This window comes from Lolium perenne, chromosome 6 (genome assembly GCF_019359855.2).
Source record: "Lolium perenne isolate Kyuss_39 chromosome 6, Kyuss_2.0, whole genome shotgun sequence".
NCBI lineage: Eukaryota > Viridiplantae > Streptophyta > Magnoliopsida > Poales > Poaceae > Lolium > Lolium perenne.
This window is the reverse complement of record NC_067249.2, coordinates 15,694,558-15,838,736: the sequence shown is the minus strand read 5'-3', so window position 1 is coordinate 15,838,736 and position 144,179 is coordinate 15,694,558. Positions and strand designations below refer to the sequence as shown.

General features: G+C 46.0%; 4 protein-coding genes, 3 long non-coding RNA genes and 1 pseudogene across 10 annotated transcripts; 4 read left to right on the top strand and 4 right to left on the bottom strand.

Annotated features, from left to right (window-relative positions):
* Positions 1–6,274: 6,274 nt before the first annotated feature.
* LOC127310271 (uncharacterized) lies at positions 6,275–9,038 on the bottom strand. Of its 2 annotated transcripts, none has more exons than XM_051340953.1 (4): positions 8,001–9,038; positions 7,595–7,928; positions 7,024–7,529; positions 6,275–6,935 (listed from the first exon to the last, which is right to left on the bottom strand). In XM_051340953.1, exons 3-4 carry the CDS (start codon positions 7,124–7,126, stop codon positions 6,451–6,453), a joined length of 588 nt encoding a protein of 195 aa, XP_051196913.1. In that variant the 5' UTR covers positions 7,127–7,529; positions 7,595–7,928; positions 8,001–9,038; the 3' UTR covers positions 6,275–6,450. Both variants share the same exon structure in this region; 1 of them encodes a protein (XP_051196913.1).
* Positions 9,039–35,709: 26,671 nt separating this feature from the next.
* Positions 35,710–100,185, top strand: LOC127310738 (F-box/kelch-repeat protein At3g23880-like; annotated as a pseudogene).
* LOC127308770 (uncharacterized) lies at positions 37,209–38,196 on the bottom strand. Its single transcript, XR_007856749.2, has 2 exons — positions 38,013–38,196; positions 37,209–37,379 (listed from the first exon to the last, which is right to left on the bottom strand). It is a non-coding gene; the product is annotated as an uncharacterized lncRNA (long non-coding RNA).
* LOC127308769 (uncharacterized) lies at positions 60,217–62,630 on the top strand. Of its 2 annotated transcripts, none has more exons than XR_007856747.2 (3): positions 60,217–60,393; positions 62,127–62,255; positions 62,402–62,630. It is a non-coding gene; the product is annotated as an uncharacterized lncRNA (long non-coding RNA). The 2 variants fall into 2 exon arrangements; XR_007856748.2 differs by having other exon boundaries at positions 60,219–60,393; positions 62,127–62,200.
* LOC127308768 (uncharacterized) lies at positions 94,586–97,867 on the bottom strand. 2 transcript variants are annotated; one of them, XR_007856744.2, is made up of 3 exons: positions 96,592–97,867; positions 95,497–96,385; positions 94,586–94,825 (listed from the first exon to the last, which is right to left on the bottom strand). It is a non-coding gene; the product is annotated as an uncharacterized lncRNA (long non-coding RNA). The 2 variants fall into 2 exon arrangements; XR_007856743.1 differs by lacking the exon at positions 96,592–97,867 and having other exon boundaries at positions 95,497–96,585.
* Positions 100,186–101,684: 1,499 nt separating the features above from the next.
* LOC127308771 (amino acid transporter AVT1C-like) lies at positions 101,685–125,140 on the top strand. The gene is made up of 11 exons (XM_051339669.1): positions 101,685–101,978; positions 118,735–119,066; positions 122,347–122,561; positions 122,668–122,691; positions 122,808–122,988; positions 123,131–123,350; positions 123,445–123,580; positions 123,694–123,856; positions 123,957–124,000; positions 124,084–124,146; positions 124,686–125,140. The coding sequence occupies exons 1-11, from the start codon at positions 101,761–101,763 to the stop codon at positions 124,776–124,778; spliced, it is 1,689 nt and encodes a 562-aa protein (XP_051195629.1). The 5' UTR covers positions 101,685–101,760; the 3' UTR covers positions 124,779–125,140.
* Positions 125,141–127,982: 2,842 nt separating this feature from the next.
* LOC139832028 (uncharacterized) lies at positions 127,983–133,627 on the top strand. The gene is made up of 2 exons (XM_071821420.1): positions 127,983–129,396; positions 133,303–133,627. Exons 1-2 carry the CDS (start codon positions 128,106–128,108, stop codon positions 133,440–133,442), a joined length of 1,431 nt encoding a protein of 476 aa, XP_071677521.1. The 5' UTR covers positions 127,983–128,105; the 3' UTR covers positions 133,443–133,627.
* A 5,587-nt stretch (positions 133,628–139,214) lies between these two features.
* LOC127310279 (uncharacterized) lies at positions 139,215–140,979 on the bottom strand. The gene is made up of 2 exons (XM_051340963.1): positions 139,617–140,979; positions 139,215–139,383 (listed from the first exon to the last, which is right to left on the bottom strand). Exons 1-2 carry the CDS (start codon positions 140,950–140,952, stop codon positions 139,349–139,351), a joined length of 1,371 nt encoding a protein of 456 aa, XP_051196923.1. The 5' UTR covers positions 140,953–140,979; the 3' UTR covers positions 139,215–139,348.
* Between the last annotated feature and the right edge of the window lie 3,200 nt (positions 140,980–144,179).

Here is a 144,179-nt window from a genome sequence, read left to right as displayed (position 1 = left end):
TTTTGCTAGTTATTTAGGCCACTGCAGCTATTGTATTGCATTGTATGACACTTCATACCAACCAATCTGGTATTCAATACCCAAGAACCACATTGTTTAACAAGCAATGAATATAGCCATAACATGTATATCATTTATATACCTGATCAGCTGGACATTTCCAGTCTTTTTATTTTCTGCCAAAATATTTTCTAGATCCTCTTTCAACATTTCCCTTTTTAGAAGAATCTATCAACATCAATAGTGTGGTCATCTGCATGACACATAGTCCAAAGTGTGTTAGTCAAATACTAATACCCTTGGACATTCACACTTTTGATGTGGATCACCATCATCAGATGTTTGGCATTTATTCCAAATTCCATTCTTTAGTAATCTTTCAGTGTAGTAAACATTTTACCTACATCTTTTATTCATCCTATCATGAAAAATTTCATGATCAAGCTACCATAACTCACAAGGATGAATCATGAGTATAGTGTTTAGTTCCCAAAAACCTTTTGGGAGATCAAGATGCCTAGCATCTCCAACCTTTGCAAATTCTCATACAATATGAGAACATGTATCTCACTACATTATACTCTATCACTTTGCAACCAATCATTGTTTCAGATATCACAATATCTTCCACATATGATAGTTCCTGAAACAATTCTTTCAGCTCTTAGATAACCTTGATACTAAAACAACTTTTGAATATCAAGGATCATAGAGGCAAGTGTGATACTTAGATACTAACGCTGGAATTCTTACTCTTGATTTAATACTACTTATTAAATTTCATGGAGTAAATGAGATTTTGCTGAAAGTTTGCAATAGGACTTTAAACTTTAGATTGACACTCAAACAATACGGTACCAGTCCGTAAAGTAAAAATACAGAATTCTATAGTTCTATTATCTCAATTATAGCTAAGAGCAAGGCAGTAAACGAACGCCAAAAACTACAACGAACTATGCAAATTCACTTTGATTTAGTTTATGATAAATTGAGTTCAAGCCAATTCAAAATTTGCTATGAGAACTCCCACTCAAAAACAACATCCCTCTAGTCATCTTTAGTGATTACATGAACCAAATTCACTATACCGAAGCCGATCATCACGTGAGACGGCATAGTTTCAAAGGCGAACATCAACATGGTCATCATATCATTCATATGACTCATGCTTTACCTTTCGGTTCGTGTTCCGAGGCCATGTATGTACATGCTAGGCTCTCCAAGTAGAACCTTAGTATTCGCGTGTGTAAAACTGGCTTACACCCGTTGTATGCGAACGTAGAGTCTATCACACCCGATCATCACGTGGTGCTTCGAAACGACGAAATTTCTTAACGGTGAATACTAAGGAAGAACACATTATTATCTTGATATTAATTTGGAGGGATCATCTTATAATGCTAACGTCGCGATCATATCTAGGCAAAATAAGATGCATAAAAGGGATAAACATCACATGCATGGATAATGTGATATGATATGGTCCTTCTCGCATTTCGATCTCCATCTTGTGCGTCATGGTATGATCTCCATCATTCCACCGGCGTGGCACCAAGGTTCATGGCACCTCCACCTTGATTGTCTTCCACCATTACAATATATCTCATGGATATATATATAGCACGCAGGCCATAAAAAATAAAAAGACAACCATAAAGCTCCTGCCGGTTGTTTATATTTACAATAAATTTCATTTCATACAACAACTTTGTACCAATGACAATATCACATCACATGCCTTGCAAAAACAAGTTAGCCACCTCTAATTTATTTTTGCATATTTTACGTGGTTTAGGGCTTTTGTGAATAGAACCGCTTCTACCTAAGAACATCAACCACAACGGTGATAAACAAGTTATCTAGCAACTCTTTGTGAATTGGATCTTAACTATAGTGGGAGAGATAGACACCCGCAAAGCCACTTATGCAAAGCAAGTTGCATGTCAAGCGTGGAACAAGTATCATGTACGCGGACATGTAAGGTTAGTCCGGGCTGCTTCATCCCACTATGCCACCAAGATACAAAGCACACGTAGAAGAAGCAAATAACATGATCATCAACGCCCACATACATATGTGTTCTAACCGTACAAAGCATCTACGCATAGACACGGCTCTGATACCACTGATGGGTTCGTTGCATAGAAAACAAAAAATTCCTACGGTTGCAACAACATAACACCAAGATCGAATCTAGGAGATGCTAGTAACGGTCAAACCGTAGTTGAGATGAACTCACCCTCGAAGACACAAAGCGTTCAACGAGAACGATTCTCGTGGTTGATGTAGTCGATCACTTGCCGATCTCAAGATCGCGAGGAAGACAAGCGCCACAAGGGGCAGTGCTTCCGTACTTGGTCACATGTACAGCTTGATGATGACCTCCGTTCCCTCGTTCCAGCAGGTCAGCGGAAGAAGAGGATCCACCGGGAAACTCCAACAGCACTCCGACGTAGTGGTGCTGGTGGAGAAACAAATTCAGCAGGGCTTCGCCTAAACCTCTGCTCGTATAGTGGATCAGCGGGAAGAGGGAGAAAAGACCAACCAAAGGGTCATGGAATGTGTGTTAGATGAAGAGGAGCTCCACCCATCTATATATAGGGGAAGGGGCAGCAGCCCAAGGGGCTGGCCGGCCATGAGAGGTGCCCCCACCTCTTCCATCATTATGTGGTGGACACTCCACTCACACCCACTCAAAAAATCCATTAATCTCCACTCAAAATGATGGGGCTTTCTCCCATAAATGAATAAAACATTTTTAATTCTTTTACTTAATATTTGTTAATTCTTTTAATTAACAAACATTAACACTCAGCCCTTTTAACTATTCCAATATCCCGAAACATTTCCGGCGATACACGAAACAGTCCTTATGCTGTCCAGATTTTCTCCGGTGTTCCGTATCCACATAAAAACATCGACGAGCCTTAAGTGTGTCACCCTACGGTACGTGAATAATGTGGACATGATCGAGACACCTCTCCGATCAATAATCATCAGCGGGATCTGGAGATCCGTAATGACTCCCACTCATTCAACGATGAAACTTGTGATCGCATGAACCATACACGTCGTAACTAATTCCTTTTGTCTCGCCATATTTTACTTGTCCGAGAGCCGATCATCGGTATCCACCATACCTTAGTTTGATCTTGTTCCCGACAAGTACTCTTTACTCGTTCCGTGATATAATATTCTTGTGATCAAATCACGTGCTTGCAAGCTATGTCAATGTGATATCACTGAGAGGGTCCAGAGTATATCTCTCCGTCATCAGGATGGACAAATCCCACTCTTGATCCACGAGCCTCAACTGACACTTTCCGAATACCTAATGACACCTTTATAGTCACCCTGTTACGGTGTGACGTTTGATGGAATTAAGGCAATTATCCGGTGTCAGTGATTGACGTGATCTCATGGTCTAAGGATTAGAGCTACTTCGTATGTGAGCTTGATATAGCAATGAAACTTGATGACATGATCGTGTTGCTATACCTACTGTGGGTGAATGTTCATCACATCATTCTTCTAATGACATGACCTTGTTATTAACAACATCCAATGTTCATGATCAGGAAACCTTGATCATCAGTTAATCAACAAGCTAGTATAAAGAGAGGCTTCACTAGGAACTCTTGTTTGTTTATTAGACACACATGTATTAACGTTTCCGGTTAATACAATTCTAGCATGAGAAATAAACATTTATCATAAATATGGAATAAGATAATAACCACTTTATTATTGCCTCTCGGGCATATTCCCTTCAATTTCAGGCGAGTGAAAAGGTCTCACGTCAAGGATAATAACTCTCAGCAATCAAAAAATGTTTCGTATGTGTCTTGACTTCGACTAGTCAAATTCAATCCAATCACCGGATTACAGGCTAAAAAAGTCTCACGATACAAAAACAAAGAACAACACAGTATGGACATCGATATATTACATCTCGATACATTATGGGTAGAAGTCTATGGATCAATATAATGAAATTCAGTAAAGTAGCCGCGGTCTGCCGCCAGCAGTCGATTGATCATATGGGTAGCTGGTCCACTGGCAACGTCGTACTGGCGATTCATCGCGTGTCCTTTCTTCGTTTTGGTTGAAGGAAGGCCCTGAGAGAGTGTCTCCAAATCAAGGCGAGGTTTGTGCACACGCAGCCAAGCAAGAGCAAATGTAGCTCCAGCTATTAGTTGCACCTTGACAAAGTCTTGGATTTTCTTGGTGCTTCCAAAGGCTTCCATCAACACCAGCAAGCCTTGGGGTTGTTCGTTCCTCGGGAACAAGAAACTGTATATCATCGTCACGGTACCTGGAAAAGACTCCGCCAGTCGATGGGTTTGTTAGGCGCGATCTTGGAGCAAAACCAATGTCTGACATCTTTGGGGATTAGTCCAGAAGTCAGCACCAGTACCGGCGGAAAGCTCGGTTAGCATATTTACTCGCCTGGTCAGTCGTAGGATTTAGTTGAATACCTAAGAACAAAAGACAGGATAAGTACCCAAAGGCAGATGCAAACAAGGCACTCGGGGGCTTTACGTTACTTACTTTGTAAGGGAATGTTCACCTCTGAGACCAGATCCAGTATATATGCCTCCCGATTTTCGGCTCGCGTGACTTTCGATAAAGTTCCGTGCAGCTCATAGCTCGGCTTGTAATTCAGCCACACGGTCCGAATTTTCTACACTCATCACCCGCATAAGAGCAGAACCCTCGGTATCAATGCCCCTGGGTGGAGTTCGACTCGGTGATAAAGGCATATCATCCGAAGGATTAGGAACTGATGAAAAATTAGCAGCAATCTGAAAAGTAAGGCGACAAAAAAGGATACTTCAAAAGGCGCAACTTTCATAAAGCCGAAGAGGCTCGAATAGAAACGTTTTCGTGGCTCCTGCTCTCGCCCCCGTGGGCGACGGCAGGGGCGGAAACCCTAGCCCGTCCAAGCAGCCACCACCCTCCTCCCCTCCACTACCGCCGCCGGCGGGAGCCGCCGGGCAAAGCTCGGGCGGCGCCGGCGGCGGCGGGATCTCCTCTTCTCCCGTGCTAGGGCGGCCTCGCGGGGCGGTCGCATCTGGTGGCGAAGATCTCCTCCATTCTTTTGACCGGCGGCGCAGCGAGGCTCGGCGGAGCTTCCTTGGCGAGCTTGGTGGCCTCCGGGCGGCGCATCGGCGGGGGGATGCGTCGACGGAGGGAGTTTCTGCCGGCGGCGTGCCGGCTCGGGCCCGATCTGGGCCTGCTCGGGCCTGCAGGCCTGGGGCGGGTTTGGCCGGGCCACGTCTTGGTTCTTGCGGTCGTTGTCTTGTCCTGCATCGGTGGCAGGGCCCCCCCTCCAAAGCCTCGGCGTTCGGCGGTCTCGGCGGCAGTGGGCGTGAGCAGGTTCTTCTCGCTGGCCGGCGTGGCGTCGGGCTGCAGGGTGCCTGCTTGCGGTGTGCCGGCCTCCGGCGGTCGGTGTGTGGCTGCGAGAGTCGTCTCCTCTTTACTCATACATCAGCCTCCAGGAGGTTGCCGTTGGGGCTGGCGAGTGCCATGGTTTCGCAGTGGTGGCCATGGTGGCGACGCGCTTCCCACCCGGGGGGCGTCGTGGCTGGGTGTTGAGCCCCTCTGTCTTGCCATCAGTGGCAGATGACACTGCTTCCTTCTGTACTGGTGTGCCCTATGGTTCTGCAGATGGCGGCCATGGGTGCGGTCTCATCTCCGATGCGAGGTGAGCCGTGGCAGCGGTGGTGGTGACTTCTTCTTGCCGGTTGGTGGGCTCCGGTGTCGGGTCCTTCTCGGAGCACTGTGGCGCGTTGAGGGTGCTCTTTGCGAGAGTGCTCAATGGGTGTGTCTCTGCTTGGTGATGCACTTCGACTCCAGCTGGCGGCACATAGGCGCCGTGGCGTCATCTCGGCCGCGTGCGACCTTTCGGCAACCCCCTCGACGCAGATGGTGTCGGTGCATAGGGTGGTCTCGGATGCGCGCTTCCCTTCGATTACGTCGACGGTGCAGTGTTGTTGCTGGGTCTCGGCGATCCAATGTCGTTCGATTACTCCGGCGAGGACTAGAGCTGTGGTGCCCCTCTTGCGTGTCCATGGGCTCTTCCTTGTGATCGTTGTGCTTGGGTTGCGATGAGTTCTCATCGGCCAACCGCCCCCCAGGTTTGTGGGGTGGCCACTTTTTCTCCTTGGTCTTGGGTGTTGTGGGTGTGTGTTTTTTCTTTTTCTTCTCCACCTTGTAACCCCTGTGTACTCTGGTTCATTTGAACCCATCTTGTAGAGGCTGAAAAGCTTCATAGGCAACTTGACTGAATATATGTTCAGGCTGGCTTATGCCCGCCGTAGTCACAGTCAAAAAAAAAAGAGGCTCGAATATTACAAGGGCGGATAATTCAAAAGTCGGCCATGCATATGGCGGGTTCATTACAAGCATAGTTCAAAAGCTATAGCCTAAAGAAACAAATGCAGAAATCTACGGCACCTCTGGAGTGGCCGTGCTAGCGGAAGGAGCGGCAGACAAGGACTTCTTCGGCTGGGCAGTTACGAGGAAGTCACGGGCGAGTTTCTTCGCGTCCCTCATAAAGGGTTGCAGCGACTTCTTGCCGTCAGACTCCTTCGGGTACGCCAAGCTGATATTTTTCCAGTCGATTGGCTCGCCATGGGCCATCGTCATCGCGATGACCACTTCCACCCCAGCTTGGCATTGAGCTTGGCGGAACTCCAGAACCGGGATAGGAGTGGCGGTACCCGAGAAGCTATTGACGAGGTCCTCGAAAGAGTAATCGTAGGCCAGCGGCTTTTCTGGAAGGACCTGTTCGCGAAGACGAATGAGGGTCTTGCGCGAAGAGTTTAGCAGGTTCCGTGCTCGAGAATTGTTGGCTTCCAGAAGCCGAAGGGCATCAAGTGTCGGATCCACCTTCTGCTCCTCCTCCAGCACCTCGACAACTCCAGTCCGCTCTGGTACAGAAAAGAACAATGAATACAACTGAAAGAAAAACATATGGGATGCAAATTAAAAATCTATCGGGTTCAAAACAAAGCTTACTAGTAAGGGTAGCATTGAGATGCCCGAGTCTCTGACCAATGACCGCGTCTCGGGCGGTCATCTCAGACTTCTCGTTCTCCCATTGGTCCTCCTGATTCCTCATCGCCAGCTCTGCCTCCTCGAGTTTAGCCTCGAGTTCTTCGGCTCGCTTCCGCTCCACAGCATGGGCGGATTTCAACCTTTCGGCTTCAATCTCTAACCCAATGTAGCGGGTTACCAAGCCTATCACCTCACGGGTAAAGGGCTGTAAAAGGGAATGTTAACAAAGCACAAGGAAACAAAGAGAAAAAGAAGAAGAAGGCAGATTCTCTGTAATCGTGATGCCTTTAAGGGCACCCAATTTCTTCGCCTTCTTCTTCAAAGGAGCTTGGGGCCTCTTTGCAAGATCTTCATGCCTGGGTGACTCGACCGGTCTTTCAGAAGGGGTCGGCACTTTGGCCATGACAAATTCTTCCAAGTCCTAGTCGATGTCAGCATCATGGGGCCGTGGAGGAGAATCCTCGGCTCTGTAAGACAAGAGTAAGAAAGAAGCAGAAACAGAGAAACATAAAATCTGACAAGCAGAACTTACAAGCCAATGTGCTGAGCAACTATGAAGGGGTCCTCGGACCCAGAAGAGCTGTTCTTATGGGCGTCACAAGCTTCGGATGGGAATCACCCGAAGACTCGGAGTCATCGTCGATTTTGGCTCATTTTCTCTTCTTATCGAGCTCCTTCTCCTTCTGGGAAGTTGCTGATGGAAGGGATGTGCCAGTGTGGGAGCCCGACGAATCGGTCGCTTCTTCAGCTGCAACCGTGCCTCGAGCAGCGCCGGTGTCGGCTGCCTCGCTCTCGGTTACGGCGGTAGCTTTGGGTAAATCGCCACCTTCGGGGAGTGGCGGCAAGGAAGAAAGAAAGCGATGGTCCTGGAAAATTGATAGAACTCAGAAGACAAACAACAACTAAGGGAAAACAATAGCAAGTGCTCTAAAACTTACTGAAGGCGTCGGGTGATCCTTGTTGAAGGATTTGGCGCGGCAGGTGATGGGTATGTCATCGGATGCCGTCAGAGAGGTCAACCGATGCACAACTTTCTTCAGCTCGTCTTCATCGACATCTTCTTTAAAAACTCGGGTCTTGTTAGAGGGACCCGAGTAGTTCCACATCTGTGAAACTCTGACTTGAAAAGGCTGGACGTGGAGTCAGAGAAAGAAGGCCATCAATTGAAGACCCGAGAGCTCCTTATCTTCAGCTGTCCGAAGAGCTCGGATCTTCTGAACCAAGGGCTCAGTTTCCTCGAGTTCGGCATCTATCAGAGGGATATCCCAGGTCTTCAATTTCTTCACTTCGGCTGAGGCATCGAAGGGGGCGAGCCCATACTTCTGGTCAGCCGAAGCTTCATCCTTGACGTAGAACCACTTCTTCCTCCAGTCTTGCACAGAGTCGCAAAACCGAAGGTCAAAGTAGCCAGCATCTCCATGTGGCGAGATGATGGCACCACCAACGTCTTGGACGGCACCCTTCGTCATGTTCCACCGGATGAAAAAGAGGCGGCGCCAGAGACCCCAGTGGGGGTCAATGCCGAGAAAGCACTCACACAGCGTGACAAAGCACGCAATGTGGAGGATGGAGTTCGGTGTGAGCTGATGAAGCTGCACACCGTAGACAAAGAGCAGCCCACGAAGAAACTCGTGGACTGCGAGAGAGAGGCTACGAAGGAGAAATTCAGAAAACATTACCCGATAACCCTTCTCGGGCCGAGGGATCATCTCCTCGCCTGGAATCGCGATCATCGCCGCGGCGGAGAGGAGGCCGGCGGCGCGGAGCTTCCGTAGGCCGTTGGCGGAGAAGGTCGACGGTGACCACCCGCTGGTGCGCCCCTTCTTCGCGGTGGCGTCGGCACCAGCAGGACGCTTGGATTTCGGCTTCCCCATGGTGCGCAGCAGAACAATGGCAGGAGTGCAAGGTGGCAAGAGGAGAGCTAAGCAGCGGCACGAGGAAGAAGATGACTTGAGAGAAGATGAGCGCAAGGAAGAACGACCCTGCAGGGGTAAGATCGAAGCTTTATATACCCAGGGGAAGGAAGGATCTCCGACATCGTCAACCGCAAGCAACACTATGGATCGAGGTAAACAGATCGCCGCTGGTCTTGTCGATTTTGTTCCTCACCCACCCTCCCGTTTGGATGCATATGCGTATTTGGCGGAGCCCATGGAGATGACGTTCGGAAGGTTTCACTTTCGCGTCGAGAAGGAAGGATCGTATCGTGTCGAAATTCCGATTTCGTCGGGATCATCGGCGGTCGATTCCGATTTTTCAAGCTATACATCGTCAACCGAGTCGGGAGAAGAAGAAACTTCGTCGACACGCTACGTCAGCACCAGAGCAAGAGAGAAACTCGCCAAGATCTTCAACGACATGTCGTTTGAGTCATCTGCGGACTCATATATAAGCGATGGCTCAAGCGATGTCGACAGTTACGACTTCATCGACAAATCTATCACAGTGGGCAAGGTCTTCATCAACCTCAGCGATGATGTCACTAAACCCAACATAGATCTGAGTACAAAGTATCATCAGATTTATGCCATTGAAGATAAAGAGGAAACATCTGAGGCTTTCGACGATCTGGGAAATCCATACGTCGATCCCTCCAATCTGCGACAAGGCCTGGGCAATAAATACGTCGGGCCGCAGCCGCGAGACAGAGTTCAGCTTTCGCAAGCAGCGTGGGATAGAGCCGCGAGAGCTATGAACGGTTCAGAACCAATGGCCACCACAGCCACACCAGAGGAATTGCAAGCATATCAATATAGGCTGGCACGAGCTGCAAGAGAATTGGAAAAACAGACAGCTGAGTTAAACAGAAGAAAGGAGGCAGCTTCTGCATCTAGCAGGAGAAGGGCAGATCTAAGTCGACAATCTAGAACTTCGGGTGATAGCCACAGGGAGGCGCGGAACAGAGCAAGATCAAGGTTGCAACATATACCCGAAGCAGAAAGAGAGCACTTGGTCCAAAACCTCGACATGTCCTTCATGTCGATAGATACAAGAGGAAACATCATCCCTAAGACACCAGAGGCTGGGTATATGGCGACACATGCTTTTATCCTCGCATCTAAACCACCTCCAGGTGATCCAAGGGAAACACTATACAATATGGCGGTAGCAGGAGTTGGAGCTATGGGGACAGCGTTTGTATCAACGCCTCCCGAAGGAGCGGCAAGGCAAAATAGTTCACGACCTGCAGCAGCAACAGCGGCAGCACCTGAAGGACCAAGTGGAGCAAGAGACACAGCAGCACAAGCAAGGGTCGACAGAGCGCGGCAAAGCAGAAGGGATCATCGGCAATCTCCGGAGCTTAACGACGAAGATATGTGCGGCTTGCCATGCTTCACGAGGAGAGTCCGAAAAACTCGAGTCCCCTCAGGATTCAAGTTACCCGATAACTTCAAGAAATTCGACGGCCTTCAGGATCCAGAGGATTGGCTAGTTGATTATCTCGAGACAGTAAAGCTCACAGGAGGAACCAGAGCGACAGCTATGCAAAGCATCCAGGTGCATCTGAGTGGAGCAGCACGATCTTGGATAAAGAAACTTACCCCAGGGTCCATCGACAGTTGGGAAAGCTTCGAGGATGTGTTCGTCAAGAATTTCCGGTCCACATGCAAGAAACCTGCGTCATTGGAGGAGTTGAGAGCATGTCGACAGAAGCCGGATGAGCCAATGAGAAAATACATCCAAAGGTGGAACATCATCAAAAACTCGGCAGAAAATATATCTGACGAGAGAGCGATAGATGCGTTTGTCGCAGGAATCAGGCGCGGAGATTTCGTCGAGGACTTGGGAAGGACCAACCCAAAGACAGTATCCACGTTAATGAAAATAGCAAACAGATGGGCAGATGGAGAAGATGCTGTCCACAACAAAAGGCACAGGTCGCCAGAGGAAGACCGTGGTCGAAATTATCAACCGAGGCGACGATTTCCTCGGCAGTACCAGAACTATGACGCTCCAGGACAAATTTCGGCAGGTTTTCGGGCAAACACAGGAGGAAACAACAGAGATGATTATCAGAGAAGCAGTGAGCAGCGAGGCGATAACAGGGACGATTCTCGCAACAACAGACAAAATAGCGGGCCCAGGTTCCCAAGGCCTTTCGTGTCCCCCGAAGAAATGATGAACGGACCGTGCCAGATGCATTTTTTCCTCGACAGCAACGGAAAAAGACAGTCAGGACACCTACAGAAAGATTGTCGCAATTTCCAGGCAATGTTAAGGTATGCAGAGCACGCTAACGCTCGAGCAGCACAGAGAAATCCTCGGGAACCCAGGAGCGAGATTCACCTGCCACCACCTCCCGCGATTACAGACGACAATCGAGACCAGCTCAGAATAGCGGCAGCACCCCCACCACCACCTTATGTTGATCCTAACTCCAATGGAGTGGTGTCGATGATTCAGAAGGGAAGGCCATCCAATAGAGCTCAGAAAGTAATTTCACGACAGGTGTTTATGGCAGAAAAAATGCCTCCACCAACAGTTGAGTATCTCAATTGGTCAGGGCAAGATATTGGCTTCACCATAGCAGATCATCCGCAACAAGTTCCTCGACCAGGGCAGTCAGCACTTATTCTCGCAGGCGATTATTGCGGGATTTGATGTCTCTCGAGTGTTCATAGACGGCGGCAGCAGCTTAAACCTCATGTATGCAGACACATTGAGGAAGATGAACATATCCTTAGCGAACCTGAAGCCAACAGACACAAGGTTCCACGGTATCACACCAGAGAAGCCAAATTATCCATTGGGAAAAATCAATCTCGATGTTCAGTTTGGAACCCGAGAGAATTATAGAATCGAGAGGCTGGAATTTGAAGTCGTGGATTTTCCGTCGCAGTACCACGCTTTGTTGGGACGACCAGCATATGCTAGATTTATGGCGGTGCCACACTATACATACCTGTTATGGAGATTGCCTGGACCAAGAGGACCAATCACAGTCAAAGGAAGCTTCGCCTTAGCCGATAAGTGCGACAAGGATTTTCATCGGCTATCAGAAACTTTCGGGATGCAAGCTGAGTATTTGGCGTCAAAAAGTATGACTGACTACGACGTGCTGCCAGATGTTGGAAGGCCAAATAAAGAATCAACTTTCAATACCGAGAAAAATTCTAAGGAGGTGCAGATTCACCCGACAGACCCGAAAAAGACGACGTCCATTGCAACAAATATGGATATCGCATAGGAAAGCGCGCTCGTCAAGTTCCTCCGTGAGCACTGGAAAATCTTCGCATGGTGTCCAGCTGACATGCCAGGAGTACCCAGGGAACTTGCCGAGCACCACCTCAACTTAGATCCTCTCGCGAGACCAATCAAACAACCCTTGCGGCGTTTTTCGGAACCAAACCGCAAATCTATGTTATCAGAAATAAATCGACTTAAGGATGCTGGTTTTATCAAAGAGATATCTACAGAAGCCACATGGGTAGCTAACCCAGTGATGGTGCCGAAGAAACACACGACAGTCCTTCGCATGTGCGTCGACTTTACGTGTCTCAATAAACATTGTCCTAAGGATCACTTTCCCCTCCCAAGGATCGATCAAATCGTCGACTCCACGGCAGGATGTGAACGTCTTTCCTTTTTGGATGCATACTCTGGTTATAACCAGATCAGATTAAAAGAAGATGATGAAGCCAAAACAGCGTTTATTACACCTTACGGCGTGTTTTGCTACAGAACAATGCCCTTTGGTCTAAAAAATGCGGGAGCAACATATCAGAGGATGATGCAGAAGTGTTTGGCGACACAGATTGGGAAAAACGTGCAAGTATACATCGATGATGTCGTTATAACGTCAAAAAAGGGGGCAACGCTGATCGAGGATCTCAAGGAAACCTTTGACAACCTCGACAAATTCTGCCTAAAGCTGAACCCGACGAAGTGTTCTTTTGGCGTCCCAGCAGGAGAACTTCTGGGGTTTCTAGTTTCAGCAAGAGGGATTGAAGCAAATCCCGACAAAATACAAGCTATAGTAACAATGAGGAAGCCAACAAAGTTGAAAGAGATGCAGCAGCTAACTGGGCGAGTCGCAGCTTTGAGCAGATTCGTCGCCAGGCTGGGAGAAAAAGCGTTACCATTTTACGCTCTGATAAAGCAAGGAGATAAATTCCAATGGAACGAAGAGGCCGACAGAGCTTTCGAGGATTTGAAGCGCACAATTTCGACACCACCAATTTTGGTGGCGCCGAAAGAAAAGGAACCTCTCCTGCTGTATATTGCAGCCACACCCCAAGTGGTTAGCACGGTGCTAGTTGTCGAAAGAGAAGAAGAAGGAAAAATCCATGGAGTGCAGAGGCCAGTATACTTCGTCAGCGAAGTTTTATCGCCCTCAAAACAAAGGTACCCTCAGTACCAAAAGCTAGCATATGGAGTGTTCACAACAGCACGAAAATTGCGCCACTATTTTTTGGCACACCCGATCATAGTGGTCAATGAAGCTCCCTTGTCAAATATACTAAACAATCCAGAAGCTACGGGTCGTGTCTCCCTTTGGGGAATAGAACTTTCCCCTCGGGACATCACGTATGAAAAAAGAAAAGCAATCAAGTCGCAAGTTCTGCCAGACTTCATTGCAGAGTGGATGGAGCTGCAAAACACAGGACCCCCAGACTTGTCGAGAACATGGACCATGAACTTTGATGGATCCAAGAGACTTGAAGGAGCTGGCGCAGGAGTAGTACTTATATCACCTGAAGGCGACAAGTTGAAATATGTCCTTCGGATGACGTTCCCCAACGCATCCAATAATGAAGCAGAATATGAAGCTCTCATACACGGGATGAAGATGGCGAAAGCTTGCGGTGCAACTCGACTAAAAATCTTTGGCGACTCACAATTGGTGGCTCAGCAAGTTATGAACCAATGTGACGCAGTCAATGATAGCATGATGGCATACAAGGAGGTGTACAACGAGCTCGAGAAGTTGTTCGATGGATGCAAAGTAAATCATATTAGCAGATTGAGCAACGACGAAGCCGACGTTCTTGCAAACATCGGGTCGCAATGCCTTGCAGTTCCACCAGGTGTATTCTGGGAAGAGATAACAGAGAGATCCACCAAATCGACAAAATCAAAAAAGAAGGAGAAGAAACCCTCGGGGGCTACCAAGGAAGAGCAAGAGAAAGAAGAAGAAGATCAGGACCTGGTCATGGTGATACAGATACCATGGATGCAGATGTACATATCATACATCCTCAGGAAAGAAATACCCGATGATCCAGTTGAGGCAAGACGAGTAATTCGATGCTCTAAAGCTTTCACGGTGATCAAAGGAGAATTGTACAAGCGAAGTATTTCAGGCGTCCTGCAAAGGTGTGTCACACCCGAAGAAGGAAGAATAATTCTGAAAGATGTACACGAAGGAATATGTGGCCACCACGCAAGTAGTCGAGCTATTGCAGCCAAGGTTTTTCGGGCAGGATTCTACTGGTTGACAGCAATCGAGGACGCCAAGGAAATAGTAAGAACTTGCGACGCGTGTCAAAGGTTCGCCGCAAAACCTCACTCTCCAGCAGCAGAACTAACACCAATACCATTGTCGTGGCCCTTTGCCCAATGGGGACTTGATATGGTGGGCAAGTTACACAAATCCTGGCCAGGAGGAAAGGAGTACATGCTAGTAGCTGTCGACAAATTTACAAAGTGGATAGAAGCGAAGCCGATAAATTCACCAGACGGAGCATCCACAGTAAAATTCATAAAAGGCCTCGTTTTCAGATTTGGAGTGCCCCACAGCATCGTCACAGACAATGGCAGTAACTTCACATCCCATGAATTCAAAGATTATTGCGAAGAAGTGGGTATCAAGTTGCACTTTGCGTCAGTTGCACATCCTCAAACCAATGGGCAAGTCGAGAAAGCCAATGGCATCATCTGCAATGGCATCAAGAAACGCCTGTTAGGACCACTGGAAAAAGCTCGACATACCTGGCCAGAAGAACTACCAAGTGTGTTGTGGAGCATCCGAACAACACCAAATACAGCGACACAGGAGACCCCGTTTTTCTTGGTCCACGGAGCAGAGGCAGTACTACCAATAGAAATAGAGCACGACTCCCACAGAGTCACAGAGTATAATGAAGAAACTTCCAGGATAGCATTGGAAAACGACGTCGACGCACTCGACGAAGCTCGAGACGAAGTATTATCAAGGGTAACCAAATACCAACAGGACTTGAAGAATTACCACAGTCGACGTTTGCGGCCAAGATCTTTTCAGGTGGGAGACCTAGTTCTTCGGCTCACGCAAAAAAGTCATGAAAAACTCGAGTCACCATGGCTTGGCCCTTACATTGTCACGGAAGTAATCGGAGGAGGAGCGTAAAGGATAAAGGACAAGAAGACAGGGGTGGAGGAGCAAAACCCCTGGAACGTGGCGCAACTCAGGCGGTTCTATGCCTAGAGTTGAAATATAGTCCTTGTAAAACTTCAATGTACTGAAATGCCCGCGAGTTTTCAGACGCACTCTTTTCCTTTTTCGGGGCACCGAGTGGGGCCGGGAAAGGTTTTTAATGAGGCGGGCTCGCGGTGCTGCAATATAATAAAGATAGTATCAATATAACTTTTCTTCATCGACACGCTCAAAGTCTCCGACACGACGAATTTCAATATAGTTCCTCGAAAAAAGAAAAGCCTCGCCTTGGTATTAAAATACCTCGCGAATCAATAAAAATACAAAATAGTACTTAACAAAAAAAACTCGGGGGCTGATTCTCGCTAAAACTACATATTGAATAAATGCCTTGGTTCAAAACCTCGCAATACACAAATACAGAAAATAGCCACCGAAACACTCGGGGGCTAGACAAATATAGAAATATGATGTTTGCTTCACAATATAATCACAATCATGGGTTACAAAGAAGAGTTATCTACCAAAGGAAAATAATCAGTCATGATTCAATATGTCATCAAGGGTAATTCTGTTTTCTTCAGGAGCAGCGCCAAGAAAATCAGCATAATGACCATCTGCAAAAAAGTCGGCATCCATCCGAAGAAGGTCTTCAATCATTTCTTCGGCTATAGGCGAAACCTTCGTGTTAATTCGGTTGACACCAACTCTTCGGCGCTTTACCTTCTCATGAACTTTCGCAACAACTTGGGTCAGGTCAAGATTTGAGTGGCAGATCTGAAGCATGATAAGAGCAAATCTGGCGCCAGCTACCAGTTGAGCTCTGACAAAATCATGGATCCTGTGGGCATCCTTGAATTTCTCCATTAACTCGGGAAGAGTTTTTGGTTGAACGTTCCGAGGAAACATGGAGTTATAAACCATAGACAGGGTCTTGGTACAGAAGTCAAGGAAGTCGCGAGTTTGAGAGGTGCGATCCTGAAATCTGACAATCTGGCGGGTCCTCTCTGGGGTAGCCCAAAACAGAGAACCATGGTCAAGGGAAAGGTTAACAAGGAGGTTCGTCCTAGTATTTACCCTCTCTTCCTCGGCAGCAGCATCAGTAAAGGAACCTATTAAAACAACGGAGTAGAAAACTTTAAGAGACGTAGCATGAAGACGAAAGATATCGGAGGATGAAACAAGCATACCCGACATATCCGCACTGGCTTCATTCATTAACTCGAGCATGAAATTTTCTCGAGTAGTCGCCTTTTCAGCCTCGGAAGCAGCGATTTCCTTAGCAGCCACGGCCTCGCGAGCTTGCTGAAGTGCAATTTTTTTGGCCTCAGATGACTTACGAGATTTTTCCATCATCACAAGTGTTTGCTTCTTTGCATACTGAAGTTGCTGCCGAAGTTCATCCAATTCTCGCGGCAAGGAATCTTCGACAGGTGTAGCATCAGCAAGAGTTCTCCTTGAGCGAGAAGAAGAAGGCGAAACATTGGAAGGAGCGGAAGATGGAGTATAGTTATCAAATACCAACTGAAATTTAATAAAACAAGACAACATCAATCAACAAGCAAAAGATAGAGTTTTCATTAATCTTTCGGAATAATTACAAAGGCCTTACATTGGAGCTAATGAAGTACGTGTCGCCAAATAACTACTTTGGCGACAAGAGCAAAAGAAACAGAGAAAGAAAAACAAAGAGGCATGCAATTAGACCTCCGGCCTTGATGAGCTAGGAGTCGAAGCTGGTTTGATCCCGAGATAGGCCAAGATTTTCTTCGTGTTGGGCTTGGCTGCCTTAATCAGCGACCTCCATCTTGATTGCTCTATCTGATCGGTGTCGCCAACTTTCATCCAATCAACAGTCTGTTGGCTGTCAGCAACCAGGGCAACAGTGCTTTCGACAGCAATCTTCATGTTTTCCTGACGCATCTTCAGGCCAAGGTCCTCTGATGAATTGAAGCTCTTGGCCAGGGTAAGGAAAGTCGGGGGCTCCTCTTTCTTCGGGAAGAAGTAGGGGAACAGTGTCGGCAATCCTGCATTAGCATTTGCCACGCCTTCACGAATTTCGGACCCATGAAGCTCCAGATAAGAAAGTGCGTCAAGGAGAGGGTCATTGACGGGATTCTCCAGATCAAAATCTTGGTTTGTTTGGTCTGCCACAGGAAACAAAACGTTGGTCAAACAAAAATAAATAGCGGTTCTCATAAAAATAGAAGGGATCAATGGTATTACTGTAAGTGCGTCGACTTTGTGATTTCAGGCGCTTGAGGATCCCCTGTTCACGAGCAGCTTGTGCAGCTTTATGTTCGTTTAAAGCAGATTCAGCATCCTCAAGTCTTTTCTGCAGTTCCTCGACACTAGCAGCTTTTGCTTTGGCTTCATCAGCCTCGGCTTTGGCTTCGCTAGCAACAAGTTCGGCTTTCTTGCGAGCCGCCTCACTTTGCTCCAGTTTTTGAGCAAGTGCGTCGGCACGTTTGTTGGCCTCTGCAAGTTTCTCTGTCGAGATATAAAAAATAAAAAATAAATAAAAAGAAGAAGAAAGATCAAAAATCGCGACAAACAACAGGAGCAAAAAGTCAGAAAGAACGGCAAGTATAAAAATTGTTACCTTCAGTTCTGCTAGCATACTCACGGTACCCAATAAATTGGGATCCGATGCGGATAAGATCTTTGATCATGGGCTGTCAAAGAAGAACACAGCAAGAGAAACATCGGCATGAAAAAAGAGTGAAGGCGTGAAAAAGCAAAATAGAGGAAATATAGATATCGACAAACTTACATCATCCAAGAGCAGGGTCGAAGAGCTGCCCAATTGAGGGGCAGGTTCAAGAATTGTTTCAATCCTTGTCCTTTTGGGTGAAGGAGCAAGGGGGCTTGCTGGCGGAGTTGTGGTGACGACGTTTCGTTGAGGAGGCGAGGATTCTTCTCCTTCAACTAGCGTGTCTGAGGCAAGTACAGTATGAGACGTGCTTGTTCGAGGAGCCACGTCAACAGTTGGTACTTCTTCCTCGTCATCACTGTTGATTACAAATCGACAGCATAAAAAGCAAGACAAGATAAACATTTCAAGTACAGAAATAAGGAGAAATAAAAATGACTTACGAGCTGACGAGGGATTCAATATAAGGATCATAAGCTGCCTTCGGATGAGAAGGAACAACTTTTTCGGCTTTAGAAGTGCCAGAATCCTCGGCGTCATTCCTTTTCCTTTTGTTCCTTGGGGAAACAGCAGGAGGAAGGGATTGCGTCGACTCGCTGGTGTCAGATTCAACTTCTTTTTCATGGGAAGCCGCAGATTTGTGAGAACCTGCGACTTCACTTTCAGGAAGAGAAGAACCTTGGTTGTCTTCGGCAACGATAACCTGTTCTTCGACTTCTCCATCCTCAGGAAGAGGAGGAAGGGAAGCCATAGTAGGATGGTTCTGCAGGAAAATAGCGACAAAAGAAAAATTAGAGAGATATCAATACAATGAGATGCAGGGAAAGTTCGGAACAAGACAAAAATTCGAGAAGACAAAATACCTCAGGGAGAGGATTGGCGGAGCTGTATGGTTCCACGCGGCAAGAGGAGGGAATAGGATCCTTCTTGTTCAAACGGGAAATTCTTCGAATCAGCTTCTCCAAGTCCTTTGCAGAAAGATCATTGAAGAGCCTATTGGCGTCATTTTCACCAGCATACGTCCAAAGGGGATTTTTGCGAGCCTGAAGAGGCTGCACTCTAATCCTAAGAAAGTAGGCAGTGATTTGAACACCAGACAGCTCTTTGCCTCGAGTATTTTGAAGCTGATGAATACGAGACATAAGTGATTCTGTCGCCTTTTTCTCTTCTTCGGACGCTTCAGCATCCCAGGAGCGGCGGCGCTGAATTTTGGCACTTCCGTCGAAAGGGACTATGTTGTGCTCAATAGAATTGGCACTTTCTTCGTGTATTTAGAGCCACCTTTTGCGCCACCCTTGGACAGAATCAGGAAATTTGGCGTCGAAGTAATCAACGTCAGTTCGGACACAGATAACAACGCCGCCTATGTTATAGGTGGCGTTGTGGGAGCCATTGCGGCGGAGGCAGAAAATGCGTTTCCACAGAGCCCAGTTAGGAGGGATTCCAAGGAAGCATTCGCACAGCGTGATAAAAATGGAAATATGGAGGATGGAATTGGGGGTCAACTGGTGCAGCTGAATCCCATAAACAAAAAGAAGGCCGCGGAGGAAATCGTGAATTGGGGCAGAAAGGCCGCGGATGAGGTGATCAACGAAACTAACCCGGTACTCCATTGGAGGGTTTGGGTAGCTTTCTTCGCTGGGAAAGCGGATGGCGTCCTCTTTCTTCATCAGGCCAAGCCTCTTCAGCATGTTGACGTCTTGGTTGGAGATTTTAGATCTCTCCCACTCAAGATCTTCAGCGGCCATCTTGGACTCCGGAGTACTGTGGCGAGTGAGTCGCGTGCGCGGTGGCATCAACGGCACTGGAAAAGCAACGTCCGTGCGTGCGGAAGATCAAAGAGAGTTGGGCGCAGGGGAAGTTTTTGCAAAGAGGAACAGATGGGCGGCGCAAGCGAAGGAGTGAACGGAGGTTGAAGAAAGGTTTATATAGGAATCGGGCGAAGCAATGCACCGTTGGATGAAGAAATCGTGTGGTGAAAAAAGATCTTGTAGATAAAAGGGTAAAAAGGTATTTTTATTGAGATGGAATAGAACAGGCGTTACCGTACGTGCGCCAGGAAAAGCGGAGGACGTGTGTCCCCCACTTGCACGACGTGTCAACGTGGTGGAAACAATGGACCCACAAGGCAGAAAAATCACGACTATTAACAGAGATGAAGTAAATTTGACTAAGGGAAGCATGCCGACAAGAAAAATAAAAGAAGATTGGCGACAGGAGAAGTTATTAAATACTTCGGGAGCCTTTGATCAAATACAAGTTTTTGCCCAAATGCTCGGGGGCTACTTCGACAAAAGTAAAATTTCGAGTATGGCAGTATAGAAATTGTGGGAGCCTACAACCAAGCACAAGTTCTTGGCTGTAGCCTCGGGGGCTACTCCCATCGGGAACGCTGTTCGCGTGCCCGATGAAATTAAAAAAGAAAAGATGGAAAAGCAAGAGAGTATATTTCGAGTTATAATTAACTCTACATATACTCCCATCGGGAGAGCAATATAAGTCATATTTGACTCGATAAAATGTGCCATTCCAACAGCCGGAAAAGCACTCGACAATATATTCTCAGAACGCCAAAGTTGCGATCAATTTCTGAATGCCGTAAATTTGCGAAGGTAAGACCCCAGATCCGTTCTGCTGGGCGTGGCATCGCCGAAGACTGCGCTCTGCTACTTTTATCCGTATCAACAGATACGAAGAAAAATCCTAACGGACGCGTTAGGTACTCGATAAATTTGACTGGGACTCGACAGAATGGTAAGACCTTAAGCGGCACCTATCGAAGTTTACACCAGTATACCGAGATCATGTCCAGGGACGTGATCTTGAAGTAGGTTTTTGCGGATTGCCACTAGAGCAGTTAACTAGTACCTGATCCGTCAGATGAACTAGCCCCAACTACCATTATCCCTGTACAATATAGAATTTTATGTGAAGAAATATAAAAAAGTTAAAGCTCTTGAACAAAAATAAACAGTGGAGATTTTCCCTGACTCTACGATTCAAACAAAATCTCGGGGGCTACTGACATAGGCATCCCAAATGGGCCTGCCGAAGATAGTACCCGGGGTTTACTGAAGGCCCACTACCCGAAGAATAAGAAGATTCGGGAGCCCAAGATATATTAAGGAAAGTTAGAGTTGTAATAGGAAGTGTTATTTGTAATCTGGCGGGATGAGTTAGAAACCGTCCCGGACTCTGTAACTTGTATAACACGAATCCCTCGGCTCCGCCTCCTATATAAAGGGGGAGTCGAGGGACGAAGAGATCATCGAATCATTGTTACAAACCCTAGTTCTCATAATCGTCGAGTACTTTTCGGCTGAAACCTTCGAGATCTACTTGCCCTCTACTTCCAACTAAACCCTAGCCTACAATCCATAGGCATTGACAAGTTGATACCTTGTCAACCGTCCGATCTATGCCGACGGTTCGCGTGCAGCCCATCTAGGGTGCCACGTGTCCGCAGGTTGCTGTAAAGACACCGCAGTAACTCCACGCACCGCGGGAATTGGGGGAAATACTGCGCCACGCACCAGTCGTTTCAATTTTCGAGGGGTCGTGGAGATTAACGCACTGACGTGGTGCACGCTGCCATGCGTCATCATGGTGTTTGGGCCCATTTCTGTTGGGTCATGACGAGCGTCTCTGCAGAATGCAGTTGAGCACGCCATCAGCATCAGCACTGACGTCATGGTTTTGTTTCAAACTTCAAGGATTGAGGAAAGGAATCTTCGAGTGGATCCATAGGAAGATTTTTCGAGGGAAATTTTTCAAACGAAATGCTGAGTCTCTGAGTAAAGGCATTTTGAGCCTACTCTCGACTACACGTACTCGAAAGTAGCCTCGGGGGCTACTCCCATCGGGAGCGCTGAGCGTGCACCCGATAAAGTTTGTTGACTGCAAGGTGAAAAGAAATTTGTGGATGAAAGCATTTTGAGCCTATCCCCGACTACAAGTACTCGACAATAGCCTCGGGGGCTACTCCCATCGGAAGCGCTAAGCGCGCACCCGATAGACAGAAAATCATCAAGGGTCAAATAGCCTCGGGGGCTACTCCCATCGGGAGCGCTGTACGGGCACCCGATCAAATTAAGGATTTCGTCATCTAAGTGAAATTTGGCAGAAGAAAAAATCGAAAAGCTCAAATACATGTTTAAGTGGTGACACTTACAGACATATATTTAACCTTTACTCCCATCAGGAGTACGGGCATACAGTAAAAAAGAACTCATCGACTTCGGGTACTGCAACAGTCAAACTAGCACCCGATGAAAATAATCCCGGACCGCGTCGTCGCGAACTGTCCGGAAGCCGTGTTTATGCACGAAGGTAAGACCATCGAGATCCGTCCTCTGAGGCCTGGCATCGCCTCAGACTGCGCTCTGCTAGAAATATCCATGCCATCATCGATGTGATGAAAAATCCTGACGGACGCGTCAGGTACCTGATGACGCGTAAAGCACACGCCCGTTGGGAACCCCAAGTGGAAGGTGTGATGCGTACAGCAGCAAGTTTCCCTCAGTAAGAAACCAAGGTTTATCGAACCAGTAGGAGCCAAGAAGCACGTTGAAGGTTGATGGCGGCGGGATGTAGTGCGGCGCAACACCAGGGATTCCGGCGCCAACGTGGAACCTGCACAACACAACCAAAGTACTTTGCCCCAACGAAACAGTGAGGTTGTCAATCTCACCGGCTTGCTGTAACAAAGGATTAACCGTATTGTGTGGAAGATGATTGTTTGCGAAAAACAAGAGAAACGATGTGCAGTAGATTGTATTTCAGTAAAGAGAATTGGACCGGGGTCCACAGTTCACTAGAGGTGTCTCTCCCAAAAGACAAACAGCATGTTGGGTGAACAAATTACAGTTGGGCAATTGACAAATAAAGAGGGCATGACCATGCACATACATATCATGATGAGTATAGTGAGATTTAATTGGGCATTACGACAAAGTACATAGACCGCCATCCAACTGCATCTATGCCTAAAAAGTCCACCTTCAGGTTATCATCCGAACCCCCTCCAGTATTAAGTTGCAAAGCAACAGACAATTGCATTAAGTATGGTGCGTAATGTAATCAACAACTACATCCTTAGACATAGCATCAATGTTTTATCCATAGTGTCAACCGCACAACACAACCTTAGAACTTTCATCACTTGTCCCGGTGTCAATGCAGGCATGAACCCACTATCGAGCATAAGTACTCCCTCTTGGAGTTACAAGCATCTACTTGGCCAGAGCATCTACTAGTAACGGAGAGCATGCAAGATCATAAACAACACGTAGATATAACTTTGATAATCAACATAACAAGTATTCTCTATTCATCAGATCCCAACAAACGCAACATATAGAATTACAGATAGATGATCTTGATCATGTTAGGCAGCTCACAAGATCCGACAATGATAGCACAATGGGGAGAAGACAACCATCTAGCTACTGCTATGGACCCATAGTCCAGGGGTAGACTACTCACTCATCACTCCGGAGGCGACCATGGCGGCGTAGAGTCCTCCGGGAGATGATTCCCCTCTCCGGCAGGGTGTCGGAGGCGATCTCCTGGATCCCCCGAGATGGGATCGGCATTGGCGGCGTCTCTGGAAGGTTTTCCGTATCGTGGCTCTCGGTACTGGGGGTTTCGTCACGGAGGCTTTAAGTAGGCGGAAGGGCAAGTCAGGAGGGGGCACAGGGGCCCCACACCATAGGCCGGCGCGGAAAAATAGGCCCCTGGGCGTTGATTTCGTCCAATTCCGAGAATATTTCCTTACTAGGATTTCTGAAACCAAAAACAGCAGAAAATAGCAACTGGCACTTCGGCATCTTGTTAATAGGTTAGTTCCAGAAAATGCACGAATATGACATAAAGTGTGCATAAAACATGTAGATAACATCAATAATGTGGCATGGAACATAAGAAATTATCGATACGTCGGAGACGTATCAGCATCCCCAAGCTTAGTTCTGCTCGTCCCGAGCAGGTAAAACGATAACACAGATAATTTCTGGAGTGACATGCCATCATAATCTTGATCATACTATTTGTAAAGCATATGTAGTGAATGCAGCGATCAAAACAATGTATATGACATGAGTAAACAAGTGAATCATATAGCAAAGACTTTTCATGAATAGCACTTCAAGACAAGCATTAATAAGTCTTGCATAAGAGTTAACTCATAAAGTAATAATTGAAAGTAAAAGCATTGAAGCAACACAAAAGAAGATTAAGTTTCAGCAGTTGCTTTCAACTTGTAACATGTATATCTCATGGATATTGTCAACATAGAGTAATATAATAAGTGCAATAAGCAAGTATGTAGGAATCAATGCACAGTTCACACAAGTGTTTGCTTCTTGAGGTGGAGAGAAATAGGTGAACTGACTCAACATTGAAAGTAAAAGAATGGTCCTCCATAGAGGAAAAGCATCGATTGCTATATTTGTGCTAGAGCTTTGATTTTGAAGACATGAAACAATTTTATCAACGGTAGTAATAAAGCATATGTATCATGTAAATTATATCTTATAAGTTGCAAGCCTCATGCATAGTGTACTAATAGTGCCCGCACCTTGTCCTAATTAGCTTGGACTACCGGATCATCACAATGCACATGTTTTGACCAAGTGTCACAATGGGGTACCTCTATGCCGCCTGTACAAAGGTCTAAGGAGAAAGCTCGCATTGGATTTCTCGCTATTGATTATTCTTCAACTTAGACATCCATACCGGGACAACATAGACAACAGATAATGGACTCCTCTTTTATGCATAAGCATGTAACAACAATTAATAATTTTCTCATTTGAGATTGAGGATATATGTCCAAAACTGAAACTTCCACCATGGATCATGGCTTTAGTTAGCGGCCCAATGTTCTTCTCTAACAATATGCATGCTTAACCATAAGGTGGTAGATCTCTCTTACTTCAGACAAGATGGACATGCATAGCAACTCACATGAAATTTAACAATGAATAATTGATGGCGTCCCCAGTGAACATGGTTATCGCACAACAAGCAACTTAATAAGAGATAAAGTGCATAATTACATATTCAATACCACAATAGTTTTTAAGCTATTTGTCCCATGAGCTATATATTGCAAAGGTGAATGATGGAATTTTAAAGGTAGCACTCAAGCAATTTACTTTGGAATGGCGGAAAATACCATGTAGTGGGTAGGTATGGTGGACACAAATGGCATAGTGGTTGGCTCAAGTATTTTGGATGCATGAGAAGTATTCCCTCTCGATACAAGGTTTAGGCTAGCAAGGCTTATTTGAAACAAACACAAGGATGAACCGGTGCAGCAAAACTCACATAAAAGACATATTGAAAACATTATAAGACTCTACACCGTCTTCCTTGTTGTTCAAACTCAATACTAGAAATTATCTAGACCTTAGAGAAACCAAATATGCAAACCAAATTTTAGCATGCTCTATGTATTTCTTCAAAGCATATGATGCAAGAGCTTAATCATGAGCACAACAATTGCCAAGTATCACATTACCCAAGACATTAATAGCAATTACTACATGTATCATTTTCCAATTCCAACCATATAACAATTTAACGAAGGAGAAACTTCGCCATGAATACTATGAGTAGAAACTAAGGACATACTTGTCCATATGCTACAGCGGAGCGTGTCTCTCTCCCATAAAGTGAATGCTAGGATCCATTTTATTCAAACAAAACAAAAAACAAAAACAAACCGACGCTCCAAGCAAAGCACATAAGATGTGATGGAATAAAAATATAGTTTCAGGGGAGGAACCTGATAATGTTGTCGATGAAGAAGGGGATGCCTTGGGCATCCCCAAGCTTAGACGCTTGAGTCTTCTTGATATATGCAGGGGTGAACCACCGGGGCATCCCCAAGCTTAGAGCTTTCACTCTCCTTGATCATGTTGCATCATACTCCTCTCTTGATCCTTGAAAACTTCCTCCACACCAAACTCGAAACAACTCATTAGAGGGTTAGTGCACAATAAAAATTAACATATTCAGAGGTGACACAATCATTCTTAACACTTCTGGACATTGCATAATGCTACTGGACATTAGTGGATCAAAGAAATTCATCCAACATAGCAAAAGAGGCAATGCGAAATAAAAGGCAGAATCTGTCAAAACAGAACAGTTCGTATTGACGAATTTTAAAATGGCACCAGACTTGCTCAAATGAAAATGCTCAAATTGAATGAAAGTTGCGTACATATCTGAGGATCATGCACGTAAATTGGCTTAATTTTCTGAGCTACCTACAGGGAGGTGGACCCAGATTCGTGACAGCAAAGAAATCTGGAACTGCGCAGTAATCCAAATCTAGTACTTACTTTACTATCAAAGACTTTACTTGGCACAACAAAACACAAAACTAAGATAAGGAGAGGTTGCTACAGTAGTAAACAACTTCCAAGACACAAAATAAAAACAAAGTACTGTAGGTAAAAACATGGGTTGTCTCCCATAAGCGCTTTTCTTTAACGCCTTTCAGCTAGGCGCAGAAAGTGTGTATCAAGTATTATCAAGAGATGGTGTGTCAACATCATAATTTGTTCTCATAATAGAATCAAAAGGTACCTTCATTCTCTTTCTAGGGAAGTGTTCCATACCTTTCTTGAGAGGAAATTGATATTTTATATTACCTTCCTTCATATCAATAATAGCACCAACAGTTCGAAGAAAAGGTCTTCCCAATATAATGGGACAAGATGCATTGCATTCAATATCCAAGACAACAAAATCAACGGGAACAAGGTTATTGTTAACGGTAATGCGAACATTATCAACTTTCCCCAAAGGTTTCTTTGTAGAATGATCAGCAAGATTAACATCCAAATAACAATTTTTCAGCGGTGGCAAGTCAAGCATATTATAAATTTTCTTAGGCATAACAGAAATACTTGCACCAAGATCACATAAAGCATTACAATCAAAATCTTTAACCTTCATCTTAATGATGGGCTCCCAACCATCCTCTAGCTTTTTAGGAATAGAGGCTTCGCGCTCTAGTTTCTCTTCTCTAGCTTTTATGAGAGCATTTGTAATATGATGCGTGAAAGCCAAATTTATAGCACTAGCATTAGGACTTTTTGCAAGTTTTTGCAAGAACTTTATAACTTCAGAGATGTGGCAATCATCAAAATTCAAACCATTATAATCTAAAGCAATGGGATCATCATCCCCAATGTTGGAAAAAATTTCAGCAGCTTTATCACAGGTGATTTCAGCAGTTTTAGCAGTTTCAGGCAGTTTCTCGCACTTTGTATTAGAAGTGGAAACATTGCTAACACCAATTCTTTTATTATTATTAGTAGGAGGTGCAGCAACATGTGTAACATTAGCATTACAAGTGGTGGTAATAGTCCAAACTTTAGCTACATTCTTCTCTTTAGCTAGTTTTTCATTCTCTTCTCTATCCCACCTAGCACGCAGTTCAGCCATTAATCTTATATTCTCATTAATTCTAACTTGGATGGCATTTGCTGTAGTAACAATTTTATTATGATGATTCTCATTAGGCAAAACTTTTGATTTCAAAAGATCAACATCAGCAGCAAGACTATCAACTTTAGAAGCAAGTATATCAATTTTCCCAAGCTTTTCTTCAACAGATTTGTTAAAAGCAGTTTGTGTACTAATAAATTCTTTAAGCATGGCTTCAAGTCCAGGGGGTGTGTTCCTATTATTATTGTAAGAATTCCCATAAGAATTACCATAGCCGTTGCCATTATTATAAGGATATGGCCTATAGTTGTTACTAGAATTGTTCCGGTAAGCATTGTTGTTGAAATTATTATTTTTAATGAAGTTTACATCAACATGTTCTTCTTGTGCAACCAATGAAGCTAATGGAACATTATTAGGATCAATATTAGTCCTATCATTCACAAGCATAGACATAATAGCATCAATCTTATCACTCAAGGAAGAGGTTTCTTCGACATAATTTACCTTCTTACCTTGTGGAGCTCTTTCCGTGTGCCATTCAGAGTAGTTGATCATCATATTATCAAGAAGCTTTGTTGCTTCACCAAGAGTGATGGACATAAAGGTACCTCCAGCAGCTGAATCCAATAAATTCCGTGAAGAAAAATTTAGTCCTGCATAGAAGGTTTGGATGATCATCCAAGTAGTCAGTCCATGGGTTGGGCAATTTTTAACCAGAGATTTCATTCTTTCCCAAGCTTGAGCAACATGTTCAGTATCTAATTGTTTAAAATTCATTATGCTACTCCTCAAAGATATAATTTTAGCAGGGGGATAATATCTACCAATAAAAGCATCCTTGCATTTAGTCCATGAATCAATACTATTCTTAGGCAGAGATAGCAACCAATCTTTAGCTCTTCCTCTTAATGAGAAAGGGAACAATTTTAGTTTAATAATATCACCATCTACATCTTTATATTTTTGCATTTCACATAGTTCAACAAAATTATTAAGATGGGCAGCAGCATCATCAGAACTAACACCCGAGAAAATTGCTCTCGCATAACAAGATTCGAAAGCAGGTTTAATTTCAAAGAATTCTGCTGTAGTAGCAGGTGGAGCAATAGGTGTGCATAAGAAATCATTATTATTTGTGGTTGTGAAGTCACACAACTTAGTATTTTCAGGGTTGGCCATTTTAGCAACAGTAAATAAAGCAAACTAGATAAAGTAAATGCAAGTAAACTAATTTTTTTGTGTTTTTGATATAGCAAACAAGATAGCAAATAAAGTAAAACTAGCAACAAATTTTTTTGTATTTTGATTTAGTGCAGCAAACAAAGTAGTAAATAAAACTAAGCAAGACAAAAACAAAGTAAAGAGATTGAGAAGTGGAGACTCCCCTTGCAGCGTGTCTTGATCTCCCCGGCAACGGCGCCAGAAATTTAGCTTGATGACGCGTAAAGCACACGCCCGTTGGGAACCCCAAGTGGAAGGTGTGATGCGTACAGCAGCAAGTTTCCCTCAGTAAGAAACCAAGGTTTATCGAACCAGTAGGAGCCAAGAAGCACGTTGAAGGTTGATGGCGGCGGGATGTAGTGCGGCGCAACACCAGGGATTCCGGCGCCAACGTGGAACCTGCACAACACAACCAAAGTACTTTGCCCCAACGAAACAGTGAGGTTGTCAATCTCACCGGCTTGCTGTAACAAAGGATTAACCGTATTGTGTGGAAGATGATTGTTTGCAGAAAACAGTAGAACAGTATTGCAGTAGATTGTATTTCAGTAAAGAGAATTGGACCGGGGTCCACAGTTCACTAGAGGTGTCTCTCCCAAAAGACAAACAGCATGTTGGGTGAACAAATTACAGTTGGACAATTGACAAATAAAGAGGGCATGACCATGCACATACATATCATGATGAGTATAGTGAGATTTAATTGGGCATTACGACAAAGTACATAGACCGCCATCCAACTGCATCTATGCCTAAAAAGTCCACCTTCAGGTTATCATCCGAACCCCCTCCAGTATTAAGTTGCAAAGCAACAGACAATTGCATTAAGTATGGTGCGTAATGTAATCAACAACTACATCCTTAGACATAGCATCAATGTTTTATCCCTAGTGGCAACAGCACAACACAACCTTAGAACTTTCTATCACTGTCCCAGGTGTCAATGCAGGCATGAACCCACTATCGAGCATAAGTACTCCCTCTTGGAGTTACAAGCATCTACTTGGCCAGAGCATCTACTAGTAACGGAGAGCATGCAAGATCATAAACAACACGTAGATATAACTTTGATAATCAACATAACATGTATTCTTTATTCATCAGATCCCAACAAACGCAACATATAGAATTACAGATAGATGATCTTGATCATGTTAGGCAGCTCACAAGATCCGACAATGATAGCACAATGGGGAGAAGACAACCATCTAGCTACTGCTATGGACCCATAGTCCAGGGGTAGACTACTCACTCATCACTCCGGAGGCGACCATGGCGGCGTAGAGTCCTCCGGGAGATGATTCCCCTCTCCGGCAGGGTGCCGGAGGCGATCTCCTGGATCCCCCGAGATGGGATCGGCATTGGCGGCGTCTCTGGAAGGTTTTCCGTATCGTGGCTCTCGGTACTGGGGGTTTCGTCACGGAGGCTTTAAGTAGGCGGAAGGGCAAGTCAGGAGGGGGCACAGGGGCCCCACACCATAGGCCGGCGCGGCCAGGGGGTGGGCCGCGCCGCCCTAGGGTTTGGGCACCCTGTGGCCCCACTTCGTTTCGTCTTCGGACTTCTGAAAGCTTCGTGGAAAAATAGGCCCCTGGGCGTTGATTTCGTCCAATTCCGAGAATATTTCCTTACTAGGATTTCTGAAACCAAAAACAGCAGAAAACAGCAACTGGCACTTCGGCATCTTGTTAATAGGTTAGTTCCAGAAAATGCACGAATATGACATAAAGTGTGCATAAAACATGTAGATAACATCAATAATGTGGCATGGAACATAAGAAATTATCGATACGTCGGAGACGTATCAGTACCCTAAATAACTTTTACTGGGATTCAGATCTCAATAAAGCCTCTGTGGCTTGGGCTGAATTACACCAGTTATCCGAATTCGTGTCCGGGGACGCGAATTTGACGTAGGTTCCTTATATTTGCTCAGGCAATTAACTGATTCCCGATCCATCGGATGCATCAGACTTGTTTACCAATATCCCTATGACTGAAATTACAAACATCAACTGGAAACAGCAAAGTGTTCATGAAAAATGAGTTATGAAGGATGAAGTCGAAAGATTGAGACTCGACTCGAGTCCTTGACTCGAATAGAGTCTAGGGGGCTACTGACATGGGTATACCATAAGGATTACTCGACATGACTACCCCTGGAAGAATACAAAGGAGGGTATCAACGGATCCTATAAGGAAACATTGCAAGAAGCCGAAGGCCCATTAAAGCTATGTAAGGAATAAGTTGGGCCCATATCGGGTGAACCGACATACATTGTAACCGACCTGAAGGTGGACTCTGAGACCTAGCCCATTATATAAGGCTGGGAGGAGCCACCGATGGGGGGGACAGACGAAACCCTAGCATACAACAGCCCTGTAATTCATATTCAATACAACGATCTCGACTCTATTTTTCATCGGCTAACTAGTTTGGCTGATCGTTCCCGTACTTACCAGCGTTCTCCTTCTCTAAACCCTAAGTCCATCAACCTTGGGCATTTATAAAGCTACCCTTTATCAGATGCCATCTCACTGAGAGGGCCCAGAGTATCTATCCGTCATTTAGATGGATAAATCCCACTCTTGATCCATGAGCATCAACTCTCACTTTCAGAGTACCCAATGCCACCTTTATAACCACCCAGTTACGAAATGGTGTTTGATGTCATCAAAGTATTCATCCGGTGTTAGTGATTAACATAATCTCATGGACGAAGGATTAAGTTACTATGCATTTGAGTGCTATAGCAAAACGAACTTAATGACTTGATCTTATTGCTATGCTTACTATGGGTGTGTGTCCATCGTATCATTCTCCTAATGACTTGATCTTGCTACTAACAACATCCAATGTTCATGACCAGGAAACCATGATCATCAATTAATTAACAAGCTAGTTAAATGAGAGGCTTACTAGGGACTCCGGTTTGTTTACAAAATACACATGTATCAGTTAATACATTTATAGCATTAGATATAAACATCTATCGTAAACACAAAGATATAATAATAATCACTTTATTATTGTCTCTCAGACATATCTCCAACAGTTAATTATGGCTCCACTTATCATTGCAATTTTGAACACAGATTGCAGCACCAACTGAATCTACATATCCAATGCGAGAATTATATCACCATAACAAGAGAACAAAAGATTATTTTTCCCTTTGTGTCAACATCAAAAAAGGTGCGTAGATTCCATGATTGTTGATCAAGGGGGAGGAGAATAAATAGAGCAGATGCAATGCAATCGAAATGGTTAGCACCTCCAACAAGCTGCAGATGGAGATAAGGGTGTGCATTTGAGGTCTGAGTGCAAAACCGATATTTGACCCAGATAGTAATTTCACTATTGCCCGGCTAATCAAATGATCACAATTTCAAGTTGAGTGTCATATATCAAACTTTGCTATGGTATTCATTTTCAAAACAAAATGGGGCTTTGTGTATTGCTGTCAGCCTGTCACTAGCCCCTAATAGTGCACCTGTAAAAACATTCTTGCATCTTAAACTAATCGGACAGGCATTTGCAAAAAAAAAAAAACTAATCTGACAGGCGCATGCTATAATGTTTCTTTTCCCTAGACAAGTTCTGCTTATATGGGAATGGGATGGCCATGGCATAGCAGTGAGAGTGGTTGTATGTTTAAGAGACATAGGCCCTGTTTGTTTGAGCTGCAGCTGTTGAAAAGCAGTTGTAGCTGTTGAGCTGTGGAAAAGCAGCTGTAGGAAGCAGTTGTGGAAAGTAGAGATTTAATGTTTGGTAGAAGTGCTTTAGATGGCTGTATTGCTGGTAAAAGGGATGAAATGTCTAAAATACCCCTAAATGCTGAAGAACTTGTATAAATGCTGATTTGACACGAATTAGCTAATTCTAATTGTTTTTAACATAATTGCCATGCTTAAGGGTTGGATTAAGTAGATTTAATTATGTTAGAAGACCTGTTCATATTAAAAATAAATGAAATTGCCATGCGACATTTATATTACATGACCTCCACCAACCACCACTCAATTTTCTATACAACATTTGAATGTATTTGAACAACTATTACATACCAATAATGAAATGACAAAAAAAATATTACAATATTTCTTAATTTTCTGTTAGCAAAGAATGCACACATATGAATCAACGGTCCACAATACTAGACAAAATCTGGAGTCAAGGTATGGGCACCGTCTCAGCAAATGCATTAAATTATCCTCAAAACACTAGTAGAAAAAGAGGCTTCCGTCCACCCCCATTAGTCTCGGAAATATTCGAACCGCGACTAAAGGGGGCTTTAGTCGCGGTTCGGGAGGCGACCCGCGACTAATGCTCCATCCGAGACGAAAGGGTACCCCTTTAGTCGCGGTTGGTAACACCAACCGGGACTAAAGGGCTATGGAGGGATGCGGCCGGTGGAAAAACCTTTAGTCCCGGTTGGGGACACCAACCGCGACTAAAGGGGGACTAAAGGTTTTTTCGAGTTTTTTTACTCCCACGCACCCTGCACACACACACCCCCCCACCCCCCCCCCCCCCCGTGGATCGCCTTTTTTTGGTTTGTAAAATACAAAAGAAAATGATAGAAAATTTACAAAAAAAATTGTTTTCAGATTCTTGTATGTTATGCAACCTACTATTCGGAGAAATTAAGAAATTCGAATTTTCACTTTTTTTGCAAAAAAAGTTTAAAAAATGGTAAAACCGCAATAACTTTTGCATACGACGTCGGAAAAAAACGTATAATATATCAAAAAAATCCTGGGAAAAAGTTACATCCGAATTCACCGGGGTTTACCCGGTTAGCCAATTTTTAGATTCTCAAAATTCCAAATGAAAATACGAAAGTAGGAAGATTTTAGTTTTTGCTATAAATTACGGATTTTATATTTTTTAAAATTTTCAAAAAAATAAAATTAATAATTGCATCCAGCATAAAGATTACTATTACTTTTACCCAATTTTTAGATTTTCAAATTTTTAGGTTTTAGGTTTGGCAAAAAAAATATTTTAAAAATTAAAAAAATTAAAAAAATAAAAATTAAAAAGTTAATGTTTATTTATTTATTCACGATTATTATTACATCATTATTTTTGTTTATGAAAAAAATTATTTGAAATTCAAACAATAAAAAAATGTGACATCGACCAACATGTTAATAGGATTGATATGATACTAGTATCACATACATGCGCGCGTAGCACTGGGATGCGGGACGGAATGGAACTCGGAAGCGTGCTAGAGGTGGAGTAGTGGGAGGATGGGTGACCGAGCGGGAAGTTTGACCACGAGTAAGTAATTTGACTAGAGATAAGTGTAGTTAGAGATAGAGACTAAGCTATGCAAATAACTGAAATAATAGAAATTCTGAAGAAAAAAAATAGAAAAAAACGGAGTGAAAAAAAATTAGAAACCCAAATGAATTAAAAAAAATTAACGAAATAGCCTTTAGTCCCGGTTGGGGACACAAACCGGGACTAAAGGTCCTTCGCCCAGGCGCACGCTAGCCGCCCACGTGGATGGACCTTTAGTCGCGGTCTAAAGCCCGTTGTGAACCGGGACTAAAGGCCTTTTTTCTACTAGTGAAATATGCATCAAATCTAGGGAATCCGGTCTGGGAACAACTACTGGGAGAATGGAGATGGGAGATTGGAGATCCAGTGGCACGCGGCCCTCCATCTCACGTTCCCCCGAAGAGCGGGCTCGCCCAGGCGGCCGAGGCACGCACACACATGGCAGAGGCGCGCAGATATTGCAGGAGCTCCTGCAACACGCGGTAATGGAGCTCCCTCGAGCTGTAGGAGGCCAGGAATGGGGCGGCGGGGGGCGGCGGGGAAGAAGATGTTGCAAGATGGCGGCGGGGACCGGCGTAGACGGCAGGATTTGAGGCCGGGACGAAGCGGATGAGGAGGTCTCGGACGGCGGCGGCGGGGGGGGGGGGGGGTGGCGGGGGACTGCGGCGCCACCTAACCCTAACTCTCTGTCATGGAACAAGACAGGGAGGAGGAGGAAATGAGCAGGGGGTCTCGCCCCTGTCGGGCAGGGTCGGGGGCATTTCGTGGTTTATATCAGATGGCATTTTTTCGTAGTTTCTATAAAGTGTATGGGGCATTTCGGTCCTTTGCAATCGAGAAAGCGGGGGGAAGCTCGGGAAGCACCTCCGAGGCTGCTTTCGCTCGCAGCGGGTTTGGCAGTGCATTTTACCACCACGCTTTTCCCAAGCGCTTTTTCACTTCGTGGTGTTTGTTTCAACTTCCGCTTTTACATCCCAAAAGCAGAAGTAGAAGCTGAAACAAACGGAGCCATAATCGCCTCCGTTTAGCAGTAAGGGCAAACTGGTTGACCTGCTGTGAAGACCAAAGCCGGATACACCGCCAAATGCCAAGATAAGTCAAATATCTGCGCTTGTAATATTTCAAGGAAACAATCACGTAAAACTATATTTTTTAAACTAATTTATTATCTAAAATGATTTGTTAAATCTAGGGAATAATAGAATTATAATTTTTTATATTTAACTAATTTGTCATAGTACAAGAAACAAACATATTTGTTTTCATTACTACCACAAGAACTTGTTTCCATGATAAATGGAAATTGCTCCGGTCATTTGTGTTAGACATTTTGGTTGCAACCGACTCAAATTATTTCGATCATTTGTGCCCAATGTTTCCTGGTGAGTCAAAAAATGATTCCAATAGAACTGTAATCGCTGTACACCAATGAATAAAGTAACCGTAGTGGAGATTAGATTTATTTCATAAGAAATATTAAAGTTTCTACCATAATACAAGATTAATTTGGTTTCACCTCTCCACAATAAAATGGCTCTAGGTTTAGGACTTATGATTTACGCCATCGAGGCGCAATGTGGAGGCCATGATCCCAAAAAAAGCAAGATATTTGTATGAAAACTAAAAAATATATTCACGGATTACTGAAATGTGTTTGTAATAAACAAAAACAAAATTTTGGTGATCACAGTAAAATCTTAGCCAAATAAAAAAATTCAAACAAAGAAATTCACTTCTAGTTATGGAAAAATGGCTCTAGGGTTAGGGTTAAAGCGTGGTACCATCCGGAGACCACAAGGCAATGAACTCACGGGTTCTCTCACGCCATAACGCTGCCGCCCGCGGCGATGACCCCAGGTTCACGGGGAACACAATTTGTTACGTCAACTGCTAGAGGGTGGAACATGTGCCAACACGTTGGAGTCGTCGTCGAGTTTTTGATCGTGGAAGTTTTGGTTGCTAGAGCCTAGATCGGCGAGGGTGACCTCATCGAGGCCCTCATCTAAATTAATCCGATGAATATATGAAAATGTCTGTAATTTTAACTATATAAATGAAGGATATTCAACTACACCCAGGTGTAGTTACATCCACGTGTGTTTCACACAATCTAGAAAGTATCTAACATGCGGGATAGTATGTACATATAGTATGAAGTATATAAGACTAATTCGGTACTATATATATACTATTTTGTAGGTAGTATGTAATTTTTTTATGTATACTCATTTTTTACATATAAATATGCATGTATTTCGTATATATAGTGCAAACTACGTGTTTATATGCATTTATTTCACTAAACTTAGTTTAAAATATCTTAGATATAGTGTACAAAGATACTTAAATCGATAAATTATTGTATATATACTTCCGTATGGCAGTATATGAGATATGAGTGTAACTACACCGAGGAATAGAAAGTATTTATCCTATAAATGAATTTAGATATATGGTTTTGTATATATACTTCCGTATCCGCCGCCTTCCCTGCTCTCCATCGGCGGCGCCGCTGGAAGACCACGACCTGCTCTCCGAGATCCTCCTACGCCTCCCCAAGCGACCTTCCTCCCTCCCGCGCGCCTCTCTCGTCTGCAAGCGATGGCGCAGCCTCGTCTCCGACCCGGGCTACATCCGCCGCTTCCGCCTTCGCCACCACCGCAACCCTCCCCTCATCGGTTGATTTGTCCAAAAAAATCGCTGCCTCTCCTTCGTACCTACCATGGAGTCCCCCAATTATGTTCCTCGAAACAGGGTTTCGCCCCGCTATATTAATATAGCAACCAACCGATACAAGATAGCAACCACCGTTGTGGCAAACAGCACAACAAGCCCAAAAGAAAGAAAAGAGAAAATATAAAAGAAGCTAATGCCGACACCGGCAGATCGACGAAAACGAAGACGGCCCGCAATCGCTGCACCCTCCGGAGAAGTCCCACCGCTTCCTAGCACACCGAGTCGCCGCATACCAAACAATAGCTTCAACAAGGAAACGACGATGCCGCCGCTGCTGCCCGGACTAGTTCTAGGGTTTCCCGGTATGCAGAGGGGATTGGGTAGGGGTACTGTCACGCCCCGAGACCGGGCCTGGACGAGACAGCCGCTGCGCGCCTATAAACCGAGAGGCTTATACGCGTGCAAGGCTAAAAATGCAGGCATAAACCAGCATAGTGGATCTCGAGAAGCTCAAATACATTATTTTTACAAGTTCATTTACAATTACATAGGAATTGCAACTAGATTCTCTAAGCCACTTCCCACCCGCTGATCCAGCCTAAACTCCGATCGACGACATCTTCTCCCCCTTCTTACATTAACATCGACTGCGACTAAAAACATAAGGGAGCTAGGTGAGTACAACAAGTCATACTTAGCAACCCGATTATACACAATCATATAAAATGTAAAATAGAAATACTTTTCTGAAAAACAAGTGGTTAGAGCAGTTAAGCATTTTAAAAGCACGGTGCCACACATGAAAGTAAGCGTTCCCAACCCGGGAGTCACAGGGCTGAAATTCTACACTTTTATACTCTGCAGAGGGGTATTCCGACATCGACAACCTCGACTAGCACCACACAGGCGCTAGAAGAGCATAGCCCTTTAGCCCACTAGAACCCGGACATCTGGACATACAGGGCCGTCCCTAGCGGAGAACTCAGTCAGTCCCATACCTAAACTGTGACCGGTACAATACGTTTACCTTCGTAGCACCAAGTTTTTCTCTTATAAAAACAATATTATTATTTTCCACGATGTTCGCTTCCCAAATCAATACTCGCGCTAATGTTCGGTTTGTATTGGCGGCTCTAGCGGATCTATCACCGTATACCGACACCGGCACATTAGTCCACAAATACCTCAACCGGCAATTCCACATATCACTACCAAATACTACATATGCATTTTAACAGCAAAACGTATTCTACAGAAATTATATGAGAGAGTATAAAGCAGCTTACCTCAATTAGCTATGTCGTAGCTACCAAATAATCTCTAGCTCAACTCTTCTCATAATATGACGATGACATGCACCCACAGATCATATCTCCTCTCGCGCTATGATTCCATCGCCTCCAAAATATAAACGCAGCAACTCCCCTCTCTCTCTCACTAGCACTCTCTGCTCCAGCTCTCTCTCGTGGGGTGTGTGAGGACTGGGCAGCAGCAGCTAGCATGGCCTAGTTATAGGAGGAGCACCGTCTAATCCCCAGCTAAAATATCTGAACCTGGCCGCTTGAAGCAAAAGATCTGCTCCCATTGGTTACTCTATCACACACGTGTCAAAGACTGACAGGTTGACTACCATGCACCTCTCCACGTATAGAAACAAAGAATGACTAAGCCACTATCACCAAGCCAACACTACTACTAGTAGGAAGCCACGTTGGCTCCTCTCAAATAATGCATACATTTACTACTTCTAGTTTACTTGTGCATGGCCGACATGCATATGTCAGAGCCAAAGCATCCCTTCTATTCTTCTCTCTCCTAAGCACAACGTATACACTATTACTGGTACATAGTAATTTTTTTTTGCGAGAAAAAAAGGAACTTTAATAAGCATGAAGGGTTACAAGACGATCATGGTCTAGCACCTGAAGGACATACCACGTAACTGTACGGCGTTCTTCCCTTGCAAAATTTGCCATGCAGTGGCTAACCCTAACCTGCGATCGCTCCACTTTTACAAACTTACACAATCTATCACAACTAGACAAGTTCTTTATCTTAGAAATATAATGTAGAAGGGCAGATCTGTCTTGCGTCGACGAACTGACAACTTCCACAAGCTGAGCACAATCAGTTTCAACTATAATAGGCAATTGACTGAACTGAAGTGAAAGTTCTAAACCTTCCATGCATGCGTGTAGCTCAGCTTCTAAAGCAGATACACAATTATCCAGAAACCGACATGCAGTAAATATCAGCCTTCCTTCTTCATCACGTAGGGCAATACCCGTACCGGCCGAATGATCAGCCGCATGGTAAGATCCGGCAATGGAGAGCTTCATCCATCCAGCCGGTGGTACATAGTAATTAGCTAGGTACTTCTATTAGTTAGCTCCACACAGAAAACAAGTCGGCTTAGCTTACCACTTGAATTAACTACTCCAATTTTTGTTGTATGCACAAAGATTAGTACCCAAATCGTAATTAGCTAGTGCAAAGTATATTTCCTTTCACTGAAAACATCTGTCTCAAGACATCTAGGAGTCTACCAAATATTTAGAAGCTCTAATACTCTTTGAAATTTATGCGCATGGCAGAAAGTATAAACAATCATCCTTGAGCATGCAGCGAAGAAAAATCTAAGTTCACAACGTCAAGCAAAGAGTGCAAAAAATTTACTATACGCATAGTAAAACTAGTTTAGTCATGGTAATTTACAATTCAAACAACATGCAGCTAAATCATTGTTATAACTTGCACAAACAAGAGAAATAACCGACAGCTCCTAGTGGCAAAATTTACGATCTACCCATTTCCCGTTTCCTAAAATTGATGGTAGATGATTTGGTAGAAATGATGAGAGGGAGAGGTCGTGCCCAAGAATATATGCATGCGTATGTTCCTTGGAGGAAGTAGAAATATATCGAGCAGGAGTTGTTGTCAATGTTGGGTGTTCGTAGCAGAAAACAAAAAAATTCTAACTAACGCAACCCGGTTGCCCAGATCTATCTAGGAGTAATGCAGTAACGGAGATGAGATATCGGAAACGTACCCTCGTAGACCGATAGCGGTTAACATCCGCTAGAATGTGGTTGATGTAGTCGTACATGCGACGCTGACCTCAAGGTCGTGAAGAAGTCCTCTCGTACGACGTCAAGTGCCCCAAGTGTTGCACCTCGTAGGTCCCGTAGGCTTATGGTGCCCAACGACTCTTCCCGCCTCAGATCCAGCTAAGGTTGAGGAAGTAGATCTTCTAGATCCGAATGCCGGTAGCGCTCCCGCGTACCGGGTGGAGTACTCCCTCCGTGCGCAGCTCTTCGAGGAGCCACGGGGTGGAGAGAGAACAAGAGAGAGAGAGGGGAGAGGGATAGGAGGCGCCCCAAGGGGTTGCTCTTGCTCCCAAAACCCTAATTGGGGTGGTATATCCTCCTCCTCCCAAAACCCCCACTATATATAGGGGGAAAGGGGAGGGGGGTTGGCCGGCCAAGGGTGGAACCCTAGCCGCCGCCCCCACCAACCCTAGGGAGGCCGGCTGGGCCCCCATTAGGGTGGCTAGCTAGGCCCCCAAGGGAAACCCTAGCTGCCCCACCTAGGAAAACCTAGGGGGCTGGCCGGCCACCTCATGGGCCCCCTCCGGGAGGGCCCATTAAGGGTGGGCTGCACCAATTAATTAAATAAATACATATATTTAATATTAATTCACTTAATTAATATATAATACATATTATTTAATTCCCGATGATCCAAGACACCTCTCGTATCACTCTGAACACCTTCGGATTCCTCCGGAACCCTTTCTAGTTGAAATCCTTATGACTCAAGCATCGCTACATTTTTTTAGTAAACCTTTTGAATTTGTCAAAACACTCTTTATCACAAATCGAGCTTTATGTCTTTCTTAAAGTTTCATTTCTTCCAAGGAAGATTAAGTAACATGTTTATTTCATAAGATCAAGTATGAGAATACTTTGCAATCTAAAATGTAACTTTAAAATGTGATTTCGTGACTTTTCAAGTCATCTTTCGCATTTAGGTCCACCATCGCTTCTTTTTAGTTCGTAGGTATGTTTTAATTCAAGACAAGTAAATCATGAATGTCATTCCGCGACCGGGCATAATGAATTCTTGAATCCTACTTACTTTTGTAAAACTTCAATCGAGACACTATGATCATTATCATTTTGTCTCTCCTCTTTTCGCAGAGTTTTGGTTCCGGAACAACTTCTGTTGCGCCACTCTGACACTTGGAGGTAAGGTCAATTACCTTTTGGTTCAGTTTTACTTTCTTTCATTAACACCCTTAATGAGAACCTATTTCTCGAGAGGGTACCATGTTTAGCAACACAAGTTTTTCCACTTTGGCTTTGTGAAAGATGTATTCAAATTCATAATTACTTGTGAATACTATGCAAAGATTTTATTCATCTTAATTTTGAATTATCCCGTAACTCAAAATTTCCATGAATTTTAGATGGTTCCCTTTTTCAAATGAGTGTTTGCTATCCTTTAAATGACGACTCTAATTTATAATAATGGTAACACGATAAGAGATACATTTTGGACCATACAATATTTCAATAGAGTATGATTACGATACTTTAGACATATCAACACCTCGACATATTTTAAACATTGCAATTTGTGAAACATCTTCCACAAGTCTTTATGCAGAAAACCATAACTCAAAACTTATGTCACTTTGCTCAAATCGCAGAGACTCATTTTTCTTGTTAATTAATACCAATCTTCATTCTGAAAATCTTTGAGCCCATCAAATGCTTTCAGATTAAGTGTCATTTAGTAAATACACATATTTACTTAAATCAACAATGAAGTTCGTGAAATAATGATATACACTACTTGTTGAAATCCAATACATCATTATGTTTGATACTAAACAATTTTAGCGCACATTCTGTTTTACCAGAACGCGGAGTTTTATTCATAAGGCATAACTTTACATGTGTCAAAAGATTATGCATCTAATGACTTTGGTGTTTCATCAAATATGAACATACACCATGCCAACTTGAATTAAATGGTAGTGTCATTCGAAAATGATGTCATTATTAAGTTTGGGTATTTTCCGGCATTGTAGTGTTTTATAAATGTTCAATCTATCATTATCGGGACTATGATAAGAATAACTCATTCATAACCAATATGTGAACATAAAAGGCTTTATTCATACAAAGGACAGCTGATTGTCTCTGACACATATGAATAATTGTCTTGCGAATGCAAGGCATGCTAATAAGGTTCACACTCATGGTGGTTACAAATATTTATTCAAATCCATTCTATAGTCCAAATGATAGATGTGGAGGGAGAATGTCGTTGGCCATCAACAATCTTGATTGCCTTCAACATGCAACCTCACCTCATTTCATCCAAACAAATCTCAAGCAGTAGGCTCTGTTTTCCAATAAAACAGACCAAGTATCAAATACTGTATAAACCGCAATAAGTGTTTGTAGGAAAACATCTATAACATGTATATCACATATACCTTTCTCCGACGATGACTTCCCTTGCCGTTGGTTCTACTTTTAGAGTTCTAAACTCAGCTAGGAATTCATGAAAGAAGAACAATTTCTTTCTCATGATATATTCCAAGACACAATCTTTGTAGTGGGGGGAAGTAAACACAACACCCCATCTATCGTGAATCGTTCTGTCATCCAATAGTCCAAAATATGCACTAGGCGTCCATGAACTCTATTCATGTTTGCCAAGAACTCTCCATGCAGGTGTTCTCTTCCAACCTATTTGAAAGAAACTCGTCTAGCCACTCATACTTCAATAAGCATGGTGCTTTGAACAAGTCACAAAGAGTGTGATAATCACCATTATCATCCTCACGCGCGGAATTCTTGCTTTTATCTCCTAGCGGTTCTTATATTTCATAGAGCATGTCATTACTAGTGAGGATTGTACCTCGGGCGTTGGTACAAATCTATGAAGTCGGACCCATCAATTTTAAGTTTTATTATCATGCACAATAAACCATAATTGATATAAACTAGGGTATGACATAATCTACAAAGATATTTGCAAAGACATTTTAAGACTTAGTTCATAATTTTGTGAGCTCAAGTTTTAATCAATTATTATTAATGAACTCGCACTAGAAACATCATCCCTAAGAATGTTTGAAGTGATTACACGTCCCTTCCTAGTTATACCGCCCCCAATCGTCACGGCCATTGGCATAACTAAAAGGTAGATATTGTTGTATCAATCATATCAACTATATAATTCGTGCTTGACCTTTCAGTCGAGTGTTCGAGGCCATGTCTGTACATGCTAGGCTCGCCATTAACAACCTTGGTGTATTTGCAGGGCAACATGGCTTGCTTGCCACAGTACATGATCGTCAATATGTGTAACACCCATGTGATCACGGCGTGCTTCATAACGAAGAGTCAATCTATCGTGGTGCAACACCAAGGGGTAACACTACTTGGTAATTACATTCGGGGATCATCTTATTTAAAGCTATCGTTGAGGAAACATAACACTAGCAACTAAATAAGATGCTATAGCGGTATCTACATCAAATGTATTAAGTAGCATGTTATGGGTGAATCATCTACGCAACTAGATCTCCATCATGTGCTCTGGCATGGCGGCCACTTCGTGACGCCTCCAGTTGATTGACCATCATGGCGATGGGCTATCACTACAACTTAGTAACAACTAGTAGATAACTACTTTACACCATGACCATAACATGTCACAAGCCCCCTTGCAACACAAAGATAGACGCCTCTACTTTATTACTTGCAAATTTTACTTGGCTTTTAGGGCTTTCGCAAAAGAACGGTTCTTACCTACAAACATCAAACCACAACACCGATTAGACAATCGTCTCTATTACACCCCTTTCGGGGCCCTCCGTTGCAAATGCCATACCGCTAAAGTTTGAGAGACAGACACCCCCAAGCCGCGTATATGGTACAAGACATATGTCAAGTGCGGAACCAGTCTCGCGTAAGTGTACGCGTGAGGTCGGTCGGGGCCGCTTCATCAAACGATGCCGCAGTAATGAACAAGTGCATGTGAGAGGGTAACGATTGTAGAATCGATGCCCGCATGCAGCGCATGCGTTCTAACCGTACGCAGCAGAAAACAAAAAAATTCTAACTAACGCAACCCGGTTGCCCAGATCTATCTAGGAGTAATGCAGTAATGAACATGCATACTACGCATAGATCGGCTCTGATACCACTGTTGCGTGTACGCAGCAGAAAACAAAAAAATTCTAACTAACGCAACCCGGTTGCCCAGATCTATCTAGGAGTAATGCAGTAACAGAGATGTGATATCAGAAACGTACCCTCGTAGACCGATAGCGGTTAACGTCCAATAGAACGTGGTTGATGTAGTCGTACAGGCGACACCGACCTCAAGGTCGTGAAGAAGTCCTCTCGTATGACGTCAAGTGCCCCAAGTGTTGCACCTCGTAGGTCTCGTAGGCTTATGGTGCCCAACGACTCTTCCCACCTCAGATCCAGCTAAGGTTGCGGAAGTAGATCTTCTGGATTCGAATCCCGGCAGCGCTCCCGCGTACCGGGTGGAGTACTCCCTCCGTGCGCAGCTCTTCGAGGAGCCACGGGGTGGAGAGAGAGGGGAGAGGGAGAGGAGGCGCCCCAAGGGGTTGCTCTTGCTCCCAAAAACCTAATTGGGGTGGTGTATCCTCCTCCTCCCAAAACCCACACTATATATAGGGGGAAAGGGGAGGGGGGTTGGCCGGCCAAGGGTGGAACCCTAGCCGCCGCCCCCACCAACCCTAGGGAGGCCGGCTGGGCCCCCATTAGGGTAGCTAGCTGGGCCCCCAAGGGAAACCCTAGGCACCCCACCTAGGAAAACCTAGGGGGTGGCCGGCTGACATAGGTATGCCTAGCAGGTATGCCGAATAAAGTACCTTGGTCTTATTAAGAAGCTTGAGGCCCGTGGACTCGAGGAATTGAAGGCCCATGAAGTCATGAACGTGCGGCTTGAGGAATTTTAGTCAATATAGGAAATATATGTAATATAAGGAAAGGTCTAAACCGACCCGAAATAGAACTCTTTGTACGATACGATATGAGCCTCGGGTTTCTCCTCCTATATAAAGGAGAAGCCAAGGCAGAAAGAGGGGATCGAATTATTGTGTAAACATAGCCACTGTATTTTGTTTCACCGGACGCCTTTGTTCGTCTGAACCTTCGAGATCTACTTGTCCTCTACTTCTTACGAAACCCTAAGTCTACAATCTGTAGGCATTGACAAGTTAAACCCTTGTCAATTGGCGCCGTCTGTGGGGACTAGAGGTCGCAAGGTCCTGATCTCGATGGCATCGTCAACATCGTCGTCAACAGCAAGCAACATCATGGAAGGAGGTAAACAAGTGCAACCCGATCTCGTCGATTTTGTTCCTCACGATCCTGCTTGTATGCATGCATATGCGCATCTGGAGAACTCGACGGAGATGATGTTCGGGAGTTTTCGCTTCCTCGTCGGGAAAGAAGGATCACACCGTCTTTCGGCACCGATTTTTTCGGGACCGTTTGCGGCCAAATCCGACTTCTCGGAATCGTCGGCAACATCTGTTGAGTCAGGCAATGAAGAAGCTTCGCAGCCACGCTGCATCAAACCCGCCCACGGCGGGGCACTCGAGGATCTGTTTGGTGGTATGACTTTCGGGTCGTTCACGGAAACTGACCTATCTCAAGATAGCGACTCGAAGAGCTTCACTAGCTTCGATTCCGTCGACAACAACAACTCCTTCGACAACAAGGTCTTAACCGATCTCTCGGATGGTGTCACCTGCCCTGAGTTCAAGGGAAGGACAACACATCAAATCTGCGTAATCACGGGACAAGGCCGTGAAGTTGATGAGGAATCTGAGTCTTTCGACAATTTGGGCAATCCTTACATTGATCCCGCAGACCTCACGTGCGGAACAGGAAGAAAATACATCGGGCCTGAACCACGAGAAAAGGTGCGCCTACCACAGGAAGCATGGGATAGAGCAGCAAAAGCTATGGATGTCACGGAGCCGATGACTACGCAAGTTTCAGCGGCAGCACTTCAAGCGTATCAATATAAAATCAGCCGCTCCAGGCGCGAATTAGAAAAACTTATAGAAAAACTTGATGCAAGAAAAGCTGCGGCAGATGCTTCTAGCGAGCGCAGAAACAACCTGAGTCGACATTCAGGAAGTTCGGCAAACAACCAAGGAGCTCATCGGGGAAGAGCAAGATCTAGGCTGGCAAATATACCCGAAGGAGAACGGGAAAACTTAATCCAAAACCTCGACATGTCCTTCATGTCAATAGATTCGAGAGGGAACATAATCCTGAAAACGCCAGAGGCAGGATATATGGCGGCACACACTTTCATGCTGGCGTCCAAACCCCAGCCAGGGGACCCCCGATCATCACTGTACCAGATGGCCATGGCAGGAGTCAACGTTATGGGTGCAGCAATAGCAGGGAGAGAAATTGCACCACAACCCGAAGTTTCTCCACATCAAAACAATCCAAGGCAAAATAGTCCTCGACACATCACAGCGGCAGCACGAGACGCTCCAAGAGAGGGCGACGCGAGAAACACAGTGGCTCAAGCTCGAGTCGACAGAGCACACGTGGAAAGGGGTCGTGAAACCAGAACACATGAGCGTCGGCATACACCGGAAGATAATGACGAAGAAATGTGTGGACTCCCTTGCTTTACCCGAAGGGTACGCAAAACTCGAGTGCCCACCAGCTTCAAGTTACCCGATAACTATAAAAAGTTCGACGGGCTGCAAGATCCAGAGGATTGGCTAGTCGATTATCTGGAGACAGTAAAGTTGATGGGTGGAACAAAAGCAATGGCCATGCAAAGCATCCAGGTCCACCTAAGTGGAGCCGCAAGATCCTGGATGAAGAAGCTGCCGAAAAGATCCATAGATAGCTGGGAAAACTTTGAGGATTTGTTCGTAAGAAATTTCAGGTCTACCTGCAAAAAACCAGCATCAATTGAACAGCTAAGAACTTGCAAACAGAAGTCGGATGAATCAATGAGAGCATACATCCAGCGGTGGAGCATCATCAAAAACTCAGCTGAGCATGTGTCCGACGAAAGGGCAATCGACGCGTTCGTTGCTGGTGTACGAAGGAGAGACCTAATCGAAGAATTGGGGAGATCCAACCCCAAGAACAATAGCAGAACTCATGGAAATTGCGAATCGGTGGGCTGACAGAGAAGATGCTGTCCACAATAAGCGGCAAAGGTCACCCGAAGAAGATCGCAATAGAAACAACAATCAAAGCAGGCGACATTATCGCAACTATGCGGAATACGACGGTCCCGGCCAAGTATCGGCTGGCTTCCGAGGAAACAGTGGAGGAAATCATCGAGAGGATTATCACAGGAGCAATGACCAGCGAAGCGATCACAGGGACGCACCAAGTTCCAGCAGACAAAATAATCGACCAAGCTTTCCAAGGCCGTATAATGTATCACCCGAGGATCTGTTGAACGGGCCTTGCCAGATGCACTTCTACATCGACAGTGACGGAAAGAGACAATCAGGTCACCTCCAGAAAGACTGCCGAACTTTTCAAGCTCTGCGACGGGCGACAGAAAGCACACATGCAGAAGCAGTAAACAGAGGATACGTGCAAGGACCAAGGAGCGAAGTACATGTACCTCCGCCGCCACCACCCGCAATTACGAGCGCAAACCAGCATCAACTGCAAATTGCGGGAGCTCCACGCACTAGTGGGAATTTCACAGATACAAGAGGAGCAGTATCGATGATACAGAAGGGCAAATCTTCGAATAGGTCGCATAAGTTAATTTCTCGACAAGTGTATATGGCAGTAACAACACCTCCACCAACCACTGAGTACCTCAATTGGTCGGGACAGCCAATAGGATTCACCATAGAGGACCACCCACCTCAAGTTCCGAGACCAGGGCATTCAGCGATGATATTGCCAGCTGTTATCGAAGGATATGACATCTCCCGTATATTCATAGATGGAGGAAGCAGTTTAAATCTCATATACGCGGACACATTGTGAAAGATGAACATCTCGCTGGCTAACTTGTTACCAACAGATATGCATTTCCATGGCATTGCACCTGAGAAGCGAAATTATCCCCTAGGCAAGATTGCACTCGACGTTCAGTTTGGAACAAGAGAAAATTTCAGAAAGGAGAAGCTGGAGTTTGAAGTCATCGACTGGCCATCGCAATATCACGCCCTCTTGGGACGACCCGCATATGCCAGGTTTATGGCTGTGCCGCATTACACGTATCTATTATGGAGGATCCCTGGACCTAAAGGCCCAATAACAGTCAAAGGAAGTTTCGCTCTGGCGGATAAATGCGACAAGGATTTTCATAAGCTCTCTGAAACATTCGGAATGCAAGCTGAATATGCGGCAGCAAAGTTAACCACTGATCATGATGTGTTACCAGACGGGGGTAGATCCTTGCAGGAGCAAGCTTTCGACACCTCCAAGGACTCAAAAGAAGTACAGATCCACCCGACGGATCCTAAAAAGACGACATCAATAGCCACCAACATGGATGTCGCCTAGGAAAGCGCGCTCATCGAGTTCCTCCGTGAGCACTGGAAAATCTTCGCATGGTGTCCAGCTGACATGCAAGGAGTACCCAGGGAACTTGCCGAGCACGCCCTCAATCTAGACCCGAGAGCTAGACCTATCCGACAACCTTTGCGGCGTTTCTCCAAGCCAAACTGCAAAGCCATGTTATCTGAAATCCATCGACTCGAAGAAGCTGGTTTTATCAAAGAACTGAAGACCGAAGCAACTTGGGTCGCCAACCCAGTGTTGGTCCCGAAGAAAAACACTGAAGTCCTTCGCATGTGCGTCGATTTCACGTGTCTCAACAAACATTGTCCAAAGGATCACTTCCCCCTCCCGAGGATCGATCAAATTATCGACTCCACGGCAGGCTGCGAACGTCTTTCCTTCCTGGACGCGTATTCTGGTTACAATCAGATCCGCTTGAAAGAAGAAGATGAAGTCAAAACAGCTTTCATAACCCCCTATGGCGTATTTTGTAACAAAACAATGTCCTTCGGGTTGAAAAACGCGGGAGCCACATACCAGAGGATGATGCAGAAGTGCCTCGCCACACAGATCGGAAAGAACGTCCAAGTATATATCGACGACATTGTCATTACAACAAAGCATGGGTCGTCTCTCGTTGATGATCTGCGAGAAACTTTTGACAACCTCGATGAGTTCCGTCTGAAGCTGAACCCGACGAAATGTTCCTTTGGTGTTCCTGCGGGAGAACTCCTCGGATACTTGGTGTCAGCCAGGGGGATCGAAGCCAATCCGGAGAAAATACAAGCTATCCTCACGATGAGAAAACCAACCAAGCTCAAAGAGATCCAACAGCTTACAGGGCGAGTAGCAGCGTTGAGCAGATTCGTCGCCAGGTTGGGGGAAAAAGCGTTGCCTTTCTACGCGCTCATCAAACAAGGAAAAAAGTTTGAGTGGAATGAAGAAGTAGACAAAGCTTTTGAACATTTGAAGCGGACTATTTCGACACCACCAGTACTGGTAGCACCACGGGACAAGGAACCCCTCCTATTGTACATTGCGGCCGCACCTCAGGTGGTCAGCACAGTCCTCATCATTGAGCGGGAGGAAGAAGGAAAGATACATGGAGTCCAGCGACCCGTTTATTTTCTCAGCGAGGTTTTATCACCATCAAAACAGAGGTACCCGCATTATCAGAAACTGGCATATTAAGGCACTACTTTTCGGCACATCCGATCGTAGTAGTCAACGAAGCGCCTCTTTCAAACATTTTAAACAATCCAGAAACTACAGGACGTGTCTCCCTTTGGGGAATCGAACTTTCCCCTCGAGACATCACATACGAAAAAAGAAAAGAAATAAAGTCGCAAATTCTGCCGGACTTCATCGCAGAGTGGATGGAACTACAAAATACAGGACCTCCAGATTTGTCGAGTACCTGGAATATGAATTTCGACGGGTCCAAGAGATTAGAAGGAGCTGGAGCAGGTGTAGTACTTGTTTCACCGCAAGGTGATAAGATGAAATATATACTGCGGATGACTTTCCCCAACGCATCAAACAACGAAGCAGAATATGAGGCCCTTATTCACGGGATGAAGATGGCAAAGGCATGCGGCGCTACTCGCCTCAAAATCTTCGGCGACTCTCAGCTTGTCGCACAGCAGGTAATGAACAAGTGTGACGCGGTCAATGACAGCATGATAGCGTACAAAGAGGTGTACAATGAACTCGAAAGAACCTTCGACGGTTGTGAAGTAAATCATGTTAGTAGACTCAGCAACGACGAAGCCGACGTTTTGGCAAACATCGGGTCGCAATGTTTGCCCATACCACCTGGAGTTTTTTGGGAGGAAATAAGCGAGAGATCAACTAAGCCGAAGAAAACGGTATCGAAGCAGTCGAAGAAAAAGGATAAATCCAAGAAAGGCTCGGGGGCTGCTGCAGCCCCAGAATCTCATGTCTCTGATGAAGAGGAAGAACCAGAAGAAGTCATGATGATAGAAATACCATGGATACAATCATACTTGGCATACATCACGAAGAAAGAAATACCTGAGGATCCAGTGGAGGCACGAAAAGTCATCCGACGATATAAGGCATTTACTGTCATCAAAGGAGAACTATACAAACGAAGCATATCAGGTGTGCTGCAGAGGTGTGTTACACCCGAAGAAGGACGCACTATATTGAAGGATATACACGGAGGCATATGTGGCCACCACGCAAGCAGCCGAGCAATCGCAGCCAAAGCCTTTCGAGCTGGGTTCTACTGGTTATCAGCAATAGAGGATGCGAAGGAAATTGTACGCACTTGTGAAGCTTGTCAAAGATTCACGTCGAAACCTCACTCTCCAGCCGCAGAATGAATGCCAATACCTTTGGCATGGCCTTTTGCTCAATGGGGACTCGACATGGTGGGAAAATTGCATAAATCTTGGCCTGGAGGACACGTCTACCTGTTGGTAGCAGTCGATAAATTCACCAAGTGGATCGAAGCAGTACCAGTAACTTCGGCAGACACAGTATCAGCAGTCAACTTCGTCAAAGGGATAGTTTTTCGGTTCGGCGTCCCTAACAGCATAGTTACGGACAACGGCAGCAATTTCACCTCCCGAGAATTCAAGGACTACTGTGAAGGGGTAGGCATCAAGTTGCAGTTTGCGTCTGTGGCACACCCGCAAACCAATGGCCAAGTTGAAAAAGCAAACGGCCTCATATGCAATGGTATCAAGAAGCGTCTGCTGACACCACTCGAAAAAGCAAAACACGCCTGGGTCGACGAATTACCCTCCGTGTTGTGGAGCTTACGAACGACACCAAACGCAGCAACCCAAGAAACCCTGTTTTTCCTAGTCCACGGCGCTGAAGCAGTACTTCCAATGAAAATAGAACACAATTCTCCCAGAGTCGTAGAGTATGATGAGAAGATCTCGCAGAAAGCACTCGAAGATGATGTTGATGCAGTCGACGAAGCAAGAGATGTGGTGCTATCAAGAGTAAGCGCGTACTAGCAAAACCTCAAGAACTACCATAGTCGCCGTTTGCGGCCCAGATCCTTCGAAGTTGGCGACCTAGTTCTTCGGCTCAAACAGGACAGCCATGAGAAGTTGGAGTCACCATGGGTGGGACCTTACATCGTCACAGAGGTAATCCCAGGAGGAGCTTATCGACTCAAAGACAAGAAAACCGGCAAGGATGAAGGAAACCCGTGGAATGTCGTACACTTGCGACGTTTCTACACATAGAAGGAAGCAGTCGAAAGATTCATGTCAACATACAATGTATCTGAATAGCTCGCAAGTTTTCAGACGCACTCTTTTCCTTTCAGGGTACCGAGTGGGACTGAAAGGTTTTTAACGAGGCGGGCTTGCGATGCTGCAATATATCATGATGAATAAAAAATAGTGATGGAAAACTCTCTTCTTTTTACCCTGTTGCAAGCACTCGGGGGCTCAACCCGCAAAAATCAATATAGTCGACTTGACAGAGCAAAACAATATATTCGCCTTGCCTCTACACAGAATCTCGCGAGCAAACCCTTGCCACCCGACACTCGGGGGCTGGAATTACAGAACAAAGCAAAAAAAATGGACATACAAATTCGCCTTGATTACACAAAAATCTCGCGACATACATCGACAACATAGTTACACCTTTTTCGGGTTCACCAAACCTAATATGGTAGAAGTATGCGTTTTGGATTAATATAAGCCTCACGCTTAAAAATCAATATAGACATTAAGAAAAGTTACAGCAAGACATATACAAAGGGAGCATTACATTACGGACCCCTGATAAAATCATCATCCATCTGAAGTATTTTGTCAACTATTAGTTCGGCAGGTCCCTGCACGGCCTCAATATAGCAGTCAATGTTGATTCTTCTCTTCGAGCACTTCAGAAGAACTCTGTTCACGACTTCGCCAAAATCAATCTTCGAGCTGCATATCTTAACCCAGATAAGTGCAAGCTTGGCTCCAGCGACCATCTGTTTCCTTACCAAATTTCGGACATCTTCGGCACTCTTGAAAAGATCCAACAGTTCAGAAAGATCAGAAGGTTTTGGCGATTGCGAGGAAACATGGTCCTATAAACCATGCTCAGCGCATCATAGCAACGGTCGACAAAACTTCGAGTCTGGGTAACGCGATCTTGAAACTTCACAACTGCGCGGCAGTGCACCTCGCCAGCCCAAAAATCTTCGCCATGATCGGAGGCGTGTCGCCGAAGAATCTCAACCCGTTTATTTACCCTAGCAATCTCTTCGGTAGTATCCAGTGAAACACCTACTCAAGGAAGGCAAGCGTCGGGATCAGTACAAAACAAGGAAAAATACTTACACCAAGACTTGGGAAAAAGGAACATACAAGCCATGTCGCGACCCGCAGAAGCCATAAGCTCAATGATATAATCTTCGCGCGCTACATCTCGGGCAACTTCCAAAGTGGCGGCTTGCTCAAATTTCGCGGATTCACGCGATTGCAACAGAGCAGCTTGCTCGTTTTCAGAAGATTTTTTGGCTCGCTCCAATGCAGTTAAAGTTTGTTGTTTAAGCAATTGCAGCTGCTGTCGTAATTCTCCCACCTCCTTTGGCAACAGATCAGGTGTCGAAGATGCGGTCGGCATACCATAGTTGGAAGGTTTCAAGGATTGAGAAATAGCAGGAGATGCGGAAGATGGACCCGTTTCGATATAGTTATCAAAAATCAACTGAAAAATGAAAAAACTAAGTCAGATAGCTGTGCAAGTCGAAATTTTTCATTCATCGACAGGACATACTACAAGGATAAGTTCAAAAGGTAGGCAGCCAACAAAGGCGCTTACAATGTTGTCGGCAAAAGTCAAAAGAAAATATCTACAAGGGGTACAAGTTCATCTACTTACCTCCGGTTGAGCATTCCTAGTAGTTGATGAAAACGACGGGTCGAGGAAGGCAAGGAGTTTCTTCGAGTAAGCCTTCGCACTCTTCAGAAGAGTAGTCCAGCTATTCTTGTTTAAACCTCGCACAGCTGCAGCCTTGGCCTAGTCGACCTTTTTGCCACTGGCCATTACTAAGGCAATCGTGCCCTCAACACCAATCTTTAAACTTGCGTGGCGGTGCGCTAGCATGGGGTCCTCCTTATCGAGAAAGCTTTTGGCCAGAGGCTCAAATTTTTCGGGAACTGCAGCCTTCGGGAAAAGATGCGGGAAGATACGCTCTAGCGCAGCCCGCCCATACTTCAGGCAGTCACGCGCCAAGCTGCAATTCATCTCCAGCACAGAGAGAGCATCCAGGAGGGCATCCTCGTCAGTCCCCTGATTTTGGGTGTACATCTCCCCAATCTTCTCTGCTAAAGAGAAGTCGAAGGAATATCAATACAATTATGCTGACAATATAGGAAAAAGGGGAAAGGAACAAGAAAGGAATAATTACTTAAAAATCTATTGGATTGAGTCTCGAGGCAAGCTACAACAGCTGATTCTCGTCGGGAGATTTGCTCCTCCTTTTTACTCAAGGCTGCTTCTACATCATTTAGCCTGACCCGAAGATCATCAGCAGTTGCAGCTTTAGCTTTGGCAGCTTCAATTTTGGCTTCGGCATCACGACGGGCTTTGTCACTAGCTTCAAGCCGTTGTTCCAGATCCCTGTTGTGCTCCTGGACACGAAGCAATTCTCCTGGAAGGAACATTAAGTTAGTACAAGACAAGCCAAGAAAAAGGTTCAGAACCCGAAGAGATCTTACCTCTCAAGGTCTCGACCTCAATACAGTACCCGGCGAAGCGGGTGCCCAACTCGATCATTTCCTTAACGGTAGGCTACAAAACAGTCGGGTCGGGTCAGCAAGATAGTATTATTCGAGTAAATATGGAAGACAAAGAGAGGAAAGCTCACATCATCGAGAAGGGAAGGCAACGAACTCCCAGAAGCAATTACCCCCGGCGCAGGGACACATATTCTAGGTTTTTTCTTCGGGACTCGGGGGCTTCGAGGAGGAGCGGCAGTTTCGGGAAGAGCCGTTGGCCCTTCGGAGATGACCAACGTATGTGATGTGCTCGTGATTGCTGGCTCAGAAACATTGACTTCAAGATGTTCCTCCTCGTCCCTATCAATATACAAAATAGTACGGCATAAGAACAAAACAGAGTCAAAATATTCGGGTAAAGGCAAAAAAGCAAAAACACTTACGAGCTCACAGTAGCAGCAGCTCCAAAAGGATCGAAGTCTGGCGCGGTTTCTTCGGCAACAGGTTCCGAAAATTTCGATTCGCCAGAATCTTCATCAGATCTTTTTCTTTTGTGCCCTTCGGAAGAGGCAGCAGAAGGAATGGAATGCGTGAAGGAAGAATCGGAGGCACCTGCGGACTCGGTGAGCTTGTCGGATAAACCCGCACTTTTCTCAGTACCTGCGGGTTCGGCGGCGCGTGTCGAAGCATCTTGTGACTCATCATCTATGATGAATCGTTGGACTACCTCTCCATCTTCGGGGAGAGGGGGAAATTGTGAAAGGGTTTGATGGTTCTACACAAAAAAGTGTGAGTTAGCAGAAAAGGACTAGACAAGAAAGTTCAAGACAATAAAAGATTTGACAAGGGTACTTAAAGAAGGAAGGGGGTGAGCAGCGCTGAAGGGCTCCACTCGACAAGTTGTAGGAACAATGTCGTTCTTCGTGAGGGAGGTAAACCGGCGAACCAGCTTTTCGAGTTCCCCCAGAGGAAGGTCGGCAGAAATCCGGGCAGAATCGCCAGCACCGGAGTACATCCAAACACTACAGGAAATCCGGTCTATTGCAACAAAATTTATTGCAACGCCAAGCTTTTGTTGCAATAATTTGCAGTATTACCACAAAGTTTGGTTTTGTGGTAATAGGAGCGATTATTACCACAATTTTCACAGCGTTGCGCTAACCCATCAAATTGTTGCTGTAGAGGCTAGTTAGTGCAACGAAATGACAGTTCGTGGCAAGAGTCTAGATATATTGTCACAAATTTTCCCCATTGCCATAAGGTCTTTTTTTGTGGCACTAGAACATAGTTATTGCAACAAAACAACAATTCGATGCAATATTCTAGATATATCGCCACAATTTTTCCCCATTGCTAGAAAGTCTTTCTTTGTGGCAATAGAAAACAGATATTGCACCAAAATTCCTATTTGTGGAAATTGTCTAGATATATTGCCACAATTTAATTACATTGCCAGAAGGTCCTCCCTTTGTGGCAATAGAAATTAAATATTGCAACTAAATTTCTATTTGTGGCAAGTGTCTAGATATGTTGCCACGAATTCATTCCATTGCGAGAAGTACTTTAGTTGTGGCAATATAAAATAGATATTGCAACAGAAAATATAGGTGTGGTAATATTCCACATGTACCACCACAATAGTTTATTTTTTTGATATTGGATATATTATTGCAACGTTTTTAGAAGGCCCACACGTCAACCCGGATTAATGTTATTCCCTCCATTCCTTGATATAGGGTGTATATTTTTCGTTGAAAGAAGTCAAAATATAATGTGTATAGCGATTTCTAGACAAGTTTACCCCTCGATGCAAATGCCTTGCTGAAGGCAAAATCCTGGTTTAGAGGAGCCTAGTGATTGGGTAGGAGTTATTAGCCTAGCTGCCTCGCCTCAACCGAGAAATAAAAGATGAGAAAAAGGAGGCACCAGGCTCCACGTATGTAGCATAGAATCAGGAGACTTTTTCCCAAAACAAGCAACTTGCATTTAGGAATACTACTTGCTCCTGATACCTTAGATTAGGGAGCGGATATTAATCCGGGGAGATTAAGGCATAGAGAGGTTTATGAAATTTGTTACCCACCTTTATTTGGTAGGTATTCATATAAGAGAACTAGTAACGACCTCCAAGATTTTCGTGGGCGTGAGGATGCCAAGATTTCCCTATTTTTTCTACTAATCTAATCTCACGTCGATCACGGAGGGGTACAAACGTCCAATAGCAACGAAATTTGCCTGCGTTAATATTCATGCAAGAAAACTATACACCCTATACGAAGGAATGATCTTTTTAGTTTTATGTTGGCAACTAGAACGATTTTTTTGTGGGGTACTGTTTAGGGCGGCAATAGAAACCAATTAAAAAAATCGACGTACGTAGCATAGAACCAGACTTTTTTCCAAAACACGTACTCCCTCCACACCGGTTTATTGGGCTTATTAGAGCCAGCGTTGTGACCTAGGTAATCACTGATTAGGTAATGTTAATCATTTAGAAATGATGGTAACAATGCCTTTTGTATCCATCCATGCAGTAGTTAAGGTGAGAAGGGAAAAGAGCGGGGTTAGGCCAACGTCCCGGCGGAAAATGAGCGCATGCATTGGCGTTCTTAATTGCCGCCTCTAAATTAAGTGCATGCATTGGATGGATACTTTTGTTTTGCATGCAAGGGATGCGGGATTACAGGAATTAATTAATCTCGAAGGAACGGTTTTTATAGTTTTTTGTTGGCAACTAGAACGATTTTTTTTTGTGGTGTACTGCTTAGGGCGGTAACACAAAGCAATAAAAAAATCGACTTCCACGTATGTTGAACTCACGATCTAACCTGCAAAGGATAGAGCACAAACCATTCAGCTACAGAAGCTTTGCTGTCAAACTGTAGCTAGCTAACGCTTAAGACCTGAGCAAGAACCATTTTATTTTCTGTAACGTAACATGCAGCTGACTTTGTTGTCAAACTTTGGGTTTGCAATACAATAAATTCATGCTCTGATGCTGGTAACCAAAGATAAACCTGTACAACATTACCAGATTATGAATTGATGTACAAAATATATGCTACTTTAGCTGCAAGGAAATACATGAATCAAGATAAGTGAATAAACCCGGCTAAGGACACATATTTACTCAGCTGGACAAAAATATAAGCTAACAGCCCAGCTCCAAATTAAGTACACCTCCTGGTTCCTCTTTGAAAATCATTAAATCTGAATTAATCAACAAGGCATCAAGAAGGCTCCCGGGATCTTGACGGAGATGATGGACTGGGAGAGGAGGGCGTCAACAAAGCATGGAGTTGCATTGCTTGAATCTGAATTAATCAACAAGGCATCAAGAAGGCTCCCGGGATCTTGACGGAGATGATGGACTGGGAGAGGAGGGTGTCAACAAAGCATGGAGTTGCATTGCTTGCTAGGGAGCTTAATGTTTTTAGAGCTCTTTTTTTTTGAGAAACACAGTACAAACGCAGACGCTCACATACACGCGCATACACTCACCCCTATGAACGCACACACGCACTCCCTACCCCTATGAGCACCTCCGGAAGACTGAGTCGACGGATTGGATCTTGAAATTGACGAAGTCACCTCAGACGCCTCGCTGTCGACGGGAACGTCGCCTCCCACTGAATGAATATTCACCTTTATAAGACACACAGATGTCAAACCTGGGGTTTGAACTCTGGTGGGCTGGGGATAGAACCATCCTCCTAACCACCCAACCTCAGGTTGGTTCTCGTTTTTAGAGCTCTTAGGCATGTTAGGTTATGAAATCAACGACAATGTACTGCAAGACTCCAAGATCTAGATCCCAAGAGATTCCCTCACTTAGAGAAGAAACGGTTTGGTGGAAGTGTAGATCTAGATCTCCTCTCTCAAATCCTCAAATATGAGCAAGAACGGTTGGAGGAATCAAGGGAGAGAGCAACTTCTTCAAATGCAACAATGGAGGTGAGAGAAAGGGGAAGAAGTCACTTGCTCTAGGTGGAAGAAGGGGTTATTTATAGCTAGGGAGCAAATATACCCGTTGGGGGAAAAAGACAAGGAAACGCGCAGTAAAAAAGGCAGAAAAACAGCCCCAGGCCGGCGGCCCAGCCGGCTGACCGGATGCTGGGCCGGGGAGGCCGGCCAGCCATCCGGCCCAGCCGGGCCACCGACCGGATGGGGAGGAGGCCGCGCAGGGGCGGCAGATAGCCAGCGCGCGCGGGAGCAGGCCGCGCCGGGTGGCCGCGGGCGAAGAAGGCCCGGCCCGGCCGGGAGGCCGGTCGGCCGAGAGGGAGCCGGGTGGGCCGGCGGCAACCGGGCCCGTGGCCGGACCGGACCGGGGCCGCCTCGATGCCGCCCGGTCGGCGTCAGCGCCGGGCCGGTTTCGGCCGGGCGGGCCGGCGTGTGGGCCGGCAGGCCGGTCGGTCGGTCGGCCGGCCGCCCCTCCCCCTTTTTTCTTTTCTTTTTATTCTTTTCTCCTTTTTCCTTTTTCTTTAATAACTAGAGCTCCCGAACTCCGATTTGAATGAAACCAATTTCGTTTGGAAGATAACGACAAATGCTATCCTATAAAAAAGTGCAAACTCAAGAATCTGTAGGAGGGGATTTTATCATGAATATAAAAGGGTAGAACCTTATATCATGAATAACCGGTAAAATCACCCAACCTCGAAAACGCAATAGAAGATGCAATAAGGATATGCAAAGTATGCAAAGGATTGAGCTCCCTAGGACGATGTGATCAAGTTACTCAACCGAAAGCCCCTCTTAATAGTGCGGCTATCTATCCTATAATCCGGTCTCCCAACATCCACCTTGAGACCGGTAAAAGGAAAACCTAGCAAGGCCATACCTTTGCCTTGCGCATCCCGCTTGATCTTGATGATAACTCTTCAAGCTTCACTCAAGCCGGAATGCCTCACTTGACCAATGTTGCTTCGTGAAGGCTCACAAATGCTCCCCCATACACCATGATGGGAAAGCTCAATTGATGCACATCTTCACATGTCCATTATCACCAAATGGACGGCAAGCTTCAAGCATGTGATCCGCTTGAGATGCTCATCTTGAACTTGCCCGACTTAACCTTGTACCTTCTCATATTCTCATAAGATAGAGCATGGCTAATATTGAGTTCCACATAAGAACTCCATCTTCATTTCTTCTTCTTGATCATATCACATATGTATCTTCAAACCGATGATCTTGATGCCAATACACAAGGTATACCTTTATCTTCATGGCATCCATACTTGAATCCAACACATGGAGAGCAAGTAGTACCTATGGAATATTCCTTCGTATAAACTCAATGAAAACATTAGTCCATAGGAGTTGTCATTAATTACCAAAACCACACATAGGGGCAATGTACCCTTACACTCTTTACTTCCAAATAGTTCCGAGCGACTCGAGTAACAGGGGCAAATTATTTCGACAGGGCCAAGGCGAAGGTCCTCTGAAGAAGCCCGCACCTCCAAGGGGAGCGGTGGCGACGAAAGCGGCCGAAGCTAAGAAAGGCCACAGAGCATGAAGCGGCAAAGGCGACCGAGGCAAAGAAGTCCATGGACACGGAATTGATGAGGGCGGCTAAGGCCAAGAAATACGCGGACGCGAAATCTGCGAAGGCCGCTGAGGCAAAGAAGGCCGCAAAGGCGAAGTGAAAGGGCTTCGAAGCCATGAACCTTCTACATGTTTTTCAAATGATTTAAAATCTTACTTCAAACTTGGTCTTGCTAACCTAAGTGTGCATCAAGAAACACATGATCTTGGACACCTGGTCGAGTTGAATCAGGACTACGGGACTGAGGCGCCGCCAACACCATGATTTCCCACCGTCCGCTCCATGCCATCCCCAAGACCAAAGAGTGAGACCACCACAACCAACACGTTGCCCGCCGTAGAGCCACATCTGTAGTCCACCCTCCGAGGCTGCCGCCTAGAGTTCCGAGGGCAGCGCGGGCAGCTAGGGTTCGTCCCAGTCATCACCCGCGGGGGACGGCTGGAGCGAGCGAAGCGTTTTTCTCAATTCCTAATGCTCTAAAATATTATTTTTAGCAGCATATATATTTCATATTGCTCTGAAATATTATTTTTCTAATTTATTTAATTATTGTAAACATTCCCTCCAAAAGAATTACTTTCCCACCACCTAATTAGCGTACAATATTGTAGTTTGTGCCAAAAAAATTGGCCTCCCGCTAAACGTCTAATTATTCTCCGTCCGAATATTTTGTTCCCACCAAAAAATAGCCTATTTAACCTTCCCGGTAAACGTACTCCCGATTAGTACTCTAAACCAAATCACGGCGTCATCACGGTGGCGATTGGATCTGAGCTCCGTGCTCCGGCGTCATCGCGGCGTCAACACATAGAAGCACGCCGGAGTCAACAACACAGAGGTTATTTTTCCCAATCTCCCAATCCCCTCCCATTGTAGAACCACATTGGCGATAGATTTAGCCGCACCAAGGAAGTGGAATGAGCCCGTCCCAATCTCCCAATCCCCTCCCAATCTCCCAATCAACACATCTGATTGATTTAGCCGCACCAAGAAAGAGGAATGAGAGTTGAGATGTGTGGTCTTGGCCTATTGGGTCTGGACCGAGTGAGAAGCTGGTGCGGGAGGTCGGCGACTGGCCGGAGCGCCGTCGACTCGAGCTGTACATCAGCTGCATCTCGCGCTGCCACTCTGTACATCTTGATTCATCTATTAGTACTGTGTGCGTGATTACATTAAAAAATCTAGTCTTACAAGTAAATCCAGTCTGACTAATTGTACGATTGATGAATGCTTGTACTGGATTCTTTTCTGATTGGTGAATCATTGTATTAGATGCTCAACATGGATAGTTGTATGTGGTTTATTCTCATCTGAACTGAAATAATGTTCATCTGAACTGAAGCACCTTCAGTATTCATCTAATATTTTTTTTGTCATTACAAGTTCAGCATATGTTCGCACATAACAAGGTCATTGTTCTGGAAGATGCATCATCTGAAGTTTTATGATTAAAAAATAAGCTAATCCCAGTTAATACAACTATAATTAGAATCAAATGTATGAAACCGTCTTTGTGTCTCATGCAAAGTTTTGTTTCTTCAACATCTTAATTGTAGACAATTTTTTAAAATGGAATGACTGCATGGATACACAATATTTATCATGGATATACTGCTGTCGTTTCACTTGTCGCACTTAATTCTCCATTGAAATATACATTGTGTTGTTCTTATAGGTTTCAAGGTATGATATACTGAGGTGTTAGGTGTGTTTCAACATGACACTATCCAGCTGCTTGTGCTTGCCTTCACAAATGCGATCGTACTATGGAACTCTGAATAGTTTTATCATCTATTTGACTAAAGCAATGTTAGGATGCCTTAAATAACTGAATCATTTTCTCCTTTTTGGTTCTTCTTAAAACATGATACTGAAATTTCAGTGCTCCTTTTTGGTTCTCCTTGAAAGCTGATACTTGCATGCAGACATGGTTTAAGCCATTCATTACTTAATAGATTCTGTCCTATCTGAAACCAAAAAAATTAGCTAATCCTAATTCATACAATAGCAATTTCAACTGAGTGAACTTGTCTTTTAAAAGTCTAATTTGCAGTCTAAAACATATAGCCATGAACTTAACTGAACTTGTTGCTTAAAAGTCTGAAACATCACAGAGAAAGTCTGAAACAGCGGTGATCTGTACGTAGGTTTTTCCAGAGTTAAAACTAGATTTCTTTTTAATACATTTTCGTGCTATCTATCCTTTTGTCTTTTTTTTCTATCAGATTAAGCTTGGACTTCGAAACTATTCAATTATAGTGTCGATTGTTAGAGCTGATATGTATTGTTCAATGTTCTGGCACCCCATGTCTTATTCAACTGAATCTCAGTAGCGGAATCTAAGAACACCTAACTGTATGCACCTAGAACTCTTGCAACAAAAAAAATATGCATACTCCATTGAAGCCTTGACTTTCAACAAGTTTTTTGCTGTAACATTTATGCATGTTTAGCTTCTTCTACTTCTGTTTAAAAGATTGTTTCCAAGATATTGAAGGGCTGAAGTATGCATGCTTTACGTTTTGTGCTTTCTTCTGAATCTGACTCAAATTCTGATCTTACGTACTCAAGGGCACAAGGATGAATTCAACGGAGGGATGCTGCTGGTACACAACATGTTTACTTCTTCATCACCTATCTGAATGGTGCACATCAAATATGGTTTCCTAATGCTATGTCCCTAGATTGTTTTTGTGTGCAGTAAGGACATGCTAAGTCCCTTGATTTGCACCTACATTTACCTTTACACAAACATGATTTAATATGGCATGAAAAACATTTAAGTAGGTATTTTTCTCTTCATATTCAGTTGGCTAATTTTTGTTTCTTCATTCTTCTGATTGCAGGACCCAAAGAAGATTTAGCTGGACAGGGTAGAAGTAATGGCAAAACACACGTACTTTAGAGATTTCAACTACCGCGTTACCAATGGACTGAACTATGCAAGATTGCTACATTTTACTTGAGTTGCATTTGATGGATATTTGCTATGACAATTATGATTTGTATGAACTTACATATTATACGTGTATGGTTTTGAATTTTGTAATTAAATGGCTGTATTATTTTTATGCTTCCGATAAGCTATTGCCACAGCTCACTTTCCGTTGCCTTAGGCAACACGAAAAATATACTGTTGCGTCAAATCCTAGTCGCACTACATGCTTTGTTGTGCTAGGATGTAGCAACAAAAAACTTTATATTGTTGCAATATCTTGTCACCACAATTTTTCTGCATGTTGTGATAACTGTTTGGCACAGGGAATAACTTTGTTGAAATAGAGTATCGCCACAAAAACTTCAAATTGTGGCAGTAGCTTCTTGCTACGAAAAGTTCACATTGTCGCGGTAGCTTTCTGCAACAAAAAAATTTCCCGTTGCGATAAGTATTTGGCGCCACATAGATTTTGTTGAAATAGAGTATTGCCACGAAATGTCAACTTGTCGCAATACCTTCCTGCCACAATAAAAGTGACCGTTGCCATACCTATTTATTGCCACGAGTAGAATATTTGTCGCCATAAACTAATACCACGAGCGTAGCGGTCCGTGGTAAATGGCTAATGCCACAAACTAGGCGATGTTGCCATAGGTTATTGCCACAAGTATCTATCACCACAAACTAGCAAACGCCACAACTTGGTTGCATGTTGCGTTAAGCTATCTCGACAAACCAAATTGTGGAGATAAGTGAGTGTTGCCACAGAAAAATATGTGGCAACTTCCCACATGGTTGTTGCAATAGAGCGCCTTGTTGCCACGATTACGTTTTCGTTGCAATAGGCTATTACCATACGTGTAATTGCAACGCTTGCCAACGAACGCCATTTCGTGGCAATAGGTGCATATTGCCACAAAATGGCATCTATCGCGACAATATTTTTTGTTGCAATAGACCCGATTCCTTGTAGTGAAAGAGGAGTCGCGTGATACGTCTCCAACGTATCTATAATTTCTGATGTTCCATGCTAGTTTTATGACAATACCTACATGTTTTGCTCGCACTTTATAATGTTTTTATGCGTTTTCCGGAACTAACCTATTAACAAGATGCCGAAGTGTCAGTTCCTGTTTTCTGTTGTTTTTGGTTCCAGAAAGGCTGTTCGGGCAATATTCTCGGAATTCGACGAAACAAAGACCCAGTATCTTATTTTTCCCGGAAGACCCCAGAACACCGAAGGAGAGTCGGAGGCGGGCCAGAGGGCCACCACACCATAAGGCGGCGCGGCCCTGTGCCCGGCCGCGCCGCCTATGGTGAGGAGGCCCCAGGCACCTCCCTGCGCCGCCTCTTCGCCTATAAGACCCCTTTCGACCTAAAAACGTGATACCAATTGACGAAACTCCAGAAAGACTCCAGGGGCGCCGCCGCCATCGCGAAACTCCAATTCGGGGGACAGAATCTCTGTTCCGGTACGCCGCCGGGACGGGGAAGTGCCCCCGGAAGCCATCTCCATCAACGCCACCGCCTCCATCATGCTCCGTGAGTAGTTCCCCCATGGACTACGGGTTCTAGTTGTAGCTAGTTGGTACTCTCTCTCCCATGTACTTCAATACAATGATCTCATGAGCTGCTTTACATGATTGAGATTCATCTGATGTAATCGGTGTTGTGTTTGTTGGGATCCGATGAATTGTTACATTATGATCAGTCTATCTATAAAGTTTGTGAAGTTATTGTTGCTGCAATCTTGTTGTGTTTAATGCTTGTCACTAGGGCCCGAGTGGCATGATCTTAGATTTAAGCTCTATAATTATTGCTTAGATTGTATCTACAAGTTGTTTGCACATGTCTATGTCCGGAACCCGAGGCCCCGCAGTGACAAAGAATCGGGATAACTGGAGGGGAAGGCTTAGGTATGAGGATCACATGTTTTCACCAAGTGTTAATGCTTTGCTCCGGTGCTCTATTAAAAGGAGTACCTTAATTACCAGTAGATTCCCTTGAGGCCCGGCTGCCACCGGCTGGTAGGACAAAAGATGTTATGCAAGTTTCTCATTGCGAGCACGTATGACTATATATGGAAAACATGCCTATATAATTAATAATCTTGATGTTCTGTCTTAATGCTTTCAATCCTATCAATTGCCCAACTGTAATTTGTTCACCCAACACTTGTTATTGGAGAGTTACCACTAGTGTAGATAGCTGGGAACCCCGGTCCATCTTTCATCATCATATACTCGTTCTACATGTCATTGGAAGTAGTATCAACTATTTTCTGGTGCCATTGCCTCTGTGTTACTGTTACTGCTGCTGTGTTATTGTTACTATTGCTCTCATATTACTGCTGCTTTCACATCACCCATGTTACTAGTGCTTTTCCAGGTGCAGCTGAATTGACAACTCAGTTGTTAAGGCTTATAAGTATTCTTTACCTCCCCTTGTGTCGAATCAATAAATTTGGGTTTTACTTCCCTCGAAGACTGTTGCGATCCCCTATACTTGTGGGTCATCAAGACTATTTTCTGGCGCCGTTGCCGGGGAGGCATAGCTCTACTCATAAGTTCACCTGGGGAGTACACTCTACCTCTCTCTCTGTTTTTGTTTTATTTTATTTTGTTTTGCTTGGTTTACTTTTGTCTAGTTTATTTGTGCTTAGTTTATTTCTGTCTAGTATTATTTTGCTTAGTTTACTTTTGTCTAGTTTGTTTTTGCCTTGTTTTATTATATACCCAAAAATCCATAAAAATTTGAAAAACCGAAAAATTAAAAACTATTGTTATGGGAGAACCCACAACCTATTTGGAGCTTATAGAATTATATAATAATTATAGAGAATCAAGAACGGGTAAAGTTATGAGTGCTGTGATAGAAAAATTGAATACAATTGCTAAAATCTTGCTTAAACGCCATGATATAAACTGTTGCTCTAAACAGGATACTAAACATCTTAAATTTCAATGTGGCTTTAGTGAGGAAATTTTAATTAAGAACTATAATTGGAATAGCTATATTCATCTTGGGTTCGAAGAGGTAGAACAATTTGTCTTATTTATGGGAGCCTCTGAGATAGAATCCTTCATGGCTAAAAATTATGAAACTTGTGTTGTTTGTAAGGACCTTAAAGATTATGTCTCTTCTATCCTTAATTTTTGCATAGAAAGCTACAGTGATAATCCTTATATCATTGATTATAAAGAGAGACTCATTAATGCACAAGAATGCACTCACAATTTGCAGGAACCTGTGGAAGAAGAAATTGATGAACCTGAAAGCTCATTGGATGAAATAGAGGAGAAAATTGATGAACCTGAAAGCTCATTGGATGAAATAGAGGAGAAAATTGATGAACCTGAAAGCTCATTGGATGAAAAAGAAGAGGAGAGTGATGAACAAAACGAGGAAGAATGGATTAGCTACCCATGCCAACCTTCTAATGAGAGTAACTCTTTATCTCTTACACTATTTGATTGTCCTCCATGCTTACCAAAGGAGGATGAATGTTATGTTCTTGTGGATTCTCTTGAAATATTACCTATGAGTAAAACTTGTGAGAATAATTATGCTACTGTTATCTATGATAATCCATGCTACTTTGATAAATCTTATGATAATGCTTTGTTTGTGCCTGATGTCGAAATGCATGGTACTAAAGAGTTTTGCGTAGCAAATGTTTATGATAAATCTCTAGATGATGGTCCTATGTTACTTGATATTATTAATTGTACTACTAATGAAAATGGGATTGGAGAAGTCTTGACTTTATCTAGGAGTCCCATATCTTTTGAGAATGATCAATCATCTTGTTATATTATTGATAAAAGTGGGTTTGAAAGTTTTAATCCCACTATTTTTTAGCTTGATAAAAATTATGTGTTTGTGGATCATGAAAAGCATGCTGCATGTAATAGTTATATTGTTGAGTTTGATCATAATGCTACTGAAAATTATTATGAGAGAGGAAAATATGGTTGTAGAAATTTGCATGGTACTAAAACACCTCTCTATATGCTGAAACTCTTGAAGTTACTCTTGTTTTATCTTCCTATGCTTATCACTTTGTTCTTCATGAATTTATTTGTGTACAAGATTCCTATGCATAGGAAGTGGGTTAGACTTAAATGTGTTTTGAATTTGCTTCTTGATGCTCTCTTTTGCTTCAACTCTTATTTTCCATGTGAGCATCATTAAAACTGCTGAGCCCATCTTAATGGCTATAAAGAAAGCACTTCTTGGAAGATAACCCATGTATTTATTTTGCTACTGTTTTGTTGTGTTTTGGAAGTTGTTACTACTGTAGCAACCTCTCCTTATCTTTATTTTATTGCATTGTTGTGCCAAGTGAAGTCTCTAATAGAAGGTTGATACTAGATTTGGATTTCTGCGCAGAAACAGATTTCTATCTGTCACGAATTTGAGTAGCCCCTTCTGTAGGAAACTCAGAAAAATCTGCCAATTTACGTGAATGATCCTCAGATATGTACGCAACTTTTATTAGTTTTGAGTTTTCTGATTTGAGCAACGGAAGTACCTCTTAAAAATTCGTCTTTACTGGCTGTTCTGTTTTGGCAGATTCTGTCTCTGTTTTTTGCATTGTCTCTTGTGGACTTTAAGCAAGGCTTTCTAGACATGGAGGGCTGTAGCTAATGTTTTATTGAGTTCTTGCAATGTGTCACTACAGGAATAAAGTGGATTAAAGTTTTTTTTGAGTACTAACCCCTCTAATGAAGTTTATGAGAAGTTTGGTGTGAAGGAAGTTTTCAAGGGTCAAGAGAGGAGGATGATATATGATCAAGAAGAGTGAAAAGTCTAAGCTTGGGGATGCCCCCGTGGTTCATCCCTGCATATTTCAAGAAGACTCAAGCATCTAAGCTTGGGGATGCCCAAGGCATCCCCTTCTTCATCAACAACTTATCAGGTCACCTCTAGTGAAACTATATTTTTATTCGGTCACATCTTATGTGCTTTACTTGGAGCGTCCATGTGTTTTTATTTTTGTTTGTGTTTGAATAAATTTGGATCCTAGCAATCCTTGTGTGGGAGAGAGACACGCTCCGCTTTTTCATATGAACACTTGTGTTCTTCGTTTTTCATATTCATGGCGAAAGTTAAAAGCTGCTGCACTTATTGCTATTTGGTTGGAAACAGAAAATGCTTCATATTGTCTTGAATAATTTGATACTTGGCAATTGTTTTGAGCTCTCAAGTAGATCATGTTTAAGCTCATGCATCATGTAGTTTAAACCTATTAGTGGAGAACTACCATAGAGCTTGTTGAAATTTGGTTTGCATGATTGGTCTCTCTAAGGTCTAGATATTTTCTGGTGAAAGTGTTTGAGCAACAAGGAAGACAGTGTAGAGTCTTATAATGCTTGCAATATGTTCTTATGTAAGTTTTGCTATACCGGTTCATACTTGTGTTTGCTTCAAACAACCTTGCTAGCCAAAGCCTTGTACTGAGAGGGAATGCTTCTCGTGCATCCAAAACCTTGAGCCAAAACCTATGCCATGTGTGTCCACCATAACTACCTACTATGTGGTATTTCTCTGCCATTCCAAGTAAATACTTCATGTGCTACCTTTAAACAATTCCAAAGTTATTATCTCTTATTTCTGTCAATGTTTTATAGCTCATGAGGAAGTATGTGGTGTTTTATCTTTCAATCTTGTTGGGCAGCTTTCACTGATGGACTAGTGGCTTCATCCGCTTATCCAATAATTTTGCAAAAAGAGCTGGCAGCGGGGTTCCCAGCCCCAATTAATTAACCTTCATTAATAATTCTCTTCACATGTTTTGCCCTGATTCATCAGTAAGCAACTTAATTTTCCAAATAGACACTCCTTCATGGTATGTGAATGTTGGAAGGCACCCGAGGATTCGGTTAGCCATGGCTTGTGTAAGCAAAAGGTTGGGAGGAGTGTCATCCATAAATAAAAACTAAAGTACATGTGTAAACAAAAGAGAAGAGGGATGATCTACCTTGCTGGTAGAGATAACGTCCTTCATGGGAGCCGCTCTTTGAAAGTCTGTTTGGCAAGGGGGTTAGAGTGCCCACTACCATTCGTTGACAACAACAAACACCTCTCAAAACTTTACTTTTATGCTCTCTATATGATTTCAAAACTTAAAAAGCTCTAGCACATGATTTAATCCCTGCTTCCCTCTGCGAAGGGCCTTTCTTCTACTTTATGTTGAGTCAGTTTACCTACTTCCTTCCATCTTAGAAGCAAACACTTGTGTCAACTGTGCATTGATTCTTACATGCTTGCTTATTGCAATTATTATACTACTTTGTGTTGACAATTATCCATGAGATATGCATGTTGAAAGTTGAAAGCAACTGCTGAAACTTATATCTTCCTTTGTGTTGCTTCGATGCCTTTACTTTGAATTTATTGCTTTATGAGTTAACTTTTATGCAAGACTTTTGATGCTTGTCTTGAAAGTATTATTCATGAAAAGTTTTGCTATATGTATTCTATTTGATTAGCAAACTATAGATCGTTGCCTTGAGTCACTTCATTCATCTCATATGCTTTACAATAGTATGATCAAGGTTATGTAAGTAGCATGTCACTACAGAAATTATTCTTTTTATCGTTTACCTACTCGAGGGCGAGTAGGAACTAAGCTTGGGGATGCTTGATACGTCTCCAACGTATCTATAATTTCTGATGTTCCATGCTAGTTTTATGACAATACCTACATGTTTTGCTCGCACTTTATAATGTTTTTATGCCTTTTCCGGAACTAACCTATTAACAAGATGCCGAAGTGCCAGTTCCTGTTTTCTGTTGTTTTTGGTTCCAGAAAGGCTGTTCGGGCAATATTCTCGGAATTCGACGAAACAAAGACCCAGTATCTTATTTTTCCCGGAAGACCCCAGAACACCGAAGGAGAGTCAGAGGCGGGCCAGAGGGCCACCACACCATAAGGCGGCGCGGCCCCAGGCCTGGCCGCGCCAGCCTATGGTGAGGAGGCCCCAGGCACCTCCCTGCGCCGCCTCTTCGCCTATAAGACCCCTTTCGACCTAAAAACGTGATACCAATTGATGAAACTCCAGAAAGACTCCAGGGGCACCGCCGCCATCGCGAAACTCCAATTCGCGGGACAGAATCTCTGTTCCGGTACGCCGCCGGGACGGGGAAGTGCCCCCGGAAGCCATCTCCATCAACGCCACCGCCTCCATCATGCTCCGTGAGTAGTTCCCCCATGGACTACGGGTTCTAGCTGTAGCTAGTTGGTACTCTCTCTCCCATGTACTTCAATACAATGATCTCATGAGCTGCCTTACATGATTGAGATTCATCTGATGTAATCGGTGTTGTGTTTGTTGGGATCCGATGAATTGTTACATTATGATCAGTCTATCTATAAAGTTTGTGAAGTTATTGTTGCTGCAATCTTGTTGTGTTTAATGCTTGTCACTAGGGCCCGAGTGGCATGATCTTAGATTTAAGCTCTATAATTATTGCTTAGATTGTATCTACAAGTTGTTTGCACATGTCTATGTCCGGAACCCGAGGCCCCAGAGTGACAGCAACTGGGATAACTAGAGGGGAAGGCTTAGGTATGAGGATCACATGTTTTCACCAAGTGTTAATGCTTTGCTCCGGTGCTCTATTAAAAGGAGTACCTTAATTACCAGTAGATTCCCTTGAGGCCCGACTGCCACCGGCTGGTAGAACAAAAGATGTTATGCAAGTTTCTCATTGCGAGCACGTATGACTATATATGGAAAACATGCCTACATAATTAATAATCTTGATGTTCTGTCTTAATGCTTTCAATCCTATCAATTGCCCAACTGTAATTTGTTCACCCAACACTTGTTATTGGAGAGTTACCACTAGTGTAGATAGCTGGGAACCCCGGTCCATCTTTCATCATCATATACTCGTTCTACATGTCATTGGAAGTAGTATCAACTATTTTCTGGTGCCATTGCCTCTGTGTTACTGTTACTGCTACTGTGTTACTGTTACTATTGCTCTCATATTACTGCTGCTTTCACATCACCCCTGTTACTAGTGCTTTTCCAGGTGCAGCTGAATTGACAACTCAGTTGTTAAGGCTTATAAGTATTCTTTACCTCCCCTTGTGTCGAATCAATAAATTTGAGTTTTACTTCCCTCGAAGACTGTTGCGATCCCCTATACTTGTGGGTCATCATCGCGCGAGCCTGAAGAGGCTGCACTCGGACCCGAAGAAAATACGCCAGTATTTGAACGCCGAAAAGTTCTTGTCCTGGCGTGTTCTGCAGTGCCTTGATCCGAAGAACAAGTGAGTCCGTAGCAGCTATTTCTTCGGGAGTAGCCTTGGCGTCCGAGGACTTGCGCCTCAAAATTTCTTGCGACAGGTCAACAGGAGAGAGACCGTAGAGTTGGGCGCCGTTTGGCTCGTCCTTGATATAGAGCCATTTCTTGCGCCAGCCTTGCACCGAGTCGGCAAACTTCAAGTCAAAATAGCCAACGTCGGGTTGCACGTAGATGCAAACGCCACCTACATTGTAGATGGCGCTGCCAGAATTGTTGCGCTGAAGATAAAAAAAATGCGTTTCTAAAGGCCCCAGTGAGGGTGAATGCCGAGGAAGCACTCGCACAAAGTAACAAAGATCGAGATATGGAGAGATATGGAGGAAAGAGTTGGGAGTCAGCTGGAATAGCTGAATCCCGTAGACAAAGAGCAACCCACGAAGGAATTCGTGGACTGGGGTGGAGAAACCGCGAAGGAGGAAGTCAGAAAATGTTACCCGAAAACCTTCGGGAGGATTAGGCACAGCTTCATCACCAGGGATCCTGGTTAGTTCACCGTTCGTGAGCAGGCCCATCTTCTTGAGCTTGCGCAGGTCCGTGGTGGAAACGCGGGATCTTTCCCACCCAGAGATTCCCTCAGTGCGGGAGGAGGTGCCAGGAGCAGTGCTCTTGGTGCGCTTGGATCGCGTAGACATGGTGAGGAAGGATGAGGAAGAAGGAGTTTTGATTAAAACTCAAACGAGCGAGAGCAATGGAGGAACGTGGAAGCTCGATGAACACGAGGAGCAAACGCAAAGGCAGAGGATGTTTATCTGGCGGCGTGAGGAAGAAGAACAGAATTATGGGGTTAAGTAGTTTTAACCTAAAGGATAGGCAAATATGGGCGGTTGGATATGCGAGAGGTAATCTAAGCTTTACACGTGGCAAGGAGTAAAAAATATTTTTACAACGAAATGATGGCAAATAGGCATTACTGTGCGCGTGCCTGAAATTTCGGAGAACGTGCGAGCCCCACTAGGCACGACGTGTGCAGAGGACAGAGATTTTGGGCCCACAACACAGTAGTCCAACGGGCAGAGGTATGATGTCTACGTTCCCCCTCCTTTCCTGTAGACAGTGTTGGGCCTCCAAGAGCAGAGGTTTGTAGAACAGCAGCAAGTTTTCCCTTAAGTGGATCACCCAAGGTTTATCGAACTCAGGGAGGAAGAGGTCAAAGATATCCCTCTCATGCAACCCTGCAACCACAAAGCAAGAAGTCTCTTGTGTCCCCAACACACCAAATAGGTGCACTAGTTCGGCGAAGAGATAGTGAAATACAGGTGGTATGAATATATATGAGCAGTAGCAATGGTGCCAGAAAATAGCTTGCTGGCGTGTAGTTGATGGTGGTGGTATTGCAGCAGTAGTAACGCAGTAAAACAGTAAACAAGCAGCGATAGCAGTATTTAGGAACAAGGCCTAGGGATTACACTTTCACTAGTGGACACTCTCAACATTGATCACATAACAGAATAGATAAATGCATACTCTACACTCTTGTTGGATGATGAACACATTGCGTAGGATTACACGAACCCTCAATGCCGGAGTTAACAAGCTCCACAATTAATGTTCATATTTTAGTAACCTTATAGTGTAAGATAGATCAAAAGACTAAACCAAGTACTAACATAGCATGCACACTGTCACCTTCATGCATATGTAGGAGGAATAGATCACATCAATACTATCATAGCAATAGTTAACTTCATAATCTACAAGAGATCATGATCATAGCATAAACCAAGTACTAACATGGATGCACACACTGTCACCATTACATCGTGCAGGAGGAATAGAACTACTTTAATAACATTGCTAGAGTAGCACATAGATAAATTGTGATACAATACTCATATGAATCTCAATCATGTAAAGCAGCTCATGAGATTATTGTATTGAGGTACATGGGAGAGAGATGAACCACATAGCTACCGGTACAGCCCCGAGCCTCGATGGAGAACTACTCCCTCCTCATGGGAGCAGCAGCGGTGATGAAGATGGCGGTGGAGATGGCAGCGGTGTCGATGGAGAAGCCTTCCGGGGGCACTTCCCCGTTCCGGCGGCGTGCCGGAACAGAGACTCCTGTCCCCCAGATCTTGGCTTCGCGATGGCGGCGGCTCTGGAAGGTTTCTGTGGGTTTCGTCGAACGTAATAGGGTTTTCGCGACGGAGGCTTTAAATAGGCGAAGAGGCGGCGCAGGAGGGCTGACAGGGGGGCCACACTATAGGGCGGCGCGGCCCCCCCTCTGGCCACGCCGGCCTATGGTCTGGGGGCCCAGTGCCCCCCCCTCTGGTCCTTCTCGTGTGTTCTGGATGCTTCCGGTGAAAATAGGAACCTGGGCGTTGATTTCGTCCGATTCCGAGAATATTTCGTTACTAGGATTTCTGAAACCAAAAACAGCAGAAAACAGGAACTGGCACTTCGGCATCTTGTTAATAGGTTAGTTCCAGAAAATGCACGAATATGACATAAAGTGTGCATAAAACATGTAGATAACATCAATAATGTGGCATGGAACATAAGAAATTATCGATACGTCGGAGACGTATCAGCATCCCCAAGCTTAGTTCTGCTCGTCCCGAAAGGTGTAAAACGATAACACAGATAATTTCTGGAGTGACATGCCATCATAACCTTGATCATACTATTTGTAAAGCATATGTAGTGAATGCAGCGATCAAAACAATGTATATGACATGAGTAAACAAGTGAATCATATAGCAAAGACTTTTCATGAATAGCACTTCAAGACAAGCATCAATAAGTCTTGCATAAGAGTTAACTCATAAAGCAATAATTCAAAGTAGAGACATTGAAGCAACACAATGGAAGATTAAGTTTCAGCGGTTGCTTTCAACTTGTAACATGTATATCTCATGGATAGTTGTCAATGCAAAGCAATATAACAAATGCAATAAGCAAGTATGTAAGAATCAATGCACAGTTCACACAAATGTTTGCTTCTTGAGGTAGAGAGATAGGTGAACTGACTCAACAATAAAAGTAAAAGAATGGTCCTTCAAAGAGGAAAAGCATCGATTGCTATATTTGTGCTAGAGCTTTGATTTTGAAAACATGAAACAATTTTGTCAACGGTAGTAATAAAGCATATGTATCATGTAAATTATATCTTACAAGTTGCAAGCCTCATGCATAGTATACTAATAGTGCCCGCACCTTGTCCTAATTAGCTTGGACTACCGGATCATCACAATGCACATGTTTTAACCAAGTGTCGCAATGGGGTACCTCTATGCCGCCTGTACAAAGGTCTAAGGAGAAAGCTCGCATTGGATTTCTCGCTATTGATTATTCTCAACTTAGACATCCATACCGGGACAACATAGACAACAGATAATGGACTCCTCTTTTATGCATAAGCATGTAACAACAATTAATAATTTTCTCATTTGAGATTGAGGATATATGTCCAAAACTGAAACTTCCACCATGGATCATGGCTTTTGTTAGCGGCCCAATGTTCTTCTCTAACAATATGCATGCTTAACCATAAGGTGGTAGATCGCTCTTACTTCAGACAAGACGAACATGCATAGCAACTCACATGAAATTCAACAAAGAGTAGTTGATGGCGTCCCCAGAAACATGGTTATCGCACAACAAGCAACTTAATAAGAGATAAAGTGCATAAGTACATATTCAATACCACAATAGTTTTTAAGCTATTTGTCCCATGAGCTATATATTGCAAAGGCGAATGATGGAATTTAAAGGTAGCACTCAAGCAATTTACTTTGGAATGGCGGAAAATACCATGTAGTAGGTAGGTATGGTGGACACAAATGGCATAGTGGTTGGCTCAAGGATTTTGGATGCATGAGAAGTATTCCCTCTCGATACAAGGTTTAGGCTAGCAAGGTTATTTGAAACAAACACAAGGATGAACCGGTGCAGCAAAACTCACATAAAAGACATATTGAAAACATTATAAGACTCTACACCGTCTTCCTTGTTGTTCAAACTCAATACTAGAAATTATCTAGACCTTAGAGAAACCAAATATGCAAACCAAATTTTAGCATGCTCTATGTATTTCTTCATTAATGGGTGCAAAGCATATGATGCAAGAGCTTAAACATGAGCACAACAATTGCCAAGTATCACATTACCCAAGACATTATAGCAATTACTACATGTATCATTTTCCAATTTCAACCATATAACAATTTAACGAAGAGGAAACTTCGCCATGAATATTATGAGCTAAGAACACATGTGTTCATACGAACCAGCGGAGCGTGTCTCTCTCCCACACAAGCATGATGTAATCCAATTTATTCAAACACAAACAAAAACAAAAACAAACAGACGCTCCAAGTAAAGTACATAAGATGTGACTGAATAAAAATATAGTTTCAGGGGAGGAACCTGATAATGTTGTCGATGAAGAAGGGGATGCCTTGGGCATCCCCAAGCTTAGATGCTTGAGTCTTCTTGAAATATGCAGGGATGAACCACCGGGGCATCCCCAAGCTTAGACTTTTCACTCTTCTTGATCATAGTATATCATCCTCCTCTCTTGACCCTTGAAAACTTCCTCCACACCAAACTCGAAACAAACTCATTAGAGGGTTAGTGCATAATCAAAAACTCACATGTTCAGAGGTGACACAATCATTCTTAACACTTCTGGACATTGCCCAAAGCTACTGGAGTTTAATAGAACAAAGAAATCCATCCCACATAGCAAAAGAGGCAATGCGAAATAAAAGGCAGAATCTGTCAAAACAGAACAGTCCGTAAAGACGAATTTTAAAATGGCATCAGACTTGCTCAGATGAAAATGCCCAAATTTAATGAAAGTTGCGTACATATCTGAGGATCACTCACGTAAATTGGCATAATTGTCTGAGTTACCTACAGAGAATTTTGCCCAGATTCGTGACAGCAAGAAAACAGTTTCTGCGCAGTAATCCAAATCTAGTATTGACTTTACTATCTAAGACTTTACTTGGCACAACAAAACACAAAACTAAGATAAGGAGAGGTTGCTACAGTAGTAAACAACTTCCAAGACACAAAATAAAAACAAAGTACTGTAGCAAAATAACACATGGGTTATCTCCCAAGAAGTTCTTTCTTTATAGCCATTAAGATGGGCTCAGCAGTTTTAATGATGCACTCGCAAGAAATAGTATTTGAAGCAAAAGAGAGCATCAAGAGGCAAATTCAAAACACATTTAAGTCTAACATGCTTCCTATGCAAGGGAATCTTGTAAATAAACAAGTTCATGAAGAGCAAAGTAACAAGCATAGGAAGATAAAACAAGTGTAGCTTCAAAAATTTCAGCACATAGAGAGGTGTTTTAGTAACATGAAAATTTCTACAACCATATTTTCCTCTCTCATAATAACTTTCAGTAGTGTCATGAGCAAACTCAACAATATAACTATCACATAAAGCATTCTTATCATGAGTCTCATGCATAAAATTATTACTCTCCACATAAGCATAATCAATTTTATTAGTAATAGTGGGAGCAAATTCAACAAAGTAGCCATCATTATTATTCTCATCAAGTGTAGGAGGCATATTGTAATCATAATTAAATTCATCCTCCATAACAGGTGGTAACAAAAGACTACTATCATTATAATCATCATAAATAGGAGGCAAAGTATCATCAAAGAAAATTTTCTCCTCAATGCTTGGGGGACTAAAAAGATCATGAAAACCAGCTTCCCCAAGCTTAGAACTTTCTATATTATTATCAACAATGGTGTTCAAAGCGTTCATACTAATATTACTACCAGCATGCAAATAAGATTCCATAGGTTTTTTAATTTTTGCATCAAACAATCCATGTTTTAAATCAGGAAATAGAATAAGAAGATCATTCTTGTCCATTATGCCAAACTAGTGTAAACAAGAAACAAAAAGATGCAATTGCAGGATCTAAAGGAAAAAAGCTTTGAGTACTTACGGCGCCGGGAAATAGCTTAGTAGCCGAGATCCGGAGTGTGAGTACCTTTTACCTTTCCTCCCCGGCAACGGCGCCAGAAAATAGCTTGATGTCTACGTTCCCCCTCCTTTCCTGTAGATAGTGTTGGGCCTCCAAGAGCAGAGGTTTGTAGAACAGCAGCAAGTTTTCCCTTAAGTGGATCACCCAAGGTTTATCGAACTCAGGGAGGAAGAGGTCAAAGATATCCCTCTCATGCAACCCTGCAACCACAAAGCAAGAAGTCTCTTGTGTCCCCAACACACCAAATAGGTGCACTAGTTCGGCGAAGAGATAGTGAAATACAGGTGGTATGAATATATATGAGCAGTAGCAACGGTGCCAGAAAATAGCTTGCTGGCATGTAGTTGATGGTGGTGGTATTGCAGCAGTAGTAACGCAAAGAAACAAGAAACAAGCAGCGATAGCAGTATTTAGGAACAAGGCCTAGGGATTACACTTTCACTAGTGGACACTCTCAACATTGATCACATAACAGAATAGATAAATGCATACTCTACACTCTTGTTGGATGATGAACACATTGCGTAGGATTACACGAACCCTCAATGCCGGAGTTAACAAGCTCCACAATTAATGTTCATATTTTAGTAACCTTATAGTGTAAGATAGATCAAAAGACTAAACCAAGTACTAACATAGCATGCACACTGTCACCTTCATGCATATGTAGGAGGAATAGATCACATCAATACTATCATAGCAATAGTTAACTTCATAATCTACAAGAGATCATGATCATAGCATAAACCAAGTACTAACACGGATGCACACACTGTCACCATTACATCGTGCAGGAGGAATAGAACTACTTTAATAACATTGCTAGAGTAGCACATAGATAAATTGTGATACAATACTCATATGAATCTCAATCATGTAAAGCAGCTCATGAGATTATTGTATTGAGGTACATGGGAGAGAGATGAACCACATAGCTACCGGTACAGCCCCGAGCCTCGATGGAGAACTACTCCCTCCTCATGGGAACAGCAGCGGTGATGAAGATGGCGGTGGAGATGGCAGCGGTGTCGATGGAGAAGCCTTCCGGGGGCACTTCCCCGTTCCGGCGGCGTGCCGGAACGGAGACTCCTATCCCCCAGATCTTGGCTTCGCGATGGCGGCGGCTCTGGAAGGTTTCTGTGGGTTTCGTCGAACGTAATAGGGTTTTCGCGACGGAGGCTTTAAATAGGCGAAGAGGCGGCGCAGGAGGGCTGACAGGGGGGCCACACTATAGGGCGGCGCGGCCCCCCCTCTGGCCGCGCCGGCCTATGGTCTGGGGGCCCAGTGCCCCCCCTCTGGTCCTTCTCGTGTGTTCTGGATGCTTCCGGTGAAAATAGGAACCTGGGCGTTGATTTCGTCCGATTCCGAGAATATTTCGTTACTAGGATTTCTGAAACCAAAAACAGCAGAAAACAGGAACTGGCACTTCGGCATCTTGTTAATAGGTTAGTTCCAGAAAATGCACGAATATGACATAAAGTGTGCATAAAACATGTAGATAACATCAATAATGTGGCATGGAACATAAGAAATTATCGATACGTCGGAGACGTATCAAGGTACCTTCCCAAGGAAGAAACACATGGTTTTCGTCAGCATCAACGTCAACCTGTGGAAACAGTCGAGTTGGAAGAAATAGTCGAGTTGGAAGAAACAGTCGAGTTGGAAGAAACATTCGAGTTGGAAAAAATAGTATGCGGCAAGAAGTTAATTCGAAGCCTATGATCAGTTACAAGTATCTGCCCATATGCTCGAGGGCTACTTGTAAAAATATAAGTTTTCGATAAAAAGACAATATAGAAAAAGTTGAAGAAAAACAATGTGAGCCTACACTCGAGTGCAAACACTCGACTGTAGCCTCGGGGGCTACTCCCATCGGGAGCGCTGGTCGCGCACCCGATGAATTTGAGGAATCTTCGACAAGTGTTACATATGATTTATTACAAGAGACAAGATAGCAGAAGTTGAGCCTACACCCAAGTGTAAACACTTGGCTGTAGCCTCGGGGGCTACTCCCATCGGGAGCGCTGGTCGCGCACCCGATGAAATATATTCATGACAAGATAGAAAGGCAATATAGTATTCACCCGATAAAATTCGGCAATTGGCATATATCTTCGAGTCTTACAAACTCGTCATATACTCCCATCGGGAGCGTCAAAATATTGATACGGCATCTCGAAGAAATGAGGTATTCCATCAGCCGAACATAGGCATTCGACAATATATTCCCGGAGCGCGTCCGCCGCGGTAAAAACTCTGGATGCTGTGATTCGTAAAAGAATCATGAAGGTAAGACCCTAGGATCCATCCTGCGTGGCGTGGCATCGCACCCGAATGCGCTCTCCCACTTTATCCACGTCAACAGATGTGAAGAAAAATCCCGACGGACGCGTTGGGTACTCGATAAAATAAGCTGGGATTCGATTAACGATAAGTCCTGAAGCGGCACGTGTCAAATTATGCCAGTATCCCGGGTTCGAGTCCAGGGACTTGAGCTTGAAGTAGGTTTTTCCGGGTTTGCCACAAGAGCAATTAACTGATACCTGATCCGTCAGATGAACCAGCCTCATTTACCAATATCCCTGTACAAAATAGATATTCAACACAGAATTGGTATAATCCGACGATTTATTATGCATATGTACGATGAAGATTTTACTCGACTCTACGACTCAAGCAAAATCTCGGGGGCTACTGACATAGGTATGCCTAGCAGGCATGCCGAATAAAGTACCTTGGTCTTATTAAGAAGCTTGAGGCCCGTGGACTCGAGGAATGGAAGGCCCATGAAGTCATGAACGTGCGGCTTGAGGAATTTTAGTCAATATAGGAAATATATGTAATATAAGGAAATGTCTAAACCGACCCGAAATAGAACTCTTTGTACGATACGATATGAGCCTCGGGTTTCTCCTCCTATATAAAGGAGAAGCCAAGGCAGAAAGAGGGGATCGAATCATTGTGTAAACATAGCCACTGTATTTTGTTTCACCGGACGCCTTTGTTCGTCTGAACCTTCGAGATCTACTTGCTCTCTACTTCTTACGAAACCCTAAGTCTACAATCTGTAGGCATTGACAAGTTAAACCCTTGTCACCGGCCACCTCATGGGCCCCCTCCGGGAGGGCCCATTAAGGGTGGGCTGCACCAAATAATTAAATAAATACATATATTTAATATTAATTCACTTAATTAATATATAATACATATTATTTAATTCCCGATGAACCGAGACACCTCTCATATCACTTCGAACACCTTCGGATTCCTCCGGAACCCTTTCCGGTTCTCTCTTCTCTATTCTCCGGTGTTTCCGATGAATCCAAAACAATCTCGTTGAACCCTTAAGCGTATTTCCCTACGGTTTCGTGAATCACACAGGTATGAAGGAGACGACTCCCCGATCAAATGATCACCAGGGTGTTCTGGAGAACAATAGTGATCCCTGTGTATTCTACGAAGATGTGATCGTCGTATGATTGAACCACAAACGTTGAATCCCATTCCCTTTGTTATTTCGATACCAGCACTCGCCCGAGACTTGATCATCGGTATCACCATACCTAGTTCGTTCTCATTACCGACAAGGCTATTCAACTCGTTCCGTTCGATTCCATCCTCATGACCTAGTCATGTGTTGCAACTCGGATGTAATCTCACCGAGTGGGCCCAGAGTATCTTCCGTCACGCGGATGAACAAATCCCGCTCTTGACCCATACACCTCAACCGTTCCATTGGAATACCCAACTACACCTTTATGATCACCCTATTATGGTGTGACGGTTGATGCAGCCAAAGCATCCTGCGGAGACGATGATTAAATATGGTCTCACGGTCTAAGGATTAGGTTACTACGCTTTCTTAAATATCGTAACGTTGAACTTGATGTGACTTCATCGCGTTACAATACTTATACATGGAATGTCCATCATATCATTTCTCTAAATGATATGACTCCATTGTCAATGACTACATGTCCATGATCGGGAAACCTTGACCAACGATTGACCATAATGAACTAGTTGTGCACATGTGTGCTCACTAGGGACTCTGGTTTATTTACAATACCACATGTGTATCAATGTTTCCGATTGATACAGTTATAGCATGGCACGAAACTATTATGAACTATTTATATATAATAATAAATACCCTTTATTATTGCCTCTAGGGCACTATATCCAACAGTTAATGTATCCTAGAAGAGAGCCGACGATAGATTGGTATTTGTTTTGCCAACGGGTTTCTTTTGGCGGCGTGGATTATCATCTTGAGCAGAGTCGACTGTGAGAATATTATTTGATAGCAGGGATTATCATCTGTATTGAGGCAAGCTGTTTTATACTCTCTCATATAATTCTGTAGAATATGTTTTGCTGCTAAATTTATTTAGTAGAGACATGTGAATCTTTCCATCGAAATATTTGTGGACTAATGTGTCGGTATTGGTATACGGTGATGGATCCGGTGGGAGCCACTGATACATGGACATTAGCGCGAGTATTGATTTGGGAAGTGAATATCATGGAAAATAATAATATTGTTTTTATAAGAGAAAACTTGGCGCTACGAAGGTAAACATATTGTACCGGTCACAGTTCAGGTATGTGACTGACTGAGTTCTCCGCTAGGGATGGCCCTGTTCTGGAACATGTCGATGATGGATCTGTAGGAGCGATTGACATCAGTATGTCTAGGTGTCCGAGTTTTAGTTGGTTAAAGGGCTCTGTTCTTCTAGCGCATGTGTGGTGCTAGTTGAGGCTGTCGACGTCGGGGTACCCCTCTGCAGAGTGTAAAAGTGTGGAATTTCACCCATGTGACTTCCGGGTTGGGAACGCTTACTTTCATGTGTGGCACCTGTTATCACCAGATTTTGGCCAAATCAGGAGGTGGGCCGTAAGGGAGATGGGCTTGGAAGATTACACGTGAAAGATCCCTGAAGCGGCCTTGCACGGAGAGTTTGGGCTAGATTGCCCGTGTATCTGTATTATAGTAGATCGCATCTTAGATTAGAAGATAGAGTTTGACCCGTGCACGGTTAGGTGCACGCCTAAATTAGAAAGTCCCCTGGACTATAAATATGTATCTAGGGTTTATGAAATAAACAACAACCAACGTTCAACCAACCAATCAATCTCGGCGCATCGCCAACTCCTTCGTCTCGAGGGTTTCTACCGGTAAGCATCATGCTGCCTAGATCGCATCTTACGATCTAGGCAGCAGAAGCTTTATGTTGTTCATGCGTTGCTCGTACTGAAGCCTTTTTGATGGCGAGCAACGTAGTTATCATAGATGTGTTAGGGTTAGCATAGTTCTTCGTATCATATGCTGTCGTAGTGCAACCCTTGCATATCTAGCTGCCCTTACACCTATCTTAGGTGTAGGGGCGGCACCCCGCTTGATCATTATTTAGTAGATCCGATCCGTTACGGTTGCTCCTTGTTCATCAAGGATTAGTTTAATATCTGCAATAGTTAGGCCTTACAAAGGGTTGGAGGATCCAGCGGCACGTAGGGTGTCGTTTGCTAGTCCTAGACAGGATGTTCCGGGGATCAACCTCGTGTTGGTTTTTAGGCCCTATCTAGGATCGGCTTACGATCACCGTGCGTGGCCGCGAGGCCCAATCGTGAGTAGGATGATCCAATTATGCGGTGAAAACCCCAAATCGTCGTAGATCGAGTTAGCTTTATCTTGATCAAGCAGGACCACCATATATTCGTGCACCTCGTACGAATCATGGGTGGATCGGCTCCTTGAGCCGATTCACAGGACAACCTGAGAGCCGATCGAGGCTCGTATTTAATGTTTACGTGTATGCCATGCAGGAAACTAAGCGAGGCATCTCCATCACCTTCCTGACCAGGTATAGGTCAGGTGGCACGCCCTTGCACCAGCATCGGACGTGTGTACCAGAGGCTTTGCGGGCCGTCGCTCGGAGGGACCAGGGCCAGCCGCAGCCCTAAGTTGTTCCCGGCTCTACTGTGTTGCCCGTCGCTGCCCGCCGGTGGGTTTTGACCGCAACACATTCTGGCACGCCCGGTGGGACAAGCTTCTACATCAACCACATCGCCATCTACATCTGAGATGGCGGACGGCACGCCAGTCACGTACGAGGATCTGACAGACGAGCTCAAGAAGAAGTATGACGAGGTCAAAGCTATCCTCGAGGCCGATCTCATCGGCTCTTTTCACAGAACCCGTTCACATGGCATCAGGTGGAAGGGGTTCTCGCCTGACGGTGCGCTCGATGGGATAGACCTATCCGCCCCATCGGAAGAACGCACCAGGTCCCTGCGGCAGGAGATCAACTACTTGGTGGCTCACTCGCTACACCGCCACTCTGAGAACCTGGTGAACGCTTTGGAGCGTGTCGCTCTTCGGGTGATCCAGGAAATCATGAGGCACCAGTACTCGCCGTCAGGACCAGCTCTCGGGACGCATCAAGGAGAGTTGCCACTCCAGTCCCGTCCACCGCTGCCATTTGCGTTGGCAGCACCAGAAGTGCCGAACTCACCGGCATTCGTCGTCTACAAGATCGGTGGTGACCCTAATGACTGCCAGTTCTTGCAGGAGGCGCCTAAGGAGATCCCTCACGGGTACATGTGCACGTATGTGCCAGATTGCGGTAACTGGGCGCTCACAAACCAGGCCACAACATCAGGGACTTCTGGGAAAACAGGAGGAACGTCAGCGACAGATCTTGAGAAGCAGACGTGGCTAACTAAGTACGCCACCCCGACGAACCTCCAGAGCTCAGCTCCTGCAGTTGGCTCAGAGCTGGAAAAGCAAGCATGGCTGGCTAAGTACGCCACCCCGGCGAATCTTCAGAGTTCGACTCCTGCAGCCAGCACCGCGGATCAAATCAGTACCATACTAAGAGACCAGTTCGGCATGGTGCCGAAAAGGAGGGCAATCGGCTATTCCAGGCCGTACCCCGATGAGTACGAGTTGATCCCGCTACCACCTAAATATCGGCTCCCTGATTTCTCCAAATTCAGTGGATCAGATGGTTCCAGCTCCATCGAGCATGTGAGCCGATATTTGGCACAGCTAGGAACGGCCTCAGTGTCGGATCCACTACGCGTGAGGTTCTTCCCACAGTCCCTCACGGGATCGGCTTTCGGGTGGTACACCTCGTTGCCACCAGACTCGATCCGGACTTGGAAGCAGTTGGAAGAACAGTTCCATATGCAGTACCACTCAGAGGCTTCCGAGTCTGGCCTTGCCGATCTAGCACAAACACGTCAGAAGCGCGGGGAAACTGTGACAGAATACATCCAGCGCTTCAGGAATCTTAGGAACCGATGTTATTCGGTTCGTGTGACTGAAAAGGAAGCAGTCGAGTTGGCAGTAGCGGGCCTTGCAGCGCCGCTCAAGGACATGGCCTCCCAAGCAGACTACCCCTCACTGGCGCACATGGTTCAGAAATTGTCAGCATATGAACAGCGCCACCCGGACTTGTACCAGGACAAATTCAAGCGTGCAGTAGTCCTGGTCGAGGCAGAGGAGGACGAAATCTCTGCGGGAGATCAAGAGGTAGCAGTGGCTGAATGGACTCGGGGGGCAACCCCCGTGTCCTGCAAATGGGTAAAGCCACCAGGCCCGCCCAGGGGGTTTGATTTTGACGTGACCAAAACTGAGCAAATCTTCGACCTCTTACTCAAGGAGAAGCAGTTGAAGATACCCGAAGGTCTCAAATTCCCCACGGTACAGGAGCTGAACGGAAAGCCATACTGCAAATGGCATAATCCGCTCTCCCATGCCACCAACGACTGCAGGGTGTGGCGTCAGCAGATCCAAATGGCGATAGAACAAGGACGTCTGATTTTCAACCAGTACGCCATGAAGGTCGACACCCAACCCTTCCCCGCTGTTAACATGGTGGGATGCACTTACCCTGAAGGTTGCCAGCCAGGATCCTCGTTCAGCATCAACATGGTAGGACTTGGACACCACGATGGCAAGGATGGAGACGAGGGCAGCTGCTCTCGTAGCAAGGACACAGAGGAGGCCGTTCCACGCGATCGGCTCCGTCACGATGGCAAGCGCTACGTCACAGAGGGAGAGGTGAAGAACATAAGATATCAGCGACCCCTCTCTGATCACCTCCTCAACAAGTATGTGAGTCAGTATGACCAATGTCGACGATCCAGCGATGATGATGAAAGAGATCGTCTGGCTAGAGAAACCAGAAGACATCGTCGGCATGATCGCGATGAGGAGGAGTACGAGCGCCGTGCCAAGGAAAAGTCAAGGGAGCGAGACAACGAGGACAGGCACTGGGACTGTCCCTTCTTCAGACACTGCTGGGATTCAGGAATGAGCCGATTGCCTACAATCGGCAATTGCCCAGAATGCAACCAGAAGAAGAAGGAGGCAGCCAACGTGTCCGTGTTCCAACGCTTAGGGCCTCTCCCGCCTCGAAGCAAACACGCTGAGTCCCCTCGGTTGGAAGATCTTGAAGATTTGGAAGACGAGGGAGAAGAAGAAGAAGACAGGTACCACCGGCCAAGGTGGTGCCCTGATGGACTCAGCCGCTCCCAAAAGCGTAGGGTTCAGCGATTGCGCGGCTTGGAAGAAGCCGAAAGGTTATACCTGCACACGCTAAGGAAGGCGCGACCTGATCTGGCTGCGAAAGTTCAGCGAACCCTGGACGAAGAGGGTCGTCCACGGAAAAAGGAGTGGCGCCCCAAGCAAAGGAAAGCCGATGATGAAACATCGGCTGGCACAAACATGGTACTCATCCTTCCAATGGAGTTTAGTGCTCCAGGATTAAACGATGCACTCAGGGAGGACGACAGCGAGCGCATCGACGTGACAAAGGATGAGGTTGGGCTGGTCTTGTCCACTGGCCTGACCGAGTAGCAAGGACAAAGCAATGAGCAAACGTGGCAAGGCTGATCCTTGTGATCGGCCCCAAAAATCTATGAAGGGATATTACAGAACCTTCATTGAGCGCTTCAATCAATATGGAGGCCGATTTTCAGCAATCGGCCAAAATTATCTTCACCACATGTTCTACTTGTGTTCAACATCGCTCTACTGGGCAGCGGTCACGTTGGCGGATGAAAGTCAACACTAATCCCATCGGAGCCGATGTACAAATACAATGCCTTGGCCAATCACAAAGCCGATATCCGCAGTCACCTGCCAGATTCGGCTCGGGGGGCATCTAATCACAGAACAGGTGAACATGTGTGCAGTAAAACATTGTGGGCCGATAGGAAAAAATCGGCCAGTAAAAAAAAAACTCTCTTATGGATGGTACACAGCCGGTGCATGGCCATCGACTAAAGAGGTACAGCTGATATAAGCAGAAGCCCGATGGAGTAGTTGTTGAGTTACAGGGAGAGGCTCTACTGGATAAATCCCTTCTCAAGACTTCCAACTCCTTCTGCAAAGTCTCCAAGTTTAGCAGTACCAGTGCAAACATATAGATCAGGCTAAGGGTGAGTCCAACAAAGGGAGCATACCTATCCTAGGAGCATGAGCACAGCCGATTACGAGTCGAGCGGCTATGGCGTTTTGCCTGGCATGGACCAAGGTGGCGGCTTGATCAAGGTCACTTCCAGAGGTTGTTACGCCCAGAGTATAGGAGGGTATCAGAGATTCAAAAACATCCTCACCGGAAGTTGCATTAGTCTGCCAAAGATGATGAGCTGATCTGATCAGCAAGGCGCAAAGGAGGAGTTGGGAAGCCATTGTATTTGAGGCTTCTTGGTTCAAGGAACAGATCTGCTGATCTTTCCAAAGCTTTTCAGTGCGGCGGCTCTTCCGGAAATCAAGAGGCCCGGGGGGCAGCTCGCCCTGAAATATCTTTGCTCTGGAGAGCCGATTTGATTGGAATCGGCTGGTTCTGCATTATAACTTGGAGGCCGATGGCGATGCATTTGGCTTGCTTTGGATGAGGCTCGGGGGGCAACTCGCCCGAGAGTTTCTTGGCTTTGGGAGCCGATTTTGTTGGAATCAGCTGGCTCTACACCGCAACTGTTCGGAAGAATGATGCTTTTGTTACAGAGTTATCAGTTTCAGCATCCAAGCTGATTCAGCAACAGTTCCGGGGCTCTCTTAAAAACGCCCACTCAAGATCAAATCGCCGGTCTGCTGCGATCGGCTTCACCCAGTGCTATCGTCATCGGCAGAGCTGGTTAACTTGGAAGGACGACTGAGTTGGCCTGTCTCGCAGATTATCGTGAGAGACCAAGTCGCGGCCCCATCTGGTCGTTGAGCATTGGTTAGGCTAACAATCGGCAAAGTCAGATGAGGAAAAATCGGCTAAATCAGCATAAAGAACATCGGCAAAGTCAAAAGAAATTTTTCATTGATAATAAGATTTCTTACAAAGAGAAGCCGATTGTTCAGCAAAAGGGACAGATTGCTACTCCTGATCTTATACTAGTAGGTCCCTATTCTCAGGGCTGTTGCCATCTTCGCTGTCGCTGGGGTAGCTGCCCTCATTGCTGCTGTCGACGAATCCCTCGGTGCTGCTACTGTGAACTTCAGCGGAGGCTTCGTCTTCGTCATCATCATCGTCCTCATCTGACCAGGCCCAGCCACGGATGCGCTTTGGCGGCGGTTCGTCGGAAGAGGTGTCGTTCTCCTGTTCCTTCTTCATGTCGGAGGAGACGTCTTCGTCTTCATCATCCTCTTCTTCTTCTTTGGTGACGGAGGTGAATTTACCCCGGAAGAGAGGGTCATTGTCGTCGCTCTCCGCCTCCAGTGCTCCGTCAACCAGGAACCGGAGGTCATCTTCCCCGTCAGTTAGGGGCATGGCCCCGTCTGACCAGACGAGGTCCTCGCCCTCTGGTACGAAGTCGAAGTCCCACTCCCGCTTGTCCCAATGCTTGGGAGCGCGCCGGTTGTACGCCTCCATCTGGTCGTGCTCTAGAATCAACTCGCTTGAGGAAGAGGATTGGAGAGAAACGGAAGAGGAGGAAGGGGACGACATGGCTGGGGAAGGAGAGGGTTTTTGGCTGAGGGCTAGTTTGGAACTGGATGATGAAGAGATGGACTGTTCGATGCTGCAGATAAAGGGGATAGAGCAAAGATTTATTGCTCGAGCAGTTTCCGAGGAGGTGGGGCCAAAATTGTCAAATCGTGCAGAGAAGTTGAGAAGGCAAGTTGTCACAATGAAGAATACTGCAACGGTTCTACTCTGCCACGACATGACCCGACGAAGAAGAACAGAGTGATTTTGGAATTATCAATTCCAAAACCAAGGGGGCATGTGTTATCACCAGATTTTGGCCAAATCAGGAGGTGGGCCGTAAGGGAGATGGGCTTGGAATACACGTGAAAGATCCCTGAAGCGGCCTTGCACGGAGAGTTTGGGCTAGATTTCCCGTGTATCTGTATTATAGTAGATCGCATCTTAGATTAGAAGATAGAGTTTGACCCGTGCACGGTTAGGTGCACGCCTAAATTAGAAAGTCCCCTGGACTATAAATATGTATCTAGGGTTTATGAAATAAACAACAACCAACGTTCAACCAACCAATCAATCTCGGCGCATCGCCAACTCCTTCGTCTCGAGGGTTTCTACCGGTAAGCATCATGCTGCCTAGATCGCATCTTGCGATCTAGGCAGCAGAAGCTTTATGTTGTTCATGCGTTGCTCGTACTGAAGCCTTTTTGATGGCGAGCAACGTAGTTATCATAGATGTGTTAGGGTTAGCATAGTTCTTCGTATCATATGTTGTCGTAGTGCAACCCATGCATATCTAGCCGCCCTTACACCTATCTTAGGTGTAGGGGCGGCACCCCGCTTGATCATTATTTAGTAGATCCGATCCGTTACGGTTGCTCCTTGTTCATCAAGGATTAGTTTAATATCTGCAATAGTTAGGCCTTACAAAGGGTTGGAGGATCCAGCGGCACGTAGGGTGTCGTTTGCTAGTCCTAGACAGGATGTTCCGGGGATCAACCTCGTGTTGGTTTTTAGGCCCTATCTAGGATCGGCTTACGATCACCGTGCGTGGCCGCGAGGCCCAATCGTGAGTAGGATGATCCGATTATGCGGTGAAAACCCCAAATCGTCGTAGATCGAGTTAGCTTTATCTTGATCAAGCAGGACCACCATATATTCGTGCACCTCGTACGAATCATGGGTGGATCGGCTCCTTGAGCCGATTCACAGGACAACCTGAGAGCCGATCGAGGCTCGTATTTAATGTTTACGTGTATGCCATGCAGGAAACTAAGCGAGGCATCTCCATCACCTTCCTGACCAGGTATAGGTCAGGTGGCACGCCCTTGCACCAGCATCGGACGTGTGTACCAGAGGCTTTGCGGGCCGTCGCTCGGAGGGACCAGGGCTAGCCGCAGCCCTAAGTTGTTCCCGGCTCTACTGTGTTGCCCGTCGCTGCCCGCCGGTGGGTTTTGACCGCAACAGCACCGTGTCTTTAAAATGCTTAATTATTTAACAACCCGTTTTCAGAAAAACATTTCTATTTTACAATTTATATGATTGTGTGTAATCGGTTTGCTGAGTATGATTTGTCGTACTCATCCAGCTCCTCCATGTTTTTTTAGATGCAGACGTCATTAGCGGAAGATTTCGTTCGACCGAAGAGTAGGATGAACTAGCACATGAAAGTAAGCGTTCCCAACCCGGGAGTCACAGGGGTGAAATTCCACACTTTTACACTCTGTAGAGGGGTACTCCGACGTCGACAGCCTCGACTAGCACCACACAGGCGCTAGAAGAGCAGAGCCCTTTAGCCCACTAGAACCCGGACACCTGAACATACTGATGTCGATCGCTCCTACGGATCCATCATCGACACTTTCTAGAACAAGGCCGTCCCCAGCGGAGAACTCAGTCAGTCCCACACCTGAACTGTGACCGGTACAATATGTTTACCTTCGTAGCACTAAGTTTTCTGTTATAAAACAAGTTTTCTGTTATAAAACAATTGTTGTTATTTCTCAGGTTGACCACTTTCCAAATCAACACTCGCGCTAATGCCCGATTCGTATTGGTGGCTCCAGCGGATCCATCACCGTATACCGACACCGGCCCATTAGTCCACAAATATCTCAACGGAATATCACATCTATCTACCATATACTATATCAATTGACAGCAAAATCTATTCTACCAAAGTACATGAAAGGGTATAACAGCTTGCCTGAATAAACAATCATCTATCGATATTATCCGATAAGAAAAGGACAGTGCTAGGAATCCCCCGGGGGATTTGATTTCCCAGCATCCTGGTCCCCGTGCTGACACGTGTCCTTTTTGCTGCCGGGTAGCAAAAAAAATCTCGCTTTTGCTTCAGTGTAGCAAAAACGGTTCGCTCACGAAAATAAAATAAAACTGTTGAACTCGCCGGAGACCTCACCGGAGACTCGCTGGAGACATCGCCGGAGACCAAGTAGCAAAAAAGTTATGATATTGTAGCAAAAAACACCCTGCATTTGCTTCAATGTAGCAAAAATGGTTCACCCACGAAATAAAAGAAAACGGCTGAGCTCGCCGGACACACCACCGGAGACTCGCCGGAGAGCTCGTAGCAAAACAATTGTGCTATTGTAGCAAAAATGAATATCGTCGGAGACATCGATGGGGAACTCGGGCCGAACTCACCAGAGACCTAGCCGGAGACCCGTAGCAAATATATTGTGCAATTATAGCAAAACCGCAAAAAAATGGTAGCAAAAAAACTATTCCTATGTTGCAACTTCACATAATGGAGACCTCGCCGGAGACATCAACGAAGACCTCGCCTGCAGCAGCGCCGCCAAGGTTATAGCAACTCCGTTCACCTAAGGAAGCGACGCCCGTAACTGCGAGTAGCACCGCCAGACGCCTAGGTAGCAAAGAAGGCCTTGGCCGGTAGCAAAAAGCCGCACTCCGCCAGTAGCAACGCCGGAGGCCTAAGGTAGCAGCACTCTGAACCTCCTTCTATCTTATCTTGATCCTCCTTCACGGGGATCGTTCTCCGCAATGGAGAAGCAGCACCATCGTTGACCACGACGCCCCATACCACGGCGCCGCGTGGCTCCTGCACGAAGGCACCCGCCTGCGGCTTACTCCTCCACCGTCCCTCCAGTCGTGCTGCTCCACGGCTGGCGCGCCCCAACCGCCGAGCTGCCCCTTGGCCGGCGCGCCCGCCCTTGAGCTGCTCCACCGTCGGCGCGCCCCGCCCCGAGAAGCTCCTCCCGCAGCGTCGGCGGTGGTACGCGCGGCTGATGGGAGGCGGCGGTGCCGTAAGGAAGCCCTACTGGCTAGGATCCAAGCCAGTCGTTCTCGCTGCAGGGCTCCTCCAATGGCTCCCGGTGGCGGGGCTGCACGAGGGAGGCGCATGAGGTTGGAGACGCAGCGTGCGCGGCCGAAGCTGCGGTGATGTGTGCGGCCGGGCTGGGCTGCAGCAGTGGGTGGCCGGGAAAAGGGAAAAGCAGCGATGAGCGGTCGTTGGACTTGGAGAAGACGAAGTCACGCTGGCTGGGTGAGAGGATAAGGTTGGTTTTAATTTTTTTTTTAGAAGCGGGGGGACATGGGGGAAAAGCAGTCCGCACGATCGGTTTGATCGGACGGAAGCCCACCCTCATATGTAACTAGTTGTATCCGCACCCAATTTTTGTTGTGACACTTCCAAATTTACAAAAAATACAAACTAAAATCCCCCGGGGCCGGGGGGGATTGGATCATTTTCCATAAGAAAACACCGGTAGTATTCTCCAAATCTATGGTATGGCTCGTCTCTTCCCATCCTCTACGGAGAAGCACGCCAGCACCTATGCTACGATTGTACTTTTTCATGTGTGTGTGTATATATATATATATCGATAATTACCAGGTACAAAGGAGGGTAGCTACCCACCCCACTGGTACCGTTGGATAGTATCTTCAAGATTCCCACTGGTCAAACCCACCTTAGTGTTTAGTTTTGGATAGACCGGTAACAACATGGTGTATAAAACTAACGGACGTTAGCTAGAAAGATTCGATTCCTTGCGATACGTTTTTAAATTGGTGAAAGATTCCCTACCGTACTTTTTATGTTGGCCTAGCTAGAAACCATCTTTTGGTAGTTTTAGAGACCCACAATTTTTCAAAACTACTTTTTTTACCTGCCTTGTCCTCTACGTGTTTGATAGGGGTGCATTCACTATGACTTTTTCTAGACTTTCTAGTCCACCTCACAACACACAATAAAAAGAAGGTCGGAATCTCACGGATTGAAGCATCGGTTGTGATTTTAAACGACAAGCGTTTTGCTTTTTAGAAGCGCCATGGGGAGATAAAGAAGTACTGCCTATGGTCCTATTTAATTGACGTTGCTTAACACACTCGCATCAATTTAAACCGACCGGAGGGAGTAGGTCTTTGTTGACGTGTAAAATATTCCAAAAACGTCAGTTACAACCGTTTAAACCACAATAAAAAGTAGACTTGAAACCATGATAACTAATTTTAATTGAATACGGACTACAGTGGGTTGGGCGTTAGTAATTACTACGTAGTTAGTTTTACCTGGGTTTTTTATCACTGCGCGCATGTCAGTCGTGGAGAGAATTTGGGAGAGGTACCTTTTCATTTTAGGCAGCATCGTCCCGAGAATTGCAGAGGAGCTCACGGGTGCTCCCCTCACCCATGTCTCTGGCGAACATCTGTCCCAGGACCACTGTATTATTAGGAGTATTAATCGTTAGCAGAATTTGAGCAAGTCACGTATTTCTGCCAACCTTTTCTGCCAACCTCCGTACCACCTGACCCTTGTCTGCGCATTGGTCCACAGCCATGAATGCAAATCCATTCATGCGCGAAAAAGAACAAGCTCAGGTCGGACCAGGAAGTTCATTCCGTGAGCTAATTACTCCATTATGTACTTAACTTAACCAAGCACTAAACAAAGGATTTGATTGGGGTGATTTTAGCCAAAGAGAAATCAATAGCTGATAACTAGGAGTTAATTCCGGGATTATGTACTTAAGCACTAAACACGGGATTTGCATTATGTACTTAACCAAGCACTAAACAAGGGATTTCATTAGGATGATTTTAGCTAAAGAGAAATCAATAGGTGATAACCAGGAGTTAATTCCAGGATTATGTACTTAAGCACTAAACAAGGATTTTGATAACCAAATTGTTTATCAAAAACAGAATAAGTACTTCCTAATCTATGGCACCCACACTACTCCCTCAAACGTAATTATTACTCATAATTTACCGTGTCAGTACCAACTAGGAGTATAAAATAAATTTATCACCACAAACAATGGGCAGCTATCAATTAATTTGGGGGATCGATGTCAGATGTGGGGCCATTGCATTGATGCTTCCTCATGTAGCGTACAGGTTCGTGAGCAGACTCTGCTCACTAGGGCCGGCCCTACAACTTTATGTCAGGTAGAGGTTTCCTATACTCTTGTATTTCGAATAGATGCTACCTGGATCGATTTTTTGCTACTATGTTTGCACCGATCTCAAAGCAAATTTACGCGGCTGATCTATGGGGGTGCGTGACACCCATGAGCCAAAAATCTGCGTCAGCATCGTCCCGGGCTTTATTAGCCTGGCCTTTGCATGTGTGCTGGTGTGAACTAGGAGGAGTGCCTTTTTTTTGAAGCGGTAACAGCAGCAAACCAAAGCAGCCATCGATTCATTTCTTGCTTGGCTAAGCCTCTCTCTCTCTCTTCTATCCCCTGTACTGCCCGTTGCTGCAAAGGTGGCAGCTGAGCTCATCTCTACTTTTGCTTGCTTTTTATCGTGTGTGCCTCGGAAAGTAGGAAAAATGGCTCTAGAAATTCTGAAGAGATGCCCAGATTTTGCAAGGAATCAGCGGCAACAAAGATACTTCGATTTACTACGTTCAGCAAATATAAGAACTCACAGGGCGATTAAAAGCGGATGTTTTAGACAGATTAGGCGTGGGAAACCTTTTTTGACATGCAGATTCTTTTCCTAGCGGAGGCAACTTTGCAGCACGAAGCAACAAAAAATATGTTGTACGTTTCGAAATCTGCCAGCAATGTCAGGCCAGTTCAAGCCTGCCACGCACGCGCAAACAGCCGATAAAACACCTACCGTTTGCCATGCCGTTAGCCTATAACGGTAAGCATGAGGGCCCACATCAGCAAATAAGGTCAAAGGTAAGTAAGCACATCTACCTGCACACATCTCATCGGTATATCCAACGGTTCTACTGAGAGGGGTAGCTACCCACCTTTGTAGAAAATCCGCACTCATATATATATATATATATATATATATATATAGACGCGCTATTTGACTCCCTGGGAGCAGACAGTTTTCAATTGCCCGCGCGCCAGGTAACATAAAATTACGTCGCTTGCTCACTCGCGCTCGGTCCGGTTCACAGGCTCAGCTGTCCGCTGGACTTTTCCACTACGTAAGATTTTATTGGTGCACGTACGAATCCTTGCATGCGACAAGAAAAGATACCAAGCCAACCCGTGTGTCCAACATCAATGTAAGAAAAAAAAAACCTAGCTAATAAAATTTGCTAACGAACATAGGGAACATGGTCGACTAACAGAATTTCTACTCCATCGCAAGAAATTAGGCCAACCAGTTGAGGTAACCTAAAAATTTGATAAAAGTCTAGATTACACCTAAATAACGCGAAGAAATTTTCGAGGCGACTTCAAAATTCGATTAAAAGGATTACACTATAATAAATGTAGAGTACGTAAAACTAACTGACCGGTTCTGATGTGCCCATGAGAAAAAAGGACCGCCTGTTCACACAACGTAAGATTTACGTGCCTGAGTAGGTAAGAACTTCATGCAAACAAAACATATGTCGACAGGAATAACCTCATGTGCCCATAGAATAAAGTGCATATCGAAAATAAATGAAATATGTGAACGTAATAAATTACAGTCAGTGCAAATTATCTAGTTACATCAACAACTCCAGTACACTATGCTTTGATGTTGTATTTCCATCCTACTAGGTGTCTAGGCGCTGAAGACCAGAACATGCGGTGCAGCTCTACATTTCAATGTGTACCCCAGGAGAAGGACACATCCCAGTTCCTCTTAATATTTTGAACATTACTGGCTGTCCTGAAAAATGGGGTCAGAATTAGCATAAGATTCAAGAAACTGAACATAATTTGCAACCAAAGAATTCCTTTGGCAAAAATTGATTCAGTACGAAGGTGACATGGCCTTTAAGAAGATAAGAATGTTCATTGTCACATCATCATCCGTATATTTACGATGATGTAGAGACTAGTCGGACCCTGTAAGCCTACATTCGGATTCAGGATAACTATATACTCTGCCTACCAAACATTAACAAACAAAAAAATTAAAACAAAGATGAATTAGCCACATTCAGAGTATATAGAGTTGCATCCTGGAGTCATGAACATGGATGGGAGAACACTTTTTGATTATACCTTGGTTGTGGGCATTAGTCAGCTACACCTATCCTTGATATTTTTTCGGCATGACTAGGGGACTTTGCAAGAGAAAAAACTTCTTTGATTCATAGGATCTTCAACACAGGAACAGAAAAACACAAGATTTTGGTTTAATGTATCCGGGTTCCCTGAACTGGAAGATGTGTTCTACAATATTGCAGGGTTAAACACATAAGTTGTTCTTTAGTGGTTTTTTGTTAGTATCTTCGGCCATAAATGATTACAACACAATATGTTGCCGGGAATGATAATATATCAATTCAAAATTATAGGCAGATAAATTCATTTGGCATAGAATTTGTTACTTACCCACTCGTCGCAGTCCGGGCCCACCATGTGGTGAAGCTTCTCGCACCGGTCGCTGCTGTGCCAGCCACCCACCACACCGTGACGCCTCTCGCAGCACCACTTTCCTTGATGTTGCCGTCAGCCGACGAGCCACCGACGGCTGTCGAAAGGTCCCGCAGCACCGCCTGCCTCGATGCGATGCTACCGTCGGCCGACAAGGCCAACTACAGCTGTCGCGCGCCTACGCCCTCGCCGTTGAAAGCTCTCGACGCCCGCCTTCAAAACCGCATGCGGCTACCGATCCCAATTAGAACAGAAAAATGCCGAGTCGGTAGTTCCCAAACCCAGCCCCCCACAGCGAGAAAGAAATTAACTGTCCCAAGCAACGTAAAAGAAGCGAAATGATATTACGTCGGCCAGTGATGCGAGTACGATTAGTACCTAAACCACACCGAGCAGGTGCGATGGAGCTGACAAGGGCGACTAGCTGGGTCAAGCAACGTAAAATAAGCGAAAGGAAATTATGTTGGCCGGCCAGTGATGCGAGTACGGTTAGTACACTAAACCACATCGAGCAGATGTGATGGAGCCGACAAGGGGGGCTAGCTGGGTCATTCGGATCCCTGGTGGTTTAATTGCACTTCGTGTAAAAAATAATGCAATGGCTGATAAAAACAGGTCTGCTCTATTACCGCTCTTTTCTGCTCTCCTGCCTAGGTTAGTGTGGCATTACCCTATCTCCCTTGCTAGCTGTCTATGGGCATTTGTAATCTGAACTTATTAATGTTCCGAGTCAGCTTCGAGTGAATGCAACAAGCTATGAGGTATCTCCTCCCTGCCCCACCCCCTAAGACCTCAAAAAAAATGGTCCATAGGTAAGTGAAAAATGTTGGATTGGTTGCTAACCTCCCTGCAAAAAGAAAAATGATCCAACTGAACTCGAAACGAAAATTTACAGCAACAAAGTATAGACATCTTTCAGTAATATTATTTTCATTAGACCAAGCAAGACACGTTACTAATTTTACAGCTTATGAAATGGGGTAATGCCTTTAAAAGCAATCGGTGAAGAAAGAAATATGAATAGGTAATGAATAAATATCTATGCAGTTGTACCTTGATGCCTCATTAGGAGGTAAAAATAATCTGAAACATCACTAGAAACCAATGCTTGAATAATCCTCACTGCCAACAGAAGAAGACCTATGTCGGCTGATTTCCATGGTGGACCGAGTTTGTGAGACGCCGCTCGCCGGGCTGCCGCAGCATGACCGGCGGAAAGCAGCACAGCACTTGTGGTAGAGAAAGGAGAAGATGGGGGCGATGCCGATGCCGCCCGCAGCTACGACCCGCTTGCTCACCATGCCGCCGATTCGGCCGGCCGGGCCGGCCACGGCGTCGCCGACTCCAGCGAGAGCGCAGAACCAACCCCCTACTCGCCTGGCTCCCGATTCAGCCGGACGCTGCGCCGCCGCCGCCGCCAGACGCGAAACCGGTCGCCGCCGCGCCTCAACTCCAATATCCAAACCGCTCGTCGCTGGACGCTCTCGATTAGAAAAAGGCAATAAAAAAAGTTCAGGTACGGCTGCGTAGTGGGCTAGCTCCCAAACAAAACCGCCGGAGATAGGTGTAGGAGTAGTCTTCCCAGGGACGCCGTCGTGGTGGTGGAGGTGGCGTCTTGGGGAAATAAGGTAGCTACAGCTCTTTCCCCACCTTGGCGGTGCTCTGTAGGGCGGCGCCGGAGAGCTTGTGGAGGTAGGTTTTCCTGGGTCTGGTTGGCGAGGTGGATGCGGCGACCAGGCTGGAGGATTTTGTCCTCGGGACTCGTCTCCATCACGGCGGCGCGTGCTCCTGCGTCGGCCGGGAGTTCTGGAGGTTTGTATAGGAGTCGGCTGTTCGGTGTCGTCTTCTTCGAGGACGGCGACGGCGGCCTTTGCGGATGGACGGATGGCCTCGAGCAGGGTTCGATGGATAGAGGCAGGCGGCTCTTCTGCGCTTCCTCGACTGCATCGATGGAGGGCACTGGAGACGGGCTCCGTGAAGCCTGGGGGCGTCCCCCGGCCGACATGCTCCAACGGCAAGGTCCCGCCGCTGGCGGGCCACTATTGAGGCTCTTAAAGCACAGATGCTGCGATGGGGCTTCCCGGAGCTGGGTGTTTGGTAATCTCCGCTTTTCCCCTCTCTGGCGGCGCTTCGGCGGCGGCGGAGCTCGGGATCGGCGGCCGACGGTGGTGTGCGCAGGGCACCGACAGGACTTCTTTGTATTTTCTCCTTTTTTCAGGGTGCTTTGTGCATTTCCTCTAGGACACCTGTCCATCTGGATCTTTTCAGGTTGGGTCCGCGTGTGTGTGTGCTGTACTGCTGTATGTGTGTTCGAATGAACATGTGGTTTCCCCTCAAAAAAAAAAAAAAAAACCGCCGGAGTATAAAATGCAAAAGAAAATTACGACATATGCGATGCGGTACAGCGGTAGGTTGCCAGGCACACGAAGAGGTTCGGTGCAAACGCTACGCGGTCCGGCTCGATTGAACCGACCTGGGTATAGAATTACTATTCTGCAAAAATATCAGGCCGCTTACCGCTTGACCATTCCAGGCAGCTGGCTAAAATATCTCTGGCCGACGTCCGATGCCCAAAAGTCCATTCGCTTTCTTCATATAGATCGAGTGCCCAAGGCAGCTAAGCTAAGTAATAATGAATGATGATTGATCAGCTACCTGTGATGCTGTGGTTTGCTCTTCTATCTCTAAGTGACACGTACACACTAACTCAGCTCTTATTAGCCACGCATGTGTCCACGTACGAAAACTAGTTTGTCCAAACCACTAGCACGTATTCATACTTCCATACAACGTACATATATATGCACATGCATGTACACCTCATCATTCACTAATCGATGCATGCTAGTAAAGAGGTCAGCTTTGGTGCTATTTTATTTGTTTGGCAAAACTTATTTTGCATGCATATACCAAAATTAATTATAATTTTCTTAAACAGGATACAAAACAAAATCCTTTTTTTTTGCTCCAATTTTATCTACACAAAAGATTATGTACTCAATTAACACTTCTTAATTTAAATAATAAGCCTGAAAATCCGGGTTACTACAGGTACCCCCGACGCCCTTCAGGAAGAAAAGACGGCACCCGCAGGCGTCACCGCGTCGGCGTCGACCAAGCCAACAGGGATTTCTCCAGATCCCCCCAAACCACCACCACAGACGACTCGGAGTGCTCCGCCCAGCTGCCACCAACCAGCATGTGCCACCACGATCTTGAAGCCATCATCGCCGTCTCACTGTGGTCCCAGACACGAGGCCTCGAGGGAAGGAAGGGCACAACAGGGTCTAGGGTAGCAGCACCGCCGCCGCGCGGGAGGGAACATCCTCCACCGCCATTGCGGTAGCAGACCGAACGTGCCAGCAGAAACACACCGAGCCCCTACTGGCCCAGCCGGGCCCAACCTGGCCCGTAAAGTTTCCGCCGCCACGCTGCAGCAGGCCGGCGAGCAGCGCCGCCACCACCCAACCCCACCGACGCCCCGCGTCCACCTCCAGGGAGCAGCAATCGGGCCTGAGGCGGCCCGCCCAAACCCAGATGGGGCCCAGAGGGCCCAGATCTGGGCCGGGAGGACACAACCAGCCGCGCGCCGGCGACCGACCATCCACCGCCAAGCCACCGCGCTACCCCGCCGCCAAGGAGCAGCGCCGCCGCCACGGGAACCACCCGGCCGCACCGGGCCGCACCTAGCCTAGGGACACCGCCGCGGGCGCGGGCGCCGCGCCTCCTTGCCACGCGCGCGAGGAAAGGCCGGCCGCCGCCGCCAGCACCGCACGAGCAACGCCCGGCGGCACGCGCCGCGGCGGCAGAGGGGAGGGGGAGGAGAATGGGAGGCGGGCAGCGGCGATTAGGGTGGGCTCCGTCTCGCCCGCGCAGGGGGCGAGAGCGGAGCGAAGCGTTTTTTTTTTCTTCGTCCCCCTGTCCAGTCTCACCTCCCCCAATTATGTTCCGCCCGGGCGCTTCTCCTTCCAGCTCGACGGCGGCGGTGGCTTCCTGCCCCTCGGATGCCGCCATGGTCTCGTACTAATGTTGGTCCAGAATGGGAAACAGGTCTTGGTGTGGGATCCATTCACGGGCGACCAACACCGCATTGCCCTTCCCCTGAGTTTCGATCAGGAGAAGATCGTGCACACTAGCGGGACGGTGCTCCGCGTTGCAGGAGACGACCAACACTTTCAGGTGGCCTTAGTAGTGGACGACGACGACCGGCTACATAGACGAGCGCTCGCCTGCCTTTACTCGTCGGAGACCGGCGAATGGGGTGATCTCATCTCAACGCCACTTACATCTGGTGTAGGGGTTGCTATGATCATGCCCGCTGTGCTGGATAGGAATTCCCTCTACTGGCAGCTTATTGGGGTTTCGTTTCGAATTCTCGAGTTTGATTTAGAGAGGCAAAGCCTAGCTGTGATACCTGTGCCACAAGACTTGTCTGCCAGGGCTACTTGCGGATTCACAGTTATACGGGCAGAGGGTGGTGGTCTTGGTTGCCTCATTGTGTCAGACTTATGCGCCGAATTATGGAAGAGGATGACAGATTGTGATGGTATTATTACATGGGTGTTGGGGAGAACTATTGAACTGGACAAACTACTTTCCCTCAATCCAGGGAGGGAGAAACAAGCTAGGCTTGATGAAATGCCGTAACCCATCTGAAAATAGCATTCCCTTGCAGATGTGTAATTGGTTGATGGAATGCCGTATATATCCTTTCATGTTACGCAAACAATTGCAAGTAGTGTCACACCACTTGTTTCTACCGCTGCTTGATGAAATGCAACATACAGCGATGTTGTTCTGCAGTTTTTGTTCTGTTACTTGTGTGGTCAGTTTTTTTACAGCATTTTGTGGTGGCACTTTGTTTAGTGGCTAGGGGCAGTGATTTTTTTCCTCGAGATGACATATAAAACGTTTGGAAGTTGACCACATGAACTACCTTCAACCAACTAAGATGTCAAATACTAGGTAGCTCAATAGGTACATTTAGCTTAAAGCTAGTTATATATCCTTTCATTTAGCTTAAATCCGTAATAAGAACTTGGTTGGAAATTTATGAGTAATTGTTCATTTTATCATTTTCAGGACAGTCTTGCATGTGGCAAGTCCATTTTTGGGCCTTGTGGCAGGGAAATTTAAAATTTGATTTCATTTTCATCTGCTTGGGCTAAATTTATTCATATAATATAAATCATGATCATGTATGCTGGCAGGATTTATTAGTACATTTTCTTTCAATATGGCGCAAAGCAAGCTTTAAGTGACCAGCTAATAGTCTGCGTGTGTATGTTCTGCATTTTTATGATATTAATGAGTATTTGCTGTTTTGGGATTATTATGCAGTAAATTTGGCAGTAGGGGTCTTTTGTATATCTATTCCTATTGTTGTTTCAAAGCTGAGTTGATTATCTAATTTATCTTTCGTTTGATCCAGGTGACCTGGTGAGCACGAGCCAAAGGCGATGAGATTAATGCCATCGCCTTATCAGAGTCGAGATTCGAACATTGAATCCAATAATTCAGAGTGGTAAATAAAACAACGACACCGGCATGGAGAAGTTGAAGATCCAGAATTTAAAGAATACCTTCCAAAACAGTGCCCGATAAGTTTAATTTAATTGATCTGGGGAATAAAGAAACCGTAGGATCTGATCGTCCGCTGACAAAGACTACAGGATCAGTCAATCATACCATGCAAAGAATACTCTGTCCGTCCGTGTTTCTTTCCATGCTGATGCTATACCAGATCCGATCCTTCCAAGTGAAAATCACTGGCATGGCGAGGGCAGCTGCTAGCTACTGCTGTCATCTCATCAGAGGACAGCATTCCCCAATCACTGCTACTCACTGAACAAGACAACAACAACAACAACTAAGACATCATCAACTATTGGCAGTGGTGGTGTAATTAAAAATACTTGAATCATGATGTCTCCTTGGATTTTTGCTCCCCCAATCTCGGACCACCACACATTCACACAACACTGGTGAGGTTTTCTGTCATATTATAAAACCCCCTGGATGGTGGGGCAGGATACGTGAGCATAAATAATCTAAATCCTAGACTAAATTCTACCCCCTGGATGGTACAGTTTGGAGGCTGTCACTCAAACTTTCCCGTCCCGTCCCGTCCCGTTATATAAACCAGGCGAGTAATGAGTCCTGTCCTCCTCCTATCGTCTGCGCCGCCTCCTCCTCCTCGTGTAGTAGAGTAGTCAGGGGACGATGAAGAGCCTGCTGGGGGAGGAGCACAGCTTCATCATCGAGAGCGACGACGACGACGATGACGACGAGGAAGACCCTACCCACGGGGATGCTGGCGCTGCTGACGAGGACGAAGGGTCGTCCTCGGACTCCTCGTCCTCCTGCGCCACACCGCGCGCCGGTGGCGGCGACGGCAGCCACCCCAACTCGTACACCAACGAATGGCCCCAGAGTTACAGGTACTTCTTCTCGGATACCCATATCCTATTGCTAGTGTCCGCCACTTCCATGTCTAATTATCAACTGAGATCATTCCAGCGCAAAATTGCTGTGTACAAACAACCTGCTGACACTATCTCTAATTAAGGTCAAACAAGGATATTCTAACCAACACAAGCACCTCTGTTTTTGTGCTCCTTCAGCAGAGCAGCGTACAGCTCTGTTTTCTTGCTTTTCCTTGCAGCAGAGCAAACTCTGCTTTCTGACAGGCAACCAACTTGCCCCCTCTTCATCCAGTTTTCTTTGGATATGTACGGTGCTGTCGTGGCAATGAATCATTTTCTCACGTGATGTGGTAATGGATCCTCATCAGAGTGGGAGAGTTGGATTTGTGTTTGGCACTATTATTGCCTGTCTCCGGACATCAGTCATTAGTATTTTTTATTAATGCTGTCTCATTGTCTCAATTTTGATTGGGATGCCAATGCCATGCCATAACAATAGCTGTAGATATCATCGGACATCAGGTTGTTAAACTCTATGGATCTACTAGGCTAGATGTAATCAGTAGGAACCATATCTGTGAACAAATCATGTGTGTGTGTGTGATGTGAGAGGGAGAGGGAGATGAGAGTTACCTTCTCCCTGTGAGGAGGAACCAGAGGGTGTGAACATGGCGGTGACGGCGGTGGCGTGGGTGAGCGAGAGGGGTGACGGCGGAGCTTCCCGTCGGCACAGCGCTAACCCTAATCGGTGGGTGTGTCGGTGGGGCGTGCGGCACAGCGGTGAACCTCGTACTGCGTGCCACCGGCCCCCACCTCTCTTTATAGCGCTGACGACAGGGGCCCACCAACCATAATGGGTTGGGCGCCCCCGATCAGGGCACAGGTCACAAGGGGCCCAGTGGGTCGTTGGGCCCACTCGGGAAGAGATCACTCTAACATTCTCCCCCTTGATCTCAACTTTACTTTTAACTTTATACTTTTATTTTATTCGTTTAATTTTGAATCAGTACATAAGGCATGTTTCATCGTCACAGCTCTATTGCCGATAGAATCAGACAGCCACAATACACTTCTCTGTTTTGAAACAAATTCTTTTATTTTTGGGCCTCTTATGATCCAGGATAGGTAAGACTTTCCCTTAAACCCATGCCGGCTACGTGTTCCTTAAACACACTGGGTGGTAAGCCTATTGTTAGCGGATCCGCAAGCATATCCTTTGTCCTTATATGCTCGAGACTTATAGTTTGATCCTAGACCTTGTGTTTCACAACATAATACTTTACCTCAATTGGTTTCGTGGCATTACTCGACTTGTTGTTCTGAGCATAAAATACTGCGGGCTGATTATCGCAGTACATCTTTAGTGGTTTGTCAATACAATCTACCACTTTCAAGTCGGGTATAATTTTTTTTAAACATAATGCCTGCCCCGTGGCTTCATAACATGCTATAAATTCTGCATACATCGTGGACGATGCAACTATAGCTCCCCCTGCGAGAGTGAACACATATCTAGATGTGGATTTTCTTTCATCTTTATCTCCCGCAAAATCTGCATCTGAATACCCTCTTATTTTTAGGGAATCAGATCTTCTGTATGTTAGCATATAGTTCTTTGTGCCTTTCACATAACGCAATGCCTTCTTTACCATTTTCCAGTGTTCTATATCTGGATTTTCTTGATATCTATCGAGTACTCCGGTGATAAAAGCTAAGTCAGGACGTGTGCATACTTGTGCATACTGTAGGCTTCCAATGACCGAAGCATATGCAACCGCTTTCATTTGATTGAGCTCGTATTGGTTCTTGGGATATTGAAATTTCTCAAAATTGTCGCCCTTGACTATAGGGGCAGGTGTGGCATTGTTCTTATGCATATTATATTTAGTTAGAATCTTTTCTAAATAAGCCTTTTTCCGATAGTCCTAGTACTCCATTTTTCCTATCTCGATGAATTTCTATGCCCAAAACATATGATGCTTCACCAAGATCTTTCATATCAAAATTTGAAGACAAGAACTTCTTTGTCTCTTGCAGTAGACTAACATCACTGCTGGCAAGCAGAATATTATCCACATACAAGATTAGGAAAATATATTTCTCACTTTTAAACTTTGCATAAATGCAGTTGTCCTCAACATTTTTTTAAAATCCAAATCTCTTAATTGTCTCATTAAACTTTAGATACCACTATCTGGAGGCTTGCTTTAATCCATAAACGGATTTTTTTAGGCGGTATCCCATATCTTCCTTGCCTTCCATGATAAAACCTTTGGGTTGTTTCATGTAGACATTTTTTTTCTAAATCCCCGTTTAGAAATGCCGTCTTTACATCCATCTGATGCAACTCTAAATCAAAATGTGCAACTAGTGCCATTATGATTCTGAAGGAATCCTTACATGAGACTAGAGAAAATGTCTCATTGTAATCTATCCCTTCTCTTTGTGTAAATACTTTTGCCACAAGTCGTGCTTTGTACTTTTCTACATTCCCATTGGAGTAATATTTGATTTTGTAGACCTATTTGCAGCCTACTGTTTTAGCTCCTTTAGAAATATTTTCTAAGTCCCAAACATCGTTGGTACTCATTGATTTCATCTCGTCTTCCATGGCCTCCACCCACTTTGATGAATTTGGGCTTCTCATGGTTTCTTCATATGAAGTGGAATCACCTTCCATATGAACTGTTTCTGAGTTATAAACTTTATAATCAGTGAAAATAGCTGATTTTCTAACTCTTGTAGACCTTTTAAGGGACTCATTCTCTGGAGCATTATGTTATTCAACTCGTGGCTCATCTTCTGGAGGTGACTGTTGTTGCTCCCTTTCATGGTCAACAAAAGATTCATTCGGCTCAGGTTCCGAATTTTCACTCATCGTTGTCATGGATGGAGTCACAACAGGCGCTTGCACCACAACCACAGGGATTATCGGTGCAGGTGCACATGGTAGCGCAAAAAATGGCTCATGAGTCATCGGATTAGGTGCATGCACCCTCTTCTCCTCAAGATCAATTTTTCGAGTTACCATGCTCCCCCTCATCATGTCGTCCTCTAAGAAGACTGCGTGTCTCGTTTCTACAAACTTTGTGTATTTGTCTGGACAGCAGAAACGATAACCTTTTGACTTTTCAGGGTAGCCAATAAAATGGCAGCTAACTGTTTTGGTATCTAACTTTGCAATATTTGGATTAAATACTTTGGCCTCAGCAGGGCTCCCCCACACTCTCAAGTGGTTTAGAGAAGGCACTCTCCCTGTCCATAACTCATACGGTGTTTTGGGCACCGACTTGCTTAGTACTCTGTTTAGAATGTGAATAGCGGTTTTTAACGCCTCAATCCACAATCCCAATTGTATGGTGGAATAGCTCATCATACTGCACACCATATCCATAAGAGTACGGTTACGCCTTTTAGCTACCCCATTCTGCTGAGGTTCGCCCGGCATTGAGTACTGGGCAACTATTCCAGTTTTCTGTAAGAACCTTGCAAAAGGTCCAGGGACTTGGCCATATGGAGTATGTCGATCGTAGTACTCCCCTCCACGATCAGATCTGACTATCTTTATTTTATACCTAAACTAGCACAATGCCCGCGCGTTGCTGCGGAAGATTATGGTTGTTTTCCTTGTAAGTTATGTTACATCTGTTATTATATGTGCATGTTGTGTTGTTATGGGATGATTTTTTATTTTGTCTCGTGTAACTTTTGCCGTGTATATATAATACCTGTGTCCAAAATCGGTTAGTTCGCACATTTTATATTATATGTGTTGTTATTATTCGATCTAATTTTTAGTATTTAAAAAAAAGTAAACACAAACTGTCGCTTTGCCGCTGGAGATGCTCTTATACTCCAAGTCGTCTTTCTCCAAATTCTCTCTTTCGTGTCTTGCAACCTCTCCCAAAATTTTAAATCAAACACCAAAACTGTATCAAATCAATTGATACTGCACTTTGAAATCCAAAATCCATTAGTCATCCCATTCTCTCGTGTGGATTGTTAGATCGAACTCTTCAATTGCGGATCGGGCTGAGCATGCCTATCCCGCTTCAAGCAGGAGCTGTTGCCATGCCGCGCTAGCACCCGAGAGGGCTGGGCAGCGCGTCGGCCAGCCACACACCTCGCCCCGCCGAAACATTGCCTGCGCCGGACATCTTCTTTAGCCATCAGCACCGTGTCTTGGCAGCTCTACTCCCTTTGTTTCCTTCCATCAAATTTCTTCCTGAGTATCAGGGTCGCTCGCTAGGACGGACTCGTCTGGAACTCTGGATGTGCAGGCTGCTCTCGCATCTGGCTGACTCTCAGTTTATTTTCTCCAATCCCGTGGCAATCTTATCTTCTAATATTCTCGAGGCAGCTTGCTGATCCTAGAAACTTGCACTATATAAATCGATGAGACTCATTGCAAGGGAGCGAGGTGGGATTATTTAAAGAAGATTAAACCTCTCAAGAAGGAACTAATAATAAGAAAAACCCAAGACGCAAGAAAAGCCCACTACTGTACCGATGCAGCAAGTACTTGTGCATCAAGTTCTCAATTTCGGGGTTTGTAGAACTCAGGTTAGAAACTTAGAATTCAGATCGATGAACACTAAACAACTAAGAGCATGTCTAACAGACCCCCTAAATTTCTGCCCCATATAACACGAGTAGAGAGCCCTGTATTCGATTTCGATCGGCCGAAAACTCATCCGAGCTAGCAGATCCCGTATCCCTAAACTGTAAAAGGGCATATTCCTAGAATACGTAGAATATGCCAAATCAATTTTTTTTCTTTTTTTTCTCTTCTTCCTCCTCCGCCCATCGCTTGCTGCCCGAGTCTGCCCGCCCGCCCCGGCCGGCCGCCGCCCTGCCCGCCGCCGCCCCGCCGCCCGGCCGGCCGCCGCCCTGCCCGCCCCCACCGGCCGTGGGCTGGCCGCCCGCCCGCCACGGCGCCCGTCGCGCGACGCCGCCCCGGTGACAAGCTGAGAAGAAAAGACACGTGAGAAGCTTCTCTGCGCGCCGTCTACGCTGCGTATTTGCTACGCATGTGACGTACGGCATGGCTATGGCTTGGCAATTTGGCATGGGGGTGTGGCTGCTCTCCGGCCGGCCGACGCGCGAGCACGAGCACGAGGCCGAGCTCGCCAACGCGGACACGCTGCGGGCGTGGCTGCTCTCCGGCCGGTCGACACGCGAGCACGAGCACGAGGCCGAGCTCGCCCAGACGAACGCGGACGCGGAGAGGGCCAAGGCGGCGGCGTCGCGCGCGCTGGTGGGGCGGGAGCTTGATCTTGTGATTTTCTGAAAGTTCAGTGCGCCACGAGTGAGGGGTTAGCCATGTATTCAGCCTCCCGACCCATACAAGTAAGGGGCCAGAAGCCACCCCTTAGCCGAAACTGTAAAAAATTGACGCGGGGACCTGTTTTACAGGATCTGCTAGATGGCCGGGTAGAGCCCTACCCCGTATATCAGTGGTTACGGGGTTGTGCCTTTTAGGAGATCTGTTAGACATACTCTAAAAAGTATAGTCAGCACATTCATGTTTTGCACGAGAAGGTCATGGCGTCTTCTAGAAAAATACGACATCCTCGGCAACCGCTTAGACCAGCATACTGGCAAGGAGTTGGATCATGGTTTGACCGCGTTTGCATCTAAGAGGAATGACCCAAGAGCGACACAAGGTGGATCGCGAGGAAGTAAGTAGTCCTGTGAAGGTCACCTCAGTTTTGCCATCATAAGGGCAAGTACAACGGTAGACGCTAAACTAGGCGCTTAGGTGAATAAAATAAATACCACAAAATAGGATTTACCTCCTAAGAGTCCCAACTCACAACGCTGGACGCTATTTAGGGGCGCAAAACCGTTCAGGTGCTAGCTGCCCCGCTGCCTCCCCGCTAGCTTGCACAGAAAAAAACAACTAAGCGCTCGCTGCAACCTTTTCATCGACGCTGAGGGCATCTCCAGTCGCCCCCAGGACGCTAAATAGCGCCGTTTTTCTACCAGCCGGCTTCCCCAGAAGCCCAAATACCTCCGTTTCGGTGGAAATTAGCGCCGGCGCACCCAGGCCGAACCCAGCGCTGTCGGCGAGACAACGCATTGTCCCCACCCCGGCTCGCCTTTCCCTCTGCCCTTCTCGCCGTCGCCATCCCGTCGCCGCCACCACCCCTCCTTGCGCCGCCGCACACAAGCAGCTAGGAAACCCGCCGTCCTGCCCCGCCACGCCGCCGGCGGCGCCCACTCCCTCCGCCGCGATCTAGCCACCGGGGAGATTCTCGGGGCGAAAACCCTTCCACCCTGCCCGCAAGGTGTTCGGCGTTCGGCCCGACCCAGCCATGGACTCCGACACCGAGGAGATGCTCGCCGAGCTCTTCGACGAGGAAGATCAGTCCGCCATCGACGAAGAAGAACACCTGCTGATCTTGGCCTGCCTCGCCGGCTTGCTCGCCAACGAGGCGGGGCCGCAGCGTGTTGGATCGACGCGCGGTCGCCGCAAGAGCAAGCCGAGGCAACACCTGCCGAAGTGGGCAACATTTGTGAAGAGCATCTCCAACCCTGTGCCAGGAAGCGCGAAGGCTTGGTTTTCCAAGTGCCAAGAGGCTTGCAGAAAGGATGTTGAGCGGGCATTTGGCGCGCTGCAGTCTCGATTCGCTGTTGTCCGGTACCCAGCTATGACTTGGTCGAAGTCCAACATGTGGGAGGTGATGCAGTGTTGTGTGATCTTGCACAACATGATCATTGAGAGTGAGCGGGATCACCCGGTGCCTGACAGTGAGGCAAGTACACCATACTACCGTCAGGGTCCTCTTGCAGAGGTCGATCACCAGGTGCCGGCATCATGGACAGCCTTCCTCACCACGCGTCGGGAGATTCGAGACGCTGCAACACATCAAGCTCTACAGAATGATCTGGTGCAGCACTTGTGGGCGCGCAAGGGCAATGGCAATGCCGATAATGACGATGCCAATGCCTAGTACGATTTGTTCTATTTGCTTGCATTGTTGAACTATTTATTTGTGTGTGAATTTGTATTTTAAACTATTTATTTGTGTGTGGATTTGTTGTTAAACTATTTCTATGTGTGAATTTATATGCAAAAAGGGCCGGCCAATACGGCCGAATCGCCGGCTGGGGGGCGGCCTGGGTTCACGGCTGGAAAACACCCCCCCCCCCCCCCCCAGGATCCTGATTCGCGCCGTTTGGTGCCGCGGCGGGCCAAAAAAACGCCGTTTTGGCCCCTGGGGCGGCCGAACGACTGGAGATGCCCTGAGTCTGAAGCTGGGATTTCAGAATTTAACCGTCATTCGGCTGGGATATCAATCCTGGCGCCCATCTTAGCGCCCAGCGCTGTAGATGCCCTCATAGGGTTCTTTTATGGTACCCCAACTAAATATAAACCGTTTATTTTTGTTGATCCAACGGGTTGTATTAACTCATACTACTGACTAAAACCTGTGTGGTATGAATGATACTACCGCCTTGAACCGAAATATAGTCATCATGCAGGGTCAGACTCGGAAGGGTATACAACGACATCAAACAAATTCCGGTAAAAGTGGGATTCCTTGTATTGTATATTCTGCAACTACTTTTCGTTGAACTGAATCATGCAACAATTGCATGCATGCATCACCGCCGGCCGGCCGGCGCCTGGTCATTTTCCCTTCATAGTGGTGGTATAAACTGATGAGATCTTCCCATCTTGACTTGCTAGAAACCCTAGAACTAATGAATTTACATAATACGAGCCCAAGCTAGTTCATGGCTGGGTCGGGCCGAACGCCCAAGCCCAAGCTTGTTTTAGAAGAATGGCCAAGCCCAAGCTAGTTCTGTTAGCCATGAGCTTTTCCATCGTCCCACGTGGCCGGCAGCCATGCGCACATGAATTCCATCGATTTGGTTCTGATGTTGTAGACTTGTAGTCATAATCGGTAGGGAGAGACACATTTAGAAGGTAATCGTCCGAGAAGAACATGGTAATAAAAAATTGAGATCTTGTTGCCAAGATTTTAGGCTAAATGAATGGAATATTTGGTGGATATAGTGTTTCAATAAATAATTTCCTACTTAAAAAGTCCACGTTGCCCCTATAAATCAACGGCTAGATTTTAATTCATACCTCTCACCTCTGGTGAGTAGTAAAAGGTACCGTAAAAGTAGCCTCATAAGACCCTAACAAATGAACTTGTTCCAAGGAAGAGAGGTATTCAGAAAATCAAGAATAACATGTAGCTTCCACAGAGGCAACCATGTTGACCAATGATTCTGGTGACCTCAGGTCCTCAGCACACCTACGAGGCAGACGGGAGTTCCACATCAAACGCTAACCTAATCCACATTGTCTCCGGTGCAATTCATCGCCGGCCACACCAACCACCGGCGTGCCTCCCGGGGCTCCCTTCCACCATCATGGGGCACCCCGGATTCCACCGCTGGGAAACGACTCACACCATCCAACTCAACCATGGGTTCATGGCGTTGGCGGCAGCAGCGACCTGTACGGGAAAGCGACTCGCATCGTCAAACTCAACCATGTGTTCATGGCGTTGGCGGCAGCAACCACTTTCAGAGTAGAGATCGAATGCGACCACCACGAAAGGGCGTGTCGCGACATGGCGGGACGATCGATTGATGTTATTGCCAATCGCGAAAATCATCTAGAGATCTTGACCGGACGGACGGTTCTATGCGATGAGAGATCGTTGCACCGAGTTGATGGAAGTCCAGTTGTGGTACAAACAACGTCCACCTCGATCAGCAAATTAATGAACACCACACGCGTGGCCAGGACACTGACCAAACAAAAAGGAAATATTCCAATCTGCAACCCAGCTCTCTATCAGGTGCAAAGTGAGTCTCAAGAAACCAGCTGACCGGCCGATACAGATTTCGATCTCGTCGATTGCGGAACGAAGACAGTTCGGCGTCCCTCGATTTTGAGACCGCCTCCACCCAGGTCCGGGTCGACGAAGCTCGAGGATTTCGTCTGTCGTCCTCGCTCCCGACCGTAGAGCTGCGCCTGTTTATATACTGTGTCCAAACCTGAAGGAGTTGTGCGTGCATTGGTCACCTGGGATATCACGGGACGGATTCTGATCCGGTTTTCTAGGCCTGCGTTCGATTTTCTTACGTGCCTAGCGACGGGTGGACAAAGGAAACTCTCGACGGACCAAAACCACGGACGACGGATCAAACGTAGATATATATGTATAAATAAAGATAATAAAGCAAAACCCAAAGGGGTTCCATCGTTCGTCATTGAAACTGCCCTCAGAATTGACACAAATTACTCATCAATGCCACCCCTAAGTTTAAAAAACGGTTCGTTTCTTTTTGCGTGACAACTTCTTCCTCCCACCGTATAACCATGCCAGGTACAGCTCAAAAAAAAAAAAAAAACCATGCCAGGTAAAAACAAAAAAAAGGAAAGAACCAGACCGAGGCAGCGTCCTGAGGAAATCAGATCAGATCGACTCGCGCCCGCGCTCGCTGGAGGAAGGCGGCGGACGCCTCCATGCGCTGGTTACCAGAGGGACGAGCTACCTCAACTCGGAGAGATGCGGGCTCCCGGCTCGACGTCCACCTGGGGCACTCAGCTCCAACGAAGGCATCACGCGCCGCCACTCCATGTATGTTGTCGCCGGGTACCTCCGGGCTTGAGCAGCATCTTGCCTGCAGGGCCGCCTCCCCGCTTCTTGCCATCTCCGGGAAGACGCTGAGCTACCACCCTGCCTAGCGGTGGGAATAAGATTCCAGCGCCGCCAAGCTTCTCCGGAAATCCTGCCTCCCTGTTCGTCCACCGGGCTGCCCCGCTACTCCAGTCCAGTACGTGCAAGTTGAGACTGCTGGATTCGGCACTTGAGCGCCTGAACCAATATGCACAATTGCACATGGATCATCGCGTTAACCGTCGAGCCTGGGCGCTGGCCGCCACAACCGCAAGCTCGGTTTTTTTGCGTGAGTTCGACAGTACATACGCGTTCAGATATATATGAAGTGCATTTAGGAAGAAAAGGTGTGCGTAATCGAATCAGCACAAACATGCAGTACACTTGCACACACTGGCGTGAAGTGCATGTGCATCCCATCAGTTTGGGATCCTCGGGGACGGTAGGGCATCTCCAACGGCGCGACGCAAACGGATGCTGAGGGACTGTTTGCGTCCGCCCGGGTCGAAAATGCGTCTGGAACACGCTTTAGCGGGGCGACCCATAGTGACCGGGCCATACGCAGCTACGCAAACCCGGCGCATATTTGCGCCTGGGATGCGTCGTGGCGGACGCTGCGCGGACACCCAAGTGACCGCTCGCTTTTCCACCGGGCCCGCCTGGCAGCGAGCCTGTATCGTGGGCATCGCTTCCGCGGCCATCGCTTCCGTGTCTGCGCCGCAGCTTTCGCCATCAATGTCGCGGCTGCATCTTCTACGCGCGCACTGGCGGGCGGCAGCTGGGCTTCTGCGCCGCCTTCAATGGCATCGTTTCCCGCGCGCGGCCGGCCTTAAAAGTCGACCGGCGTCGTTCCTGCCATCGCTCACACCTCCACTCCCACCACCGCCGCCGCAGCACCATAGGGAAAAAGAAGAACGACTTCGAGGCGTTCGGCAACGACACCAAGAAGGCGGAGCGGCCGCACAGGGTGCCGCTGCCCGTCAGCGTGGCGCGACTGATGCATGCAAACTGGACACCGTGCGACGGCTCGGGGGGACGTGCACATGCCTGGCGGCTGGCGGCTGAGCTACCTCCGGGTGCCCATCCCGCCCGCGCGCAGAGCCATATAGGAGCACCGAGATCCGGCGCAGGCGGCGGTACCTGCCGCCGGACCTCCGCGCCGATCCCGCGTACGCCATCGACTCCGACACCTAGCGCACCTTTCGCAAGAACAAGAAGGATCCGAGGAGGAGGGCGGGCTTCCTCGGCGACAGGGACTTCCCCTTTAACTGTCCACCGGCGCCTCGTCGTCGAATAGGGCAGGCGCCGGCGCCTGCACATGACGACGATGACGACGACTGCGACGACGACGACCACGGGGACGACGAGGAGGAGGACTACAACGAGGCGCTGGCCTACCACAACGAGGAGGCCAAGGACGACAGCGACGACTACGTCGCCTGCATTTTCCAGGAATGGCAGTTGGCCATGGCGGAGGGCCGGAAGTTCGAGTACCCGGACAACATGACGGATGACGAGATCGCGAGGCTCGGCATCCTCGTCTCGGAGGTGGACCAACCGGTGCAGCCGCCGCTGCCCCGGTACGCCATCGGCATCATGCCGCCGGGCCTCACGGAGGAAGAGGCCCTACGACTGGCGCTCCAGGACTCGGCCACGCAACCGGTGCAACCGCCGCCTCCACCTCCGCCGTACAACCCGTGGGGGTCTCCACCTCCACCACCGACGTGGGCTGCTCAACCTCCTCCGCCGGAGTGGGATGCTCCACCTCCACCACCGGCCTGGGCTGCTCCACCTCACGCACCACCACCGGCCTAGGCTGCTCCACCTCCACCACCGCCGGCGGCACCGACGTATGTTCCGCCACTTCCCAACTAGCCATGGGTGGTACCGAAGCTCGTCGTGATCGACAGCGACGACGAGAACCATTAGGCGCTGGCGTTTTAGGGTTTTTATTTTCCTTTCTTTTACTATGTAAATTATGTTTTCATGTTAAAAAAATGCAAAATCGAAAATAAATACGTCGTGCCGCTGGAGCCACCCGACGCAAACGGACGCATGCGGACATTTTCGGCATCTGAAATGCGTCGTCCCGTTGGAGATGCTCTTATACCTCGATGGCGGTGATGTCATCCCAGCCTAGACACCTGCGCCTCGAGGCAGCCGGATTTCGAGGGGGCGCCGAGGGTGTACTGCGTGCTGACAAGCCTGCTCACAATGGTCTTGCCGACATGGAGGCGAGTCACCAAGAACGGGTCCTGTTACACATTCTTACATCTTTCGGTGGTACTCCAACTCAAGTAAAATAATAAAAAATATAGTGGGACACAACGTTTTAGGAGGATATAATTACCGGGTAAAGGAAATATCATACTCTATCCGTCCCACGAAGGTTATCTAAAATTTGCCAAAATTTAGATGTATCTAAATGCTATTAAGTATCTAGATATATACATCTAAATTTTAATAAATCTCAGACAACCTTTATGGGACGGAGATAGTAGTTAGTAAGAGATTATTAGATCCCCTTTACAAGCTTATGATGTTTACATGTGTAACTTATAGAAGAAAGTTTTAAGATATTAATTGAATGAAGATTACTGAAAAATTTCATACTAACCTTTTCTACTTACATAGTACAACGTAGTACATCACATAAAAAATTATAAAATAAGAGGAAAAGGCAAATTGAGGCTCCAAGAATTTTTTTAAGCAACCGGCATGAGCACTGCCTATGCCTATCCATTAAGTAGAGGGAAATTTGGCCGGTTTATACGAAAAATTGGCGGAAAACTGATGCAAACTCGACACTCGTAGGCTGCAAAAATATGGCTTGATCAATTTTAGGAAAAAAAATATATATGGTGAGATTTTATTTCTAAGTAGATATTTTTTCTTTCCCGATGCAACGCACGGGCAAATGTGCTAGTCTTTTATCATCCTGATTTTCAACTTCAGCTTTGAATATTTTAAATTTATCCAACGCTTCTATTCTTTCTTTGATTGGATAAATATAACCATATCGGGAGTAAATCATCCGTGAATGTTATGAATGAATCATAGCCATCCACGCTTTTCACAGGAAATGGTCCACATATATCGGTGTGAATTATTTCTAGTGTTGCGGTGCTTCGAGTTGCACCCTTTTTAATTTGTTTTACAAATTTTCCTTTAATGCAATCTATGCATTGTTCTATGTCTGAGAATTCTAATGGAGGAAGAATATCATTTTTAACAAGCCTTGTATTCTCCCCCTCGAAATGTGGCCTAAGCGACAGTGCCATAATTTCGATGATTCATCAGTCCTTTTTCTTTTCTTTTATTCTTTTTCTGACGCGGGTACTTGTTCATTCACTTTACACAGAGACAATACTTTTTCACGCAAGGACAATAAATAAAGCTCACCGTGGAGTAAAGCAACACCCACATAAGTATTATTACACCATATGACACACTTCCCATGTCCAAAATAACACTGATAACTATCTTTATCCAAACGTGATACACTAATCAAATTTCTGTGTAAAGAAGGAGCAAATAAAATATCTTTAAGCAGAATAGTTAAGCCATCAGCTAACTCCAAAGAGACGTCACCAACAGCTTCAACTTCTGCTTGATCTTTCGCTTCTTTGCGTAGTCCGCGTCGAATGGAATCCCTGTAAAGAATTTGCAACATGAACAGTTGCACCTGAGACAATCCACCAAGTAGATTTCGAGAACTGTGTATACAAGGATTCATTTACAAAGAAAACAAAATTGTTACATTTCTTTGCCATTAGTTCCTTTAGCCAAACAGGACAATCTTTCTTGTAGTGTCCAGTCTTCTTGCAGTGAAGACACTGATCTTTGTCCACTGGGATTGGCTTCTTCTGGTACTGCTGCTGATGCTGCATTTGGCCTTTTCCATATGGCTTAGAAGGAGAGCCATTGTTGCTTTGTGTGAAGTTCCTTTTCTTGTTGTCCTTCACATAGTTTAGAGAACCTCCTTTCTGTGCTTTGAGCCTATCCTCCTCTTGCACACACATAGCTATAGTCTTTTCTATGTCTCACTTTTCAGGAGACATGTTGTAATTGACAACAAAGTTGTCAAACTGTGATGGCAATGAAGCCATGATCAAGTGAACAAGAAGTGCATGCTTCAGCTCCAGGTCATCATCCATGGGCTACAGCTTTACAGCCAGGTTGCTCATCCTGAGGATGTGCTCCCTGATGCCATGTGCACCTCCAGTGTACTTCTCTGTTACCAGCTGCTTCAGTAACTGGGTTGCATATGTCTTTGAAGAACCAGTAAACTGACTCTTTATCTTTTCCAAGTACTCCCTAACGGAAGCACACTCTGCAATTGAGCCCATGATGGCGTTCTCAGTTGTGTTCTTTATAAATGTCATGCATTTCTTATTGGTTGTCAGCCACTTTTGGTTCTCTAAAGTGTAGGCCATCTCCACAGGAGCATGGTTTCTTTTCTTTTTGTCCCATGCATCATCAGTATCCTTGTCATCTCTGACAGGATCAGCAGGCTTTGTGGGCTGTGGTGTTTCAAGCATCTAGTCCACCTCAGCACATACGAATGCGAAATCCACCTTCTTCATCCACTCAGTGTAGTTATCCCCTCTTAGAGTGGGAACGTCCTTGATGCAGCTCATCAAGTAGTACCCTCCTGAAAACCACAAATAAGTGAGAACAGTACAATTGCATATTATAATCCAACGTTGGTCCGAATTAAGACATGCAACTGTTAATGCAAATAAAACTATATCACAGTTGGGCAGAAATAGAGATAAATGCACATATCATTGCAACAAAACATGATCATGCCATAAATAACATTGGTCATATAATGACAGAATCATAATTGTTTCAACAATCACTTTTATTCAACTTTTAAATTTAATAATCACTTTTGCATTCATTCAATTTAAAATGCATCTTTAACTATTTACAGCGGAAACTTTGAAATTTAAACTTTAAACTTTTTAGAGACATTACTTTCTCACTTTTTTAATTCCTGAACAAATATTTTCGTTGGTCCTATTTATTCAGAAAAAATCTAGACAAAATTAGGCCTAAAACTGCCCTAAAATTGTCAAAAAAGTGTCTCTGTAATTTATTAAAACAAATAAAAGAGGAATACTATGCGCAGCCCAATTCTGCTCCCGCAGCCCACAGCCCACGCGAGCGAGGAACTGCAACGCGCCGCACAGCGCGTCAACTTTCAGCCTGCTGGCTCACGGCCCACGGCCCATCAGCAGCCCGCGGCCTGCCACCGCCAGCGCCGAAACACGCTGACCGTGCGATGCAAATCCGACGGCCTCCCGCGCCGATCGGCCGGTATAAAAAACCATCGGTTCGCTGGGAACCCTAACCCTAGCCCCCATTCGACCTGCGCCTTCTCTCTGTCTCTCTGTTGCTGGAGGAGAGACCAAGCGACCGAGCGGCCGGCGCCCCCGACCGAGCGGCCGGCGCCCCCGACCGGCGACGGCGGGCGCACCACGGCCGGCTTCCCCCACCTCTCCCTCCTTTCTTTTCTCTTTCTCTTCACCACCCGAAAGACCCCGATGGCCTCCAGTGGAGAAGAAGCAGCAGCCGGCACCCCTCTGGCCCCGTTGCCGGCATGCGCGAGCACCTCGAGGGTGAACGCGCCGCCGTCAACTGGCTCAGTGGCGGTGCCATTTTCCTTTGCCGGCGCCACGGCCAACAGCAGCAGCAGCCGGTGGTTCTTGGTGAGATTTCTTTGCCCTCTTTAACTTTTAGGGTTTGGGTTCGGTGGGGATCCGAGAAACGATCTAGGGCTCGGGTTTGCAATTTGCTTTTGATTTCTTTTCTACCGAAAAAATCTAGAACTAGGTGGCTCTGATACCAATGTTAAACTCTATGGATCTACTAGGCTAGATGTAATCGGTAGGAACCATATCTGTGAACAAATCATGTGTGTGTGTGCTGTGAGAGGGAGAGGGAGATGAGAGTTACCTTCTCCCTGTGAGGAGGAACCAGAGGGCGTGGACATGGCGGCGACGGCGGTGGCGTGGGTGAGCGAGAGGGGTGGCAACGGAGCTTCCCGTCGGCACATCGCTAACCCTAATCGGTGGGTGTGTCGGTGGGGCGTGCGGCACAGCGGTGAACCTCGTACTGCGTGCCACCGGCCCCACCTCTCTTTATAGCGCTGGCGATAGGGGCCCACCAACCATAATGGGTTGGGCGCCCCAGATCAGGGCGCAGGTCACAAGGGGCCCGGTGGGCCGTTGGGCCCACTCGGGAAGAGATCACTCTAACACAGGTCACCCAGCTAGCCAGTGGGGGTGTTACAGCTCACACACCTAGCTGTCATAAACTTATATATGTTCGTTTCTTCTGGTATTTCTCCTTGTGTTCTCTTCTAAAATTCGATCCTGCTAATATTTTTCCAAGAATGGAACATTAATATTTTTTTCTAAAAATTGAACACTATTTTCACATCTTCTCTCAGACTAGGATGTCCGTGTATTGAAATTGTTCACAGAAATGAGCCTGGGTTTTTATGGTATTCTGTTAAATAACTGATCTGAAAGAAGTGAAAATGTTTTCTACGTTCTCTTAAGTTGTGTGCTTTTACGCCTAGAAATGCATATTCTTACAAAAATTCTGTTGGACGAAACAGAAAACCTCAACTACCACCTCACATTAATAGAGCTACTTCATCTTTTCCCTGCTAAATTTATCTCTTGTGTTATACAATGGCACAACACCATCGGAATGCAGCAACACGCTTATTGGTAGCAAGCACAATGATGAAGTGGCATGACCTATTATCTGATGATCTCTAGTTTTTATTCGATGATTGGAACTTCTGAGTACAAACTTTCTTATTAGAAAAATCTTAATATTACCATTTTTGCCATTGCATTTCCATATGGCTTTTGATGGCACTCATAGTCAATGTTCAATCAGCCATTCTTCTCCATACTCCAGGAGACCAGGAGAAGTAGGACATTGAAATGAATTTAAACAGCACAGTCACATGTTCATTCATAACGCATCACTATGGAGGAAATGGTCTAGTCAACACTTAAATCATTTTTTTACATCTTAGTTCTGCCTATCTGGCTATCTCATCTACATAACTATTTTTTTGTCTTATATTTCAACAGGCAATCGATCGACATTCTTAGTAGCGTGCAATCGCCCAGCCTGAGTTTCCTGGGGACGCCGACCCTAAGCAGACCTTCTAACTCTTTCCTCAACTCCTCATTCCGAGCCAAAACCCCCGAGATCATCTCGAATCTCGTCAAGCCACTCCTACACCCGACTACAAGCGATGAACAGCAGCAGCAGCATGAAGATGTCCACAAGAGTTCTCAGTACCTTCTGCCGTCAAAGAAACCGTCTCCGCAACAGATTCCAGAGGATCAAAAGGCACCGGCGATTGGTCATGGGCCTTCTCCCTATCAACAATGCTCTTACACCCAGGGAGCGATGAATGGTAAGCACCTAGAACAAGTCTATGAAGTAATTTCAAGAATGTATGTGGCACTAGATTTCATCGATTGCTGAAAGTAAATCTACCAGTAGATCCAACTATGAATTATATGTATGTACGGCTGTCCTGGAGACTAGAGCATGAGAAATAGGGCTCCTCAATGATTGGCATGGTGGAATATTCTTGTGATGTAGCAGTGCTGAATATCACGTTTTCTGAACCTAGACGTGTTTCCCTGTCCAACAGACCAATGTCCAAGTTCATTGTATTGATGCTCCAGTTAGAAATTTTTACGCACTACAGTGTTATGCTGACAGCTACTAACACATAGTTTACACTAGTCAAAAACTCCAAAAAAATTAGTGCATTACATTTTGAAGGATCTGCATACAGAATACACTGTTTTTGTTCAGATCACTATGTTTTAGTTTGTTAAGTTTCAAAGTAGCTGTAATTGCTCTGCACGTTCTGACCATAGGATAGTTTGATAGAGAGCTGAAGCTCGGCTTGAACCCTTAATTACTTCAGCAATTGTTTTGACCAGTTCTTCTTAGCCAAGTGTTTAGCAGTTTAAGCATAAATAATCAAGCCATCAAGTAGTACACCAAATGGTCAATTATGTATTATTGAGTACCCTCAGTTCTCTTTGTTGATACGCCGCATCACAGGTCCACCATTTTAAATTTTCTTCATCTTCCCCGTACTAATAGAGGGATTTAAGAAGGCGGCAAACATGATTAGGATGTTGTGGATTCACAAACCCGGAGGGTTGCTGGCTATAGACCACCTCATCGAGATAGCCATGGAGGATCTCGGTCCTCTTCATCACTTCCTCGGTATTTCTGTCACCCGCACATCCTCCAGCCTTCATCTCTCTCAACGCCAATACATCCTTGATGTTCTATCCCGAGCCGGCATGAGTGACTGCCATCCGGTTTCCACTCCTATTGATACCCACTCTAAATTGTCTGCAACCGACGGCACTCCCTTCTCTGATCCTTCCCTTTACCGAAGCCTGGCCGGGGCGCTCCAATATGCAACTCTCACTCGACGTGAGATCGCCTATGCGGTTCAACAGGTTTGCTTACATATGCATGCTCCTTACGACTCTCACTTCTCCCTCATTAAACGTATCATTCGTTATGTCAAAGGTACTCTTGATCACGGTCTAACCCTTCATCGTTCTTCTTCTCACACTCTTCTGGCCTATTCGGATGCTGATTGGGCTGGTTGCCCAGATACCAGACGTTCTACTTCCGGTTACTGCATGTATCTTGGGGACAATCTCATCAGCTGGTCCTCTCGTCGCCAAACAACTGTCTCGCGCTCTGAGTGCTGAAGCCAAATACAGGGCTGTCGCTACATGCGTTGCTGAATCTTGTTGGGTTCGTCAGTTATTACAGGAGCTTCGTCGACCCGTTGGCACTGTTACAATTGTCTACTGCGACAATGTCAGTGCCGTGTATATGACGGCCAACCCGGTTCATCATCGTCGCACCAAATATATTGAGCTGGATATTCACTTCGTGCGCGAGAAAGTTGCTCTTGGAGTTGTTCGAGTGTTTCATGTTCCCTCGACATCGCAGTTTGCTGACATATTTACCAAGGGTCTTCCAACAATCGTGTTTCAGAGTTTCGGTCCAGTCTTCACGTCGATCCTCTCCCTGGTTTAGACTGCGGGGGCGTGTTGGAGAAGGATATGGCGGCGGTGCCTGACTTGGAGCACACGCCAAGCTAGATTAGAGACCTAGTCTAATACGGTTGTAATTTTGTTGTAAATCTCTGATATAAATACATGTGCGGTTGGGTGTGCGGGTAGCATCCCAGAGTATCAATTTACATGGTATCAGACACCAGGAACCCCCCTCCCCGATCCGATCTAAACCCTAGCCCTCTCCGATCCAATCTCCCTTCTCCACCATGGCCTCGGCCGACGATCTCAAGAAGCTCGAGGCCGAACTCCAGCAGCCGCTAGTCCCTCCTCCAAATTCGCCAAGAAGAGCTCGAGTGGCGCCTAGCCGACTCCGGCAAAGCACCAGCCCACCAAAACCCTAACCCCTCCACATACGCCGCCTCCATCAAAACCTACGTCCCCATAACCCTCGATCTCCAAGCCTCCAACTACGCAAAGTGGCCCGAGCTCGTCCTCGTCGCGCAGGGCCGCTACAGCCTCACCAACCACGTCCTCGGCGACGCTGATGCTTCCCCCTCCGACACCTCGCCCACGTCCGACTGGGCTCGTGACGACTACACGGTCCTCTCCTGGCTCTACGGCTCGATCTCACCCGAGCTCTTCGGCATCATCATGGCACCCGGATCCTCGGCGCGGCAGATCTGGGACTCCATCGCCGGCCTCTTCCACGACAACAAGAAAAGGCGTGCCCTTGCCCTTGATGCAGAATTCCGCAACACGCCGCAAGGAGACATGTCAGTGCATGACTACTGCGCCAAGCTGAAGACACTCGCCGATGCGCTTGGTGACGTTGGAGAAAAAGTCTCCGATGAAACACTCGTCCTCACGGTGCTCCGCGGCCTCAACGAACAGTTCAGCCATCTTCGCTCTTTTCTCCCGTTTCATGTGCCGTTCCCTACGTTCCTACAGACGCGCTCCGCTCTCGTTCTCGAGGAGGCCCAGAAGAAGACAGACGCCAAGTACGCCGCCGCCACAGCTCTATGGGCTAGCAATCTTGTTCAGAGAGTTTCGGTCCAGTCTTCACGTCGATCCTCTCCCTGGTTCAGACTGCGGGGGGGTGTGGGAGAAGCTTACGGCGGCGGTGCCTGACTTGGAGCACACGCCAAGCTAGATTAGAGACCTAGTCTAATACGGTTGTAATTCTGTTGTAAATCTCTGATATAAATACATGTGCGGCTGGGTGTGCGGGTAGCATCCCAGAGTATCAATTTACAAGGACAACGATGTCACATCGAAAATAGATCTGAAGGCTGTACTGTTGCTTCAAGATAAACCATGTTATGCAGAAATACTTCTTTCCAAAACAAATTGTGGAAAGTACAGATCAGGCACTGTAGATTTTATCTTTTTATTCACGCAAGGAATTGCAGAAGATTTACCTCGCGGGAATCTATTTCAGCTGATCCATAATATGTCGCAAGAAAATGAACAGTAGTACTTTATTTTGAAGGTCTGCTTTGAAATACCTGTAATATTTTTTTACTGAACCCAAAAGACACCTTTTTCATCATGGATAAATCTCCGAACTCTTGATAATAAACTTCTCTTGTTACTTTGTTCAGTGAAAATATTCTTCTTATCAATATGCAGGAATAAATGTTCTATGTGGTGTCGGAATCCTATCGACACCATATGCCATTGAGCAAGGGGGCTGGGTAGGACTGGTGATACTAGGTGTATTTGCTGTGCTCGCATGGTACACTGGTGTACTGTTGAGCCGTTGCCTAGACAGCATGGAGGGTCTTCAGACGTACCCGGATATTGGTCATGCTGCCTTTGGCACCTACGGTCGTATAGCCATCTCGGTATAATCTCCTCCATCACATATTAACCTGTTTGGGCACATTTCAATCAGGGAATGCTGTTATGCTAAATTGTGTTTGTTCCTGTTTGTGGCTTCACTGTATGCAGATAATCCTATATGTGGAACTGTATGTAAGTACTCATTACCAAACACCCATTTCAACCAAAAAATTGTTTTTGATTCCTTAATAATAACGCCATTTGAAACATTTTCAACACATTAACTGATGGGTAATCTATTCTCACAGGCATGTTGTATCGAGTTTTTGATATTGGAAAGCGACAATCTATCAAAGTTATTTCCCAATGTACACATATCCATTGGGGGCTTCACGCTGAACTCCCATGTATTTTTTGCAATCTTGACCACCCTTATTGTCATGCCGACTACTTGGCTCCGTGATCTGACCTGCCTGAGCTACATTTCAGGTCTCTATATATTTACTTGTTTCTTATCTAGTGATCCTTCTTGGATAAGGTTTACTTAGAGAAGAACTTATTCAACAGTTTGTGTCTAGGCTCCGCTATACCCTGCACATTTTTCACCATGATGTTTGTTTGTACTTTTCAGCTGGAGGTGTGGTTGCAACAATCCTTTTAGTAATCTGCCTATTCTGGATCGGGGTTGTTGATGAAGTTGGCTTTGAGAACAAAGGGTCTACGTTAAACCTCCCAGGAATTCCCATCGCAATTGGATTGTACGGTTATTGCTACTCGGGGCATGGGGTGTTCCCAAACATCTATTCTTCTCTAAAAAACCGCAACCAGTTTCCTTCCATTATGTTCACTTGGTAATTTCCTAACCTGGGGCAGTAATCCATCCATATTCCATATTCTTTTTTATAGAAATTCAGCAGTCAGATTTTTGTTTGTGCTTATTTTCAGCATTGGGTTGTCTACCGTTTTGTATGCTGCCGCTGCAGTGATGGGATATAAAATGTTTGGTGAATCCACCGAGTCTCAGTTCACACTTAACTTACCACAGAATCTGGTGGTTTCCAAGATTGCTATTTGGGCTACAGTAATTTCTCTTTTCTAAACTACTTCAAAGCCCACTTTTCTGTACTAAGCACATTAGACAGCGGTGGCCTTCATTCTCAATCATGTTAACTTTCCCCTTGACATCTGTCGCAGGTAGCAAATCCAATAACCAAATATGCGTTAACCATAACCCCTCTGGCTATGAGTTTCGAAGAGTTGCTGCCACGAAGTCAGCAGAAGTACTCGAACATAATCTTGCTTAGATCAGCCCTGGTGATATCAACCCTCATCGTTGCTCTGTCGGTTCCCTTCTTCGGTTAGTTTGTTTTCTTTGGTCCGAATACATCATTGACTTATTGGACAGTAGTAGATTCATTCATCCACTAACCCCTGTTTCTTGTGTATATGTTTCACAGCACTTGTGATGGCTCTGATTGGTTCTTTACTCGCCATGCTTGTGGTAAGTTTTTTCCTGATAATTTCATCAGCTTTTGAGTATTTGGTCCATGATTGGTGAGATGCTAAATTATGGTTTGATTTCAGACGTACATTCTACCCTGTGCCTGCTTTTTGGCTATCCTTAAGACACAAGTGGCTTGGTATCAGGTACGCAAGTATTTCCAGTGCTACTTTTGTATAAAATTATTTTATATGCAGGCAGAACGCATAAGTTATGAACTTAGTGCATATTAGTATCTTCCAAATTCAAATTTCGTAAAATCCAACCTAGTTTTAAAAAATAGCAACATCCATGGTACAAAATCAATATCAGTAGATACATCATGAAATAATTTTTTTCCGTATTGTATTTATTTTATATTTTGTAATGTCGATATTTTTTCCTACAAAATTGGTCAATTAAATTAACTTAAATTTAGCAGATATGTACTCCATGTGAAAATATAGTACATACTAGTTTTTCCCTAAGTCAAGCTTTTGAAACTTTGACCAATTTATATAAATATTTTTCAATATTTTATTTTATTTTATTTGTAGATGCTGATATTTTTCCTACAAACTTCCCCCTTTTTACAAAATGTTGACTTAGGAAATATCTAATATGTACTATATTTTGACATGAAGGGACTATATATGATGGAATTATACTGAGACAACTGGACATAACTAAACAAAATATTTTACAGGTTGTGGTATGCTCATTCATCATTGTCGTAGGGGTTACTTGTGCTTGCGTGGGGACATACTCATCCATCTCTGGGATTATCCAGAACTACTAATGACTCCTGAGAATTCTTGCCCCAAATACATATAAGGGCTTGCTTGGTTTGTTTGGTTTTGTAGTAGATTGAGAGGGATTAAATCTCTTACAAGTCAAAATTCCCCACAAGTCCACTTCAATCCATTCCATTTCACTTGGGGGAGAGAATTAACCGAACAAGGCCTAAAAGAGAAGATTGCTGGCTCAACTACATTATTATATGTGTGATTAAGCTATCTATGAGCGGGGCATATAAATTTTCCCAGCAATGAAGTCAAACCCACAGATATATGATGTAAAATTAAGTTTCTATCCTTATTTTACTTGTGGCAACTCCATGCATGTATGATACGATTGTGTGTTGATGGATTTTTCTCGCTACCAATTGCTAGTTCTGCTAGATAATTCTCAGTTGTTTGGAATCTCCGTAAATCTGTATTGGCAGAGTGCAGTCGTAGCAACATGTAACCCGAATTATAAGTCTCTAGGTTATACTTAGATATGAAGTGTGGATGATGAAGGTTGGATGTTGATTGGACATGTAGTGCACATATACGCGTAAACAAACAGTGAATGCACACAGAAATATAAAAACCGACAATGCCCATACCATGCCAAGACGTATGTGGCTTGATATGACGGTCCAAAGCTGTTGCCGGAGGCGTGAAAGCAAATGAGTGCAACATTGCAAGTATAGAAAATTTATGTTACCTGTGGGAATGTGCATATGGCTTGATCAAATGTCCAAAGCTCATCGTTACTATTTGAGCCATGTAAGCAAGAAATGAAAGCAAGGGTACTTGCAAGTGTACAATTTGAATTCAAAATCTAGACATTTCACACGGTTAGGAGTGAGGGTACCTAAATAACACGTGGTTTCTTCCTTAACGAAAAGGGAGCAGCTAGTTCACTTAGATATAGCATCCTCCTTTGAGCGACGGCCGGGTATCATGCTAATGAAAAGACAAAGAAGATCAGGGACTATAGGTATGATTAAAGAAAATGGGAATAGATGAGGAATTGAGAGAGTTTGGGTCACTGCATGAGGAGCATGTACTAGGTCGCGGAGGGATTGCTGGGGAGAAATCCTTGCTGATAACGACGACGGAAGTTCAACTAGTATTTATCTCGTCGGTGGCTCATTCGCCGTCGCTTTCAATGATAGAGATAGTCTGAGGCGATGACCGAGGCGACGCCGGAGGCGCCTCGTGCGCCCGATCCATGGCTGGTGCCGGGCCGCTCCTCCCGCCGGCGATTCCATCTGCCGCCAATCTCCTTCCAGACCGATCCCTCCTCGTGCTCAGGGAGTCGTTTTGAAGCCTTAGAGGTTTCGGCGGCGGATGAGGAGATGACGGTGGCGGAGGAAGTGGCGTGGGAAGGGCTTGGCGACGAGCCGCGAGTCTTGCCGATCGCCACGGTTGGGTCTCAAGATCAGGCAGCGGTGTTGGAAGATTTTTGGGAGAAGATTGGATTCCCTGGAGCTGAAGCAAGGACCTGGGAGCGGAGGACGCAGGCGACGTCGATCGGGGCCAGAGCTCGCTCGGTGTCTCCCTCGCGGCCTCCAGGGATGGCGAGCGCCAGAGCTAGCTCCACTTCACCGCCGGGTCTCAGGCTTCCTCGCCAGCCCGTGAGGATCAAAGGGTGGAAGGGTCCCCTTCCTCCAAAGAGATTCACGCCGCCGGCGGTGTTCGGCGATTTCTTCGACATTGCGTTGAGGGCGTCGGATCGGGCGGGCGGCGGATCTTCCTCGCCGGAGTTGGAGGCGCAGGAGGCGGATCCTCCTCCCCGTTTCGAAACTGCGGAGGCGGGATCGGCGGCGTCGGACGTTGGTGGGCCGCGGAACTGCTGGGCTGGCCTGTGTAGGGCGTTGGTGGGCTTGCAGATGGAGGATCGGCGGAGGGTTTATTCGGTCTCGGCTGGCCGACATACGATCATACGATCGTTTCCGAATCAGAACCACGCCGTCGCCGACTCGCATCCCTCCGAGCTGCTGCGATCTCTCCGCCCTTCAATCCCGTCACCCTTCTCCAGCACGCCTCGCAACAGATCTTTCGCCGACGTGGTTGCTAGGGGAGTTGCAGCTGGAGGCATGGCCGGGCCGCCTCGTGCCGTGCCGCCAGGGGCGCAGCAGGCCCCGGTTGAACCGCCTCGCGCCGCGCCGCCGGGGGCTCCGCAAGGCCTGGTTGTGCCGTCTTCAGTTCAGCCAGCTGGAGTGGCCGCCAATGCTACGTACCAAGGGCCGCCGGGGTTCCAGGGGTGGCCGGCAGGGGCTCTTATGCCACCCGCGCCTTCGGCTCCGCCTCGACCTCAGGTGGGGTTCCGCCCGCCTCCTCCTCGGATCCCGGCTGCGCAATTCATGCCGCAGCAGCAGCAGCCCTTTCCGCCGCCACAGCAGTACCAGCCGTACCCGGGGCAATACCTTCACTATCCTCCGATGCAGCAGCCGGTTGCACCTCCGCAGCCGGTTAATCAGCAGCAGCCGGCACAACCGGGGCAGGCCAAGAAGAGAAGAAAGAAGAAGCCCGTGGGCGTGGTTGCTGCGGCGGGAGGGGTGGCTGCCGTGCCGCCACCCGTTGTGACAAGTTTGGTGCAGCAGCCACCGCATCCAGGGGGTATGCCGGCTGCTACTCCTTTGGTGGAGCCGCCCCCTGTACCGCAGCAGTTGCCCTTACCTGTTCCTGTCGCAGTAGCTCCGCCTTTGAAGCCGAAGAGAGCGGGTCGCTGCTGGAAATGCGCGGACAATTCTCATGCGACTAAGAACTGCAAGGTGATTCACTATTGCTTGGTCTGCGACTCCGGTGCACACCCGACCATCCGCTGCCCTGTTCTGAAGACTCCCAGGCCTATGAGTTCTTTGGTTGGATGTGGTAATGACGCTACGCTTGATCTTCAGATCCCTGATTCGCTGTATAAGCCGCAGTTGTCCTACTCTGGAGCACCTACAGCCTTGGTACAAGTGTCAGGGGAGGGGACTGTCGCTGCGATAGATGTCCAGAACCTCATGGCTCGCATGTGTCCGGGTAACCCGACGTGGAAGTGGGAGGCGGTGCCGCATGGTAGCAATGCTTTCTTGATTGCGATCCCTACAGCTGAGGACTTGTTGAGGATCGACGGTATGCAGATGAGTGTACCTAAGATTAATGCACAGGTTGTTGTATCTTCGTGGGTGCATCAGGATGTTACTCCCGAGTTTGTCATGGAGCCTGTGTGGGTGCATGTCGAAGGTGTACCAGATTCTCTCCGTCATTTCCTGGGTCTATGGGCCATTGGGACTTTTATTGGTTCTACTCTTGATGTGGATTTGTATACACTCCGGAGTCAGGGGATAGTTCGGATTCAGGTGGCCATGAGGAATATTTCTGTTTTGGAGAAGGATAAATCTCGCGACAGAGCTCCATGCTTAGAGGTCTTGGCTCGGCTTCAGCTTAATGGTTATAGATTTCGTTTTCGTCGTGAGGCCGCGGGGTATAAGCCTGATCCGCGTTTTAGACCTTTCTTCTGGAAGGGGGATGATGATGATGATGCGTCTCATGGCTTTGAGGATGAGGGGTTTGAAGATCCCGCAGCAGATTTGGCACCAGGGTCATCACATATGGAGGTCGATGGGCACGCGGCTGGACACTCTTCTGGCACAGCTTCGGTACCGGTTACTCAGGTGGCTCTGACCCCGTTTAACCACTCGCCGAGGACGGACAGGGGTCGGGAGATTGTGGCGCGAGCTTTGACGGTGTCTCCACATTTGGTGGCCACTCCGCCACCTACGTCCAGGGCGTCTTCACCGTCTCGCGTTCGGTCTTTTATGCAGGGGAGGACTCGTCCCGTTTCGTCCGCTTCACCGACGGCTGCTTCCTCGTTAGTGCCCGATCCGTCTTCTTCATCAACTCAGACGGAGAGGGTACAGACGACGCTTCCTCTTGCGTCGGCGGAGTACACGGCCACCCCGGGGCATCAGCCCACCATGGATGTGTCGGCGAGGGCGCAGGTGTGTGACGCCGCGGAGGAGCAGCTGCAGCCGGCTGGTGGCTCCGAGCCATCGGAGGAGCTCGCCACCAGGCCGGCGACGCTGCTGCAGCAGCCGGCGGCCTTTGGCGGGGCCCAGCAGGGATCGGCACAGGGCCGGGCTGTGCAGCGGCCGTCTTCTGGCGCTGGCGTTGTGCGGATGGGGGCAGGGACGCCCCAAGTCCTTCCTACGGCGGCGGTGCAGGTCGGGTTGGGGAGGAGCCCCAGCCCACCCGTCGAGTCTACTTCGCCTGATGGGGCGGTGGCGCCGAGTCTCTCTATGAAGGGAGTGCAGGTCCGGCTGGAGAGGAGCCCCAGCCCACCTTGCGCACCTCCTTCGCCTAGAGGGACAGCGGCGTCGCATCAGAGCTCGGTGCAGGGGGCTTCCTCGACATCTACCCCTGTACTGCCTGTTTCTCCTTCGGCGTCGTCTATGGTTCATGCTTCACCTCGATCGAGTCCGTCTCCCCCACCAGCCGCACCGCAGCCTCAGCCCACGGGTCCTCCACCGGCTATGCAGCCGACAGTGAGGAGGAGTGGGAGGTATGCGGTGGCGGAGGATGGAGCGGGGGTCACGGATGAAGATGTGATGCAGAGAGCTATGCGGCGCAAGGCGGAGCTGAACCTCGACACGGCAGGTACTAAACATGCAGCCAAGTCATTTACTTCTTTTTCGGATTCTCGGATTGCATCTAATTTATGTAGAGTAGGGGTCTCGTTGGGTAGTCGGTCTGATGAGATTGTAGCTTCGGCGAATGTGTTGAGACAAATGGAGCTTGACCGTTTAACGGTTGCTTCAAATGGATCCACTGAGCCTGCCACCTCAATAATAGACGATGATGAAGATGAGGACATCCTAGATGGTCATCTTCTCTCGGCTATAGTTGGGAGTGTTACGGAGGTCGATTTAGAACACTCAGAGCTCAGTTCGGTTTTTGATCTTGATGCTTCTGCTCGTGGTTCTAGATCGTCCGCTGGTAAGAAGTCTCGTAGATATGGCAAAACTACTAAATCTAAAATAGTCTCTCGATGAATGGCATGTTTCGGAATAGCAGAGGTCTTGGTGACTTGGCTAAACATTCTCACATTGCTGATGGTTGTAGAGATTATGATTTAGATTTTATTGCTATATCTGAGACGGGTAGGCGAAAATTCTCACAGAGTTTCCTCGACCGGATATCTGGCGGGATTAACTTTCAGTGGTTTTCTCGCCCGCCTCGTGGTAGATCTGGGGGTATTTTACTGGGCGTCCGTATAGACACCATGACAGTCTTAGCTAGTTCTGATGGCGAGTATCATATTAAACTCGATATTCAGAATAAAGCAGATGGTTTCATTTGGAGTCTGGTCGCTGTGTATGGTGCTGCCCAAGATGCTTTTAAGGCCGACTTTCTACGTGAGTTGGTAAATCTTGCAAAAGATAATCCGCACCCGATTTTAATCGGAGGGGATTTTAATTTGCTGAGATTCCCTCATGAGAAAAGCAAAGGCCTTTTTGATGGACATTGGCCTTTCTTGTTTAATGCTGTCATTGATAGCTTAGATTTAAGAGAGGTTTTCATGTCTGGTCGACAGTTTACTTGGGCCAACAGTTTACCTGAACCCACATACGAAAAACTAGATCGCGTGTTGATGGATACCGAATGGGAACAAAAATATCCTATGGTGTCGGTCCGTGCACTAGAACGTATTGAAAAACTGTCCGACCATGCTCCTATCCTGTTAACCACCGGGAATCCTCGACCTGTGTGTAAGCGACCGTTCAAATTTGAACTTGGTTGGTTACATCGTGAGGGTTTTCATGAGATGGTTAAGACGGTTTGGGAACGACCAGTTCGGGGTGGCTCGCCAATATTGAGATGGAATAATAAGATGCGCGCTATGCGCAAGCATCTCTCTGGATGGGCTGCACATATGGCTGGTATTTTGAAAAAAGAGAAGGCTCGCTTGTCTAAAGAGATTGATGATCTTGAGGCCATCGCGGAAGTGAGACCGCTGTCCACGCAGGAGATTGATCTTAAGAATCAATCCAATGCGAAAATGGCGAGTCTTCTTCGTGAAGAGGAGCTCAAATGGTATCAAAGATCCAAAGCCCAATTTATTTTGGAAGGTGATTCGAATACGCGATATTTTCATGGTTTAGCCAATGGCAGACATCGGAAAAAGCGTATTCATTCTCTTGTACAAGATGAAGGGGTGATTGAAGGCCACGAGCAACTTAAATCGTACATTACTAATTATTATAAAGACCTGTTTGGTCCTCCGGAGGAAAGCTCTTTCTCTCTTGACGAGGACTTAACGGAAGATATACCCCAAGTTTCTATGGAAGAAAATGGCTTACTAACCGCACCTTATTCTGAGGATGAGGTTAAGAAGGCGATTTTCCAAATGGAATGTAACAAAGCACCGGGTCCAGATGGTTTTCCAGCAGAGTTTTATCAAACCTTTTGGGATACTATTAAATCGGATCTTCTAGATTTGTTCGGTGATCTTCACACAGGACAACTAGAATTATTTCGTCTAAATTTTGGTGAAGTAATTTTGTTACCGAAGGTTAATGAGGCAGAAAGGATTCAACAATATAGACCTATCTGCCTTTTAAACGTCAGTTTCAAGATTTTCACGAAAGTGGCCACCATTAGACTTAATACGGTTGCGGATCATGTAGTTCAACCTTCACAGACCGCTTTTATGCAAGGAAGGAATATCCTTGATGGAGTGGCAGTGTTGCACGAGACGGTACATGAGATGCATTCTAAGAAATTAAACGGGGTAATTTTAAAATTAGATTTCGAAAAGGCCTATGACAAGGTTAAGTGGTCTTTTCTGCAGCAGACACTTAGGATGAAAGGTTTTTCTCCTGAGTGGCGCGCTCTTATTTACGATTTTGTGTATGGAGGTAGTGTGGCTATCCGGGTTAATGATGACACCGGCCACTATTTTCAAACACGAAAGGGGTTACGCCAAGGGGATCCGTTATCACCGATGTTGTTTAACATTGTAGCGGATATGTTGGCAATACTCATAGAGCGAGCTAAGTCTGATGGCCAGATTGAAGGTGTGATCCCACATTTGGTTGATGGGGGTTTATCTATCCTTCAATATGCCGACGATACAATCCTTTTTATGGATCATGATCTCGAAAAAGCTCGCAATCTCAAATTAATTTTGACGGCGTTTGAGCAGTTGTCGGGATTAAAAATCAATTTCCATAAAAGTGAGTTGTTCTGTTTCGGTGAGGCCCAAAACGATATGACTCTATATACAGAGTTGTTTGGTTGTGGGCAAGGCCAATTTCCTATTCGCTATTTGGGTATTCCGATTCATTATCGGAGACTAACAATTGCTGAATGGAAAATTGTGGAAGAAAGATTACAAAACGCCTTAGTAGTTGGAAGGGTAAATTGCTGTCCCTCGGAGGGAGATTGGTTCTCATTAATTCAGTACTGACAAATATGGTACTGTATATGTTATCATTCTTCCTGCTGCCAAAAGGAATTCTGCATAAACTCGATTATTATCGATCAAGATTCTTTTGGCAAGGGGACAGCGAGAAAAAGAAATATCGACTGGTTAAGTGGAGTGTAGTCTGTAGTCCCAAAGATCAAGGTGGACTTGGAGTTCATGACCTAGAGGTTAAGAACTCAGCTCTGCTAGGTAAATGGCTTTTTAAGCTTCTTACTGAGGATGGGATTTGGCAAACTATTCTTCGTAGAAAGTACATTGGCTCGAAGGCGTTATCCCAAGTGGTTTGGAAACCCGGGGATTCTCACTTCTGGGCTGGTCTAATGGCGACTAAGAATGTTTTCTTTCGTCATGGTACTTTCTCTATTAAGAACGGAGAACAGATACGCTTCTGGGAAGATGTTTGGTTAGACAATGCTTCCTTGAGTGAGCAGTATCCTGCATTGTATAGTATTGTCCGTCGCAAAGGTGATACAATTGCCACAGTAATGGCTACCTCACCACCTAATGTGACGTTTAGAAGGGTTTTGCTTGGACAAAGGCTTGTTGCATGGAACGATTTAATTCAACGGTTGGGAGATATTCAATTATCAACTGAACCGGATGAATTTAGATGGAATCTTCATGTAGATGGTACTTTCTCAGTCAAATCCTTGTACAATGCGATTATCCATTCTGATATACCGGTTGATAATAACAAGAAAATCTGGAAGATGAAAATACCACTAAAAATAAAAATTTTCGGATGGTATCTTCGTCGTGGAGTCATTCTTACCAAAGATAATCTTGTCAAGCGGAATTGGCATGGAAGTACTAGGTGTGTTTTTTGTCAACAAGATGAAACTATTAAACACCTTTTTTTCCAATGCCATTTTGCGAGATCTATTTGGTCAGTCATCCAAGTTGCTTCTACCCTGTATCCCCCGACTAGTGTAGCCAATGTCTTTGGCAATTGGCTCCACGGTATCGATTCAAGGTTTAAGTTGCTTCTTAGGGTGGGGGCGCTAGCAGTTATCTGGGCACTCTGGCTAAGTAGAAATGACAAGATTTTTAATGATAAAAATTGTTCTTTGTTGCAGGTCATCTACAGATGTACAGGTATTCTCCGTTTGTGGTTACCTCTTCAGCGGATGGAGAACCGAGACCTATTTACGGAGGTCTGTACACGGTTGGAGGATACGGCGAGGGATACTTTTTCCCTACATGGGTGGCAGCATAGTCTACGGATTGCAGCACCACCCACACCTTAGGCGATTTATGATTCATCGTTCCGATATGTATTTCGCCTAGTTTTTTCCTTTACATTGTTGGTTACAGACTCGTTGAACAGCTGTGTGCATCCTGGTTATGCAGAGGCTGGATGTAATTGCTTTCCAAAAGTAATAAAGCATCCTTTATCGAAAAAAAAAAACTAGGTCGCGGATGTCCAAATTAATGAATTGACCAATTTCCAGGGAAACTATGTCCCAACATGATTGACCTTTGTTTAACTGGTACCGGTCGAGCATTTTGTTCAGTCTTATACAACTATTTTCTTTCCCTAAAGCACAAAATTACCTTGTAATAACTTTAGAAAGTAGTGTAGGGAAAGTGCAAACTAATGGAAAAAAAACCAAAAAACTAAAAAAATGCATGTGTGGTATGTCTGTCCGCGTCTTGATCCAACGGTCTAAATCTCCTTTTATTACTATTTTAAGCGGTGCATGCAAAATGGGAAGTTAAGGGTATCCTGAGAATATGTAGCTTCAACTTAAACCTCGAACCTACTTTCCAGGTTTTGGGAGAGTAGAGCTCGTTTGGCACCTAGATGGGTTGAAACTGATGATATTATTTTATTTGGAAAATCCACAAAAATGACAGAGTAACAAGAGGAATTAAGGTTTGGCGTGGGATGAAATTCATGAAATTCTCAATTGAATTCTGATACAATTCTATGGCAGCCAAATAGGTTGATTTTCGGAATAACAAATAAATTCTTTTATTCCAGCCCAAAATAATGGGAGCCAAATAAACGACTTCTCATCAAGGAAATTAAATGAACCACGAGCTCAAACAGAACGAACAGATATGATGATGGGTCTGATCTTCTCGTATAATTTTCACCCTTGTAATTAGAAGAAATCTTTTTATTTGCGTACTTGGATGTTTGTAATCTGTTCTGGCCTGACTGTTTCATTAGAATTTACTTTCAGTAGCTTGTAAATTGCTTGGAAGTTGAGAGTATTTGCTTCCCATTAAATTTTCTCCCTGCAGCTCTATAGCTAACCTTCGCTGGCATAGTGGCATACTGGTATGCCATATCATAAAAATAGCACTGTATCAAAACTGTGTTCAGTTTTCTTTCTGCATCAACACAGGAAGCTTAATAAGGGCCTCTAGGATAATACAGAATTAGAGATGAGCACTTTATGTTCTTGTCTAATCAATTTAAGATCCAAGGTTATATTTGTAGCAAGTGATATTTTGTTCAGAAAATGAATACCATGGCAAAATTGGATACAGGACACACCTCCACTTGGGCATCATTCATTCACCGAAAAACGCCGCACAATTGGGCTGCAACACTATAAAACCAGTGGCGGAGCTGCCCACAGCCAGAGGGGTGCACAGGACGCGGTAGATAACAAAATTCTTTGTTAATTGGCATTTTTTCACTACTTATGCACCCCCTAAAACCATTCCACTTCTAATATTAGCAGTTTTGGCTACATCTGGTCTGAATAGAGCCTATAAGAACAGTCGGTACATCAGGGGCTAATGGAGCAGGGAAGCAGAAACCTTTTACAAATGTATTAGCTAGCTAGTCACTAACAAATTAAATTCGTAAAATTCATGCAGTAAATCCTAAAGCAAGGGGCGCATCATCTTATTAATTGATGAGATCTTTTACGGTAAATTTTACTTGTGCTAAGCGGGAGTAGTATTGGATTATAGCAGCCGTTGATTTCGTGGACATTTTCCTTACCTTAAACAACTTGTGTTCCTGGTAAGCGATTACTTCACCGGCCCCACATACATCGCACCCTGCCTAGTTCAACTAGAGGAGAACGTGCTGCCGTGTCTTCCGCCTCCTGCGGCTGTCCGGACACGCGCTCATTCCATGTTGCTCCCGCCGGTCATCCGCTGCCATGTTTCCCCCTCCGCCAGCCGTCTTGCTCCAAGCTAGTGATCTCATCTCCGCTGCTCACTCCTACGGCGCGGATTCGCCGGCCGTCCAACTGCGGACAATAGAAGCGGTTCTCTTGTCTATCTCTAGGTGTTTTTTTTTACAACATCTTGTCTATCTCTAGGTGTTACACAGCGGAGCGTCTCCCGCATTTACTGTCCCTGGAATCATGCTTATCTTGCATTCTTTCAATTCAAGTGTGTGATGGAAGAATAATCTGCTCCAAGCGTGTGGTTTTGCGTTGAATCGAACATCAGAAACTCATTTATTACTTATTAGTGAACTGATTAGTTTCCAATAGGTGTTCATGTATGACAGCCATGATTTTTCGGGAGCTGTCCGTGAATGGATGGACCTGCCACGCCAGGCGAACCCTCCTTTGGAAAGAATCCTGTACTTTTGTGCGGGCAAGCGAAGACTTTACCCATTTTACCTTTTAAAGAAAATATACTGCACATCATGTCTGCTAGTATTAGTAGATCTCATCCCTTGGATTGACCCTTATAGACGGTTCATATTCATTTGTCCATACAGTAAAAGAGCTCTGATTGATACTTCCATTGGTCTGCAATGACTATCCATTTTTTCCTCTACACAACATCAAACAACACTTTCACACTACTTACATGATAATAGGCTAGTAAGCATAAGAAACGTTATTAGTGAAGAAACAAGTCTTTATGATGGATCTAGTAATGTCATTTTAATCATGTGTTCAACATGAATTATTGAACATCCATGGTTGCATAAATTAGAATGCACACAAAGCATATCTACATATAGATTGGACCAACCAAATTATGTTAGCGGCTAATGGGTGGTTACAGATATATGCTGAAGGGGCCACCAAGCAGCAAAATAAACAAGTGATATACGGTACTGTATTTAAAATTTGTTAGCTTAACACAATGATGTGAGCATCGTTCCTGAAACAATGGGCTGCTCGATGGCACGCCTCCTCTCCCTCTGTTTCTATTTATATGCACAAGGACTTGCGGTACAAGTCAAGGTTACAAGGATTGTTACACAAGAAATATCCCTAACTAATCTTGGTTAGCCGCACGGGAGAATGTCTCCCTAACACGCCCCCGCAGTCTGAACTCGGTGCTTCGCCGACGTGAAGACTGGATCGAAATTCATGAAATAAGACAGACGGTAGCCCCTTAGTGAAGATGTCAGCAAACTGAGAACTGGAGGGTACATGTAACACTCGCAGAGCCCCAAGAGCCACCTTCTCACGCACAAAATGTATATCAAGTTCGATGTGCTTGGTACGCCGATGCTGGACTGGGTTGGCCGAGAGATAAACAGCGCTCACGTTATCACAGTAGACAATTGTAGCGCTATCAAGAGGACGCCTGAGCTCCTGCAGAAGATTACGGAGCCAACAAGTCTCGGCAACAGCAGTGGCAACAGTACGGTATTCAGCCTCAGCGCTAGAGCGTGACACGGTGGGCTGGCGGCGAGATGACCAAGAGACCAGGTTGTCACCCAAGAACACACAGTACCCTGACGTAGACCGGCGAGTATCTGGACATCCTGCCCAATCAGCATCCGAGTAGGCAACGAGAGAGTGAGAGGTAGAGGAATGTAGGGTAAGACCATGATCGAGAGTCCCCTTGAGGTAGCGAAGAATCCGTTTGACAATGAGGAGATGAGGTTCACGGGGATCGTGCATGTGAAGGCAAACTTGTTGAACAGCGTAGGAGATTTCGGGCCGAGTAAGAGTCATGTATTGAAGAGCGCCGGCTAGACTGCGATAGAGAAAGGGATCAGCCACAGGAGAACCGGTAGATGCAGGAAGTTTCGATTTGGTATCAACAGGAGTGGGGGACGGATGACAGTCACTCATGCCGGCACGGTGTAGGATATCTAGGATATATTGTCGTTGAGATAGGTGAAGAGAATGGGGTTGGCGAGTGACAGAGATACCGAGAAAATGATGAAGGGGTCCGAGGTCTTTCATGGCAAACTCGCGGCTGAAAGTGTTGATGATGGAATGGAGAAAGGAAGTGGTGGATGTGGTAAGAACAATGTCATCAACATAGAGAAGAAGGTAAGCGATGTCAGAGCCGCGATGGAGAGTGAAGAGAGAGTTATCAGATTTGGATTCAAGAAAGCCAATAGAACGAGCAAAGGTAGCAAATCGTTGAAACCAAGCCCGAGGAGCCTGTTTAAGACCGTATAGTGATTTGAGGAGACGACAAACATGAGTGGGACGAGAGGGATCGATAAACCCCGAGGGTTGTTGGCTGTAGACTTCTTCAGAAAGGTTGCCGTGAAGAAAGGCGTTTTTGACGTCGAGTTGATGGATGGGCCAATTTTGAGACACGGCGAGGGAGAGAACAACACGGATGGTGGCTGGTTTGACGACAGGGCTGAAAGTCTCATCGAAGTCAATGCCAGGTTGTTGTGTGAAACCACGAACGACCCAACGTGCCTTGTGACGAGCAAGAGATCCATCGGAATTAAATTTGTGGCGAAAAATCCATTTGCCACTGACGATGTTGGCGCCAGGAGGGGGAGGGACGAGAGTCCAGGTTTGGTTTTGGAGAAGAGCATCATATTCGTCCTGCATGGCTTGGTGCCAGGAAGGATCACGAAGAGCGACTAGATAATTGTGAGGAATAGGGGAAGAGACGGTGGCGGAGAGATTGAGTTTATCGATGGGAGGTGGGAGTTTACCGGTGGTGCTACGAGTGCGATGGATGACGGGTGGTGGTGCTGAAGGGCGGCGAGTGTATACATGAGTAAAGCTAGGCCGCGGCGCTGCCACGGCAGGAGACAGAGCGGTGTCAGGCTGCCGTGGAGGCGAGTCAGGGGAAGGAGCTGCCACGGCAGGGGAAAGGGGTGCCGCGGCAGGAGAAGAGGCGGCGGCAGGCTGGCGTGGGCTTGCGGCAGCAGAGTTCTCTGCCGCGGCAGGGGGTGGAGTGAGAGATGGTGGTGCCGACGTGGGTATGGTGGGAGGGATTGGTAGGAAGTGAGGGTCTATGGGGTCGATGATGGCAGGTGGTGTAGATGGTTGTGTGATGGAGGCATAAGGGAAAGTATGTTCATCGAACGTGACATGTCGGGAGATTAGGATGCGTCGAGAGGATACGTCGAGACACCTATAGCCTTTGTGACGGGATGGATAACCGAGAAAAATACATTTGGTGGCGCGTGGGGCTAGTTTGTGGGGACTAGTGGAGGAGATGTTGACATAGCAGAGACAACCAAACACGCGTAGGTGATCATAGGATGGATGTGTACCGTATAGGGTGAAATGTGGGGTTTGGCTATGGAGGGCTGCAGTGGGACGAAGGTTGAGAAGATGAGTGGCAGTGTGGAGAGCCTCGGCCCAAAAATTGGGAGGCAGGGAGGCTTGGAAAAGAAGGGTGCGGATAACATTATTGATGGTGCGAATAGCTCGTTCGGCTTTGCCGTTTTGTTGAGAAGTGTAGGGGCATGAGAAGCGAAAAATGGTTCCATGGGATTGAAAGAAGGAGTTTAGTTTGATGTTGTCAAATTCTTTGTCGTTGTCGCATTGGATAGTTAGAATAGGGAGAGAGAAGTGGGTGGTGACAAAGGCATGAAAAGTAACGAACGTGGCAAAGACATCGGATTTCTTGCGAATAGGAAAGCTCCAAAAATAATGAGAAAAATCATCAATAATGACTAGATAATAGGCAAAACCAGACATGCTAAGGACTGGAGAGGTCCATAGATCACAATGTAATAGTTCAAACGGACGAGTAGTAGACGAGTGCGACAAAGAAAATGGTAACCTAACATGTTTCCCTAATTGACATGCATGACACAGGGAGGATCCTGTTTTATTCGGCAAGCTGGTGGGTAGTGGTGGCATGGAGTTGTGGCCGGGGTGTCCGAGGCGGTGATGCCAGAGGTCGTGGGAGATGGTGGCGAGGAATGTAGCGGCATAGGCAGGTGGATTGACGGTGTAGAGAGGGCCTGGACTGTTACATCGGAGAATCACGATCCCGCTGGGAAGAGCCTTCACAGAAAAACCAAAACGATCAAATTCAATGGTGCAGTGATTATCGATGCAGAATTGACGAACAGATATGAGATTTTTGATGATTTGTGGAACTAGAAGTATGTTGTGAAGATAAAGTGGTTTAGTGAGGGTATGAAGAGTTTGGGAGCCGACATGGGTGACAGGAAGAGTTGCACCGTTCCCGACGGTGACAAATTGGGATGAGGATGGAAGTAGAGAGTGGAGATTACCAGAATCGGATGCCATGTGAGAGGATGCACCAGTGTCCATGTGCCAGTCGTTGCCGGGTAGCTGCAGGTTGTTGAGGGCAGCGAGGAGGGCCGGGTCGATCTGTTGTTGCTGGTGGGCGGTGGGGACGTAGGAGCCCTGGGCTGTGTACGCCTGTGGTGTTATGCTGGGGCGCGGGCCGAGGAGGCCTGGGGACGGCGGCTGCCATGTTGTTGACGAGCGCGGCTGCCACTGTGTTGATGGAGGTGGCTGCCACGGGGCCTGCTGTAGCTGGGCACGAGTAGGGGCCCCCGTCCAGGGATTGAACTGCCAGGGATTGTCGCGGCCGCGCCCACGACCGCGTCCGTTGCCGCGTCCGCGGCCTCCGCCGCGGAAGGTGTTGGTGAAGTAATTGGTGCCGCGGCCGCCGGCGCGATCGCCCCCGAAGGGAGCAGGCGACGAGCCCCCGAAAGGGGCAGGCGACGAGCGATCGCCAGAAGGAGGGGCACGGGCGCCTCCATTGTTGGGCAGGACGCTCTGGCCCATGGCCCAAAGTGCGGTGGAGGCGGCGTTGCGTGCGTCGGTGCGTCGCTGGGTTTCTTCCAGGATGAGGGCGGAGCGCGTTTGAAGAAACGAGGGGAACGGCACCTGAAAGGGGAGAAACGAACGCAGATGGGCGTAAGTGTCATTAAGGCCTCGGAGGAGCGTCAGAACCAGCGTTTCGTCGCTGATGGGCTGGCCGACGTCGGTGAGGGAGTCGGCGAGGTTCTTGAGCTTGGCGCAGTAGTCGCTGATGGAGAGATCGCCCTGTGGCGTGTTGCGGAAGTCGGCCTCGAGCTGGATGGCGCGGTGCTTCTTGTTGTCGCGGAAGAGGTTCTCGATGGCGTCCCAGATGGTGAGCGCGGTGGAGCCAGGACGCATGACGATGCCGAGGAGGTCGTTGTCGATGGAGCCGTAGATCCAGGAGAGCACGGTGTAGTCATCACGGCCCCAAGCAGAGGTTGGAGACGTGTCGGAGGGAGTAGCCTCGCCGGTGACGTGGGCGGTGAGGCCGTAGCGGCCGAGAGCGACGAGGAAGAGCTCCCTCCAGCTCGTGTAGTTGCCGTCGGTGAGGCTGAGGGTGATCGGTACGTGGAGCTTGATGGAGGTGGCGTAGGTGGAGGGATTGGTGGTGGTGGGTTCGGTTGGGTTAGGGTGTGGGGAGGGTATTTGGCCAGCCGGAAGGGAAGCGGCGGCGTTGGTGGCGGCAGTGTTGGTGGCGGCGATGAGCTGCTGGTTGATGGCGGCTTCGCGGTCATCTAGGGCTTTGGCACGAGCCTCGAGCTCGCGCTCCTTGGCTGCGAGTTCTTCGGGAGTCATGGTGGGAGAGGGGAGGGAGGCTGACGGCTAGGGTGAGGATGACCCGCTCTGATACCATGAAACAATGGGCTGCTCGATGGCACGCCTCCTCTCCCTCTGTTTCTATTTATATGCACAAGGACTTGCGGTACAAGTCAAGGTTACAAGGATTGTTACACAAGACTAACTAATCTTGGTTAGCCGCACGGGAGAATGTCTCCCTAACAGTTCCATCAACCAATCATTGGGAATGGGAAAGCAGCTTGGCTTTGTCATACGAGCATTGTAAATGAAGGCATGCTAGTATTACCTGCAGCATAGACACTTTCGAATGGATGCCAATGACGCGAGTCGATGTCGGGAAGTCTCTTGAACTGCAGTGAGTCAAGCTGAACCATGAAGAGACCAACAAAGGACCACAAGAAGACCACATTATTTTCCTCCGCTAACCCCGTAATCTGTAGGAAGCATTTGCTCTTTAAACCAGGGGCGATTAGCTTGTCTAGTTCAAGAGTTCTTGCCAGCGTCCACGAATCAACACCCTCGCAACTGGACTTCGTCTTCCATAATTGGGCGCTGCCACCTGCCACTGACACAAAGACGATACCAAGCCCGCCACCATCTGCTCGCATGACTGAGTAGTGTTGGGATTCGTAGCATAGAAAACAAAAAAAATTCTATCGCAAGAACGAAGAACAAGCCAAGATCCAATCAAGAAGATGGTAGCAACGAGGTGAAGATCAACATACCCTTGAAGATCACAAAGCGTTAACGAGATCAGATCTCGTGGTGGATGTAGACAATCACTTGCCGCTTGCAAAAGCGCGTAGAAGATCTTCGGTGCCACGAACGGGCAGCACCTCCGTACTCGGTCACACGTTCGGTGTTGATGACGACGTCCTCCTCCCCGTTCCAGCGGGCAACGGAAGTAGTAGATTCTCCTCAGAATCCCGGCAGCACGACGGCGTGGTGGCGGTGGTGGTGGAGATCTCCGGCAGGGCTTCGCCAAGCGTATGCGGGAGAGGTGGAGGAGGAGAGGCAGCTAGGGTTTGGGAAGAGGGGGGGTCTTGGGCGCCGGCCACTTGGGGGCTGCGGCCAAGAAGGCTTTGGTGTGGCCGGCCCCCTCCCCTTGCTCCTCATTATATAGGTGGAAATCCCCAAGTGTTGGTATCCAAGTCTTCGAATAAGACCCGAAACCAAAACCTACCAAAGGGACAAAACCTACCCAAGGGGGGAATCCTACTCAAGGTGGGACTCCCACCCCTTCCTTGGGGGGTTGGCCGGCCACTAAGGTGGAGCCCACCTGGGACTCCTCCCCCTTAGGGTTTGGCCGGCCATGCTAGGTGGAGTCCCTCCGGGACTCCACTTTCCACGGTGATTTCTTCCGGACTTTTCTAGAACCTTCTAGAACCTTCCATAAATGCACCGGATCATTTCCAAACTTGGAATATGACTTCCTATATATGAATCTTATTCTCCGGACCATTCTGGACCTCCTCGTGATATCCTGGATCCCATCCGAGACTCCGAACAAACATTCGAACTCCATTCCATATTCCATATCTACTTAAACGACATCAAACCTTAAGTGTGTCACCCTACGGTTCGTGAACTATGCAGACATAGTCGAGACTCTTCTCCGACCAATAACCAATAGCGGGATCTGGAGATCCATATTGACTCCCACATATTCAACGATAACTTAGTGATCGATTGAACCATTTACATACGATACCGATTCCCTTTGTCACGCGATATTTTACTTGTCCGAGGTTCGATTACCGGTATCTCCATACCTAGTTCAACCTCGTCACCGACAAGTACTCTTTACTCGTACCGTGGTATGTCATCTCTTGTGACCAAGTCACATGCTTGCAAGCTAATCAGACGATATTCCACCGAGAGGGCCCAGAGTATATCTATCCATCATCGGGATGGACAAATCCCACTCTTGATCCATATGCCTCAACTCATACTTTCCGAATACTTAATCCCACCTTTATAACCACCCATTTACGCAGTGGTGTTTGATGTAGTCAAAGTACCCTTCCGGTATAAGTGATTTACATGATCTCATGGTCGAAGGACTAGGTAACTATGTATCGAAAGCTTATAGCAAGTTGAACTTAATAACTTGATCTTATGCTATGCTTACTATGGGTGTGTCCATCACATCATTCACCTAATGATATGATCTTGTTATTAATAACATCCGATGTTCATGATCAGGAAACCATGATCATCTATTAATCAACAAGCTAGTTAAATGAGAGGCTTACTAGGGACTCTGGTTGTTTACACAACACACATGTATCAATGTTTCCGGTTAATACAATTATAGCATGGAGTGTAAACATTTATCATGAACATTAAGATATAACAATAACTGTTTTATTATTGCCTCTCGGGCATATCTCCAACAGTCTCCCACTTGCACTAGAGTCAATAATCTAGTTTACATATGTAAAGATATAACACCTTGGCCTTCTGGTGCTTATCATGTTTTGCTCACGGGAGAGGTTTCAGTCAACGGATCTGACATGCTCAGAAACGTATGTATTTTGCAATTCATTTGCGTCTCAACGCATCACTCATTTTCCAAATGAGTCGGCATATATGTTTAGTCTTCTGGTGGAACCTTAATTCCACGGTCTGAAATATGTCACTAATATTGTCACACACAATATAGCTTCAAAGTTCTGACACTATCGGAACTACACCAAGTTCTCAAAGAACTTCTTGACTTTAACATCCTCAGTCATTATCAAAACAGTGACATACTCTGCCTCTGTTTGTAGAATCCGTCACAAAATATAGAACTCATCTAAATCCAGCATGGGCTTCTTCCAGCTCATTGTGCTACCTTTAAAACAACACTTAGCCTAATTGAGATTGAAATTTTATTTTTATATGTGACCAAACTAATATCGGTGCAACACCTTACAGCGATTTGTTTGTCATTACCCATACAAAACTATATATATATCCTTGGTTCTTCTAAAGCACTCAGGGATATTCTTACTGTTGTCCAATGATCATCACATGAATCATTCTGGTATATGCTCCTAACTCTTTAGAGCACAGGATATCTGATTGTGTACATTTTATTCGTGATCTAAAATCACTCATGTGTTTTTACTCATTGAGTGTCAGATACACTCAAGTCTTGTTAAACCTTCACATGAAAAGAACACCTTCTTAATTTATTATATTGAACTACTTCAATATTCATTTTATGTACTTTTAAC

What these genes read in the sequence shown, in the direction of transcription:
- LOC127310271 (XM_051340953.1), bottom strand. Translation starts at nt 7,126, where the DNA reads ATGAGGAATCAGGAGGACCAATGGGAGAACGAGAAGTCTGAGATGACC. An exon ending in TCTCAATGCTACCCTTACTA is followed by an intron (nt 6,936 to 7,023) that starts GTAAGCTTTGTT and finishes TTTCTGTACCAG; the next exon opens with AGCGGACTGGAGTTGTCGAG.
- LOC127308771 (XM_051339669.1), top strand. Translation starts at nt 101,761, where the DNA reads ATGAAGAGCCTGCTGGGGGAGGAGCACAGCTTCATCATCGAGAGCGAC. An exon ending in GAATGGCCCCAGAGTTACAG is followed by an intron (nt 101,979 to 118,734) that starts GTACTTCTTCTC and finishes ATATTTCAACAG; the next exon opens with GCAATCGATCGACATTCTTA. An exon ending in CTGCCTGAGCTACATTTCAG is followed by an intron (nt 122,989 to 123,130) that starts GTCTCTATATAT and finishes TGTACTTTTCAG; the next exon opens with CTGGAGGTGTGGTTGCAACA.
- LOC139832028 (XM_071821420.1), top strand. Translation starts at nt 128,106, where the DNA reads ATGAGGAATATTTCTGTTTTGGAGAAGGATAAATCTCGCGACAGAGCT. An exon ending in GCTGAACCTCGACACGGCAG is followed by an intron (nt 129,397 to 133,302) that starts GTACTAAACATG and finishes TCTTTGTTGCAG; the next exon opens with GTCATCTACAGATGTACAGG.
- LOC127310279 (XM_051340963.1), bottom strand. Translation starts at nt 140,952, where the DNA reads ATGACTCCCGAAGAACTCGCAGCCAAGGAGCGCGAGCTCGAGGCTCGT. An exon ending in TCACATGGCATCCGATTCTG is followed by an intron (nt 139,384 to 139,616) that starts GTAATCTCCACT and finishes TTTTCTGTGAAG; the next exon opens with GCTCTTCCCAGCGGGATCGT.